The sequence below is a fragment of the Corvus hawaiiensis genome, chromosome 8 (assembly GCF_020740725.1).
Source record: "Corvus hawaiiensis isolate bCorHaw1 chromosome 8, bCorHaw1.pri.cur, whole genome shotgun sequence".
Classification (NCBI taxonomy): Eukaryota; Metazoa; Chordata; class Aves; order Passeriformes; family Corvidae; genus Corvus; species Corvus hawaiiensis.
The window spans coordinates 10,496,856-10,614,488 of NC_063220.1; the positions used below are offsets into that span (position 1 = coordinate 10,496,856).

Below are 117,633 nucleotides of genomic sequence, written 5' to 3' on the forward strand. Positions count from 1 at the left end.
TATTGTATTCTCTCAGAAACCTAAATTACTGCTGGCTTTGAAACTGAGATTAGAAACTGTGGCAAAGGGCTGAGCAATCTTTGTAGTGAGGATGGGCCTTCTACTATTCCCCTAAGAGTCTGTGCAAGTTTGGCCAAGCTGCAAGTCTGTGACAGAGCAGTTCCTGCAGGCTGGGGCACAGCCAACACGCCAGAAGTGCCCATCACCACTGAATGCCTTCCCGGTGCTCCCAGCGCTCTGCTCGCGCCACGGGAGCCATGCCCACAGCAACGCCCACGGCCGGCTGGCCACGCTCCAGCTGCCCACACACACACGGCCAGGCAGCTGCTAATCAGTGCCTTTCAGAGCCCTGCACCTCTTTTAACACCCTGGGTCTTTGAAAGAACAAACACCAACCCACGCAGTGACCCCATGGGCGAGGGGATGCGCTTCCCTGCCAGTTTGCAGAAAGGAAGAGAGAGAACATTGGTGCCCGTGTCAGAAGTTTCCATCAAACCCATGTGCACAGCGTGGGACACTGTGGCTCTTTCTCACTGTCCTCAGCCACTTTGCAGAACATCCTGTTTGAGAAGTTTCCATGGGCTGAAATAGTGAAAACTCAACAGTTTTGCAAACTGGGTACCTACAGAATAGAAAATCCTCAACTAGTTGCACCAGAGAGAACAACAATTTATGCCACATGCTCAACAGTGTGCCGTGGACTCAACTGGCAAGGCAGGAAAATACTAGTCAAAATGGCATTACAGCCCTAACCATGACATTTTTCTGTCTCCTTGTGGCATCTAAAGCCTGATACACCTCATTTTGCAAATTCTGCTAGGTCTGGTTTGCTGTGTAACACTCATCTCCAGAACAGCTGGAAATCTGTAAAAGACTACAGCAGGTGATCACCTGGGTGTACAGCTTTACAAATCCTTTTCCTTTTTAATGTTCTTGGGTGGTAGCTTGCATGCAATTCCTCACAGCAAACACTGCTTCTCTGTATTGCTCTCTCTTGGGTTAAGCAGCCTAATGACAATAATTATTTCTTATCATGTTAATGATCCATTTTGAAGCTCATCTTTCCAAGGGCTCCTACTTCCCAAAACTAAAGTTTTAATGTTTATTACGCCTGTTAGAAACATCTACTTTATTTCCATGCTTTGGTTTGCAGAATCTCAGATCCTTTGAGTAACACTGTGAAAGAGTAAGATTTAAGTGAAAATGAAAGGTCTGATGTGGTTTGTAGACTCTTGGGAATAAAGAGAGCTTAAAGACAAAAATTATCTATGCCCTTGGCCTTACAGTGGATGCTCCTCCGTGTTGATACAAAGTCTACTTTCACATTAGTGCAGCATGAAGCAGACTGTAGATGCTTCTGGAGACAAATGATAGTCAGAAAATTACTAAAATCTTGGTCAAGATTTATTTAAAATGCTAAACCAAAATTATCCTTCCACATGGGAACCAAGTTCATCAAACTGTCACCAGACTCAGAGAGCCGAATTTTGACTTTCTTGTAAACAGAAACGAAAGGCTGATTTGTGGTAGGACAAGGAAAATAAACATCCCTGCAGTCCTCAAAGACATTTCACAGAGTTGATACAGCTACAAAAACAAAACACTGCAACTTCTGCAGCCTCAGAGGCTCCGACATATACCATATGTTGGCAGGGCATGACACAGATGTCTTCAAATAACTTTGCATTAAGCTTTCCCTATAGGAAATCCTTTATGCTATTAATAATAATTTTTAAAAAAATGTAATTTCTGCGAGCTATTTCCTTGCTCTGTACTTACTCAGCCCTAAAACCACCCCAGTCCCTCGTGCTGTCACCCATGATCCCATGGTGCTGCAGAGCAGGAGGCAGCCCACGATGGGGAAGCCCAGACCCACCTGGGCTCAGAACAACCGCCTGGCAGTGCCCTGCCTTTTTCCACAGGCATGTCCACTTTCCTTTCCAGCATCTGCGACAGAGACAAAAGCTGTTCAACAGCAAGATCAGGTTATTTCCTTGCTGAGCTCTCAGGATAAGCACAAGCAAGAAGCTCTCTCCAGAATAAATTCTTGAGAAGCAACGTGCATAATCAAACCATCTTCTCTACAAGCGAGAGATGTAAGTGTATAAACAAAAGGCTGCTATATGAAATCCAACTATTTAAAATACTGTTTATTTGTGATTTAACATTAATTAGCATTACATCTATGAGCAATTTCAGATAACATTTATATATTTTCCACAGGACACAAGAGTTGGCTGGCTCATTCTTTATGCCAAAGCAAGTAAATAGAGGCATTAGCAAAAGGTGCAAATAGTTCACGGTTGCATTTTAAAAAATATTTATGCACATTGCATTCATTTAGATATATTTTTAAAAAAGTTATGAAAAGCGTAGTTCACAGGTTACTGTTTCTACATATGTTGTAATACAACACAAATAATGTAGAACATAAAAAACAAAGTAAGCAACTGAAAGTTTCCACTATGATTAAAAACACTGATTCCAGTATTTAGTGACAGCTAGAAAATTGTTTCCAGGATCCATTCCAACATTGCATTATCACACTTACACGGTCAAAGCTAACCAGCCCCCGAACATGCTATAATCAACATTTTTGCATGCCAAACCACTCTCCAGCCATATTTAACAATTATATATTGTATAATATTTCAACCGGTAATTTGGGAATCACATGGATCTTAAAGATGTACTTCCTATTGCGATGACTGATTTACAGACATTTGACACAGCGAAGAAACCCCTATGTTAATTTTTATGTTTAGTTTGTATTTACAATACAGTAAAAGTACTAAAATGACAATACAAGTAAAAATGAGTAAGTGGCAGTACCACCCTTACCCATGGCACTAGGCTCTGATTTGCTCTGGGTTCATCCAAAGGACAACACAGATTCACGAGACTCTTTTACAATATGAATGAAACTCAAGAAAAAACCCAAAGTGTTGCACTCTGCATGAATCCATACAAATTATTTAAAACATCTAATATGGAAATGTCACTCTGCTGATTTAATAAAAATATCCCGCAATCCGTATCATATATTTAAAAAAAATAATCACCGAACTTTTACTTTCTTTGTCTCCTCCTATTTCCCTACTATTTCACTTTCCCTTTTAACATTTTTGTTTCCTTCATTTGGTTATGTTAAGAGATTATTTTTCTTCATTCATTAGCAATACCATGAGAGATAAAAAGAACAACCCACAAGTAATTTTTAAACATGAATCCAGTTCAATTTTATATGCTTTTATCCTTTGATTTTGAAGTCCCTGGATTCCTGAATTATATTTAAGTATACTCTAAACCAAGCATTCTTAAATACACTCTAACTATGAAATGCTTGGTTCACATGCTTATAATACCTTTATACTGAATGGTATACAAACATTTGAACATATAAAATCTTCTTTTTGTTTTGCCAGTTAAACTAAATTATCAATGTTAAGTGTATAAAATCCCCCTTCTTGAAAAATAAGGGTTTCCCCCGCCCCAACTGATAGAATAAAAAAGAAGTCTTCAAAAATTATATTTCACTAAAATGAAATATTTGGCAAAAAAGTTATTGAATAATGGAATTCTTTAGACATTTTGTATAATTCCAAATAAACTTTCTCTTACACAGTTTTTCCCCTAGTATTATGTGCCAGTGTATAATATTTCTATATGAGCTAATCTTAAAAAAGATGTAAAGGTGTGCTGTTAATATGTACCCACTCAAACAGGGGTACAGAAACATAAAATATATGGTCAAAAACCACAATACAAAAATGTATGATCTGGTTTCCAAATGAGACAGCAGTTTTAAAAAGTCATATGATCACTCAACAGTAACTTTAATAAAGACTTTAACTGTACTGAAAATTTTAAGGTCTGCAAAATACTCCAAGCAGAACTCGCTGCTGCATACTGTGATGGTATTTGACCTTGCTATGATGGTAATTGAGCACCTGCCAGTGTAGTTCTACATGAAACTAATCAATGTTTCCAACCCTCATAGCAATTTTGGACACAGCTAAGTGAGAGATGAATTAATTTGCAATTAACATGAAAGGTTTTTTTTTTTGTCTCTTTGTTTGGTTTCTTTAAAGCAAAACCTCTTCCAGTTTCTACTTGTTTAGGTTAAAAGTCCAGTTACTGCACACCCCTAACACTACGCTGTTAATGGTGAACTTAAACGTTTAAAATGTGCAATGTCTCCTCACAACAGAACTGCACTTACGCTTCCACCTTCTCCTTCTTTTTACTCTTTTTCAGGAAGGATGGGGTGCGGAATTTCTTCTTCTTCTTCGAAGGGGATTTGGAAGGTGACCCTTCAGGGGACAGGGCCTCTTCTATCTTTTCAGAGCCTTTAATGGTAATCTCTACGCTCTCCACAGTACTCATGGTTAACTGACTGACCCTCTTGGTGAGATCTTCTTCCACGTCGTGGGCATCTTCCTTCCCGTTCACCACCACAACTGGCATCTCCACAGATATGAGGTTGGCATTCTGGGTGTAGAAATCCTCATGATTTTCTGAAAGAGCAAATGATTTTGCAATTATTTATGTAGACTCTCATGCAAAAAAACCCAGTATTGAGACAAAGCCTGCGAGTCTGGACTGTGATCCAAAGAACGAAACCCGAAGTGCTTAGATGTGTTTTTTTCCCCTTTATCCACACTCTTAGTTGCTGTAAGCAGACAACACAGTGAAAATGTCATTAAAGGAAAATGAGATAAAAATCTAACTTTATCTCTGCCAAGTGCATGCACAGCTCAAGCTGTATAGAGTATGTACAAATACAGTCTACACAGCACACATAGTCTCAAGCACAGTCAGAATTACACTTTACTGCAAGAGACTGATTTACAAAAACACAGCCATTCCATACAGAAGGCATTGGAGAACCTGCCTTTTAAAATGCCTACTTAGACTTCTGGAGAAGTCTTAAGCAAAAAAACTAATCTTAACATTTTCAATAAAATAGAAGTATAATATCTATTTGCTCCACCTGGTTAATATCTAGGTTTCAGCATGCCCTTAGTTGTTTTCTGGTTGTGAGAATTAGGTATTAGAAAAAAATTGGGAAATATTGTTTTCTGGACAGAGCACCACCCAAACTTTGAAGAAGAGGGCTCCTTTTGACTCAGTTGACTTCATGCAAGTGTAAAAGTGCAGCAGAAGAGTGGAGAACCTGGGTTATTGGAGCCCTTGGCATTGTACAGAAATTGCATGGAATACCTTCTAATCTTTCTGGGACATTTTGCGGGGATTGAGTTTGTGACTGAATTTGTGATACAGATGAACCGTCATCTGAGAATAACTCCTGTTCAGCATCTGCAGGACAAGATGTGAGTTAGTAGCCAAGCAAAAGTGAAAATCAAGCAAGAGTGTCAGTGCTGGTGCTACAAGATTTACAGCTCTGCTACAGCTTCGTGTTGCTCATGCTCACAACAGCACAAAGTTACAATACACCGTTGAAACTCTAAAGAATTAGGGCATTACTTGTTTTATCTGCTAAAAATCAGTATATATTAGTTCTTTATCAGAAAGCATTAACAAAGGTGGCAAGGCTGCATTCCAGGTAGCATGCCCCATGGTTTTATCTAGCCCTAAGTCACAGTCTGCCGGTACAATAAGCTATTACACTATGTCCTGAGTGTGACATATGGCAAAGTTGTTCTATTACACAGTATTAGTGAAGAACAATTCACAGTAAGTGCTACTGTTAAAAATTAAAATCAACCCTGAATTAGCAATTCTCTATGGAATAGTAGTATTGGAAGAAGATGTGAAAAGTGAAAGTAGATGAGACTTGCACACTGGGAGAACAGAAGTAAAATTAAAGAAGCCAGGGCCAAACATCTCAGTAAACTTTCGCTTGGTTGGGCACAGACTTGAGCAACTTGATCTAACTTTAGCATCGTCTCTGAGGAGGAGTTGGATTAAGATGACCTTCATGGACTCTCCCACCTTCAGTTATTCTATATTCTGACACAAAAATTCATCATGCTAACTTGTGTTTTTGTCAACCCCATTTCTGTGCAAACCTTTCATTGCTTTAATTTCAGCACTAACTAAAGTAAAAGAACAAACCACATGTAACAAAAGAATTCTACCACCTCAAGGAATGATTCGTTCTAAACTAGCTGCCAACAGTATACACTAATAATTAACATGCACACAACTTTTACAGTAGATATTTTCAAGCTTATTATTAAAATGTAAACCCCAACAATTCAATCCACACCGCTGACCTTCCAACCCCTGCTGCTTGCGCTCAATGGTTTTCTTGTACTCCTCCAGTTCCTTTTCAGTGAGGTGGCTGAATGGGTTGGGTGGTGCCGGTGGCGCGTGCTCGTCATCAAACTGCATTGGCTGGGAAAGGGAAAGCCACAGAATTTAACAGTTACAGAATAAGAAGCAACAAGCAAAACGTGCAGGGCTAATGTATCTTCTTTTTTTTAGCCGAAGTTTGTTGACAAAGTTTTGGCAGGGAATACAGAATTAAAACATCGATGTACTAACTGTTGGATAGCTGGAAAGTCCTAGACGTATAGAACTCCAATTCCAATTCATCAAAATTTCTTGGATAACCTTATTAGGGATACCTATACTGTTTGGAAGTATATTCTATTCAAGAAAAGGTTAATATGGGCAGGTAAGAAACTGGTAACCCTCTCTCCCAATAAGAAGCCTGTTTCTAATGAAAGCTGTCTTCTACATGGTCACATCCCACCTTTTAAACTCAGCTATTTCTGGGACTCCATTGTTACCTTAAGCATCACTTCCACAGGCTAATGAAGGCTATTTTTGGCCCATGCATTCTAAAGTTCTTCCTCTCTCACTTAAATGATCTTACACAAGGATCCTACTTCATTAATATTAATAGCAGCAGACTTAACATGCATATCTCAATTTGAAACTAACATTTTAAACCTTTAAAATGAAACATGAATAAGATGTATCAGAGCTCTAAAACTGGCATTAAAATAATCAGTTCTAACAAGACACTTAGAATGAAAATGGGCCAAGCTGACATTTGAAAAACAGGCAGCCAAATAACCTGAACAGCTGTAAATTAGTTAATTATGTTGTACTCACTGAACTTGGCTTTTTATCCACAACAATCCCTGCGAGCAGCTGAGACTGAGGTCCTGCTGTCTTTAGGTCATATCGGTTTTGCTCCCTTATCTATAGAGAGAAAATAAACCAGGTTAGAAAGAGATATTTCTCTTTAGTAAATCCTATGCCCATCAGCTTTGCAAAGCCACTAACACAGGCGGCAGTGAGTGGCTGGAGGATCAAGCTGTATGCTGCTGCACCTAAAAATTAGGAACTCTTCTTCCACCTCAAAATACACAGCATATGTTGTTTAGCTCTTTCAGTACTCCCAAATGTTCACCCTAGTCCCAATTCCTGCACTTCATGTAAGCCAACATTTAGAAATAAGCTCCCAGGAATAGTCCCTGAACCTGTCCTCTCCACCTCACACATCAGCTATTGGAGAAAACTCTGTGATCACAAAGGTTAGTGAAGTTTTTCCTTCTGTGAATAGTTTATTTTTTCCTTAAACTAACAGCCCTAGCTTCTAATTGTCAGTGCTTATGAGACTGACTGATCAGATATAAATATAAATATCAATACAGATCATATAAAAAAAATCCTACAGCAGAAACTTAGGAATAAACTCTCTATGAGCAAGTGACATGCATGAATTTAAAAATCATTGCCTGGGACATGTATTATTAATCTCTAGATGATTAGAGGGTGCCTTTCCAGTTCTGAGGAAGGGAGTTACTCCTTCTAACTCCACTTCAGTCCCCAAGGACACTGATATAGTGCTTTCCAAGAAAGAAAAAAAAAATACGCAATCAAATGAAAAAATTCCTGAATATCTGTTAATATAGTTATGCTGAGGGCGGAATATTTGGTCAGTCTGATAATCAGTGTCTTTCATGCTGGAAGGGAAAAGCAGAAAGATATTTCTGTTTACAGAGAGGTCCAACAATAATCTCTCATTTTCTTTTTTTTACTGCCATTAGAAATTCCAGCTTAACAAGCACTAGGCAAATTAAAACAGAACAGAGCAAGATTAGAGTCTGAGATTGAATCATGCTGCAGATGACGCACAGCAATTCGGTTCACGTTGACACCTAACTACCTACTAAATAAAATGCTAAATAACAGGGACTACCATTTCCAATCTATTATTTTCAGAGTTAATACTCATCCTTCATCAGACTATTGCACTCAAAGTTTAAATATATAAATACTGCATACATATCTACAGACTTTATGTATATCACACATTTAAATACATGTTTTTGATGCCAGAAATCACATATAGCGTAAGAACCTTCTTAATGAAATCAAAACATTTGAAAATGTTATTTTACTGCTCTGCTGAATCATTACTTGAACACATATTTTTATTTGGCAATGTTAGAATTTTCAGTTTATTACACTTCTTTTACCTTATTTCTCCTTTCCAACACTTCACTTGGGTTTGTGTTTAGGGGAACAAATTGGTTTGGATCTTCAATTTTGATTGGCGTCCCTCCACTAGTCTTGGAGGAGTCATCAGCTTTCATCCACTTAAAGGGGGGGGGGGGGGGGTGGGGAAGACATTAAAAAACCCAGTATTATTGGAAATGAACAATTCTCTGTGGTGTCTTACTGTTAAAGAAGAGGTATCAAGAAAGGACTTTCTGACTTTATTCTCAATTCCACACGACATCTAAAAAATAATCCCAACCCCTTACATGTTTGTGTGTTTTCCCAAGAGGATTTAAGTTGCCTTGAACAAGATTACTTTTTGTAAACATTAACATACATTCCTGAAAAATGCAGTGTTAGCTGTGTGCTAATGATGCTGTATTTAGAAAAGATCACATTTTCTAGTAACTGGCACGTAGATCCAGAGCCCTTGTTCATGCAATCGACTTCCACCTCTGCTGACCACACATTGACTAGATTTTTCCCTTCTCAAGCAGGGTTCTGAGGGTGTTTTTCCCAAACTCAAGTTTAGAAACCTGCCAGCCTGCCAGCAGGAGGAGCTGATGCTTTTACAGCTGTACTGTGTGACTGGGAGTAGCTGAAGAGCAGTAACACGCTCTTGTAGTCCCACGAGGGCCACCTCTCTGCAGGCTGGAAACTAAGTGTAAGCATCCTGCTGAGCTGCAGGAGGGGGAAAATCTTTATCATCATTAAAAGCCTGTAGCATGAACAGACCTTTCGAAAGCTGTTTTCAGTAAGCTCACAAATAGAAAAGGGGCAGCTAGAGATGAATTAGAGCTCGTGTCTCCCTCATGTAAAAAAAGAACAACCCACGGGTGACTTAAAACCTTACTATATTTGGTGGATAACTAATAGCACAAGAAGATCTGGTAGAAAAACTGTTTTCAACTTCAGGAATAAGAAGAGATGGTTAGAACTGCAAAATCATGGTTAAATTTTATCATAAACTGTTACTCTTGCAGTCAACCCCTCTCTCCCCAAACAAAGGAGACCCTCAGTACCAACGTCATTAAGTCCCCGAAAAGCCTGTTTTAATTAGCTCAATAAATTTATTTGCTAATCCTGTTTAAGATTTCCTCATATAAACTGTGCATAACTTACTTTCAAGTAGGGCAAAATCTAAGTGACTGCCCAACGTATCAACCTACCGTGATCTTAGTCCTGGGACTTGCTTCCCCATTCCAGGACTCCTCAGGCACATTAACTTTCAAGTATGTGTTTGGAGAGTTCAGCCATCTTGTCTTCTCTCTCTGTTGCCTCTGTGCAAGGAATTTCAGGGGGGAAAGTGGGACTGTATCATCTTCAAAGGAAAAGGCAGTCACAGTGGCTGGGATCTCGACGTCACTCTTATGTCTAGGTTTTTCTCTGACTAATGGTTGCCTATAGGCATAGCCAGTTCTGTATCCCTGTGGAGGAGGAAAATAAGAAAAGAATGTTTAAACATATAAAATAAAACTTTTTACTATTAAACTACTATACATTTGTAAGATGGTGGGACAAAATTGAAGCTCAAAGCATGATAAATTCTTACTAAAACAGAATACTGCTGTCAGAAACAGTATGACAAATTAAACTTCACATAATGAAGAGATTTTCTACCTCTTACATTTACTCTGTCTTCATTTTAGAACTCACAGAGAAACCAGAAAAAACTGTTTGCTTTGACAGAAGTTACTCCTACACTCAAAAGTTTACAGGACTATATGGATACCACCATCAACATGCTCTCACCAGGTTGTCCAGCATCCTCATGAGAGCTTCAAATTCTTGCTCCCCAACTTTCCATTTTTGTTGTGAAGCCATATTAACTCCACCTCCTCCCATTGCTGCCATGGCGTGGGTGGAAGGCTTGAACTTCTGCAGATCCAGTAGTAGGAGATTGTCTATCCCACCTGCTCCAGCTAGTGCATGAACCTGCAGACATCATGGAGGATATTTGATTTGTGAAAAGGCTTTTGTATTCTCTGCTTTTCTGAATTTGCAGCAGAAGCTTGCTTAAATACATGCTGCAGTTATTTCTCAGGCTAGTTTTCTACTGTCCAAAAAATGTATTAAAATACACAGCAAGTGACTGTTACAGAAAGCATTATACCATCTACTAATAACTGCACTTTAAAAGGAGTAGATTCAAACACTTGATTTCAGAATACCTTAAAAAAACCTTTCTGCATCACAAGATTAAAAATTTTTCATTTTTCTAGCTGTTTCAAAATGAAATAGTGACTGAACTCAAAATAAATGGCAGGGAAGGGCAAGGAAGGAAAGGAGTGGGAGCCTGCCATTTGCACATCCAAATGCCTCTTTGGGAGGACAGGATCACTGGGGAACAAGCACAAAGTGACAAAGTTTCTGGAGATGGGCTTAAAAGTTATGAAAGGTGAGAACACTTTCAGTGGTCTCTTTTCACAGGCTATAGGTAACATCTGGATACCTAACTAGGTAGCTAAAGTTAGACAAAATGGAAACAACTGAATTAGTGATTCAAGTTATTTTTAAATGTGCTACCCTCTACCATTGCTCTAAAGACCTCCTTTTAATTTGGTTTCACAAATCTGTGATCACAGAGAGACGCTTCTTTTCTTGTCACAACATTCAGCTTCAATAAAGGAGCTGGCTCTCAAGAGATCTTAAATCACACTTCCCCATGCAGTGAGTACCAGCAAATGTATCATCTGACAGATTCCCTGCATGAGGCTCACTCTGCACAGCATGGAACAAAACCTTCTGTACCCTTCAGAGCGTAACACCACGGAGACTGTGTCAGAGTTCCTAGAATGAGTATTTGTGCCATTCCTTCACTGATTCCCTGATTATTCCAGTCTTTCTGACTTTGTCCTGGTAAACAGGATTACTAGATTCCACAACCCCAAAATTGTGTAATGTTAGAGATCTTCCCATCTGGGATGTAATCTGTAACTCTGCAGCACAAGTGTTTGAAATTAAACAGATAAATTCTCTCTCACCTGAGTTTCACAGGCCAGTTGCACATTGAAAATATAGTGGAATGCTTCTTCCAGTGTCTCTCCTAGTGCTACCACACCATGGTTTCTCAAGACTAATACCTAGTAAATGAAGACACTAATGTTAAATGGTAGAAACTGGAGCAGGGCATGAAAATTGTTTATGAAGAGCACGAATGAGGCTGAATACCTTGCAACTGGGTCCAAGAACTTTTTGAAGCTGAATTCTCTCTTCCTGTTCATCAAGAGATCCCTGGTAGTCATAATAAGCAACATCTCCCAGAATCAGAGCCTCTTGTGATATGGGAAGGATGCCACACTTCATAGAAGAAACCTGTTTCATGAAAATGAAATGCTGATAACTAGGAAATTTGAAACTCTTAAAACTCACATCCCAACCACCCAAGCCTTAGCAGGGTGCACTTTTTATCTTTGCTGGAAGAGAGGCAAACTCTGTAATGAAAGCTTAGAAACAATCTCCCCCATACCAGTCTAATTTGCAATAGGGTGACAGAGGTGCTACTCAACCTAGGGACAGATTAACTAGAGCAAAAGACAATTTTTTCCAACTAAGTTAATTTTTGCGGATTTTATCCATGTTTAATTCTCATCTTACTTAATGGTTTGTTCTTCTTTCCCACACTTATGACTTCAAAAAGCTAGTAAAAAAGAAATTAATCATTCCTTTTTATTTTGTCTGTAGGCAAGGAATGCATATGTGTATATGCATTTCTAGATAAAATAATAAGAATTTAGTTATTTCAAACCAATTCTTTCAGGCCGCCTTACATTTACTATACAGACCATTTAAAGTTTATGTTAACTATAACATTTAAATAGTGAGGTAAATTCAAACTAAGTGTAACTACTAATTAAACCACTTAAAACCGGAGCTGCATAATGCAATTGATGATGATTTATACAGCACATTATATTATCTAGGATGCTATAAATGAAGCCTCTGTAAACTATTTGCTTTACAACCGCCTCAACCTGAGTATAACAATCTCTGAGCATCAGTTTATTCTGGTCCCATTCCACTGCGGTGGCTCAGCCCTCTCTCTTTCTTTTTGATAACCTCACACTTTTATTTACCAGTGCAGAGTCGACATTAAAACAAAAATGAAACTGCTGTGAGCAGAAATATGCCCTATGTTCATAAGGTAAAGCTGTTTTCTTTCAGTCGGTGCCAGAAGGAAGACTTACAGCAGCTGTGGCAGGGGTGTGTATGTGTATGACACATCTGACGTCGGGGCGCGTGGAGTAGATGGCCACGTGTGGACTGAAGCCTACACTGTCAATACTGAGAGCTGTGCTTCCCTGGTCCACTACATCTCCTAGGATGTTCACTTTAACCTGAAAAAGGCAAAGAAACACATGATATTCAAAAGTTTTGAGACAACTTCGGTTATCTAGAAAATACCCCTCCTTTCTTATTTAGCACCAAATTTCCCCACACATATTGAGGGCTCAGAGCATGAAAAAAAGTAGGAGAGCAGCCATGAATCTGTGTGTCAATAAACCACCCTGCTGTACAAGCCCTTGACAGTTGTTGGAAGTTCAGCCATGGAAGAAGTAAGAATAAGACTCTGATACAACATATATTCTGCTTCAGTCTAGCTGACCTTTCCCTGTTTCTGACTTTTAAAACCGCATTTCATTAACATTTCCTACATTTTTAATAAAAAGATAATTCAGAAATTTCCAGTAAGAGCATTCAATGCACAAGGAATTTTCAGATTCGTGAGAACATTAAAATAGTAATTTCTGGATCAACAACAAACTACAGCAGGGTCATATCTCATTTTGGTTCTGTGTTTGCTATGTAAAACTATCAATCTCATTTTGGTACCCCTTTCACCTCGAGGCAGTTTCTTTACAGATATGCACTGACATGAAGAGCATATGGCAGGTTCTGCACCAAAAGATGTGTGATTTAGCACATTTACCTAAGTGATTTACCACTGCCTAAATACCAACTTGTTACTTCACCCAGCTCATTTGTTGGGCCTGGGGAGGATTATTCGACTTTATCTCCGCACTTTTAAAGGTAAGAGCTGATTCTGATAACACTACTCCTACAGAGTAATTTCACATGTATTACCACACTGCCAGGTTATAAAAGGCTGCTGCTACACTGAGGCTACTGATGAGCTTCATCAGACAGGAAAACAAAACTTTGCTGCTCCACACTGAAGCTGAGGACAAAGAAACAGAAAGTAATGCTAAACCCAGGAAGAAACACTGACAACAAAGGGTGCTATTATCTGAGCAGTTAATCAGCTTTTCATCTGGTGGGTAAATATTAAAAAAACTCAAACAACAGCATAATTATAGACGTCCATTTTAGCAGCCATAAAAGTATTTTAGAAAACAGGTTGAGTCTTGGTGGTTACTACAGCAGGTGAATCACGTACCAAATTAGAAGCTGAAGCTTCAGAAAAGGACAGCCCTCTTGGAATGATTAGAATGTGGTCATGTTCTTTGCTTACTCTTACCTGCAAAGGAGACAGGAAATGGATTACTGACCTAATTTACATTATTCAGGAGGAAAAATAATTTGAATGAATGGGTGAAATTCTAAATATATTTTTTTTTTGTCTAAAATACTTACTGTGATATAGGCATTTGGCAAATGTGCCCACCCAAACAAGTCAGCCAACCTATATAAACTGGCTAACTTGCAACGAGTAAGTTTTTCTCCCTTAACAAACGAGGAGGTATCTACCCCAGGTAGGTCATTGATGGGTGTAATCATTCCATGGCCTGAAAAACAGACAAAAATAGACAATGGACAGTTGGACAATTAAATATATTTCCAGCTATGCCATGATGTTCCAGGTGGAGTGTACTTAAATTGTTAGCAAAGCAGTACCAGCATTTATTAAACTGGATAAAGTATTTCCCTGAACTTTCTCCTGAATCAATATCCTGTATAGAACTGGAACTGTGCTTTAAGACATTTGTCATTAATGAAGTGTTTTTACTTGTCACTTTGAGGTTTTTTTCTTGCAGGATAAGACATTCCTTGTGGACTTCTGACACCAGCAAAACTAACTTGAAGAGACATCTCAGTCTCAGAACTTCAATTCAGTCCTAACGAAGAAATTAGGATTAGTGCAAGAGTTCTCAAACCAACCCTTAGACAGAAGGAATCCCCTCTTAACAGAGAAATCACAAAGATCAATTTCTCTCTTTGACTTGTGACTACACAAACATACCCTTGTCCCCTTCATGAATGCATGATAGCCTTTTGACAGCTCACAACCTTTGTTTAGAGGGAAAGTTAAGACCAAAACAGGTAAAAGTAATTTTGGTTTTCAACAATAGGAGTGTGCAGTTTGAGATCAGTGCCCTGTCTCTGGCAAAAGCAGCAGAGACAACAGCAGGATGCAGTCTCAGTGACCAACCAGAGACATGAACACGGGGTTATTTGGGCTCTCTGTTCTCTTCCACTCTTTTTGTTAAATAAACCCTGAAGTACCATTTTGGGACCAAATCTCCAAAGATGATGAATGCTGACAGCTGCCACTGTACTTCAGGCTTGTAAGCTCCCATATAATGTCCACCCACAGAACTTAAATTGACTTGAACATCTCAGTGCTTCATGACTTGGAAAGAAGAACTTGGGTGTTAACTGCGAGATCTCGGAGACATCTTTACAAGTAGAGTGCAGACTAGAAGCTGTTCTTAAATGTGGGAGCTGTTTATCTGATGATTCAGTTTGCCAGGGTATTCTCCCCAGCTCAGGGTACTTTTTTTTTTTTTTTTAGTAACAATTTATATGCAAGAGTAGAAAAATAAAGAAACTAAATGGTAATGTATTTCACATCTCCGTTTATATTCACGTTAAACTCCTAATAGTAACAGGGCACAACATTTTGTTCCCTATGTCAGTTAAACTTCTATTAACAAATTATAGAATAACTGAGTTTGAGGATTCCAACCATTTTGGATATCATTATACAAATCAAAGAATTTGAGAGAAAGAAGCCTAAAAAGGCAAGTTAAGGCTACCATCTGCACTACTTCACAGCTGAAGCAAGCTCTGACAGAATTTTTATTCAAGGAAAGAGGAGATCCCAGCATGGTTAAGCCCTGGTAACAATTAAAAAAAAAAAGAAAAAAAGAGCAGTTAAATGTATAATTCACTTACTGAGTGAAGATGTGGAAAAACCTGTAAAAGTGCTCGCTGTGATGTATTCAGCAATCTGCTGTAAAGCAAGCAGTCCAGTAGGGTTATTGCCCTTCTTCATCTGTTCTTGAATAAGGCATTCCAGATCTTCTCTAAAAGCCTGTAGAAACATTTGAGAATCATCAAGGAAACCTGGCCTTGATAATCTTATTTCTATTATAGGTGGGGCTGGCAGTTTTGCCTCTTATTAACGTTACATGAAACTTCCCCTTAGACTTTGTTTTTAGCTGTTTTAACTTTGCCAGACTTCATCATCCAGCCTAAACTTTGTACACTAGATATTGGCAATTTGGGGGGCAGAAAGCAGGAGTTTGGTCACAGAGGATTTACTATTTCCCAGTACATGCCAAGATAAAATATATTTTTTTTTAAATGATAAAACCCATTTTTATCAATAATTGAAGTGTTGTCCGTATTTTGGAAGAGGTACTTGAAATTCAATCAGGATGTGTTGCTTTCTGTGCTGGATATTTTTTTTATAATATAATCCCTCTGAAAACCCATTCGAACTTTATCAAGTTACAAACAACTGGAAAACTGGAGCTCATCCATGCTCAAGTAATATCCCAGACATGCAAAAAGTAGAAGGAATGCTATCTCCTCTCTATTTCTTTCCTTACCCAGAGGGAAAAAACCCTTCCTTCTTTTTCTGAATAAAGTGACTACAAGCCCAAGAGATAAACCCTTGCAGAATATATCACAAAAAAGTTTTCATAGTATCAAATTTCATACACTATGGACTGCGGACAAAGCCTGTTCCTTTGAGATGATAAACAGATTATTCCCTATCTACAACAAACCCCTGTCCTAGAATCACTGCAGTCCTGACATTTCTAGACAAAGTAAATTCTGTTCCTTCAAATTTCCATTATAGGTTACATTTTCTACCCCTCTCATTTCTTCTTGGTGGCATCTTGCAGCTTTTCCCAAAACTAGCAGTACCCAAAGCTGCACACAACACAAGCTGAGGTGGATTGTGAACACTCCTCCTGGTTCATTCCAAAAAGACATTTGGTGTCTTTACCACACAGCTGGCTCCTAACAGAAGTCCAGACTATTCCCTGTAAGTAATCGCTCCTTTCAGTCTGCCTTCCTTAGCAGAGCACTTGCTCTCAATTAAAGAAAGAAAACAGTTCTGTATGACAAATGTAATTTCTTCACTGAATTTTAATTCAGTCCTTCAAAACACCCACTCTATTGGGCAAAATCCACCAATCTCTTGAGTCTGTTCACCAACAAGTTTTGATTAGTAAGACAGACTGCTAGTGACCACCCTCCCCTCTGCCAAAACATCCTCAAGACTCTACTTGGTACAGCCTCCTCAGCTGGACAGTTGAGCCTCCATAACTACTAATTACCAACTTTTCAGATATCTGTGCTCTCCTTAGAATAATTTTTTCAGGATCATGTCTGTACCTAAGACTTGCCAGATTTCCATAAGTAAAGCCTCTAAAAATTCCCACTGACTGACTCTGCATGGATCTGTTGCACAGATCTCTTAGTTTAGACCAGAATATTCACATGGCATCCCCCAAACAGCTGAACAACTTCTCACCAGCCTGAAGATGCACAGGCAAAGTCAGATTTTTCTCTTTAGTGGCTGCTGTTTGTAAGGTCTACGCAGCAGGAGAAAGGAGCAGATGAGGAAAAGGAAAGGAAAAACATGGAATCGAGTGAGGAAAGGAACCTAACTGGGAGAAAAGAAGTGGAGGACAGGGAGAAATGGCCAAAAACTGAAATATGTGAAGCTCCACCTCAACATGAGGAAGAACTTTAGATCAAGGGTAGCAGAGCACTGGAACAGGCTGCCCAGTTATCTGTATTATATTAAATTATTCCTCCTTCAATTCAACAAGGACTATAAAAAAGAGCTGCAAAAACATTAACATTAAACTCTTATTAGTCATATTCAGACTTCTGGCATTTTTTTTTTTAACCTGTACAAGTAATGTTACTTCCATAGCAGATAAAAAGGTGATATAATATATTTTGGGAAATTTTTGACAGAAAGATTTTTTAGTTTATTGCCTACTGTATTTTTAATTCTTCTGCTTTTTGGTCATGTTATTTTCATTCTTCTGAGCTTAGTTTTGCACCTTGATGCTAACAGTAGTATGTTACACATTTGCTGAGACTGCTACAAATGAGGATTTAGTGTTGTATCAACAATTTTGTTAAACCAAACAAGCAGATTCCCTTAAAAATAGTTTTAGAAATAAGAGAAGATAGGTAAGAGCCAGTAAAGTGGCAAATGTGGAGGTTTGGGATGAACTGTAAAGCAGGTGAGAATATAGATGAAGTGCATAAAATCAAGTATGCAATTTATCCACATGCCAGAGTATAATGATGTTTTTTAGCAGCCTTCAGCCTGTCTCACGGATATCTGTGAATATTTCAATACATTTCATTCACTGCTACACACCTTTAAAACCTGGAACTGTATATCCTTAGATAAACATCCCACATGTGTTAATACAACCTTCTTCCATTTCTGGTAATCCCAGTGGGCTCCTATGAAGGGCACCACCTTCTTGTGGTCAACAATTTACCTTTAATAAGAGCCATTAAATGAATGATATTTATTGGATATTTATTTCACTGTGCAAGACTGATTTCTGTAAAACCACTACCTTGCAGGGCTCTGATTCTGGGGTCTGACCCATTCAGCAGGAGGAGCCTGCATCTGAAAACCTGAGTAGAGCCTGGAGACCAAGTGGTTTGGTTTTGCTTTGATTTGTGAGTTTGTAATAAGCTTATATATGTGTGGCATTACACTGCCCACAAGTGATCAAGCAAGTCATACAAGCACATCACACTGGAGAGAGATGTTTTCAAAGAGATGACAAGTGTGCTGCTCTGGCACAAAGCAGGTATTTTTCAAGTGGAAAGGTCACTGGTAATTTCAGATGTAGTATTTGACAAGAAAATGCTGACAAAGGAAAAACTCTACCATCAGATGAATGAAAAATCATGTTATTCAGCTGTATGCTCAGCATTGCTCAATCAAGGGAAAGTTTCAGCCCTGGGATTTAGCAGGCTCCTTGGGTACAAGTGCATTGTTTTGTTTGTTTGAAACCACTCCGACTTTAGACATGAGATACTAAGAGCAGTGACTTCTTACACTGGGGTGGGTACAAGTCCCAAAGTGAGCAGCACAGCACTTCATGGCTGCCCATGATCCTGCCAACACAGCTGGACTCAGGCACCTGCCGTGCCTGCACACAGCCAAGATGTAGCCTGGATAACGCATACCTCCACAGCTGGGACTCATTTCCTGTTTGCACAAGCATCCTTCTGCCTTCAGGGACCTCACCTGCCCAGCCAAGCACCTGTATCCCCCCTTGCTTGTGCTGGAACAGCACTTCAAGCATCAGACTGACAGTTTGCATAGGAAACATTCCATGGTATGAACACTGGGCCCATGACAGCTACTGGAAAGGAGGTACAGTAACATTTCAGACAAGATGCACAACTGGGAGGATGCTGAGCAGGGCTTTTATTCACCTGGCAGCAGCAGACAGCTATGTGAGTAGCCTCACTTTGGCAGAATGCAGGCTGCAGCTCTGCTTCCACCTCACCCACCTTCTGAGTGCCACTCCACCACCTTGCTCTGAGACATAAATTTCCCCACAACTCACCAGTAAAAATGAACAGGGCAGCTCAGCCTGTTCCTAAAACCGTTTCCAGAACACCACTCTTCCCAAAACTGTAGTCAGCTTTTTAGCAGCCTTACATGGTACTGCACAGCCTGCAGAACAGACACAGCTTTTCTTGATGGAGTCTTTAGTAGAATGATTAGGTCAAGGTCTTTCTAATATCATAAAATTACTTCTCCAGAACTACTTGCAATCATCTTCCAAATACACATCATAGACTTAGTTTAGATGGAAAAATCTTTCAACTTAGACCAGCAACAGTTCTCTGAAACTCAAGAGTAAAGTTAACAAGCTCAGTTCTGACTCATTTACTTCCATTTTCTTTCAGAAGTACAATCTCAGTTGACAGGGTAAATTTGGGCTTTTAAGAATCAAAGCAACATTTCCATGTACCAGTTGACAACTAGTACTTTTCAGTCAACGTATACAGGAAGAACTAGAATAATCAACTTGCTAGAACAACCTGTGGTACATGGATACACACATATATAGTGCAGAACAATGATGTTGCTAAAAAGCTTGGTATTAATTGCTTCATCTTGGTAGGCAGCTCTCTGAGGATGTTAAGAAGTACACAGGCTTATAAGTACACAGTATTTTGACTATCTGTGCTGTTTCTTATTTGTTGACCACTGATTTCTACATGTATCCAACTCAAAAGAAGTAGAAATGAAATCATAAGCAAATAAGTATGCAAGTCATCTACAAATACTCCACACCATTGCAAACCTTTAAGAGGAGAAAGCATGTGCTCATTAAAAGCACATTAGGACTAATTACAGTAATGACCAAACAATTTCATGTCATTCTACAGGAAAGTAGCTAAAAAAGATATGTGAGGCCCCTACCTTTCATAGCAGCACTGCTGTTAGATTAAAAGCTGTTGAATAATACAAGAAACCCATTCACCCATTTTCACTTTTGCCCATTTTGATCAGTTTCTAATATCTTAAATCCATTTTAGAAAAGGGTATAACTCAACTTATCTAAACGTGCCCACACAGAGTCTCTAAGTCAAATCTCCACCACTGAAGGAAAGTTTCAAAACTTAACTGGTATTTTGTCCTCGAGAGCGAAGAGATGTTAATTTTGATTCCTGTGCTGTAAACACAGCTGCCCGTGAGAGGAAGACCTTCACCGAAACAGCCGACACAGCTCCTAACAGGCTCTTTCAAGACTGGAGTTCAGATACAAACAACGGGTGGCCCTAAGTGGAAAAGGGTGGAGCTGGCCACAAAAAAACCGCCAGTGAGTGAAGGCTGGCGGGGAGAAGATAAGAGTCACAAAAAGTGTTTGTCAATGCTGTGAAAGAGAACAAGGGGGAGGGGGCTTCATGTTAAGACAAAAAGAAATAGGCTCAGTAAGAAGTATGGGGAATTAGCCAAAGTTATAATGACCTCCTCTCTTGCACTGAAGGTGAGGGTAGCTGGGCTGGATTTAGTGACTCAGCTGACAGCAAGGCGGTCCCCACACACAGCTCAGCCTGTGCCAGTTTTTCCGGCTCCTCTAACCTGGTGCACACTGGCTTTCCTCTCTGAGCTGCAGCAGTGTTTACTCCTGTGATAAGCAGCCTAGAGGTACCCTATGATTACAGCCAAACCTGAAGCACTGAACTCCTTTGCCAAGTCCATCTCCAGCACACCCAGCTCCCAGAGCCCCAGCGCCAACCACTCACACAACTGCTGCTCTGCATGGGGGTCTGGGTCCCTCCCTCGTGTTCTCTCGTGGAGTAAAGCCATACTATACATCTGGCTAAATGGAATGTAAATGAAATTTAATGAATGTAAATGGAATGTACAATGAAATGTAAAATGCTAGAAGAAATCAAATTTCAGCTCATCAGGGGTCTCACGCATTTCTGAGCATAATTAACTGGGTTTTTCAGTAAGTGCAGGACTTGGAAGGGTGGGAGCACACATGGTGGCGATGCACTAGGAGGGATGGCAGAGCTCTTGCAGAGTGTTCTGGATGCACATGCTCCTAGCAGCCAAGGAGGAAAGTCACCAGTTACGGCTTTCCAAGGTTTTCCAGGTTCAACATGTATCTGTTGGCATTTATATCTAATGAAAAAAACACCACAGTTCAAACTAAGTGGAAAGGAGCAGTATGGAAATAGAGGGGATTGAGAGGTAACCTATTTTTAAGGTAAGAAAGCAGGGAAATGTGACGTACACTTGAGGTGCAGGACATTGGTATGAATTTACAGTGCACCATGGCAGCTATAGAAATGATAACTAGGGATTGGGATTTCTTGGGTCCTCACAGAGGTCTAGTGGATGGCCTTGATTTGAGACATTACCCTGAACACCAATTCCCTCTCTGTTGGGGTCCCTCCCCTGCCGTGTAGCCCTGGGAGAGGGGCCCTGAGGGCACAGACACGGGGTTTCCCTGTCCCTGCTCAGCCTCGTTCCCATTGGTTGGTTTGTGTTCCCTGCGCGGGCAGAAGGACCCTTGGTCCCGTGACTGGGACAGTTCCTGGGCAGAGCCCCGGCCATGCGGCTGGAGAAATAAACATCTCTCTGAAACAGCTAGCAAGAATCTGTCTGTCCATATATATTTCCTTTCCACGGGACTCCTGGTTTGATATATGCGTGTTGCAGGATCCCCACTGCAACAAATGGTGGAGATTTGTGAGCAGAACGATCCCCGATCCCTAAGCGACTGATTTGTGTGAGTAAACCCTGGAAACTTTGGATTCCTCTTCTTGGTTTTGCTTTGCTATTCCATATCTAAACTATGGAGGAACCTTGGGAAGACTCTTGGCTCTCAGAGCCGCATATGGACATTTATCTTAAACTTAAAATGATTCTTGAACAACGATTTGTAAATTTTAGCTTGATTCAAGCTCAAAAAGAACTGAAACACTTCCTGGCATGGTTGTTTAAGAACTTTTTCTATGTTTCTTGGGATTTAATTATTACCAAGGGCTTTTGGAAAACCGTTTGGACACAGTTAATACTAGAGTCAAAATATATGCCGATGGAAGAATATTTTCGTGAATATTATTTAGTTACTGAGACTGTTGAGCAATGTCAGCTGTGTCCTGGTGAAGGGAAGCGTGGCGCAGGGACCGTGCGGCCCAGGCCACGTGCACCGAGCGCTCTGAGAGCAGCAGCGAGGCAGTTCCCGCGCGCGGGCGGAGCCACGCGAGCCGCAGTGTCGGTGGCGGAGCGAGGCGCGGCGGGACCCGGCGGTGCCCGCCCGGTCCTGTGCAGCGCGTGGTGGAGCGAGCCCCGTGAACGCCCGACCGAGAGGGGCGGCGCGCGGGCGGCGGCTGGCGGCGGTGGCGATGGAACGGAGCCGCGCCCGGCCGAGACGCGCGCTGGAGCGGGGCGCGGGGGAGTCATCGCTCGGGGGCCCGGCCGAGACGTGGGTGCAGCGCCCGGCAGCGGCAGCGAAGCTGCGACCAGAGGAGGCGACGCACGGAGAACTGAGCGGCGTGGCCCGGCCCGGCCCGCGCAGCCCCGAACGCGACCCCGGGAAGAGCGCGCAGGCACCAGCAGCCCCGACAATTCCAACACGGGAGCGACCGAAGGAGAGAGCAAAGACGCAGCGAGACAGAAAACAGCAGCCACTCGGAAAAAGGAAAAGATCATAGCAACTAAGACCTTAGGGATAGTAAAATGGTATAATGTTAAGCAAAATTATGGTTTTATAACAAGGTGTGACAACCAGCAAGACATATTCGTGCATAGAACTGCTATTAAAAAGAATAACCCTGAAAAATGCATCCCAAGCTTGGGAGATGGAGAGGTGGTGGAATTTAATATTGTACTAGGGAGAAAAGGGTTACAAGCATCGCAGGTCACTGGGCCTGATGGTGTTTCTGTAAAAGGCAGTATATATGCAAAAAATCGTAGTCATGTTAGACAGTATCTCCATTGTAAGTCCCCCCTACAGTTTCCCTTTCCTAATCCCACCTTTCCCTTTTACCCTATGTCCTATTACCCCCAGTGTATTCCCAATCCGCTTTTTCATCCATGGTTTCCCTCACAAAACCATGCTTTTGCCAATTGTGTCCCCAAAAATCCCTTTCCAATGCCGAGTGGGGGATGAAAAGGGGGAGGGAAGAAGTTAAACCCTCTCCTGCCTCAGTTTCCCCACAAAGCATGCTCAGAGAATTCTGTCTCCCTTCTGTCAGCCCTAAGATGTTCCACAGAATCTGTTTGGACATTTAAAGACTCAGGAGGGTGGCTTGTTTTGTTTTGAAACTGTTCTTGTTATGTTTATCCAGTTGTTTTCATTCTCCTTTTATTAAAATAAAACGGGTGAGGTGTTGGGGTCCCTCCCCTGCCGTGTAGCCCTGGGAGAGGGGCCCTGAGGGCACAGACACGGGGTTCCCTGTCCCTGCTCAGCCTCGTTCCCATTGGTTGGTTTGTGTTCCCTGCGCGGGAGAAGGACCCTTGGTCCCGTGACTGGGACAGTTCCTGGGCAGAGCTCCGGCCATGCGGCTGGAGAAATAAACATCTCTCTGAAACAGCTAGCAAGAATCTGTCTGTCCATATATATTTCCTTTCCACGGGACTCCTGGTTTGATATATGCGTGTTGCAGGATCCCCACTGCAACACCTCTCACTTAAAACATTGTCACAGTGCAGAGGGGATCTTTAAGGGACATTTTGGAGTGTGTCTTCAATGATGTGTCAAGTTGAGCTCTTGCCTCTGGGTGAACAAAATGCTGCACAGGTCGTATGATGAAAGCATGCAATTAAATAAGCTCTTGCAGAGAGAGGAGAGTCATGACTTCCCAGCAGGATGTCGGGAAGATGTCACAGAAGACAAAAGCCAGAGCAGGGAGCTGCAAGGCGAGAGGACTGCCCAGTGAGGAGGTCCTCAGGTGAAATAAAAGGTTGTGAGTCCTTTGTGGCCAAGAGGTGAGGCTCCTGAAGGATGTGAAAGGCTTTTGAACTTCTGAGAAAAGAGCAGTAAAAGCCAAAACATATGAGGAACTGAAAGGACTTTGATACTTTTAAGAAAATAAACTCCCCAAAAAGGGAGTGGTATTGCAAAAATACTGGATGCTCACTCGATACAAAATACAGTAAGCTAAACAACTGCAAAAGCTACGGAAAAAATAAATTACATCATCCTTCATCTCTGTCCTGATGGTTTGAAAATAACATAGCCAGAAAAAAACCCTCAAGTGTAGGTGGGATTGCTTGTTTTTGAGGAGAAAAATCTGCCTGCATGCTGCATACTAAGGCAGACCCCTGAATAGAAGAGTTGCTAAGCTGTATAGTTATCTCCCCACTTTTTTTGGGCAAGACCAGCTAGTGTGGGAGGCAGGGGGGTGTGTGCATATACAAGGCAGGAAGGGAGGCACAGTAGAGAAGTACATTTTTAACCTCAGCATAACCCCCCAAAATTTTGCAATCTGTATAGCTTGACCGGAACCTTCCTGCAATGGCAGTGTCAAGCCAGAATGGCCCTGAACAACCTGAAGAGTCATGATGGGTTGGTAGACACTCTCTGGATCCAGCATGAAATTGAAATAAAGCCTGACGGGATCCTGCCAACACAGAGCTCAACTTAAGAAAAAAATAAACAAGCTCCAAATAGCTGTGTTTTATATGTAAAAATAGCAAACACACATCCAACGGGTCTCAAGAAGCCACACAAAACTTCACTGTTAAATTAAAAACATATATTAGACATTTAAATTCCAATAACCAGGCATTTTTATGTTTACATGAAACAGCTGTTCCACTCATTGCTTCAGACACAACTTCTTACATCAGTAAAAAGAATGAAGTATATCTTATATAAAAGCATATTTTTGTATAAGAATGCATCCTCTTCAATTTCCACCCTCACCTGTAGCTTTCCTTCCAATACACCAATATAAAGGTATGTAAGGTACTCCTCAGTGCAATCTAAGCCCTGATCCTAATTTCCTGTTAGGTTACACACACTGTCCCGTTAGCTGAAGCCTGTAGTTAGCTTTTCTGCTGGGTGGATAATTGTTTCACATGGTCTCTCTGCACTGGAAGCAGTGTGGCATTGCTGCCTGCCTGCAGAAACATCCAACACCTTCCCTGCTTCACAGTGGCTGTGGGGATTTTCTTCCAATCTATATATTCATTCAGCTCCTCAGTGCTGAACTGGCTGTTCAGTTTTCACAAACACCATAACTGCACAACCACTGCCCTTTTTTTTAAAAAGAATGTTTTAAGAGTTTCTGGTTGCTATGGTGATGGCATCAGAGAAATGCTGGAAGGAATAAAGGCCATAACTAAAATAAGGGATTTGATGGTACAGCAAATATATTTTTGCTCTGTGAAAGACATAGTTACTCTGTGTAACAAGCAACATATGACTGTTTAGCATACAGGCAAAACTGTTTTTAATTGCAGACTTAAGTTGGAAAATATAAAAAACCCCAAAACAACCAACATATCTTTTCAGATTTTGGATATATTATAGTAATGCCCTAGGTTTTAACTTTTATATTTTTCAAATCCTGTGCTGCTTAGTGTGTAACTCTGAAGTTTCTTGAAGCCTGTTAATTTCTGCTCTCTTGTGCCAGGTAGACATAACAAAGCCTCTCTGGGCCTGCTCTTCAAGGACAACCAGATCATCCTAGGCCCAAAAAGAATAAACCAAAAGCCTCTGAGAGGGGGGCAAGCTGAGGGGAAATTACATCATTAAATGGAAGCATTAACTGGAGAATTAACCCTGATATGCAAATGAACCAAACCTATAAAAGTGTGAAGAACTCGTGACTTGTCGTCCATCTTAGGTCCAGTTTGAGAATAGCCTCTGGCTCTGGGTGTACCTTTGAAGGCCTTTCAAATAAATACCGACCTTACTCCCTTACTCCTGTCTAGATTCTGTTTTAGGTGGCCTCTCAAGGCATCAATAGTGCAAGTATCTTGGACCTAATAAGCAATAAAATTAGTCCACTGCATAAATGTAGTACCTTTCCTTTAAAAATAACAACTTGCTACCTGAATCCTCTGAAACTGAAGTCATTACTAAAATAACCCTAAATGGCTTTATGCTAAAGATTGGCCAGCAGTACTTCTGGATGCTATCAGGCTGCTCAGGCCCAGCTGATCTTAATTTCTTTCCACCTTTCTAACATACGCAGAACAGCAAATGTGTTCAGTTTATCAGATTCTCCAGGCTATCAGATGCTCAGGAGCTACATGCATATTAGGCAAACACATCTGAGAACTCAACTGATAATGTCAGGACATTCTCCATGGGCAATGGTCAGAGAACAACTCTGATTTGTTTAAGGTTTATTATGAACAGACTCGAAGACATTAGCAAACATGGAAATAGCTTTTCAGTAGCTTTTAAATTATTTAATTTAGGAAAGGGAAATTGCACATCAGAGAGGAGTAGTCAGATTGCACACTAGTATGGGCACCAAACAGCACATCAGAGAGATGCAGCAGCTTGATGTCTGAAGATGTGTGGTCAGGCCTGTAGCCCTTACAGGCCTAACAGCCCTTACTGAATAAAATATACTGTGGTTCCTGAAATATATTCTCTAATTTATTTTCTTGCTGAAGGATTTAGATTTTCCTACTTGAAAGAAAGAAAGAAAAAAGCTCATTAATAAAGCCAGATTAAATTAGTACCTAAGCTTCCTACTATGTGACACTGATTAACCCTTTAATTTTGGACCTTTGCTCACAGAAAGCGCATGTTCAAAGCTCACCTCAACTCCATACATGTTTGTGTACTTTTAAGACAGTTACTATCCTTGCTAGATACACTTAATATTTCCTAATACTTGCCAGAAGAGGAGTCAATGACTATTTCTTTGATCTGAATGCATTTATCAAGGCTTGGTGAAGATATGCATTTCTATATCTAAGACTCGGCAAAGATTTACAAGCAAAGCAAGCTCTTCCTTAAACTGTGTCTCATAACTTCTCTTCCTCTTCTTGTAAACACTTTCAAACTATATTCTCTCTGTCAAGTGGAATAGTCCAGAAAAGCAACTAAGTTCTATAAAAATGTCTAACACAATGTAATTCTGCAGCTAGAGAACAAAAACACTATGGACAACACTCATCAATTCAACCTGTGTTACACAGACTGGCAACAGGAACAATACTTTCTGTCCATTTTGTGATGAATTTTAAATTCAGGAGAACAAGGTAAATGTTTTCAGTCCCAGGAACTGGCACACAGCAACTGGAGCCTGGAAAAAATGCCGCACCTTTCACCCCCAAATTAATTACGAAATTCTCTTGGTGGACATTTGGAGACAGATACTGTATAAAAATATTTTCATTTCCTCATGTGAGAAATCACAGCAGAGTTCCTCTAAATTTTCTGTATCAGGAAAAGAGAGGATAAAAGGCGATACTTGAGGGGAAATGGGAGCTCAGACAACTCCTCTTCGTGCCTGATCACACACTCAGCTCCCATGTTCCCATTTCTCTGTAAGCCAAGCAGGCAGCAGGCCCCTGGCTTATTTGGACAACTGTTCCCTTACACAACAAAACCTTGCAACTTATTGGCAGCTCTGAACAGTCACTTTCCAAAAAGTGCTGGCTCAGCTTCTCTTGCAGCAGCCCAGCAGCTCTCTGTCCTGCAATCTTCTGTTAAAACAGCAACCTAAACTCAGGGGTTTATACCCTTCTTCATGCCCCTTCCTAAAATCTGCATGCTTACACTGCATCTAGTAATAAAAACAACACAGAGGCTGCAGCAAAAGGACATTAATTACATCTGGCAGACTTGGCAAAAGGTGCCCCAAAATGTTAATGAAATAGTTGTGCTCATCAGATTCAATACTGTCATCAAAAGGACCAAAAAAACGATCCCCATAAACAAACCCAAATGATCTCTCCCACTTATTTTTATCTGTTAGGCTGAAGATTCAGTCTTTGCTTTGAGTCCTGGCTGCTCATAATGCGAGTATTTGAACAGGAATGAGTAGACTCTGATCACATTTTACAACTGAGTATTTAACATAAAATTATAATGATTAAAATATTATGCAGTACCTCCTTATTTTCTTTATAAAAGAGCCTGGCTGCAAACCCAAGCTTGCACAAATTGACTTGAAAAATAATAAATTCCTTAGTCAACAGGTTCACATTATACTCAAAGCAACACACAGATCCAAGAGACACTCCACGACAACACTTTAGCAAACAATCCTGTTATTCATGGATGACTATAATAGGGTGATTACTAACAGCTGTTTGCAATCTCATTACATATGGAAAAGCTTCAAAAAAAATTACAGAAGCACCCCAATTTACAGAGGAACTGAAGACAGAAGGATCTATAAAGCTGCTTAGCCCCTTCCCAGTCCCATTATCCTCAATACTCACATTACACCCGGATACCCCCTAAGATCACCCCACAGGCCTTACTCATTCCCTACGGCTTCAAAATACTAAAGGCAACAGTATTACTTTCCAATGTATTCATCAGGTTAAACTCAAAGAATACAAGTATTAAAATATAAATTAAAATGACTATGAGCGTGGTTCAATAGATTTAATAGTTTTATATGTAGTCTACACAAGTACTCAACTTACACAACCAGTAGATGAGCGCTAATATGGCCAAGTAGGGGTACAGTCACCCTCAAGGACATAAAAAGAACATAGTCTAGCTTTTAAACAAACTTAACCCAATTATAAATGTTAATTAAAGCATTCCTGATGCAAATGATAGGTTAATATTCAAACCCAGAAAGCAGAACACCACGTAATGCCCTAATTTGTTCCTATTTGACCGGTGACTCCTTCACTCTCTTCCCTGCCCCTAAGTTTTAATTAGGAACCCTGCAGCCAGCCACATTTTTCTGTAATACTGCAATGAACCATAAGAATATAAAGTATCAGGACAAAAAACAACACAATAAAGGCTGCTTGTCCACTATGCCAACAAAATGCCACATAATCTGTTTAGTGACTTTTCTTAAAAGATGGTCCAGAGATATTCTACCTAGCATTTGTTGCAGTGACACAGATTTCTTTTTTTATAACACCCTTTCCTTTTTACTCCCCATTAATGGCACTCACAGGGCTCTGCAGTATCTGAGTGACCCTCTTCCTCTGCTCCATCATATTGAAGTCCTGTCTCAGGTCAGGGGACATGTTTCTCTCCCGGAGATACTCTGGGTCATTCTCATTGATGCGATCAAAGTACCGCTCTTTGTGAGGCATTGTGGCCGGGGGAGGAGTAGTGATCACCACCTGGCTAGCATCAGCACTCATGCTTCAGCACTGTGTATGGAAGGCTTCCCCTGAAACAAACAGAAAACAGGGAACAATGTTAATTCAAAGGAGGGCAGTGCATACAACTTCCAAGTCTGGACACAACTAAATGTCCCTCCTCATCTCTGCAGATCATCTAAAATGAAAGGAGAACAAGTGAATAACTACCACAATTAGAAAATTTAGGAAAAATTCTAGAAAATTGTTTAAAAACCATTAGTAAGTTCTTTGATAGTGCACAACCATCTCTATTCAAGGTAAAATAAAAACCCAACAGCATACAATTAAGAATAACATTTGAAATTACCATTGTGCATTTTATGACAAACTTTCCTGTATCACTTTAAACTGCCCTTATCACCTCCTGAGGTTTTTACACAGCTCTCCTTCCTGAGCTGTTCAAGCAAACACCCAGAAGACAAGGCCTGCTTAATATCTGCTCAGAGCTCATCTCCCAACTTGAATGAAGAAATTCCTCAATTACAGCATTTTCAAAGCATCTCATAACCCCAGCTTAAATAAAAGGCTTCAGGACATTCAAAGACCACCAGGGAATTTCCACAGGGCTCCAGCTGGTGCCTGCTCTTCCATGAGACACTTAAGAGATGTTGAGGGAACTGCAGAGAAGGTAGCATGTTGGGTTACATGGCATTGAAGCCACATCCACGGCAAACAGCTGAGCTTTAGCTTTTCTCCTTTTGTGTGCAGTTGTATGCAAAGATTCTCACTGAAGCTCATTACGTTAGGAAAAGAAAAAAACAACCAAAAATACTTTCATGTATTCACCGTAAAAATCTCATTAAAAAACCTGATAAGCATTGTGTAAACACAAACAGAACTGGATCAAAAAGAAGCAGACATCTGAATTTTCATACAAAGAATCAGGCTCAAAAGCACACTCAGGAATAGCATTCCTCAAAAGCTACTGAAGAGGGACACTTTCTCAGATTTAAGGAACAAAGAGAAACAGGATTTGAAGGATGAGATAGTGTATAATGAAAATACGTTTTAACATGCAAATATCTACAGTCAATAATATCTTTAATATAAAAATATTTGCATGCAAAAATATTTGGTATGTAAATTCACATCTTCAGAGGAAAAAACCTCAAGTCAAGCAGCGTTCAACAGCATGTTTTGACATTCTGGTATCAGCGGATCAAAGTGTCCTTGCTCTGTGGCACAGTTCACCCATCCCTCATTTGTGTCACTGCTATTTACCATTAGGGGTATTTTGTGAACAGTGAGCCAACGTGGAGCATCTGAACTGCTTCCACTATAATCTCATGTATTTCCCACGGGAAACACTGGGCAGCCCTGTTAAAACCAGCTTCAGCACAACCCAAGCCCTCCTTCTGCCGGCAGCAAGTCCCTTCAGTCCTTGTGCTGCACCCTCTGCTGTGCAGACACGCCACGACCCAGGCTGGCAGGAGGATGCAAATTGGTTTTCAGCCAGTTTCCCACACTGATTCCCAAACGGCTTTGCTGACACCTGCAAGGGAGAGCACAAGGATGAAATCCTGGGGCACTGCAGTCCTGTGACCAAGTATGAAACTCCAGATAGAAGCCACCTACAGAGCTGGGAAAGCATTACCAGGTAGGAGCCAAGAAAACCATGTCTACGCCTTTCTTGTATACTACAAATTATGATAAAATTTGGGATTGAGAGGAAATAAAACAGTTACTACAGGTTTAATTGGTCTTGTTCTTTCTGCCATTTTTTTTTTTCCAGAGAGAGAGAAAGAAAACATCATCTGGGATGCAACATCATCCAGCTGCACACACAGAGCTCCCAGGAGGTACGAGGTACCCGGCATGCTGGATGAACCTACCATGTTCTGGGATGCATAATTCACATCCTGGAGACAAGCTCCATGAACTCTCATGGCTTCATTCCAGAGGCTGTGGTAACATATTGGTGAGTTTTGCATTTGCTGCTTGGGTGCAGGAGTTCATTCAGCATTTGCTGACTGACTGCTGGGAAGCCTGGTATGTGTGATCAGTTTGGGGATGCTGGGGAGAAAACAAGGACCTTGCTTCAAGGAAGTGAGAGTTTGGGAAAAATCTGGTGGAAGTATAAAAGGAGCTTAAGTTTTTCTAAATAATTAACTCTTGGGATGGTGTCTGGGGATCTGACCACTGCTCAGCTTAGAAAAAATACGCTTATAAATGCAACCATGTCTTATGTCTCCCCTCCTCTGCCCTGTGTGTACTTTCCCTTTCGTACTTTCTCTTTCTCCCCTGCCGAAAATGGTGAGGTTTAAGAAGAAAAAGATAAAAAGCATCAGGAGAAAACATAAGACCATGAGATCACTGGCTAAATGCCATATGGTATGAAGAGCTTGAGACCAGATCTGTCAGCCTCCACTGTTCTCCATCTGTGTTGGGGTAAGAACCTCCATCTGAGCCAGAACAGACACCTTTTCAGTGTCAGAACAAACGCTTCCCAGCACCTGCAGGTAACTAAAAGCAGTCTAGAAATGTAGATAGCAAGAACCTTGCTTGAACTGGTGACCAGCTGTAACTCCTGCCCTTTCCCTCCTTCCCAGGAGTTGTCTTATCTGACCATTTTTTCCCCTAAAATGCTCCTGAATCCTTTTAACCCCAAGCAGGAGACTTGCTCAGCTGCTGATCGACTCAGTTGACTGGATCAACTACACGCATGTCTGAACTTCAAAACACATTTATTGTTATTATTATAGGTTTATAGGACATAATTAGTTCAAGTCCATTACTTTACAGTTCATTCTTACAGTGACAGAAAAGCCCATTCATCTGTAAAAATGGCACAAATGTGACTGGCAATACCCAAAATCCAGAAAAGAGATTTTTCTAATTGCCTTGGACTTTACTTTTTCCTCTTTCCTTTCAGCCTGGTTTGTTACCTCTAGCCATTAAGATTACAACATTGAAGTCCTTGTAGTACAAAACCCCTCCATTACTGAACATAATATGGGAGTTGGGTCCAGTTGTTCTTATTAGATCTGGTTCAATGCCTGCCCTGTTGAGCCCAGGCTGACTCTCATATAACCCCTACTGTTTCCTGGAATATTTTCAAACAAATCAACCATTCTTTTATTATTTATTTGCATCTTCTACAGACTTTTTTTAAATTTTTTTTTTTTTTAAGAAAGGGGATATTTGTTTAAAATGCTGTCAGCTTTTGGGAACTAAAAAATAAGTATCTTCTTCTCAGCATAGAACCAGCAATAACACAAAAATATTTACAGAAAATCCAGACCTCAACATCTATGAATTGTGACAGAGGATCCTCTCCCCCACCTTTTCTTTTTTTGTGTGTGTGTGTGCTACTTGTGCCTAGAGAAGAAACCAACTTTGCTGCAAGGCTACTTTTGGCTTCCACCCCCTCCAATGATGTTTATGAATTAAAGAAAGTGAGGTACCACCTTCCTGTACAGTACTAATTAGCATTTCTTACACATGCTCCAGAGTGGTTACAGAGACTAAGGCACAGGTAGAATTGAGAGACCCTATAACAACAAGACACTATATCTTGACTGGTCAGAAAGGACAAACATACACAGAGAAGTCAAACATAAGCAGATCTGATTCTATCTTGGTGAGAGCCATCACTCTTGCTCCACTCAGACACACATTCTAGCCCACATTTTGGCCTAACATGCAGATGCTGACACACTAAAGAGAGATGCAAAGCACAGAGAAGAGCAGTTTTCCCATAGATGGTTCAACTGCTCCAATGTGGGGCCAATACAAGAAGAGAAAGTCAGAATGGATACATTTTTGTTACACAGAATCCTCACCTCCGCTAAAAATACTTTTAAGGACCTGTGAAACAAAAAGGCTTTACGAGCTCTTGCTACAACGTAACTTGTTAATTTAACACCACTTCCCCCTCCTAGTTCTGCCCTCCCGGTTCATGCTGAACTGAATTCTGATACAAAAGAAAACAGGTCGTGCCCTCCCATGCTTTGATGCCTTATATAGCTCATGGGCTTGGCTTCCATATCCTGTTCTGTATTTCATACCCGTAACTGGGCTACAGAGAGAAAGTAGAACATACCCCTCTGTCAGGAAGCTGTGTATCTCTCTACTTAGGAGTAAGTTTTATTTAACAAAAGCTTTAATTTATTCCAGGAACTTGGGACTGTTGATTTTAGGTTGCAACATTACATCCTGAGCATCCCCATCTGACACTTTGTAAAGTCTAAGTAACCTGCTGTGCTGCTTTTGTTGCAATAACTATTTGCAATGTCAAATCACAAAACCAGCTCAAAATAATAATGAGGTCAGAGAAACAAGAAGTACTAAAGTAAAACAAAAGTGCAAGAGGCCAAATGTGAGGAAAATTTATATTGAGAAAGAACCCCCCAGAAAGCACTGACTTGATATATTTATATCTTTCATAATGTACTGAATGTATATAAAAATAAATACCACCAGACAGAGTAACAGAAAAGGGACCAAATTATTAGATCACCTAGCAACAGAACATTAACCTACCTTTTATGCTGATCTTTTCTGGCTGGTTTCAGACATCTCCATTTTCTCTATGCAGTGCAATCCATCTTACTGAGAGTTCCCAGCACTGCAAACCAGCAGTGTGTGCACAGCATCATTAACTGGTGCGACTGATTTGGGGTCTGAGCACTCGAGCTGGACTGCGCTGCATCTGAGCGGTTCCTTTCTCAGGAGCACGTTGAGCTGTTCTGCTCCTGCAATTTCTCGCCTGCTTGTTTTTAAGGAACAGTCTGCTCTTTCTCTCCCCCACCCCCCCTCCAATATCTTGTCTGCCAGGAGACTTGTTGGAAGCAAACTGGGCGTCTCTTGATCTCAGTTCCAGCCTCCCTATGAAACAGGTTCCAGTCTGAATCAAAGACTTGGCTTTAGCAAACACTGTCAGCTACGTACGTCAGCTGGCAGCAACACACACACTTCAGGAATATGGGAGAATGCTTGAGAGGGATGGGGAAATAGGTAGGAGAATATAGACTGAGAAGAGGGTCACCAACGCTATTTTCTGGACTAGAAAGTCAATTGTTCATCCTCCCTCCCATACATTTTAGTGATGACATAGAAATGAATAATTGCAACTCCTCTAAGGCAAAAAAAAATTGGATAAGCACCTCAAAATTAAATTCATTCTGAAATTCACCTGATGAGGACATCAAATACCATAAATATCTGAGCTGACAAATTTTCTTTTCCTTTTAAAATGTTACAATGGATTTGGGATTTTCTTACTTTACACATTGTTCAGGTGAGTAAGATGTGTGTTCAGACATTAGCATTTTCTAAACTCATTTTGTGGAGGTGAAAATACCTAGGTAGCATTTGTTCAAAATTTTATAAACTCATTTTACTAATACACAGTAATTCTACACACTAACACTTAAGCCAAACGACACCCTTAAACTGACACAAATTAATTTGCATTTAAAAATTAAAGTAGTCATACCTCCCCCTAACCTGCCCAGCCATTCAACCTCTCTCCCTTTAACACATGTTCAGATTCACACCAGCAAATGCTTGTAAGGGTTTCTTAAGGTTTTTTTGTTTTTTTTTTTTTTTAATGGATTAATTTTCAACTGTATCAGTTCCCCTGCCAGTTAACTGCATATCTACATGAATGCTTGTTCTGAAATAAAGATAATGATGATACAGGAGTGTCTAATACCATTTCTTGCAGTAGCAATGCAGCCATAAACAATTTGTCATACTACAGCCCAAACTGTTTACTAATCAAATAGTCTAATCCAGCACTGCATATTTAAGTCCCTCTGCTTTTAAACACAGCAAGCTAATAAAATTATCATCTCTTTCAGACACCACATTAAAGAGACTATATGGCAACAAGACACATTTTTTCCTAAGAAATAAGCACTTGAGTACTTTTATACCTTGTTTCTGTATTGCTGTGTTAAATCTAAAGCATTATTTTTTCCCAATTATATGGTGTAATGTTGAAGTCAACACAAATAGTCAAGTTGTGCAACTCACACTTTATTCAGTGTAAACTGGAACTGAGCCAGACACACTTATTGTCAAGAAGTGAGAACTAAGTGGGTTGCTGACAAGCACACAGAATATGAGAATTTGAGGCCTGTAGCTTTACCTTCAACTGCAGGGGTGATGTTTTTTCTCTGTTAAGGAAGGCTTCTTGTAATGCACTCCGCCTGCAGCAGGTGCAGTCTGCACCTCCACATTTGCAGGCTGGCCTGCCAACATTTTTTAGCACAAGCAGTGGGGAAAAAACTTCTGGAGCTTAGAATGCTGGTTTGATGCATCCAATATGCTCTACCACATGGCCATAAATGCTATTTGCATGTGTTGAGTCTCATAAATGAACTTGCATGCTTAACCCTGTAGACCCAAACTACTTTAATCATTCACATTTTGCTATTCCTTCAATGTTGCGTGAGTTTTTCACGGAGAAAAAAGGGAGGAACCCTTGATAAGCAAGTTATCCAGTCACCCTTTTCTGAGAGTCGGTATGATAAAAGACAAAACTGGTCTGAAAAGCACAACCCTGAGAGTTCAGATCTAGGCTCCACCCTGCCCACTACGGAACCTCTTGTGCCAAGGAAAGGCAGTACATAACTGGGCTGTTGCCATCACTGCATTGTGAGACACCTGAGCAGTCAGCAGTGTACAGGTTTCCTCATTTCACTCCATAAAATGTTCTCTTGTTTTCACAAAAATTGTTAAGATTGCGCAGACAATACGAACATTTTGAGAATACAATGTTCTGTACACAAATCATACAAGTCAGAATAAACTCAGTCACACAAGCAAACTGATTACAGATAAGTAGCAGAGGAGTAATCCAGAGCTTATTGGTGAAACAATTCACGCAAGTGACAATAAAAAGCACTTCTTTTTTATTTTTAAAGACTTGCCTTTGCTTATCTACATAATCATTTGTGCTTAAGTTACCTAAAAATATTTCACGAGTCAGTAGACAACAGAGAGCTAAATTAAAAGATTACATTCTGGTACCACTTATCCGTATTAAGCTGTGAAAGTAGGCACACACATAACCCACACACATCGACAATGGCTGAACAATGTCCCTGTGTCATTTGAAAAACATGAAACCCGGGTTCCTCCACAGTATAAACTAAGAAGTTCTCTGTAAAAAAACTTAACTGGAAAAGCTGATTGCAGCCACAGCCTTCCATATTTTGCAACACTCTCCCTCTCTTGTAAAGTCTCCAGCTTCCTCTGGTGACTTTTTTCTCGGGCTGTCCCTGACCTGCACAGATGCAGAGGAAAATAATTCCACTTTATATGCAGATCTACATAAGGTTATGGAGCAGAAGAAACAAGTCTGTCATGTAAAAATTTTTTTTTAAATCCATTGATTCACATCAACCTGGATAGAGCCATTTGGAGTAACAAGGACTACTCCCAGCAGCCTGGAAGAGCCCTGCTGGGTCACTGGTACAACGTGTGACATTGGAGAGCAGGACACCTCTTATCGATCCTGGGGCACACGAAAAGCCTTTGTGATTTATGGCAGTTTCATTACCCTGAGAAATGCCATGGCCAAAGCAGCTGCCTCCTGGGTTTTGCTGGCGGGTCAGAGGCTGTGACGGTGGGCAATCCAGATGATCGACACAAGGCAACTGCTGGATTTTACAAATATTTACATGAACGATCGATCTTGTGTATGGCAGCACGCAGCCAAACCTTTTTATAGCCCAAATCCCCTGGAGCTCCTCTCTCTTCACATCAAATCCTGACAGCTCTGTGTAGACACCATTTAAGACCACCACCATGCACTTGACCATACAGAATTGCAGCTCAACGCCCTCCATAACTCACAAGTGAGAGCTGGGAAACCTGGCCAACAGCTAATCTCAGTAGGACATTTGTAACTGGAAACTTGAGGAAAAGATGAAATTGTGCCAGGTCTTCGATCATACAGTCTTCAGGACAAATCATATCTTCATTAATATTATGCACCACACCCTGAACAAGTCTCCCCAGTTCATCTTGGGATCTCTGAATCACTCTGCCATAAATTTTATATGAAGAGCAATAACATAAGTCACATTAATACACCAATATCAGCTTGACTATGTCAAAATAAATTGGCTAGCCTCACAAAAAAGGAATTTTAACATTTTACTGACTTATACATCATTTTCACATTTAACAGAAAACAAGAGCATTTCAAAAAAGCTAATTTATGATAGGTATAGTTAAAAACTCAAAATATTTTAAATAAAACAGCACAACAACATATATTGACTTCGCATAAGAGGAGGCTTAGTTGGAATGTTATGGCTCTTTTAGGGTTTTTAACTATCATTTACAAATAGTAATTTTAGGGATTGATGGAAGTGCGAGACAAATGATGCCAGCCAAGCCTAGGCCTGATTGTGCAGCAATCACATTGCCACTGATTGGCCATGAGCAAGGAAAAAAACCTTAGGTGTTGTGAGAAAAGAGCTATCCCCTTATTCTAGCAAATGCTTAAAAAAGGCAAGCTCAAACTGAGGTGTAGAGGGAAGGCTCTGTTAATAGGACTAAATCAGCCATGAGATGGCATAAGGGACAAAAAACTGTAAATAACTATTCACAGATTATGCTGAGAGTGTCTTTTCTCACCCCATTCAAGACTCGAAGACTTTCTTTTTTCTCCATTACCAAAATTAGTTTTGCCTTAGCATAAGGAACAATTTTTTCCCTTCCTTGGTCCATTTACAAATAAATGTTTGTGACTGTCAAAACATAACATGAGAAAAGTTAGCAAACATGCAGAATTTGATGGAGGTTATAGTTGCATCCCTAATACTTACAAAATCATCATCTTTAGAGGACTTAGGTTAAACATACCTTATGCTACAATTTTTCATGTTTTCCTGGCTGCCTCGAGGCAATCCTGCCCCTCCCAGTGCACGTGCTTCAGTCCCCCACCTCTGAAAATGCCATTCCCTACTTGTGCTAAGCACACCTCTCCATGAAGCTTGAGTCTGCAGTGGTTACACAAAGGCATCTGGGTTAAAAATAATCTGGGGGTGGAGAGCAGGGGAAAGTGTGGAGCAGAGCAGGGCCACAAGGGCCTGGCTGCCCTACTCAAGAGTTCAAAAGGCAACTACTTTATTAGCTGCGTTCACAGCATGTTGCTTTAATTATCCTTCCCAGGGAAATCCCTAGGATTTACAGTGGTGAGAAACACTTTTTCGGTATGTAGTCACATGGTTAATATTGTCTTCAGCTTGCTTGAAAATAATTAACCCCCTCCCCCCAATAAACTACCCAACTAGCAAATGCAAAAAAGTTTCATTTGCATTTAAAGTTTAAGCTATATAAATATGTACATCAATCTCAATTGACTTGGCCTGAATTTGACCTCCTTCTTGTCTCTGCCACCTTTTACTCACGGTATGAGAAAAGCAAATTGAATTTAGAGAGCCAAAGGTCTTCCACACCTTCAGGAATGGAAACTATTCCACTGAATTTCAAGCAAGCCTAACTGATGGCTGAGGCACTTTGGACTTAACCACAGCACTGAACAGAGAAGCAGATGTGCTCAGAGAAGCAGCCAGCACATCCCTGAACAAGTGCTGAAGATTTACTAACAAAAGCTTTGGTAAGACACACAGTGAGGAGTAGGGTGAGTCAGCATCAAGCCCAGTAGTATGAGCAGTATTTTTAAAGTCAAAAGCAGAATATATAAATATTTCATAATTAGGTTACTATTATTTTCCAGGGCAAGCAAGCAATTATCTACTGTTATCCTGTAATTCTCCTCCTCCATCGTTAGTTGTAAGCTCTGGAAACTTGGATAAAATAAAAGACACTCCACAACAAACTACTCTGCTATTACAGAGCATGGATGCACCCTGGCATGCTACACAAAATCATGGGGACTTGCACACATCTCTGATTGTTCCTAGAATGGAAAACCAGCTGACATCGGACACTTGTCCTAGAGAGTTAAACCATCCTCTCTTTTGATCTCAGTTGCATGAAGCATGAATATTTCATATCTAAAGAGGAGATGGTCCAACATACTGGGAACAGAACTTCCCAGCAGCCAGTGGTACAAGCAATCATCCACCCCAGACTGCTTCAGAAGACACTTACTTTATACTACAGCATTGTCATGCAAGTGAAGAAGAGCTTCCTGGTTTCTCCTCTAACCAGGGACTTGAATGAACTGCAGCACCAGTAACTCAGAATTACAGTTGCAGAGACTCTCAGTTATAATTTTGAAGGCATGTGCAGCCTTTGATCAGTCACATGCAACACTAAAGACTCTCCCTCAAATCCTTCCTCAAACAATTCTTTCAATTTTGACTTCTACTGGCTTTTTTTGTTTATAATTTCAAGAACATTCTGAAGCCAACAAATATATTAGATGGATCTGTCTCCTAGATAAAACTAAATACATAAGAATTGTTTTATTTTAATTTCCAAAGCTCATTTGTAAACCTGGCCTGAAAATGCTACTTGCTTGTTTGCAATTAAACCCATGTATGTTTATATTGAGTGGAAGTATCTGACATATTACCCATGGGCTGAAGTTCAGAGCCTGAGATGTAGAGGCAAATTCTTCTCTCAACCATAACATTAAGAATTAAAAGGAACAAATTTAAAAATCAATTAGCAATTTTTAGAAAAATGACATTGTGTTCTGAGTTTTGGCAATGCTTTTTTTTTGAATATTTGAATAACTCATGGAACTCATCCTAGGGAAACAGCATTCCAGCTTATACTATAAGAAAATTACCGATGATACAGAAAAATGTCTGAGGATATAGAGCTTACATCTGCTTGATAAATAAAGTAATGTATTTTCTAGGTCTTTCAGGTTTTTTTTTCACTTTTGTGTTGGGTGCTTTGTGGGGTTTTTATAAACATCTGTAAAGACCTAACACTGTTCGAAGACTTAAAGATCTCCGTATAAGTGGAAGAACATACTAAAAAAATACCACAGAACTTGATTAATAAAGTGCTGAATAATAAGCGATTAGATGCTTGCCAAGAGCTCCTTCATGACAGCTCTCACAGACGTGCTGGAATGCTGTGGAGGACGACACTGACCCAGGGCAGCCAGAGCTCTGCCTTAACCACAGTGGGGATGAGGAGGAACCACATCATTCTTTGGAACTCATTTCTTAATCCAAAGAGGAAAAAAGGAATCTGCAGGATTAATCTGGTCTCAGGAGTCTGGAAGAGTAGGAGTAGGTGCTCCTTTTAGAGTTGGCAAGTATTTAGATTTTTTTTTCCTTGTAAGATGTGTTGCTCTAACTTGCTAATTTATTGCATTATTTTGGGCAGGGAGATAGCTGGATTTCTATTTTTATCTTAAAATTGAGTGATGCTTCCAGTGTGCATTGAAACAAGCATGTAAGATACCATTTGTGGGTTGCTGTGGGTTTATAATTTTGTTCTTTTTAATTCCCTGGCAAATTGCTATGGAATTTTGATTTCGGCCTGCCTCACCAGTACATGTTCTCTCTCTGTGATAAATTATCAAAACTAATCAAAGTTTGTACTGCAAAGCAGTCAGTATGATGCAATGAAAGCATGCAAAGTTTTGTGCTACATGAACAGACTTTTTCTTGAGACTTCTGGCTTCAAACTCAGAAAACTGGAATTCATAATGAGAAATGCTCCTACCTGGCAGACAACCCCCGCCCCTCAGAGAGTGCAATTATACAATTATGCTGGATGAAACTTGAAGAAAGGTTTTCATTACATCTATCCTGTGTTCATTTTCATGTCATATTCAATGTGTTGTTTGTAACTGTGTGATATTGGACTGGAAGACCAGTGGTTTCTAGAAGACTAAAATGGACAGTTTAGTTTTTTGAAGTTATTTTTAACCATCACATTCACGAGGCACTGGATGTGAAGCATCTGATGTGATACATCTGATATATAAATAGCAAAACACGAGAAATAAGTAAACAAACAAATCCATCCCTTCCTGGCCGCTCCTGGCATGGTGCATGCCTGGCTGTCCAAAAGTAAATCAGCAGCCATCCTGAGCTAAGAGCACATTCCACCTTTTCATTCTCTGTTAGAAACTATCACCCTCAACAGTAAGCTCTCCAAGTTGGCTGTTTTATCCTTGTATCCACAAAAAGTAATTACTAAGCGCTGCCTTGTGTAATTGTGACGGCACTTTCACAAGTTCAGAAACACAATGCCTTGAGGTTACTTGTCTATTAAAGATGGTAATATTTTATACACCTAGAAGGTTTTTGCCCTTTTTGTAGCAAAGTATGTTTTAGTCTTGAAAACTGAAGAGTTTGTCTCTTGATTCTGCAAACTTGTGATGGAGTTCCATTAATTATCTACACTTGGACATTTTTTTAGTCAGTACCCTATTATGAGATGGACTGAACAACTTGTACTTCAAGTACTGAGGTTGCTGTTTAAGTACTGAGGATGCTGCTCAGCATCAAAATTCTACATCTTTAACCAAATCTCAACTCCTGTAAAGCGTAAGCAAATTATGTTTTTACTTTTGTACCAAGTTGGGCTTAAAGTAACCAATAGGTTCAAAAGTTAAGTGGCAGGAATGAATACATGCACAGCGTGATCAGGTAACATCTCATCTTCATAGAGCAGCAGGTGAACAAGCAGTACCTGGACCTCTCTCTGACCTGCATCATGAGCCCAGACACAGGTTCAGTCATTTAAAATAACCTCCCATAATAATTAAGCTGAGCCTGTGAACAAGCGTAATTTTGCAAACATGGACAACCAAAACGGACTTGGATAATCCTATAGAAGAGCCAAAAATTTTCTTTCATCTTAATAAGTAGCTTTTGTGGCCATGGTGGGAGTACTTCCTGAAACATGAACAAAGCAATAGGTATGTCTGGAAATTTAAATTAGTATGGTAAGTTTAAAAACGCATGAACCCTCAAAGCATACTAAAGACTAGCCAGTGTTAAAACTGGTATCTATAAATAGCATAAGTTCATAGTTCTGAAAGGAAACCAGCATTGAAAATTCCCCAAGTGCTGGTGAGCAATGACCCAAGTCAGTTCTACCTGAGCAATGAAAGCACTTAAAAAAAAAAAGAGAAATGTACTAGTAGGAGCAGAATAGGTTGAATTCTCTTTTTTTGTGCCTTCTTCTTCCATTTCCAATTGCATCATTATCACTAACAGAAAGATAAATCAATTCAAATAATGACACTCAAGTGATCCTATGTAAAAAAAATAAAAATGAGTACCACATTTTCATTGCTATTCTTACTTCTCATCTGACCTCCTCAGTACAGCCATGAAAAAAACAAGGGGGAAAAAAAGGAGGAAAAACAGAAGACCAAACCAAAAATCTGAACAAATTGCTGCATAGGCTGAGAGTATCAGTTAAGAAATATAGCTGCTCTGAAACATTTAAAGAGAATACAAAAGGGCCTCTACAATAGTATAACCTTTGTCTCTGTCTGCCAGCATCACAGTTTACATGGTTTCCATGGCAACCCTCTGCAAACATATGAATGTGCTTGTTGCATTAGATGTCGAACAGAAAATCCTTTGTGGCAACTCTGGAGGGCCATGGCCAGTGCCAACCTCCCAGCAGAATAATGCCCTTCACTATGCCTTGCCCAGCAGGCTCATGACACACTCGCTCACATGGCACAGCTGCTGCCCTCGCTTGTTTTTCCCCAACTGATTAAAAAAAAAAAAAAAGAAAAAAGAAATATGTGCACATCATAACTATTAAATATTTCCTCCTTCATGGAGAGCCTGTTTTGCTTCCATCAAAGTGACAGCAAAGTCTTTGGTTCTGGACACTCAGGTGCAATGCAGGAACTGCTCAGTGAGGACTGACTGGGAGGCTTCCAGCAGGCTTCTACTCAGGGCATTGGGAATACATTTGCATATTGAGTAGATAACTACCCAGGAAGGGGATGCCACAATTCTTCATTATTACATGCTTTGAGAAAAAACACATTAAAACATACACATAAAATCTCAACATGAAATAGATACACCAGTGCAGAAGATAAAGCTCGTTTCATCACCTTGTTATTCTTCATCATGGAAAGACAACTGACCTACAAATAACTCACTGGATGGGCTCCTCCTCCAGCCCTGGAGGCAGGAAAATTCTACCCAAGACAGTCTCAAGTGTTATCAGGAAGGCTGGTTTCTTTTTTTTTGTTTTTAGGGGTATGTGTGCAAGTGAAAGCTGAGGAACTAAAAAACTGGTTTCTGCTTTACAAAAGATGAGTATTGCTACTGGCAAACATCTGAATGTTGTGTTCCTTCTGGATTTTCTCGAAATTCATGTCCACTATGCAGCTCTACATATTTTACCAGCACTGAAATTTGAGCGCTTATACTTACAGTGCACCTTTAAGACCAGCAACACACATAGCTGGAACATACCTTGCTGGTAGATTAAAACATTGCCCTACATCCTTATTCCTCTGGAAAAACAAATTCTTAGTACAGAAAGTTAGACATTAGAAAAAGGTTCTTCCCCCAGAGGGTGGTTGAGCACTGGAACGGGCTCCCCAGGGCACTGATCACAGCACCAAGTCTGACAGAGGTCAAGAAGTGCTTGGACAATGCTCTCAGGCATGTGGTGTGATTCTGGGGGATGTTTCTTTACAGGGCTAAGAGCTGGACTTGGTTTTTGTGGGTCCCTTCCAACTCAGTTTATTCTGTGATTCTGGGACTGTAATTTCTGAGATGTCAATGGCATAATCTACCTAACTGCTTACAGATGTGCACAGCCTCAGGGAGGACGAGCCTCAGGGAGGACGACACCTCCAAACGCTACATTTAAGATCAAAACGTTCAGACCTCGCATGGGACATGAAAGCCTGCCTGTGCCATTCCATGAAAAACTGGGGAGGCCAGCACCTTTCTGCTTGTGACCGGACACTTCACCTGCCATTCAGCCATTGCCAGCCACTCTTACTGTCACAGCGACAAAAATCAGCAAGGTAACAGTTTTGTCTTAAAAGCTGAAGAATGAAGGAAAACAGATTTTGTACTAGAAAGAAAAAACAAACCGAACACTTTTAACTCTGCCAGCTCTCTGTTTCTGTGTTTACTTCTTCCCCTTTCCCAGAGACAGCTCTGAGAGGAAGCCCTCCCTGCTCCCTCCATGGCCACCCTCACCTCACACCCACCACCAGCCCAGGCCCCCACGCACCAGCTGCCAAATTAACTCTGAGGGCCGCCAATCTCTCCTTTTAGCCTCGCCTGCACAACACAGTAACGCAGGGGTCACTCAAAGCCTGCCTTGTTCCAATGCTCTAATAACCCATTGTTCCCCTGCGGTTGCCTCGGCTAGATAAAACGAAAGGCCGCGTTTTCCGAGGGTAAGCGAATTCCCACCGCCAGCCAAGGGCTCGGCCTCACGTCGAGGCCAGCCCATCCTGCGGCTTGGCGGGGAGATGGTGGGTTTGTTTTTGTTAGTGGGGGCTTGCAGGAACATCTGCTCAGTGAAGGGATGGTGTGGGTCTCACTGCCACCTTCCCTGCAGGGCTGTGCAAAGCCGTGTTTGCTCCCTCCACACATGGCGGTCCCTGTAAAGATACTGCATTGACAGTCCCACGGCTAAAACCTGCTGGATGTTTATAACCTGCTCCCTGCCTGAAGCTGCAGAAGGATTGAAAATCTAATGGTTGCTCTGTAAGTTTCCGAGGAGAGGGGAGCATAGCACGGGCTCAGGGCAGAGAGCCCCGACAGCAGGGCTGAAGCACCCCCAGTACCACATCCACCAGACTCCAGGTAATAATGTGTAAGTACTGGGATGGGAGAAAGGACACAACAGGCAGAAATTAATCCAACAGTACAGGAAATTGTAAGATTGAAAAGTCACTTGTTTTATATTTTCACCACATCCTCTCGTCCAATAATGAAGTTCACTGAACATCATTAACATTCCGCTAATGAGACATCCAACTGCCCAGAACAGCAATAACGAACGTGAGCTCTGTTTCCACCAAATCTACCAGAAAGATTTTTAAGGGTCTGCTTTCCCACTGACATGAACACATGACTCCCATTAGCCTTAATAAAGGCAGAGTGCATTCAGAGGGAGAGAAATTTCCCAAGGTTGCGTAACTGAACTGCAGCATGCTCAAGACACAGTATAGACTGCTTAGAGAAGCTTGAAGTCCCAAAACTACAGGGACAGGCCAAATTCTCCCATTACTTCCCCATTAACTTTTGTCGTAGTTCAAACTTCCTTGCTTTAGGCCAGTGAAAGTACTCAAAGCCTTTTTTATGACAGAAAAATGAAAAAGTAAATTTTTTTATGGAAAAGCAAATCAGACAGTGGGATGTTTAGATTCTATTTTTAGGCTGAAAAAAAATGTAACTTCAGATATGCACTTTCTTTATCTTAATGCATTGTCCCTACATACTATTCTTGACTCCATGATGTATAAATTCTTACTTTTGTAACAATGCAAATTTGTTGACAGGATGACAGGTTAAAGTTTATCTTTCAGGCTGCTTCCCTTGCCCCAGTCACAAAAATCTAGTTATGTCAATTTATGTCCCTTTCAGTGCTCAGTGAGGCGAGGAAATGGACTGGAGTGCCAGAATGTGGAAACAATGCAAAAAAAACTAATGCCAGAACTCAGTATCTGCCTCCTAGGCTAAGCTCTGCATGCCCTCACAAAGCTTTGGGATTAATACTGCATGTCTCAAAACTGTGTTTAAGAAAAACCTTCGTTCCAGATGTTGAAAGCATGATTAATCTACTGAAAGTTAGAAGCTTTTTTTTCATCTCTTCTCCCCAGTTTATGTATTTTAAAATACTTGGGTACTTTTTTTTTTGGATACTAGGAAATTGAATTTAACAGACAATTTAAAACTAGCTGGTCATGCCTTTATCGTAAGAATCTCTCTGATGTAATTGAAGAAATTTGATGCAGTTGCAGTATATATTAATGAAGGCTGCCTCATGCACTCGGCTATAGCTTTAAATGAGAACAGACTTCTCTATTATCTATCACACTGCAATGACTAATATGGGAGAGTTTCTAGTCTACTACTACTCACACACTATAAAAACCCATTAGCACACATACTCACAGAGGCTGAACTACTTTGATACAGTAAAGGGAGCTGAGGAACTACAGCGCAACAATTGCCGCGACTGTGAGACCAGCAACGAACTGTTTTAGAGCCATGTGCTAAAACACATCAAGATTACCTACCTATAAAAAAACCCAAAACCAACAAGTAAAACAACAACCCAAAACCAAACTCAACCACAAACCAAAACATTCAATTTATTTTATTTCACAGACTTAAAACCTCAAAGGTACAGGGAACCATGGTACAGCAGAATCAGCCCTGTGCCCCATGTGGCTGTGTTCACTTTAGCTGCCAACATATACTCAAAACTCTGAGCCCAGTCCTACTGAGTCTGGCATTCTCCTTGGCTTAAGCAGAAGCAAAATCAGATCTCATTTCCTAAAAAAGAAAAAAAAAAACCCCAAAACCAACAAACCCCCAATCCATCCCATAATATGCAGAATGGCCAATGCTAACAGACTCATTTATGGATACATCAATACTAACTATAGTGGGAAACTCCATTCAAGCACAGAAACTGTAACTCACCAGTCATGTCACAACACCGAAGATAAAAATCATGCAGGTCTCAAATAGAAGACACTCAAATTACAAGACAACTTTCTGCAGCATCCATCCCCAACCATTCTATCAAACACACAACTGCAACAGCACAAAGCATCTTTATGAAAGGAATAAAAGGCTCTTTAAATGCTCCTTTTATTTTTTATTGAATGAACCCACTCTTACACAAAGTTCACTCAACGATGTCTCGAGCTTTAGTACTGCCAAATCCTGTATTTCATTAGTCAACTATGGCTTGTCAGTCACATACAGAACAATCTAAAGTATTTATTAACTGCATACAATTTCCTCATGTAGCAGGTCAGGTGGTTGTTGAAGACACTGAACTTATTACTATATTGATAAATGTAGCTGTCAGGAAGACAAGAATATTTTCACTGTTACACCACAACTGACCAAACACTTCCCTGCTCCGAGTCACTGGCAAAACCCAAAGGGAGTTAAAAACCAAAGCCACAGACTCCTCCCAGCCACAGTGTTAGTTTCAGCAGTTTCTGTAGTTGACTCTTCTCACAGAATCAGTAATCTTTACTAACAGTGTTCCTCCCTCCAAGGAAGCTCACTGCACCACACCTCCCAATTGTTTTAGAAGTACATATATACAAAGACCACAGTTAAAAAAGATATCATCAGACATGGCAAGTCCAGAGAAATCTTGTCCTAAATATTTTTCAAGCTTATTCATAAGAAAAGGGTGGAGAAAGAAACCACAGCTAGAAGATTCACAAACATGAACTCATTTACAGGTTTGCAAAGCAAATCATGCCACCAACCTGTCATGTAACCCACAGGAAAACACAGTGCAGACTCTCTGGATCAAGATACTCACTGCTGGATGAAATTAAATTGCCCAGCTACTATATGAGCTCCTTAAAACTGGTTGGGTTTTTTGCTACTCCTAATCTCTCAGTCAGACAGGCACTAGATTAAAGTGAAGGCAGAGCAGAGAACAATCAGTTTCTAAACTTTAACAACTTCTTACACTCCAGGGCAATTAAGAACTCTATTCTCATACACTGTTTATTGCCTTGAAAGGATCACCTGTTGGTTACTGGTCATAAAAACAACTGCAGCTCTATAATTCCTCAAATATTTACTAACAAGATACACCAGAGTGCAAACCCCAAAACTCTATTCCTGATACTCAGACCTTTCTGTTCAAACACAAATTGACAAAAAGACCTTCTGGCAAAACCACTCCAGAATGCTTTTACACTTTGGTTTTGAAGTACAGATCTGCCTTTTTTTCCCTCCCTGTAACACCACCCACTGTTCCAAACAAATAAGTAATCCAGTGTTGCACAGGAATTTTAATTGTTTCCGTAACTTCTGCTACCTGCCAAAAAAGTACTTAGTATGACAGATATGGAAAAGGGTGTCTATGATACATGTATATTTATAATAAGATATGAAAATATATATGCATATGTATAGCATACAACTTATGTAATAATTAACTTTTGTTCAGCTATAAAAACTAGAAGCCTTTTAAAGAGCCAACCTTCATTCTATGAAGTAACAGCCATGATTTGAGTTACTGACTCTCTGGCTCAGATTCACAATCAAATTACTACAGCTGAACTTCCTGCATACCACGTGAGCCAGACTTGGGCTGGTGTCCCCTTGCGTGCTGTTAGCTATGACAGACAAGGTCGCAGCGGAAATCCCTTGCATGGAAGGCTGAAAAACTAGGATGTAAGGATGCACGCCTTTGTATCTGCTGCAAGGACAATCTCTGCAGCAGCCTCTGCAAGAGTTTGGCCGATGTGGGTGCTGAGACTGAAAGTTTGTCTCCTTTCAAGAGTTGTGCAATATTTATTTATTTATTTATTAAGATCTTGGTTTGTCAATCCTTCCTCACTCTGCACAGTATTTACCACAAATAATGGCCTTGGTTTCAGAGGGACCTCTGAAATACTCATCTTGTGGCACAAGGAGTTGCACAACCCAAGCTGGTGGGACATTTTCAGCATATTTGTACAACTTCATTTATTTAGTTATTAAGACCAGGTCTTAAAACAACAAAATCTTTTTTGAGCATTTGTTTAAACAATCCATTCTAGGTACGAGACTATTTATAAATATACGATATGCAAATACTGTGTGCTAGTAAAATACCTAGGAGAGTTGTAATTATTTTGGCAAAAGAGCTTAGAGATCTTCCCCTGAGTAAACTGCATGGCAGCATAAGCCTACTAGTAGGGGAGATATAACAATTCCATAAAACAAAAGCTCATTTAAAACAGTTTAATAAACAAAGGGGAAAATATCTGTTGCACTTGCATACTGGAAGCTCACAAAATATTATCTTCAACAATAGGTATCATACATTTTTCCACTGATTTAACAACTAAGCCCAGCATGCTGCAGCTTCTGACACCATTAGGGCTTAGAATCTACTTTCGACAGCATTTTTTGATTTGTGATGGGTGGTTTGTTTTTGGATTGTTATGGGCTGGGTGAAGCCTCGAGGCAGACATGCAGTCCTGTTGATAACATATGTGTTTTCCAACCCCGTGATAAATTTCCCATAACTGCTGGCCTGGAACATGACTTTCAGCAACTTGACTGTTTCACATTTGGCTAAAGCAGCATCAGTCCATTTTGTATAATAGCTCCAAGACTATACATGGAAGACAACCATTTTCCTAACATATTGCTTTCAGTGCTCAACTTCAGACTCCAATTTTCAGAAAACAATGATTATGGCTTCCAGAAATCCAAATCTCTTCAAACAGACTTTTTTCCCAAGCTGGAAAACCAAAGTCAGAAATCACTTTTGGAAGATGCACCTGGAATTTAAATATCAATGTCAACAGTGCTGGTTGTTACAGCTTAGGAGAGGTTTTATTTTGTACGCAAATCCTAATCTACACATACATTTCAGTACTCCTACATTACTCCCACTGAGGTCTGAGCTGTTTTCAAAGCCTTAAAACCTTGCCTTTCACAGCTGCAAAGGAAATGACAAGAGAAGAAAAACACAGCCAGTGCATATCAGCAATTAATTCCATCCACAACTGCCCAGCTGTTTGCGCACGGAGGAACTGGCCTGTTTCCCCTCCGAGCTTTGGCCACTGAAAGCTGATATGGCACTTTTGGAGATGTGGGCTGCTGGTAACGCGTCAGGAATGCGCGCGAGATCACTCGGAGCTGAAGGAGAAGAAATGAAATCCAGACTGGAGTGCTGAGTATCTGTGTTATGAGGATAAAGTTATCTGGGGGAGAGGGCGGTCGAGGGGGGAAGCGGAGCCGCCAGCAAAGCCAAGCTCAGCATGCAGGACACAACCATCACTGGCAGAGACAAGGTGGGATGACCTCAGAAACCTGCACGTCTACATCAGCTCTGCCAAGGTGCTTTTACGTTGGCTGATGTCAGATTTGGGATTTGGGGGAACTTTACAAAAGCTGTCACTTTCACTTGGGATCGCACTTTCCCAGCAAAGTTGTTATAGAGACTCAACTCCATCTGTTTGAGAGTAAGACTTATTAGTAAGAAATTACTACTTATTGGTAAGTAATCTCACCAATGCTTGCAGCCTTGAAGCTCCAGAACTTAAGGCAGAATTCAGTCCTTTAGAGTCTTTTCTATGAATGAAATTCCCTTATGTCATCCTTGGGATTTCAGGAAAGACCTTGAGTATATAAAAGGGGGATGCTATTGATACCATCAACAAACTCACCCTGCTGAGCCCTGGAAATTTCATCCCACTCAAAGTCACCAGTTTACATGAGAAGCTCATTTTTTCCTCTAATATATTTTAAAAACAAAAACAACATGTATTTTTTTTCCTCCCTCAATTCAAGCCAGTCCCCATTTAAAAATTCCAAATTGATTCCTTCTTGCTGGGTAAAGCCATACACAGCAAAACACTTCTAATATATATTACTGGCATTTTTTTCTTCAGCTCCAATACCACCAGTAAAAAAGAGCTCCTTTGATCTTTAGTAGCAGCAGGTCACCTTTTCACTGGCTGAAGCACTCAATCATCTGCACAGGTATTCAAAAGAATGACACCAATAGGGAAGTATTTTCACTTGACCATTTTCAAGACCAGTACCCATGGTAAGAAGTAACTATCACAGGGCTATTCCCTTTATAAGAAATCAATGAAGTACCAGCTTGTGCATGTTGCTGAATAAACTGAGTCTGCTAAAACTACAGGCTTGTGCCCCAATGTGTGGAAAGAAAAACATTCTGCAGAAATAAGACTGTAATATCATGTCCATACAGTAATAAAAAAAATGGGAGAAAAATATCCTTCTAGCAAACAAGATTGATGAAATATTTAAACATTACCTTTTTAAAAAAGGATCTCTAAAGTTTAGAGCAATGCTTCTGAAAGATTGGTATAATCTCCAAAACCATTATACAAACATGCAGCGTTATCATTTGGAAAATACAAAAGCAGAGGATCTTCAGTAATTTCAGCTTCCCAAGGAAAGTAAATCCAAATCCTATGTTTGACTGGAAGAGAGGAATTTGTACAAATGGCTTAAAATACCATCTCTTTTTTCTCTCTTGGAACCAATGACTCAATAAAGGGTAAACAGAGGCAGCACATTTTTACATCAGAAGTGTAGCACAATTTAGACTGCAAGTAATCTCACTATATTGCTGCATGAACAGTTCCACTGCTACTGGAAAGCAAGAGCAGCACTCATCATTCTTCCCACAATTTTTTTTTAAGCTACTCAACATTGGGCAAATCCACTCGGGGATGATTTCCTACATTGCTTATTGTCTGCCACAGCAAAACCTGTCTTTCCCACATATTAGAAACATGCACAGAAAGTTTCTAGAGGTGATCAGTCAGTCACATCACACTCAGCAATGCCAAGGCCTCCAAAGTATGTAGGCCACCTTTCCAAGACCATTAGTTCTTTTCACAGGAAGTGCTGCAATGCAAATAATTATATTTCTTAATATCCTACTTATCCTCAATACTGGACTATACAAGACAAAGGTATTCTTAAACAGCAGAACCTGGAGAAGTCTTTAATCTAAAAATCCCAGAAGGATAAAAGGCTTTTTTAGACCTACCTCAAAACAGAAGATATTTCAGTAAAGTAGGGAATGGTGATAGAGCTGTAGATGCCTTAAAAAAATTACATAGCTTAAAAATTACTTTCCCCCCAGCCATACTTAACTAGAATGGGTGTTAGTTATAGATTTCAAATTTGTTTCTCAGGCTCAGTTTTCAACAATATTTTGATAGAAGGCTGTGACAATACTGATAGATGTTAAAAGCGATAACAGTAAGTTTCACTGTATCAGTAGAACTCAGCTGAGCACTACAAATAGAAATCATTCAAGTGAATCTTGCAAGTGCACATATGCCAACTGGCTAACTAAACACAGCTCTTCACTGACTAGTCTCTTCTCTGTTTGCTACATCTTCTCCAGAGCAAAATTCTCTCTTGTGCAGCAAACCTATCCAAGATCTAAGTATTGCTTAAAAGCATGAAAGATCTATCCCAGAAATAAACCACAATTCTTCTGCTCTTAAGGATTTACCATTTTAATTTAGACATGATGCTTCAAGCTGGAAATAAATTTTAGTCACTAAGGCTAAAATTCAGATGCAGAGAGGGTTCCAAGCCCACATAGCACTTATGTCCCAAACCAGACTTACAGATGAGTAATAGTGAGGTTTAGTGGTGCACACCTCTCAGATTTGATACACAGCAAAAAATTTCACACTAAAAGAATGCAGAAAGGGCTTAGAAAGTCCCTAATTTTCACATCCAGCTGTAACACAAGCAAATTGTTTTACTCATGCTGAAAATGAACACATATCACATTTTCTGGAATAATTACTGAAATAGGGAAGTTCTTTGATTGTGCCTAGAAATGCTTACATCACAGAATGGTTAAAGATAAATAGCACCATCTGAACTTGCAAGAGAAGTTCATACTTCACGGTTAAATAATTTGTGAGTCACTTGGGATGATTTAAGTTTTTCTCCGAGATGTGAATCAGGAACAAAGTTGCTCAATGTCTAAAAGTCCCCAGTTTGAAAGAAAAAATTCCTAAGTCCTAAAGCAACAGTTTTCATTTATCATCTATATTATGTACGAAGTACTGAAACTTAACATCTTCGTGTTCAACATTTGCGTTTGTGAAACCATTAAGTCGTAGAGTGCGATTCTTTTTGCCTAACTTTAGATAATTACATAGCATTTGAAATCGCTGTCTAATTAAGCTCTCTCTGGCATGAAGTGAGTAATTATCTAGACTTCATTGGCTGCACCATAGACTTACACTGGCTCCAAGAGAGGCATGCAATCCAAAAGCAGGCATTGATATTGCAGAAATCTTGAGTTATGCAAGGCACATGCTGCTTTAAAACACTGACAAGCTACAGGCAAGACAGCGTGAACATATTAGAAGAGATCACTTAACTATTTTGTCAGCCCAGGGGGAAAAAAAAAAAAAAAAATCTAAGTGGTAGATTTAAAAACAAGAGCCTATTCATTAAAATCTTGCAATTCACATGCACAACAGGTAGTACACTTTTCTACGCATCTCACAACTAGAGGTCTTTTTTATGTTGCCTAAGTCAACAACACATATTACTGACTAATTCTCAGCAGTGAGATATAACACAGTATAAAACAAGAACCTTGCAGTGCCAAGCACATCCCAAGACCCAGCAACCGTGTGAGTGTAGACTAAAATATGCTGTGAGAAACTGTCACCAGGCACAAACAAGGTTTCAGAATACCAAGTGCAAGAGCTGCCAACATAACAATCATTAAGTAAAAATATATGACCAATTCCTTAAAAAATATACAGAAATAAAATCTCAACTGGTAGGGAGCAGAGCAGGAGGAAAAGTGAAGGAAGGAGGAATGGAAGAAAGGTAGCAGACATTTTATTGCGTTCGCAATCAAAATACAAATTTACTTCGTTACAAAAATGTTCATCCATGTGGACTACTATAAAGCAAACAAGTTTAATAGGAAATAGTGTTTAACAAGTTCCATAAATGATTTTTAAAGTAATGACAATGTTTTCTCTCCCATTCTCAGTAAGTGCTTGAAGCTAACGTGCATCTCAAAGACTGTCTTCTGTATTTTATTGTTGCTGTCAAGAAAGAAAACTGAGCCAAAAAGCTAGCAAATGTGTTGCACAACTCACACCTCTGGACATCAATGTGGTACTACAGTCTCTACATCTCAATGTTAGCATGACGTAAATAAACAAAGCACTCCGTTATACTAGAAATCCTTTAATGGCTCATGCTGAAAGTGGAGTAAAAGCAGCAACAAACCCCTCGCACCCACCAGCCCACTACAAGCACCTTGCTGTATTCATGGCAATGAAGAGTTTATTGCAGTGAAATGTATTGAATGTACTGCACCAAAATGTATTTTGTAAAAGCTGCTTTAAGCTCCCCTCCTTATATGACAGTTAGATGAGCCAGGGTTGAATCAGCATGATTCATGACAAGCACACAACACTAAGTTATGGTGAAGATGAAAGTATTTTTGAATACTTTTCTAAATCATACAAGCTTATCAGTACCCACCTACAAATATACGCTTTCTTCCATATGACACAACATGTGCAAACCAGCAACAGTGCAAGCTTCACGTTTTATGGTTGAAAGAGAGTAACACAAATTTATCTACAGTGTATATCCCAAAGCTTAAAGGACAGATTTGGTCAGAGAAAATATTTCCACGGAAGTAACCTGACCTTTCTGGTAACCTTTGCTCATTTTGTAATTCTTTGGTACAAAACTGGTACAAAGCTGACAGATGCTGGAGAGGGCCTTTCAGCTGGTCTAGTAAATCTGTTCCACTTTAAAGCTATTTCACCATCATTAAGTACCTTAAAGAGACTGTAGCCATGAAAAAGCTTGAAGCCACTTTCAGTCCAAACAACATTTTTTTCCTAAAGCCTAGTATTTGATGCCAAGATGACACTTTACCTTATTTATTGTGTATCTTCTTACCAAGAATCGTGTGCTATCAGCAATGTAAAAAAGAGTCACAAACATTCAGTCTGACGTGTGCCAATCACATACGAAGACAGGAGAAAATTCAGACTTGGCAGATTTCATAGGAGTCTCCTTACTGACCATGCCACACTTATCACAAACTAAGCTCCACCTACACCTTGTGGTCAGAAATTGACCAAAATTAAACAAACATCCACATCTAAATTCATGTACATCAGCAGTCACAGTTTTTTACTACATACATATAATTTAGTGTTCTCGAGGCAATACAGTTAATTTCAGTCCACTATTCCCTATAATCCAGTTATTTGTTGACATCCATCTAATTTATCACAAAGTTACTATTGTGGTATAGTGTTCTGTTTCTGCCTTTTTAAAAAGTTTTTCAAAAAGTTATATGATTACAGAGCAAATGACTGGGGTTTTTCTTGCATCTGACACCAACAGCAAGTTCAACTCTGCAAGCTGAAGAGGAGGAAAAAGAGACCTAAATAACTACATGTCCCACCCTAAGGTTAAAGGCCATCTATCTGAAATGCACATGTGCACTTTCCTCAAATCCTGAGATAAATTTTTGCCCACATATTTGCCCACGCGTTTACCAATTTTGTGGTCTTTGATCCTAATGAAATATATCAACTTGCCTGTACAGACCTGCAGGTCTGTGGTACCCTGACTATTCCTGGAATGCTTTTAATATATTGAGATTGTGTTTGCCTATCTTCCTGCCTCTGATCTTGCAGCCATTTTAAGTAACAGATCACAGTTGCCAGATCAATGTTGTCACTGGTGGTTACCATAAGCTCTCCTGGACAAATGGTATCTACTCCTGGCAATTTGCTATTTTTGTTTTTTATGTTCTAAAAATCTTTTTTACCAACATTCCAATTTAAGACCAATTCCCAAAATATGACCTACAAAGTGAAGTTCTGCCCTAAAATCTCTCAGCAAAGTCAACTTGGATAAAAATCATTTAACTTTTATTCTGTGCCTTATCTTCACCATGTATTTCTCCTATACTTCAGTCATCTATCAGCTCTCCAGTCTGTCTGGCAGGATGTTCATTCCTGATGTACTTGAAATGATTCAATTTAAATGATTTATTGTCGGCTCTGATATCTTTAGCAAATTGTTTCTCAGAATATCTTTTGGCCAGACTTATTATACTTTAAAATTTAATTTGTGAGAGTTTTTTTTTTCCTTTCTATTTTCTTCACCAAAAACTTCAACTTTTGAAAGATGATTCTGCGTTGCTAAGAGATTCTGAAACCCGGCTATAAACCCCTCCTTGCCTCTTAAAAATAAAAAGCAGCAACAACAAAAAGTTTGAAGTCTTTGGTAGATGGGTATATATTTTATCCAACTTCTAATTAATTCTTTAAAAAGCTACTTTACTACCTGCAGGCTTTAACTTCCTTATAACAAGCATTCTCATTTTTATGACTAGCAAAGGCAGAAGGCTGGCAGGGAAACAGCAGCGCTTAGTTCCCCAGCCATTTAAGAAAACACTGTTAGGAGTTTGGTTTTAAAAGAAACTACAGGATTGTTCTGCCTTCTTTGCAATTGCTCTGAACTTGTTTCATACAGACACATAACTGGGAGCCAGGTAAGAACAGCTTTGATATGCCAGACGCAAACATACTGAAAGCAACACTGATGCTTTCTGAAGTCACTGCCTTCAACAAGCTTGGGACTTGTACCAACAGGCTTTGGAAGCACCAAAATTGCCTCCTTCCATACCTTCATGGTAGCAGGTTGCTGCTCCAAACATCAAGGTGATACGGTCAATGTAGTATAACCACTACTGGGATTCACGCGTGTTACAATGTTTCAAAATTTTTTAAGGAACACAAAAGACTGCAGATAGAATGCAGATGGGTTTGTTCTGTTGTTGTTTAATTGTAATATTTGAGGGATTGACTGCTTTAGCTTATTAGAAGAATTAACTCAATCTAAAGTAACAGCCTATGTCAAGTATAAGTGGTCCATTTCCACCAAGAATAAACACATTTGATTCAGCAATGCACCCACTGATTTGTGTACCTGCACTACTGTTAATCCAAAAAACGTGATTAAATAAATTGAATTTAAAATTAAGAGAATTATAGGTTACTCTGGTTACTGGTATAGATAAGCTTCAAACCAAACTACTTGACATGAAATCCTCCATGTCTCTACATTAAGGTGTAGACACAGCAATAGCAGCAACTGTCAACCACTGGAAAACTGTTTCTGAATGCAGAGCATAAAGAAATCAGACTTTCATGCTTTGTTAGTGAACAAATTCCCCTTCAACCAAGACTCTCCTCAGCCTAAGATGACACAATACAAATCACAGTTCCTAGTACTCCATGCTGATAACCAGCAGAGACTCGAGCGTTGGCAAGTCTTAGCAGCAAAAGCTCTGCAGGAGGAGCAGAATTAAAGGAGCATCAGCTGCAAAGAACTCGACTGAGTTTGTTTTAACCTGACACACAGTGAAGCCAAATCTGAAGCTTACTTCCACATTTAACAGACTCTTCTATGAAGAGTCATTGGTCACTAGCAGACAGAGAAAATCTTCATGTTACTACAACTGAGCTGTTAAGAATTTACACAAATCCAGCTTCAGCAGAGAGGAAACAAAAAACTGACTATAAATATCAACATTTGCTAGGGACGTTGTAATTTCTGAATACAGTTCAATAAGTGAAGGGGGGGGAAAACTCACAAACCCACTGACTGTTGCTAAAGTTAAATTGGTATTGAGTGGGAGAGTTTCAAGGTTTATAACTACTTTAGAAAAAAAGAAAAATCCAATTTTAAAACACATATTCCTCATTCACTCTGCTCATTGATGAAAAAAGCCAAACCAGATAAAATCCAACAATCTCTACAGTAAAGACACAATATACATCTAGCCACATTTGGGTTTTTTATGCTTTACAAAGATTCAGCAATTTTAAGTCATCAGGACAGACTTATTCGTAAGCCAAGGAGCAATTTAAAAAAATTAAGTACAATGTGGTAGATGTAGAGAGACACATTTAAAGCCATTTCATTAATGGCTATAATACTACTAAAGTAGAATGAGTTTACCTTTTGGAAAAAATATTTAATTTTAAGGTAGATTTGTTCTCTTGCAGTTATAAGCCTGATCATTTAAAATATCAGTCTGCAATTCTGAATAGCATTTCCAGCTTTAATTCCAGCATCACACAGAAAGAGCTGAAAATTTGATCGCCATGTCACAAGCAACTGAAGAATTCCATCAGCTCCTCTTTGCAGAGCTGTTCTTCATTAATTTATAATTAACAGGATGCGATAAAACAATCTGTACTACTAACTTTTAACAACCTTCTTGTGTCAACTGAAAAAGGACAGGTTTTTGCGTGGTGAATGCCAGAGCTCCAGTGCTTTTCCCCATGCTTGGCAACACACACTCCCTACAATTCCTTCTGGAGGTGCCCACCAAGCTCCTCTGCTCCCTGCTGCAATCGGAGACTTCACATGAATGCTGTCCTCTTCCTCCTCCTGCCTCCCATGAAACTCTTTATCACATGGACTGAGGAATTTGACAGGGAATGAGATACAGAAACTTATCAGCTGCCAGAAAACTGTTTCCATGAAAAGGACCTTGAAAAAGGAAAGGGGAAAATGGCAAAGAGCAATCCAACACTCTAACACATTCCAGGCACTTGTGGGGAAAAAAAAAGCAAAGGACAAAAGGAAAAAAAAAAAAAACTAACCCAGCAGCACCAACAATTCAGTATTTTAACATAACTAAAATAAAGCCTTCTAAAGCTATACTGTCTTGGAAAGCCTGAATGTCTTTTTCCTAAATCCACAGCAGAAGTAACAGCTACAGAAATTCTGTATGAACGCAGGGATTAGCAGCGTGCCCGAGGAAGCGGGATCCTCGCTTCAAGCACCCTACTCGTGTTTTAAAAGGTTGCAGGAATTTGGATAAGCCTTCCTTACTGCTATGGATCATCGAAGTAGAAGCAATTCTCGAAGTATCCTAAGGTGATGTTTTCCTGTTTCATTTGTTAAACTTCCTCATCCTCAACTTCTAAGCTACTCCAGCTTTCCATCACAGTGAGAGAAGCAGTACAAGTGCTCAAATTTAGTCTGTTTATGCCAGAGAAACTTTAGGTTTGGCTCTTTTGAAACAAGACAATTATCACTTGGTGTCGAGTTTACAGAGAACCAGGTTCTTATTTGTAACAACAATCTATGCTGAAAATTATTATGTTTTTAAAATAATTATTAAAAACACAACCAACAGCCCAACAGCTCTTTCACATATGTACTAAAAGCAACAGGAGCTACACACAAAGCAAGTGTTTTTCCAGGAGAAAGGCAACAACTTTGTCCTGTTGAACAGGACCTCCTTTTATCTTTTTTTTTTTTTTTAATTCTCTTAGATTACTTTAACTTGCACAACATATATCCTACATTTTATTTCATTTGTTTATGAGTATCTGGGCAGAGCTCCAGTGCTTTGATGACCTGGTCACAGTGAACAGCTCAGTTCAGCATGAGCACAACCCCAAGCAGGGAAAGCTGGAGAAGTGGAGGAGATACAACACCATTGTCACGTCCATACAGGACAAGGTTGAGACAGCCAAGTAAACAGGAACTGAGTTCCAGAGAGTTTCTTCACCTCAACAGGAAAGAAAAAGTCCAACAAATGTGGGACTTTAAACGCAAATCGTAAATTAATGTGGTTACCTTTCAATCTGAACAAGAAAAACACGGAGTGCAGATACAGCAGGAACAAATATTACTGTCTGCATCTACAAATATTTAGTGAGATTAAATCAAAGACTCAGGCTTCTATGCATTGAAACTTCTCATGCTAGGAATAAAAAAAGCTTTAAATTGATTCACTAGAGAACGAGGCATCAGATTATATAATTGTATGAAATGTGCATGAGCCCAAATCCGTGTTTAAATTTGTCTTTGTTATCAGACTGCAAGACAACTTCTTTTTACGAATATTTACTGGAAACAGACATTTAAGGCAGAAATACTCTTCTATCACAGACTTGATTTCATCATTCATGCAGACAGGATTATCTACAGTCACTGATATTTGAAAAGCCACATCTGGGTGACTTAAAACAGCACCAATTAAAAAACTGACCAAAATCAAGAAGTTCACTCTGACAATGGGGCTCAGAGGGGACAATAAATTCACATCTAGCCAGACGACCCCAGGCTTCTAGGATGATTAAATATGGTTCAATCAGGGCTGGTAGCTGACAGAAGATGGAGAACAATTTTTCCATGTTTGCATGAAATACTGTACATCCAGGAGCAAACATTTATTAAACACTTTCCCTTGCTTGAACCCAGGAAGCATCATGCCTAAAGGGATTTTGTGCCAATGTTCATCCCAGTTCCTCCTTGATGGACTGGAAGGGGTGAGGGTTGTTTGGAGAATGGAGAGGGAGTGTTGAAAGATGCACTGGGCAGGGTGGGAGGAAAGTACTCAAGAGCATGCTTAAAATAGTGCCACAAACACCTAGCCTCTCTCAAGGATTAGAAAGCCCAGGGGCTCAAAACCACCAACACTACAGCAGCCTAGTTAGGAACGTGACCTTCAGCAGAGCTGCTGCAGCCATCCTGGAAAACAGGGTGTGTGCGGGTGGCGGGAATGGGACACTACAGGCTGACACTTCCAGTAGGGCACAGACTAAAGTTTTAGTCAACTACACTGGTAACATGCAAAAACACTTTGGCAACTGTCCTGCTCTGCCCTACTTTGACCTCTTCCTCAGTACTATGTGTTAGGGGATTTTAAAAGCCTAAATGAGTAATGCTACCTGTGGCTTAGAAATGTGCTTCATATCAGAGAGAGGCATTAAAAAAAATCAACTTTACAAACTTGCTGAATCTTAAGAGTTCTGTGAGATGTTTTCAGAAAACAGCCCCAACAAGTCCTTTGAACATTTTAATAGTTCAAGATCTGAGACCTCCTCACACATTCCTGAAGGGAGTGCAGCTTTCCCATCAGCTAAGAGACAACACTGAATTTTATTTGACCAGGTTAAACGGTTATGGGTAATACAGCCACACTATCTGCATTTCAGGGATGGCTTGGGGTTTTGTGATTATTTTTAAAAGAAAAATCAATTCAGGTGATAGACTGAAAAACAGATTTAGGTTAGTCTTGCATCTTACTGTATTTTTGTATAATTTACTTTTAGATTGCTCCTTAGACAGAGCAGGAAATAAAAAGGCCATTGTTATACCATGTTCTCCCATCATTATAATGAGATGCATTAGACTGGAGTTACTGAATAAGCTCAAAACTCCCCAGGTTACATTCTTCTTCATCTTCAGCCTGGCCTTTCAAGTGAGCTTAACTCTTATTAAAAGGACCAGGGCTGTCCTCAGGCATGCCCTGTCTTTAAAGATGATGCCCCAACCACATTTTGTGGAAAAGACCTCTCAGTCTGAACCTTTGCCAAACTGCGTAGCAGGTTTAAACAATTATGCAAGACAGTAGATTTTGATTCCAGGCTCCTCTTACTCAGTCTCAAGTTCTAAAAATAATATTTTTCTTTCTGCTAGGGCACTTCCAAACAGTGATATCCAAAGGCATTAAAGAAAAAAAGAAAGTTATAACTCAAAGAGCGTGACACAGATTATGAATAAAGAAACCCTTCCCATATGGAAAAGTTTTAAAAATTTGACATTTCTTTTCAATATGTGTTAATCAGAAAGACAGTAGTGAATTCTCACTGCTTCAGACAGAAAAGAATCAAACCTCTTGGGGCACATTACACAAAAGAGCAATTGCAAAGAAGGGAGAACAATCCTGTAGTTTCTTTTAAAACCAAACTCCTAACTGTTTTCTTAAATGGCTGGGAAAGTCAGCACTTTGGAGTCAGCCACATGTTACTTATCAATGCTTCAAATGCAGGGTGAGTAAGAAAGGCCATGCCTGGTTCCTTTTGCAATTGGGAAAAATCTCTTTTGAAGTCTTTCTGAGAGACTGACGGGGGAGAAAGTGTCAGGGAAAGGATTTGACAGGTTCTGCACAGTGAGGGGCAAAAAAACGTCAGGAGCAAAATCTCTTGTCTAAAATGAGCAAAGAGATAGAAACCTCTCCTTCAGCACTGGAGACGCCAGATAAAATGTCTGAGAGTCCCTTGTATCTTTTTTCCAGCCACACATTAATTCCTTTTTATGCTTTTTGCCAGCTTCTCATCTTACCAGGAGCCTACAGGAGAAGCCAGTCCAGCACTGCAGGGAATGCAGCCACACTGGGGCTCCATGTCTAGCAGTCTCCCAAGACCCCAGGAAAAGATCTTGTATTTTCAATACCCCAAGCATCACAGAAAACCTCAATTTAAATGTGGAAGCAATGATCTGAATGATCTTAAAGCAAAGTGAAAGGACCAAAAAATGACCCAGTTTCTTGAAATGAAAGGCATTATAGATGAACACATCAGTGACAACAATGTTGGGCTTGCTCTTGGACAGGATTTCTCTCCTGTATTTTCAATTCTGTCCAAATAACAGACATGAGTAGTTTTGTATCACCTGCAATGTAAGCATAACTACCCACCAGCAGGTCAAGAACTGAACACATTTTATTTTTACCAGGACTGTAAGTTGCTCTTTCTTTTAAATTCTCACACTCTTCAAACAAAAAGAGAACACCCATTATTTTTTCCCTCAATCACAAAGGCAAATGCTTGACGTCTCTAAAAGCTATTAATAGTAGAAATTTGAGAAATTAATTCCATATAGATTGTACTCTCACCTGTAGCAAACTGCTTTTGCATGTGTGGCACAAGTAACCTAAACAGCTACGAACAACGCAAACTCAGCATCAACTGGACAGAAAGTGCCAGAGCTCACTATATCATTACTCACAAGTAACAAGTTGATGCACTCTTGGTGGAAGAAGGCAGCTCAGCACCTCTTAATTTGAAGTGCACAGAATTATAAAATCAGCTTTTATTAGTAAAAGCCATTGTCCTTCCGTTTTGATGAAGTGATAATATTTTGACTCCTTCCCTGCTTCGGCCTCATAGCGTTCCATTTGCAAGGTATGCATAGCATTTCACAGGCAGTAGTTCACAGCAAAGAAAGGAGAAAAACTTTCTCCAGCTAAGAAAAATCCCCCAAAAGAGCCCTATCCAAATACTAGGATAATTTTAATATAGTCTTTTTAGTTACATAACAGACATGAAAACGCAAGTTATAACACTGTCTTATTTTAATAAAGACCTGGCAAGCTACAGAAAAGAGTGATAGACAAAAAATACTTCAGAGAAGAGATTAGGCACTCAATCCCTAAAAGACTCCACTGTAAGAATGTTTGCTGCCTATTATTATAAAAATAAAGACCACAACATGATATATGTTATCTATACCACAGATACACTTGTAGGACATTAACAGAATGTCTGAAAAATGTATAAAAGAATCCCCAATTCCAACTTGTAAAATACAGACTGCTGCTCAGGTTCTGCCATCTTCATACCACTCCTTTTGCATCTTTGGGAACTGTAGACAGAGCAGTTAACTGCTGTTAGCAAAGTCAGCTGCCTGCTGTGAAGAATGTCAAAGCTGCAAGCACCACATTCACTCCTCTTTGATGATATTTATCATCAGCTGGTGCCTGTACCCCACTGTACAAAGAGGGAATTATCCACCTCACTGGGGCTGTAACTTGCAGGACACCTCACTATGCTTATGTCTATGCAGTTCTATAAAATATTTAGAGCAAATATTATGCAGCTTTGTTCAGACTCTTGCACACACACCAAAGCTGAGGTCCAACTTCATCCCACAAAGTACTCTGCACAACATTAATAAGATTATTGTGATGGGTATTTTGTCTGTGGTTTTTAACAAAACCACTTTAAAAGTGGCCGTTTACTGATTCAGTTCCCTCTTCCCCCTTCATATCATTACACTAGAACACCACAGCAAGAACCCAGCAAGAACCCAGCAAGAATTCAGGCAGTAAAATGTTTTAGGTACCTTGAGTTTTTCCACAGCTCTCCTTCTCTCTAGTAATATAGCTGACCTGTAAAACAGAAAAAAAGACATGACTGACTTCAGGTAGGTTTCTCAACATTACTGGAATATACTATACACTTAAAGCATCAACTCATTTAGCTTCTTGAACTCTTTTTCAGAATTTTTCATTGAATTACATTTTATTTCATTATCACAGAAAGCATTTTTCATATACAAAAATCTCAAAAGAAAGTCTCATCTAAGAGTGCCTAGTTGTGAATCTCAACATTGACCAGGTTACAAAACAGAAAATCCTGACTACCTGCTACGTTTTTAAAGTAGAGCATAACAGCCACAATCCACGATTCCACTTCTAGCCCTGAGGAAGCCGAACTCCAGAGCAGCCACTGAGCTGCAGAGCCAGGACAGGAACACAACACCTCCCTTCGAAAACTGACAGCTGCTGGTGCTCAAAGCTCGTATGGAAACAACCGCCCTGCTCTGACCCTTTCCCACCACGGAGCAGTAATGGGCTTTCCTCTTGCATTCATCTTCTAGCATGAAAGTAAACTGAGTAAATAAAATAGCAACTGTTTACTTCTGTCATCTTTTGTCTTCACAAGCTTTGAGCACAAGTTATCTTCAGTCAAACCTGACAAATTATTTCCATCACCTTCCTTTTTACCTCAGCTCCTCCACCAAGAAAAACCAGTTATTTCCTGGGGGACAGGGGCCAGACTCCTTCATTTCATACATATGTACAAAACATACGCTACATTTTCTTTTTTAAGATCTATACATTGCAAATTAGACATTTTATGCATTGTGAAAACACTGAGCTCAGCCTACCATCAGGCAAGGCTGGTACTTCTCACCAACTTTTTAATCCATTTTAATTCATCAGGTGGTAACAGACTCTTTCAACCATTCTCAGCTTTTCCTTTTTACTCTTTCATGACTTCACTGTAGTATCCCCAAGCATTATTGCTTAGGTCTTCTCAGCATATCACACTACAAATACTTCACCAGTTTCAACTTCAGAAGGCTGGTTATCCCATTTCCCATCATCACTAAAAGCTGGATTATTCAACGTGCTCTATGAATTTCAGGAGTAAAGAACTGACTTCCAAGAAAAACAGTATGCACAAAAATAATGCAAGTAGGATTACACAAAATTACTGGAAGACACCATCATCACCAGGTACTATGGAGTAAAAAACAAACTTCTAAGAGAAGTAAAAATAAGATGTTATTGCATCTTGTTATTGCACAAATTGTCTATTTTCCCCGAATTATTTACTTATATAAAGTCAATTCCTTGCTCAGCAACTTTGCTTTTAGGAATGAACAATGTACTTATACAGAGTATTACAGGTGTAATACAGTTAAACAGCCACAAGACTACTTCATCTGCTTTTAGACCTGACAGGAATACAGATTTAGGGGAGACTTAGGGGACAGAATTCTCTCCCTAGGTGGTCTACATGGGGTTTGGGCATATTTGCTCATTTTGCTGTTCTGCCAACTGCTCCCTGGCAGAGCATCCAAAGCAATGGCAGTGACTGGGGAAAGAGGAAGAAATGCATTGGCATTAAAATGCCATGCTAGAGCAGGAGTACACCACAGCATCAGGAATTTAAACACTCTAACGTGACTGTTTATTCTTGGCATGAGTACAGTTTATTTTTCATCTACTTCACACTGTTAGAGATAAGGGAAAGTTATTTTTACGCAAGTTTCTGATATGTTATTTTAAGCATAGCCGTCACAGGCAAGAAGAGACTCTCTTCCAGGCTAGCAGCTACTGTTTCCAGAGGGCATTGGTAGACTACTCTCAGACATGAAAATTTAATAGTCTCTCCAATTTTCTAGCTTCAGGTCTAATAGCACTGGTTTGCAGAACACAGAGGTGCCCATATCTGATGGTGTTTGATACCACTTCAGCCTCCCTGGAGCTGCACAGCACTGCTCCCTCCCATGAGGGCCAGTGTAGCCCCAGGACAGCAATGGGCACCTTGCTCAGCTGTGTCCCCATCTCTGGGCACTGCAGAGGCTGGAGATCCTACAGCTCTCAGTAGAAGGAGGCAGTCTGGGAGAAAGCCAGAAACTGTGACACTCCAGACATCATATGCTTTTGAGCAAATTTTTTTCCTGTCCTTTGTCACAAGTTCTTTGTTACAATCCCTTTCTTCTTCACATCCCTTCTCCATATTACCACTCAACGCACTTCCACAAGCTCTTCATCCCTCCCCAATTCAAAATTTTCAGTATTAAAACAACAATAAAAAAGACTTGACCATTATGAAACTACTCTGCCATGTAGTGCCATGACTTAATTCCCTCTGCTTAATCCACCAGGGTCTTTCATTCCATTCTACCCACCCCTGGAGTATGAGCAAGAAACTTTGACACAGGCACTGGTCAGGAAATGTCTTCACTGCACTTTGCATTGTTTAGGCCACATTCTCAGGTCTTGTTCATCAGTTAAATGCCTCTATGCCCAAAATAAAATTATACAATCAGTAATAAAGGATGCAGATCATATCAAGAATGGGAAAAAGAAAATCTGAAAAGGAGTAAGAGTCACACATCAAAAAACAAACTGAGAGTCAGCTCTCAGATCAGGGAAAATAACAACCATATACATTCTTGGATTAATAAATTAGAAAGAGAGATGGATTTTAACTCAAGAGATGACAGCAGTAAGACAGATATTGAACAGCTTCGAAAAAATTTGCAAATACATCTGAATAACTGTGTATGTCAGAAATCAGACATACTACACAAATCCTAACAGGATATTGAAAATGTAAGTACAAATTAAATGCTAAATGAGGGCTTCAGCCTATAGGACAAAAGAATTTGTGTGCCAGAAATACCATTTATCTTCTTGAGAATTGAAGTGCAAAAGCCACTTGGTTACTTGAGAGCTACCTCTCCCTCTCTTAGAGAAGTAACATTTTAGAGCTGCATCCAGAAACCATGAGTAATCCAATTATGGATAGTCCAGGAACTGATGGGATATCCCAAAGAAAGATGCCCTGGAATGAGATTATAATCTTCCTCAGCTACTCATAATGGCTGATCAGTGTGCATTAGGAAAATACACTTCTGGTTTGAATCCAAACCTTGAGTACAAAAGCAAAGCTCTAGTAAATATTTAAGAGAATTTTGAGTTCCAAACTGAAGAGCTGGCAACTAAGTTCTTTTTTTTTTTAACAAACAAAACCATCAAAAGATTGTGCAACTCTAAGAGCCCTTAAGGAAACAATTGGGAATTTTTCATAACATGGTATTTCCTTATACTGCTGACCACAGGAATGCAAACAGTTCCACCAAACAGATTTCTTCATTGGAAACAACTGACAATCTAACCATGTTTCCATCTTTTCCATTCTCAGCACTCAGCATACAAAATAGATGATATAATAGAATACAGAACTGTCATACCAGGGCCACAAGACATCTTTCCTATAAATCAGCACCTGAGAAACTTAACAAAAACATAATTTCCTAGGGGTTAGAGAGAGAACTTCTGTCTAATTATTTAGCATCTTCGACTAAACAAAACTACGATTTTCTACTTATTTGTTGAATTTCCCCTAAATACTGTTAGCATCCACGTTAACCAGAAACAGACCCCTATCCCCAACCATAACTCAGCGTATCAGTAACAAGACTCACTCCCACAGCATTCCCTGAAAGTAAGGCAGGTGAGGCTAGCGAGGCACAAAAACATGGGCTGGCACCCAACTGAGTGAGTGAAAGGAAAAGCAACGCTACTCTTTGTACCTTACAAAATATCCCGTGTAAATCTAATGGATAGATTTCCTCACCACCTTCTCCATTTAGATTATTTGAGCATTGCCAACTGACACCATTAATCCCTCCAAAGGAAGCTGGAAATGTTCGTGTATCTGTACAGCAATGGCACTCAGAACTCACAGTCTACCAGACCCTACACGAGGAGACCAAGTATCAGAGACACCTCAAGGGAAAGGCAAGACAGGACTTAAAAAGGGACTTAATTTTCCTGACAGATAATTAAGAAGTCACTGTCATGGAGAAAGTAATTTACACTCTGTGCTGAACTTCATGCTGTGAAGAGAGAAATAGAGGATAAATCAACATAAGCAACTGTAAAAACAGAGTATTGTCAGAATACAGGAAGGCACCAGGAATGGTAAAAGGTGCTACATCAGCACCCTGACCAATATCTGTCATTGCAAATTTGCAACTCAATTAAGGCAAGATTTTAATCAGAGCTACAACTGCACTTAATTCTCTCCATTCTAGCTGAAGGAAAGCAAGAGGAATAAGCCATAAAAGCAGAACAAAACTGGAATGTGCTACAAAGAGACCAAATCATTTTCAAAAGGAAAAACCAAAACAAACAAAGCCAATGAAAGACAAAGCTTTACCGAGTTAGTTTGCCAAACAAGTCAAGAATTTTGGATGGTGGAAAAGACAGACAAATGTCGTAACTTCAGATAGAGACATAAAAAGACTTTGCTTCTGTGGAAGTGCTTACAATCCATGGCACAGAGATCACTACTCTTGTAGTCAAGGAAACCACTCTTACAAGATTTCAAATTTTGGAATTCCCCATTCAAGAGGGAACATGGAAAAATCCTCCATGCTCTTCCAAAAGGAGAATGGAACATGGCTCCAGCGTCCCATATGTGGACAAACAGGGCCACAAGGCTTTGACAACACACTGGTTCCAACGACTCTGCAGTGTAAGAGGTCACCATCATAAATGGAATGTCTACACTGTACTTTAGTCTTCGTGATCAGTGATAAAATAGCCACTACATCCCATAATATTTTCACAAACAAAACCAGTTACCAGGAGTTACTAAACCAGAAGCTAAAATTTTCAAGCTAGGCTTTATTTAAATTACTGCATCTCTTGATCTTTTCTTTCAAAGAGATGCCCACTGAACTCTCAAAAGCTGACCTTTCATCACGGCACACTGTTGGTCTTGGAGAATTTGACTTTTCTGAAGTTGCAAACACATGAAACCTCCCCTCCTTTTCAGATGATTCTGAAGCTCTAAACACAAACTATACAAAGAAACAGCTTGGTTTAATTATAATAGTAGAGCAAAACTTATTTTTCCAGTTATTATCTTAACTAGATACAAAAACCCCACTTCAGCTGATACGCCCAAGTGTGCTGAGATTTAGAACACTACTCAAAAACTATCTTTTATTTTTACTGCTGTCGACATCCTAAGAAAAAAATATGCACCAAAAACTTTTCAATTTAATCTCCCTGGTGATGCCAGAGAAGTATCCAAACTCTGCAGACTGTAAAGCAAGGCAGTAGTTAAGCACACCACGATTACCATAATTAGAACATAGTAACACCAAGTGATGCAAGAAATTATTTGCTGGTTTTCATTAAAATGCTTGGTTCACTTTTAATTTTTCCTACAGTCACTGCACCAAGATGCACGTTCAAAATGGTAAGAAACTGTCGGGCAAAATGTATGTAACATTCATACTCAAGTTGAATTAGCACCACAATCAGTAAAAGCTTTGGTGTTGGTAAGGAAACAGAGACTGATTTCAGAAAAATATTACAAATCAAAGCTATTGAAGAGTAACTGAAAAACTTTAATTACAACTTCTGGCTGAAATAAATACATAGGAAAATGAAGGTACTAATTCACACTCACCTTATGGGTTATAGTTTATAATAATACTGGCTATCTCATTTTAGCTTTGTCACCTGATAAACCCCCCCTAACAAAGGCCCAATGCTCAGCAATTCAGTGTAGTAAAGAATAGAGTTGCTGTCTGGTATCTATCTTAATGACTGTTTCTCAGCAAGAATAAAATTAGTTTCAGGTGGGGTATTTTACAAACTTCATTATTAAATTTTCACATAAATACAGTCTAAGCAATGGGAAATGGCACTGTCAGAAATCATCTGAATGGCCTTATATGACTGCTTTTTGCAACAGACCTTCTAACTGGCCTCAGGGAAATGGTTTCTGCATTATGTACTTCTGCTCCCCTTGCTTCCTTCAAATGAGGTGAGGTCCCTACTGAGACTGGCCTGAGAAGGTGTGTGTTAATATACTGCATCTCTTTCAGTAACAGGTACCTCAAACCAGGGCTAACTGCAGCTTCAAAAAGCCTGTCAAGAGGAGGCAGACAGTGCTCCTTTAGCCTTCATGACAAAAAATGAAAAAAGCATATGCTAAAGCTACACCAAATCTGTTTAAGCAAAATAATTTTCAAGCTATGTCCAAGGTTTGGGCAATTGTGAAGAAAAAGACACCTAGCATTTTTCACTTGCTATTTAATGCCCCTGAACCTTTTCCCCCCGTTTTGTATTTTTTTGGTCTCACTTCACATATATTGTTGTATTGAGGCTTCTCAGATTTTAAATCTCTCCTGAAAGAAAAAATATCTTACATTCCTTTTTAAAAAGAAAATGAAATGTGAAGGCCTGGCATGACTCCTTTCTCACCTTTGGTTAACACACGTTTCCTGCTTTCTTCTTGTCCCCGAGACAACAAAATCTCTCATTTTCTACCAATCTTTCAGTGTTAACTTCAACCTATTAGCTTTTACTGCAGTCAAATTACTGTCCTCTCACCTCACCTACTAATGTATCATGGTCATTTTCAAAGATGCTCTCGGTTTCTCCCCAGAAACTATCCACTCCAATCACTCCTACCTTGGAGTTTGCAGGATCCCACTCCTAGCAATACATACTCCTTCCAAAAATCCACGACTACTAATGGTTATAAGAAATCCTACCCTCCACCCATTGCAAGTCCCTCCCCTTCCATGCTGCTTCTGCATTCTGTTTCCAGCACCACCAGCCCACCCTTCCTCTTCCACTGCCATGTGAACTCCTGGCATGAGAACTGCCCAGACACATTGTATTGGCCAACCAACTCAAATGCACAATTGGAAGCAACTTCTTGGTGCTGTACACAGACCATCCACCTCCAATTCTGCCCATAAGACCCAACACAGCATCAAAGCTTCAAGAAAGGAATGGGCACTTCAGAGAGGAAGACTTTTGCTCCCTTGGTCTCCATCTCCCACACAAGGAAAAAAGAACGACTTCCCAACTCACTCAGGTATGTGCATTTGAGACTCCATTCTCATCAGATTAACATGTAAAACATACACTTAAACATTCACGGTTACAATACTGGTATAACAGTAGGAGTCTGCCTAAGGATACAAAGCAAGGCAAGATTCATAGGGACTCCTGCCATACACTTTTTCCTATAAAGTAAAAGTGAGACCTAGCACATTCTCAAACTATGTTTAATTTCTCAGCTTTTTTTTTTTTTTTTTTTTTTTGCAAGCTGCCTTTGTCACTTCAGCCCTAAAAAGTGTCCATTCAGGATGTTTTTATTAAGAAGTGATTTTTGCTAAATTGATGCTTCAACCACCCGAGATTCGCCACTGATTCCTTTCTAATCTCACCTTTTCCTGTAATGCTACCTTGGTTTTATTTGCAAGCCATCAAATCCACAGTACCTCTTCACTGCACTCACACACAGCTTTGTCTTTCAGCTCTGAAGTGTTACTCTCATTCTACTGCAGCAACATTACATCTGAGCACTTGCAGCAAGGTTACTGGCACTCTGCAGCTCTTTCTGAGATCATCAAAACTTGCCTCATACTGTGCCTGCAAACAGGAAGAGAATAGTGGAAATAAAAGTGAAGACCTGCAGCTGAAGTTTGAAGCGGCTGGAGAGGATTTTCCCCATGCTCCCAATGGTGATTAGTGGGGCAATTAGCCCAGTTGCATCAAGACAGGACAAAACCACCCACGAGGAATCTTTGCCTGACAACAGATGATCAGAAGATGTTTCGCAACATAAACTTCAAATGTATATTATTTTTTTCCAGCATTAACTGATGGATAGAGCCATAGCTGCATTCATGACACCAAATTATTGCTGCAAAGCCAATAATGTTCAGTGTACATAGGGATCTTGAAATACTTTTCTTCATCTCCAAAATACCCTTATTTATTAGAACAAGCTGTATTTGGAAGTTGAGATTATTATTTGTTTACAAACTGACCAACTCCACTCGTGAAAGAAAAATACATTTTCATTGGCATTTGTCCTACTTTATTATGACATTACAAACAGAAACATTGCCTCTTTATATTCTTTTATTTAATCATGCTCATGAAATGGTCAATCCAGCCCCCAAACCTGACAAAGAATAGAAGCCAACTATGCTTTTTTTAAAAAAACCCCTCTGTATCTCACTTGTTCACTTTTGACTTCTGCAAAGCTTAATTCAGCCAACCTCCACCCTAACCCCTGGGAGCATCTTGTACTTTCCAGCCATCTGGACTGTATTTACATTACTAGGAAGAAAGTCAAACTTGCTCATGAACAAAGAAAATCTCCTTGCTATCTTTCTGTCTTGTCTCCATAGTTATTTTCTAAGTTCTTATTTTTTCCAAAAAACTGCTGTTCTCGCTGGGGACCTCACTCAATCTCCCTCATGAGCTCTACTGATGTCATACAACTTCTTCGCTTATCATTTCCTAGTGCTGCCCTTAAAAAAAAAATTAAAAAATAGAAATTACTATTTTTCCCCTCAGTTTTCACCCTCTCGTCACAAAAGCCGTTATGAACAGCATGAAAGTTCATGTATGATGGATTAGAAGTACCAAATCAGTACCGAATCAGTACCAAAGTGTTTTTAGACAGTAAAAGTGACAGATTTGCAAATAAAATGAAGTACTGCCAAACTAAGATCAGAGACAAATTTTAAAAGGAACACAGACAAACATTTACTTTTGAACTTGTATCCATTTTAATGGTAACCCTCCCCCAGGCAGCAACTGCTGCATCTTGGCTCCTCCAGAACAGAGGAGCATGCAACATGTTTTAATTGCATTTTCATCAAAATATCTGTGCTGCAACCCCTCTCCCAACACTGCTGATCCAATGTGCTGAGGAAACTTGAAGAAAAAGCACAAGCTGCAGAAGACAAGAAACTACCTCAAACTGGTTTTACTTTCAACCACATGTCCTTAAGCCCCACCTACTTTTTATTTTATCTGAGCTGCAGTATATGTGTGCCTTTTAGTATTTTATAACCCTATTTTCAGGGCACACTATCTCTTTCAATCAAAGGTAATCAACTATAGCTTATCATTAAAAGCTATTCTGCAGATTTACTCTGCTCCACTTGACATGCACCAGAAATCTGCATCAAGTTTAAATGAAAGCCAGATTGGTGCCTTCGTTACAGGGAAAATTAATGAAAGCAATGAGCAATGCTTGACATTCAGCTAACTTTAACTAGGAATTGAAGAGCCTCAATGCTTTGCAATGCTTGACCCAAACATCTAAGTTAAAATATTAATTCAGTTTAATGAGCTAATTTAATACCTGTATAAGGGGAAAATGCCTATTTTGAATATTTCTATTTAATTTTTATTTTTTTTATAGTAGAACTACAGTGTAACAAATTAGAAAACACTTACTAGGAAGAAAAATACCTTTCTAGAGGGGTGTTTGCTTAAAGAGAACTACCTACGGTTGTTTATTTTCAAGCTGAGCTTCTGAATTTAATTCAACAAAGTGACCCTTCAGAGGCATAATGACTTTTAATGATCATGCTAAGTATCTTCTTGTCTCTTCAGCAGCTCTTCTGGAATACCAAGGAGTAAAAGTTCAATTACAGATGTATGGGAGGCTGCATACCACAACCACAATAAATTTATTAGAGGAGGAAGTACACAGCAGAGAGGTAACAATGAATTAAAAATGTAATGAATATGCCCACATGAAAAAATAACTACTGAAATAACTCACCCAAACACTACCACATTCTGCTTGCTTTCTTTTACAGTTGCCAGTTTCTAGAATGATTCAACATTGTCCCTTCCCAGTTTTTTCCTCCTCATCTCCAAAACTCACGAAAGACCAGCAGTACGAATAAACATGGTTTGTCATTAAAAGCAGTTAAGCGTTGTGAAGATGCAACATATCTCTGCTTTAGGGAAGCACAGCCAAATTACTTATCAGAAACAAAACCCCAGGATATCTGTTATCAATTGAGCAATACCTCCACTAAAAAGGACTTCTCCCCTCCATGTGATTTCACACTGTTCAAATTTTCCCCAAAATTTGCAATATTTTTTCTTTTTGAAGTGAAGACATGGACAATAAACAATAAGGCAATCTTGAACTTCCTCTTCTTGAGACGCAAGCTGAACGTCTCATGCAAGCTACTAAAAATAAGTTTTACTTCCAGCAGTGACAACTCCTCACAGCTTAATCAAAGGAATAGCAATCAAAGCCTAATGGGCCCTGCTCTCTAGAGCATCCAAGTTGAAAAATTATCAGTAGGAGAATATTCGCTGCAAAGAAGAGAAGAATCTGCAAAGAAGTGAGGACTAATATATTTGCACTTAGTCTGCCTCAGCTTGATTTTACATGTTTCTAACAGAGAGAACAAGAAGTGACTTGATGCTCAGTCTGCAGCTATGGTATGAAATTAGTTTCTAAGGAAACAGGGCAGAATCCAAGGGACAAAATTTCTGCGTTTGTGCTGCTTCTGTAGCAAACACAGCATCAGCTGCAGAAGGCACATGAAGCAAAATTCCTCCAAACCGATTAAGGGATTGGATCTTAAGCGTCCTGAACCAGCAATTTAACTGGCAGCCTGACCGGTGAGGCACATGCATCTGTTTGAGCAGGGGCAGCACAGAGGTGTAAGCAGGATGCTCACCAGCTCACGGCCACTGCCAGCCTACTCCTCTCAACCACAGTGCAGGAAGGGACACTAAAAATAATACAGCTGGCACCTAATATAGTCTGCTCCTTCGTGCGTGCAGAGGCTCTGCTATGACTTTAGAAAATCTGACTGCCCACATCTCGTGGTTCCTCTTTCAGAAGGAAAACAAATATTTAACTAGTGAGGCAGAAAACTTTTCTGTCCAAGAACTCAAAGTGGGTCAGGTAAAAGGTGCTGATTTTCAAGAGAGGTTTCCGCACCATGAATGCTAGGCAGGTTTCCTTGCAGCGATGAGCACTGGACTTTGGAGAGCATCCCTCCAAGCCCGATGGCATGGGGCTGTTCTGGATGCTTTCCCCAGCTGGTGCTGCACCCTACATGCAGGGATTGCACTCAGGATGCAGACAGGCCCAAAGAGCAGCTACACCAGGGAACTCCAGATGATGAGATCCTCCAGGCCAAAATAATCAGAATTCTTTGGAGAATTTAAAACTTCAGAGGTACACGGTGCACTTCCTAAACTTTGAAATGAAACATTCCTCCTATCGACCAGCCACATAACCCACTGCTTAGCAACAGAGGTTGTACACGTGTACCTGTCTGCAAGAGGGAAAATTATTCTTGTTATCCATCATTCTCACAACACAGCAACACAATTTCTGTTTGAGTATACACAGGGTTTGTTGTTTGTTTTTTAAATTATCTTAAATTCACATTTCAATATAAATACAGGTCTCCTCTACAGTAAATGAAAACTAAATTGTGAATTGAAAATAAAACATTTCTAAAGCAGTTTCAATACAGGTGTTTGAGTGAGGCTAATTTCAAGTTGAGAGGGAACTCTCCTTGAGTTGCTGTGTTAGTTTGGGCAGTGACAACTTCCTTTCAAACCAAAACATCAATACACCTCAAAACCTCAGTGTTAAGAGTCTGCTTCTGAAACTGTTTGCATGAAGGCCAGCAGGCCAGAGGTGACAGTCCAGCCCTGAAATCCCAATTATGTTACCAGAGGCTGCGGTATTATTTCCACTGTGTTATTCCACTGCAGAACGCACATCAATACCCATCTCTATCTATAAATCAATGGAACTATTTTAGGCACAAAAGCTTCAAAATAAATCCTTCTGACCAACCTCTCAAATTAATTATGCAAATGCTGTATCAAAGTGCACAGATCATTTTTGCTTCAAATTTTTAAAATCCTGCACAGATACACTGAAAGGAAAAGAAAGGAAATGCCTAATTATACACATTGAATACTCCAGATAATGGCCTATCATATGCATCACTCTGAATGCAAATCAGAACAATAGTTTTAGCTGTAAACACAACATGGAAACATCAAATAACTTTGATCTCTTCTTAGGCAAGAACACACTTCTTTAAGATTACCTTCTGTATTCAATGGGATTTATATGTATATATAATATATTAAATGTATATAAAATGTCTATAAAGTGAGGCTGTAGTCAAAAGCTCCTGTGCTGAGGAGCACTTACCAGCTAAAGAGAGAGGAAGAAAGGCATACCCAGAGCAAGCAAGTAACCTCCTAATGCCTGCTGTGGAAATGAGCCCCGGCATGCACTCCAGGCATGTTTAGGAGGTAGAATTTTCTTCATTTCAGCCTACTTCTTCCTAACACAGCAAGCAAACCATGCAGAAATCAAGTGACCTACCAAAGGAAGGGCTAAAACTGAACAGATGAGAATGCCCAGGTTAGACATGCCAGGGAGGCAGTGGAAACGACTGCTGTCCCCTTTGCCTGGTACTAAAAAATTCCTCGTACCACTGCCCGTGCTATTAAGGCAAATTTCAGCAAGTGTAAAACCTTATTTCACGACAATGTTATTAAGGGGAGATTAGGCCTTTAATGAGGCAGTTCCACAACTTAAGAAATTGAGGCTGGAAATCAAAAATAAAGAATTTCAGTGGCAACTACGGCTAACAGTGGCTGAGAGGTGTAAGTGCAACAAGGAAGTCTATCTGCTGTATGGTGCAGCAGTCTTCACTTCCCACCCAGGCTTTGCTTTCTAACACCTTTTGCCACTTACAGATAGAACACAAGATACTAAATTTCATGTTGAGGTTGTATTACTTTTAAGGTATGAAGAAAATCTATGGAAGTAATAATACAGGAAAATAAATGCACAACTTTTTAAAGTCACCTCTAAGTAGCCACATTTCTAACAAGATCCTCCGCTTAGGCTAAAGGCATTTATTGCACACACTCTGATCCCTTCAACAAAAATTACTTAGAAGAAGGGAAGGGAAGGGAACATGTGCTGATCAAACATTAAATGGTGATGCAAGACTGCATGAGATACATGTTGAAGGCCAGCAGAACTAATCCACATCCAGGTCTAAAACAAAACAATACTACAGAAGTGTAAAGTTTCCTGAGCATATGCACCTCAGCCAATTTACATAAGCCCTTACCTATCTCTGCAACTCACTTTTATCCACTGCTGAAGCTGCTAAACTCAAGAAACAAAACAGCCACTTTCATGTGCTACTTCTACAAGGCGGTCACACTGAGAACTTGTACATCAAATCCAGTTAGGAAAGAGAACAAAACTAAGACAAACATCTTCAACTTGAATCATTAAAACAGTCAACAAATTCAAGTCTGATCTTGAGGTTTTACCTAAGCTTTTCTTTTTACTCTCTTATAGTAATATCTTCCTATCCAGACCAGGTTTCAAAATGTAAACAGGGACTTGTTACCTACTTAAACAAAAATCATATCCAATGTAACGTTTATTAAGACACTACTTAAAACACTGTCCATATTGTCCCCCTCTCTGTCTTCTGGACATCCACTCATTCCTCATTTACTGTTCCATTCATCAAACTCTTGTTACTTTCTGTTGGCAAAATGCAGAAGTTTGTGTGTTTGTAGGAAAACAACCAAAACCACTTGACAAATACCTTAGGAACTGCAAGTTGCAATTATCAAAACATCTCATGAGCTTTCTCCTATAGGCTTACTAGCAAAGGGCAGTCATGCACACAAGCTTCCCGTTTTAATATTCCTCCTCCTCCTTCTTTAAGCAAGATTATTCTCATCCTTAGAAACAGGAAGTCATTAAGTTAAAAATGTTTATACTAAATGAAAACACACATATTGCCATGACTTCTACTCAGTGACTATTGGGTGGTCTCAATCTGAATCAACTTTCTGACCAGCAAGTGCTTCCTTTGGAGAAATTATCAAAGCACAGCTTTGGAGACCAAGGATTGGAAAGGTATAAACTATCAGCGACTATAATTACAGTTAAGGATTTAAAATTGTTTTTTAGAAGACTTTAATAATTATATTCCAACAAAACTCCCAAACATCTGTTTTCAGTAAGTATTTAAATAAGTGTTTTTCCCAAACTATATCAGAAATTGGCTAGTGCTGTGTGTTTCTTGGGATGAGGTCAGCAACGTGCGTTAGTGCAGAGCCTTTGCTGCAGTAATTACCGTGTTTATTTGTGACAGAATGTGGTTGAAGGGGGAAACCCACAGCCCACTGGCATGCTCCACTGTAACCTTCAGATCCCCATCTGCAACTGCCTGTGATCAGTGTCTCCAACATGCCAGCATCTGGTCACACTCTTCTTATTCATAAACTCCTCATGTTTGCCCTTGAATTTGACAAACATTAAAAAAAAAAAAAAACCCTTCATTTTAATACTGTGATAATAGTACATTGATGGGTAGCCCACAAAGACTTCCCATGCACAGAACATCTGACTACAATTCTCCCCACACAAAGAAAAATCTGTCACTTGTGATTTGAGATTATTGCCAAACTTACTACGGGGTTTTCTTTTTATGGATATAAATTACATCTCAGGAAAAATCAAATTTCAGTCCATCAGCACACATCTTCAATTGCTTTTTCAACACCACCTGTCCTTATTACAGGAAAATGTACTTCCTCCCAACCTCAATATTTTAATTATTAAATAATTGGAAGAAGTGAAGAATGCTTCTCAGAAGGGAGCTGCACAGCAGTTCCTCAGTGATCATGAGCACTTTCGGGAAACTTGAATGCTCTTCCAGCACGCCCACTTGCTTCCTGTGAACAACCAGTGTGCAGAATTATTTGGAGAGGTCTTCCAAAGTGCTGAGAACATGATTTCTGTGCATTTTGATGCTCTTATGAATCACCAAGAACGGAATATGAAGCCAAGAAACAGTAAAACATGCACATGCACTTACAATAAATAAGAGCTGCTAAGACTAATAATACCAAAATATGTCCTGAAAATAGCAGGAAAAGGCCAACAGGAAGTGACACATTATGCCACTTCCACCTGAGACTCTTTACTTTTGTTTGGACCCACAGATCAATATGAATGTCAGGAATTAATAAAGCTAAGCAGCAGAGATCAGCTCTCCAGAGACCAGCCACATCTGCTCAGCAATGCCAAGCTGCCAGCTGGATAAAGTCCCAAAAGCCTTTAAAGGGTCATCATGCACAGCAAAAGCTTGTACTTGAATAAAAACCTTTTAGCTTAGCAACTAAAAAGGTAATAGATACTCTGTTAATTACATTAAGTAATTAAGTCATGTTTAGCTCTGTTAATTAGGGTGCCTAATTTTAAAAGGTCTAATAGCCACAGTATTTAAATTTCTGGTTTGTTTGGGTTGTGCAAGAAAAATCTATTCTAAACCACTGTCATTTTTTTTGGCTGACTCAAAGAAAGAAGTTATGCTGTTAACAGGAAAGTTAATCAGTTGCAATGCAGTGTCAAATAAATTATTACTTGTTGACTACTGCATATTCTAAGCAACTTTAGTGTATGAATAATTAGTTAAAAAATCCAAAATGAAAGACACTCGGCATCTCAGTCGAGATCATTAACCACACAAGGATACTTTATCTGGGTACAAATTGTCAAAATGCTCTTTCCTTGTGCACATTTGATAGGAGCTTGTTCATGGAAGAAATAAACCCTGCAGCACATGACACTTGCCTCCCTCCCCAGTATGCTCCTCACTAACACACAAGGTCTGGCAGGGTAGAAAAGCTCCCATCAAGCTTTTGATACATGAAGCTGTTTCTGAAATAACTGCTGGCCTACATGGAAATTGCTCCTTTCAAATATCTCTAATTCAGGAGTACAGTACCATACACGATCAGTTAAACACAGCTTCATCTACAGCTTTTCCTACAGCTGCAGGTGGCTCAACTTCCATGTGACAAAGACACGGCTGACACCCTTCAATACCTTGGCAGGCATGTGCTGAGATCTCTTGTTTGGACTACAACAGCTGAAACCCCACTGCATAGCTCCCCCTGCTCCCAGGGCATCACAACCCAACACTCTTTTTAATACAGGATATCACACCTCTGATGTTTGCAAGCTATTTCCAGTTCGTATCTTTTGGCTTGTTCCCAAGTGGAACCCAACAGGTGAGTCCAGGCTGGACCACTACAAGCCCCACAGACAGCTTGTTTTGCTAGCAAAGAAGCCACTTTTAAGAGCACAGTTAAGATCAAGCTGCTGAAATTAGTCTGAACAATTCATGTTCAGCACAGCAACTGCAGGGATGTCTATTTCAATAAAAGCAAATCACTGCTCTCAAATTTTACTCCTAGCAGAGACCAGTACCAGGGATTTACTACCAGTCCTAAAAGGCCTTGTGCCTGTGAAGGTTTGTCACTGCATAGTATTGTTCTTTCTGACCCCATGCAATGCATCAGGAGCACTTCCAGCATCGCCGTGCCACTACAGGGTGTGGGACACTCCCCATGAAGGCACCTGGAATTATTAGCCCCCATTCAATTAGCAAATTCAGCTACTAATTTTATATGACTTTAAGCAGGGTTTATAAACCACACAACACAGTGCCCCAGACCAGCCATCTGGAAATGCAGATGTCATCTGCTCACCTTGGTAATCTGCTGCAAGGTTTCTCAGATGAAGATGTATTTCATCTCGTGGTGCTATATAAATAAACAAAGTATTATAAACAACCATTTTATCTGACTGAGGTTATGTCATATGGTTTGCTTTCTCTATGAAAGAAAACACGTACATAAAGTGCAACCAGATGTTGTTGGCAGAGAATCCATTTAATATGGACTCATTTCTACAAACATGATTACAGATGTGGCCTACATCCTGAACCCAGTGTTTAAGGAAAAATTCTCTCTATGTGAATTTCACCCATTTTCTATGTTTTCTCTAAGTCTCCTAACTCACAACAAAAAAAATGTTTCCTATAACTGAAAAAGTTGCATGCCCTCCCCTTTCACAAATACATCACAAAAATAATTCAAGCCCACCCTTATCAAAAAAAAGCTGAGCATGCTACTGAGGAAACCCTGCTTCGTAGCAGCTCACTGCTACACCAGCTGTGAGAAGGCAACGATGCAGGTTACAACTAAGTCTAGACTGAGCTTCTTTGCTACAAACAACACTTAGCTAGGACTACACCTGACTTGTAATTTGATTTTTCAAAGTACAAAAATAGTTACTACAACTCTGCTTGCAGAACTGTGGAAACTTTAGACACTCTAAGCAATTATTTGTAGTGTTTTAAGTAAAAAAAATTAGAAGTCAACTGAAACATACCAAAGTTTTTGATGAATAATATCATCCTTGAAATCTCTTACAAACTCAGAGAGCTGTCAGTAAGGCAATTAAAATATAAAGATTTAATTGGTGTACTATAGGATTGCTCAGGATATAAAAGGTTGTTTAATTCTGATAAAACCCTGAGCAACCAACAAAAAGAATAGAAACAACAGATACATTTTAAATTCAAAATCAGTAAAGTCTGAATAAGAACTCCATTCTTTCATGCTTGTTGATTTATAAAATCCTATCTAGATCCTCAAGAAAATTAGAATAAAGCTCAAACTCTTTTCAAAACAGGAAACAGTACAGAAAGACTGACTGCATAATTCCACATCTGAACCCAAGAGATTTTCACCATATTTGACATCCAAGTATTGAACTAAGAACAGTCCTCTTAACAAACACACTCCTGAACTAGATCAGACAAGTTCATATTCGTATGAATAGAGAATCCAATGCATAAGAAAAATTGTCTCACTATATAATCCTTACTATCACTCCACATTCATGATCACATAAAGTTAAACTAGTAAACCCCCTAAATGTTCAACGGTCACTGAGACTATTGGCCTAGCAATGTATTCATTGAAGGAATGAAAATACTTGAAAAGCTAGGTTAGTTAACTACCAGTGACATCACTGAGAAGCAACAGTTGAAAAGGAAACAACCCCTTTCCCCAAATTATGTTTTGATTAGACCTTTAAAAAATAAAACTAAATAACTCTTTCAGAGGACACTGCCACTTAGGAGCACCTACATTTATTGGTAAAGCTCAGATACTTGATTAATCTAGATTATCTTTTCCAAGCAAGGTATTAAAAAGGTCATATGAAAGGATGAAAAAGTCAAAAAATAAAAATCAAAACAGGGAAAAGTCCTACTTTGACCTAAGAAATTCTGAGTCAGATAACATGAATGGAGCTGCAATTTTATAATCCTCTCATGACCAGCCAATTTCTGATCAACAGGTACATAGCTACTTGCTTCTGGAGGCAGGAAGATGGGACAACTGGAATTTTACACAACTATTTAAAATGTCCCAAGTGACCTTTAACAAGAGCTCTAAACATCTGTTTTGAGAATCATTTTCAACAGGATTAAATATATATGCATGGTTGTATAAACACTGTCTTTAGTGAGGGAATCAGATTGATTTAAAGTGCGGTTAAACCTAACGGCTTGTTCAGAGAGGAAGCTCTGGCGAGGATGGATAAACAAGCACTCCGAGCCCAGAGGTGAGCAAAGCACTTGTTTCTGCTCCACAAGGAAGAGGTTCTTTCAGTGAGAGAGGCTGCTGAAGTGTCCAAACTCTGAAGTTCAGCTGTGCTCTCACCCAAGTTGTTTCCAGCTACTTTGGTTTGTGGGTGTGATGCAGGTGAGTGGCTCTGCCCACGTGCAGTCTATCTACAGGGTATCTAAAAATTACTTCCAAACTTCAGCTGCTACAGCCTCTCTTAAAAAGAGAGCCCTGATGTGTAGGTGCACTTACCTACTATTTATAACAGAAGCCTTGCTAGCAAAGCATTTTCTTTAAACATAAAAGAAACCCCAATTTGAGAAACCTACCTATAAATGAGGGTAGGAGAAACAAATGAGGATGTGTGTGTTTGTTTATTTTCTTCAGAGGAAAGACAAATAAATGGAATTGCTTGAGAACCCAAAACCTTACAGGTGGTTTCTGGGCACATTAATAAATCAATGGCAAAACTTCATCCATTTACTAGTTGCCAGCTATTTCACATGAAGGGTTTAACTGTTGCCAAGATGGGTGAACATGAGCAGCTGTCACATCAGTATGGGATAAAGTATCTTAAAATGAGAAAAATAACATACTGCAGCATTTACACAGCTTGTGTTAAAAAGTTTGAAAAAAAACCCTCACAGCCCAAGTCTTCTCAGAGATTAAGCCAAAATGCAGACAGAATATTTAAATATAACAGCAATCTGAATAATGAGCTGAGAATTAACAGAGTTGTTATCTGAGTGTTATCTGCACAGAGCTGAGAGAACCAACAGATCCAGGTCCCTCGTACCAAGATTCTGTATTCAGGCACAACAACCTAAGTGTGCTATTCACTGCTCTGCTGGGGCACCTTAATTAGCCAGCCAAGCCCGACTTGAGTTTGCCTTGTTTTAAGGCTTCCGGCATCCTTAGAGAGTTCTCCAAAAAGCAATTCAAAGCAGGAATGTGATTAAGGGGAAAGCCTCAGCTGGCCACAAATAGTGCTGTGAATACCTCCTGCCTTTCTGCTCTGTTAAGGGCTGAGCCAAAGAAAGAGCTGTGGCTCAAGAGAAAGTCTCAGTAGCTGTGGGTCCAAGTCCAGTGCAAACTCCTGCCCATAAGATGCTACAGGGAAATCACTGTATCTCACAACTAGGACAGTTCTACTTTCTGCTTTTATAACCACCACCCCTCAATGCTGATCTATCAAATACATCAAAGAGAGCACTCTAATTAGAAAGCTGCACAATTGCACACTTTTGGTCATTTGTGCTAGTTCAGTTTACCACAAAGAAAAAACAACTGTAAGATCAGATCCTCTTACAGTAAATACTGTCACTCAGACCTCTCAGGAAACTTAATTTCACACAACTGCAATGTAAATAAATAATTTGAAGATATCAGCTGCAAGCTTTTATGTTTTCACATCAAGTTACACAACCTTGCAACCCTCAAAATCCACAGGCTCCTGAAGTTGAGTAGGATTTTACAAAGCATCCATACGCGTGTCGTCTCTGGTCAGAAGTGGACATTGCAATAAATTTCTGGACAGACAAATCCTACTTTTACAAATGCTTCAATAACTTAGGCACTTCAGGGCAAATTTTTTTCTTTCTTATGTAATGCCCATCGCTGGAATCCAGAGAAATATTTCCAAAATTTTATCCTTGGGGCAATATGGAGTTTTACTCCTTCTGTCAGCTTGCTTACTTTCTTCCATCAAGCAGAATCCTCCTGTACCACATAGGGCATAAAAAGACTAAAAACTCTGTGTCCAATAAATTTGACCATAATGCACAGGGCTGATGCATTGCAAGTGCTAATCTCAAATCATATACAGCTTTTTGCTCCAAAAGGAATCCAGTTTCCATCTTCCAAAGTGCTACATGATAGGCCACTGTAAGGGCTTTCATTTTTACCAGAATGCCTTCTAAGCCACTAAAGGTAGAAAAGACGCAGAAACAGAAGTTATGCCATTGAACCTTAGTAAGAGAAAGAGCATTAGGAAAGCTTCTAGATTGCTATGAATAAAGAATTGGATAAGGTATATTGAAAAGCACATGCAGAAATAGATGGGAAGAGGAAAGAGTTTTGTGTGCTGAGTATGATTCAATCATTGCACCCAATTTCACCAATGCGCAAAGACACTGAAGTTATTGAGAATAAGAGTGGGAAAAATATCCCAAACCATTCCAAAATAATTAAAAGGACATTTAAACAACAGCTACAGTTTCGACTTTAGTTTTACTGTAGCATCTATTACTTTATAAATGTCAAAACTAATACTATGTTTTTTCTTCCTCCTCTCTCCTTGAGAAGTATCTGCAGAAAACTGCAGTAGTGCACACTCTCTACCCTGAAAGACCAGTGTTCTGGCATAGCAGAAGCAGTGAGAAACAGATTCAACATCATTCCCCTTCTGGCAGTGCTCAACATGAGAAAGAGAGAAAGCTACCGGCATACTCTGCGTTCTTGATTCACACTGTATTTCTGGCTGAGAGGCACAGTCATTTATTTACAGAATCTCACAGCAAACTTGCTTGCATCCTGAAGTGCATTCTGATTATTTTATCCCTATTTCAGCACATTACAGTTAATAACATTTTATAACTGTAGTAAAACACAAAATATACCAGTAACAGCTAAGAGAATTGCAGCAAGTGAGAAGCAACAGAAATGAAGGTCAGGTACTCACTCTGCCAGGAAACAGCTCAATGCTTGGAATCAGTGTTTCAGAAACTCCAGGCACAGCCAGGCCTGTTACACTGGCTTTAGTGATAGTCCTTTCATGAATCTGGATGTCTCCTGTCGGATTTACTGCTCTAATGGCATTTGAATCAAGGCAACTTCCTGAGTAAGCCAGAATTCAAAATAAATGCATGAAGATAGGATATAGTGATTAAAAGTATTGCCCAAATCGTCTGCTATTGGTCTCTCAGTTCCTTCAGGCACTCAAAGTGCCTCAGTTTTAAGCTCTGCTTAATGTAAAATGAATGAATGCCAATAAAAAAGTTTGATGGAAAATCCAACATCAGCCAAATCTGGCATTGTTTGTTTCAGTTATATAGGATCATCATGTCCAGTCCTTGGATCCTCTTTATTATACCCTCATTTCCCCTGACTGAAGAAACCTCTGTAACAGAAAACCCTCAGGAGCCGTAATTTAACAAAGACAGCATCCAAACTTGATACAATGACCGTATGAATGAAGCCAGTAATCTGGGTATGGTTAAGAGTTGGGGAAAAAAAAAAAAATTTCCAAAGGACAAAATGAAAAACTACATTTGATAATAAATCATCTTTTTATGAGTAGGCTTAATACTTTTCCTCTTGGTACAAGAATGCAATACTGTCTTCCTTGCCAAGAAACAAAAAAAGGACAGAAGACCCACACATGAGAAGAACTGTAAAAAACAGAATAAACATCAGATACACAAAGTATTTTCAAAAAGTTGCATCTTTCTTCTGTATACTGTCAATACCTCATTACCAGACTTTTTAAGAATATCAATGCTTTAAATGAGTCTTCAGAAAGGCTGCAGAAGTCAGAGGCATCAGGGCTGGGGTAAGATGAGACGATTGCACAGGAATTATTAGAAAGCCCCTTCACACATTTTACTGCTACAAGAAAGCAACAGGCTACATGTGTGCAAGCATGGCAGTCACACACAGATCTCGGGCTGAAAGAAACCACACCACCTTTTTCCCACAATCATCAAACAGCTGAGAATCCAAAACTAACTGAGCTCAAATGAGAGTGGTGTTTGCACCCAAACCCAGGCACCACTGTTTTGACAATGTGAACAAGAGCAAAAGTGCTGCTGCTCCTGTTTGTGCATTTAAAGGGTGCCCACTGCAACACGCTCTCGCTGAAGCCATCTGGCTACTCACTTTTAAAATTCAGGGGTTCTGGTTTGGTTTATCTAACACTGAAATGCTACCAACAGAAACCAAGTTCACACTGGGGCAATACTGCAACTGGCAAAGTAATTTTCAGAAGCCCTTTCTGTTGAAGTCAGCATCAGGTCATCCAACATGCTGACACAGCCAGAGCTGTTATTTTTAAACACAGCCATAGTCCATTTAACTAAAGCATCTTTACTCTGACTGAGCCAGTGTTACTTTGATAAGACTCCTTAAGTCTCTATACTGAAGCCTGCATATCATATGAAACAGAAAATGCAAACTCTTGAAGACAATCCTTCACTGCAGCTAGGAGAAGAGAAAAAAAGGACAACAGAGGTGCAGGAAAAAGCAGGGAGGACCTGGCACTGAAGACAATAAAGTGCTATCTGCAGGACAGCTATTCACACTGTGAGCTTGTATCACTCACCACCTGCACAGAGATGCACTGGAACAATTTCAGTCAACTCCAACAGCAAACAGCTTTCTGCTGTTAGAAACTCAGCATTACACTTCTAAAACAATTCTTCTGCCAAGTTTGTTTCTAGCAACACTAGGTTTTCTTACACATCGTTTAACTGATGCGAACCTGGATGGAAGAAGAAGAGAGGCAATGCCATTGTCAAAGGCACCTAAGAGACTGCAAGTTAGAATTACACATTTTGGGCAACTCACTGAGATATGCTAAGCAACTTATTTGTATGCATTTTCTTCAATGCAATTCTGAATCTTTGATATATAAAGTTGTCTTGTAAACATATGCATAAGTTCATTACTAGAACCAAGAGCAGGCCCACCCTTCCCTCTCACTAAAGAAAGAATTTTTTCTTTATTTATAGACACTGTGGCCCACCTGATGTAATAAAGTTCTCCTGTGTCAGTATTTAGGCTCCATTTCTTACACATAATTTATGAAATAAAGAAAAAGTAAGAGCAGCAATGGTATACACTGCTCAGCAGCAAAATCCTTTGAATTTTACAATAGAAAATTTAGCTGTGCATCTTGTGCTATGCATGGATACTGCAGACTGTGGAGGCAAGGGAAGGCTGCTGGGGAAAGCAACCCCACATACCCAAGACCAGCACACCACACAGGATATTGTCACCCATTGGGAGCCACACAGAGCTGGGATATGGGAGCCACTCAGCCTAGCACGGTGAGATTATTTTAATTAAAGTATTTTTGAAATCTATGTAGGTTTTCCAAAACATTGCATTTATCCCAGAATCTCCCTTTAAACATGACTGCTCCCCCTCAGATTTTGAGAGCACTGAGAGGGTAAATGGGAACATCTCAATCTGGGGGCTGCTACATTGTATTTTAAAGCCTAGAGAAATGGTTTGTTCATTCTTACTCTCCTACCAATCAGTCCTCTTGCAGAAGACTCAGCTTACCAACACCTTCCATGCCCAGTTTTCACTCCCTCCCAGTACTGCAGCAGTGCCCGGCTGCAGAGCCAGCACCACCCAAGGATTAAGGGGCAGGAGTTTACCCGGAGCCCAGCACTGACACTGCCCCATCTCCTTATTCCCCCCTTTTCCGTTTTTCTCACCACTGCCTTCGACACCTCCTACACACCCTAGTGCTCACCCAACCCTCTCTTGAGTTAATTCAACCTATTAAAGAGAGTTCATGCAGTCAAGGGGGAGAGAGGAGCTTTTCTGCCGCAATTCACAGTGAATTGCACAAGTTCAGCCATCAGCAGGGTTTACACAAGAGACAAGGAGGCAGGACCATAGCACCAGGAGGGAAGAGCAGGATATCCCCTTTGGCTTGGTTGTAATGTACAACCCGAATATTTCAATCGGATGGAAACCAGTCCTAGAGAAGAGTCACTGTATTAAAGAGGTGATTATATTTATTGGAACAGTGACATGCAGACTTCTTATTGGACAGGGCTCTTAAATAGGATTACAGGGCTTTAATTTGGTTCTTTAAATTGGTTTTGGAGAGAGAGAGAGAGAGAGGAACACAAGGAAAAGTATAGCGAGAGGGTGGAATAAGCTTGGAGGGAGTACACTACATTATGCCACGTCAACCATAATAGCTTCCCCAGAACAAATATATGCTAGTGCACATTCTCCAAGTTAACTAATAAACAGAAAAGCCATAAAAAAGATAATTACTTACACTCTGCATTTGCACACTGCAACCAGTAATTTTGTAGCTTTAATTCCATCTTTCAACTATCACTTATACTGGCAAGGAACAGTGGCAGCAGTGCACACCACAACAGGAGTAAACAAATGACCTTTATCTAACTTTATTGAAGTAATAAAGAACAGACTTTTTTTTTTTTTTTTTACTTACTTCAAAGAGGGTTTTATAGCTAGCTACCAGCAGGGTGTGGACTGAAGCTAAAAACTTTGAAATGGGTCCCTGTGAAATGTGAAACCAAAATACAGCAGAGGTCACCTCTCTGTGAAGAGCCGCCTTGTCTGTATGTATACTATAAGCAAAGCTCTGTTAGCTCAGCCTCAGTAATAACGTAATTCAACTTAGCCCCTGGGAATAGCAACAACATCAGGTTTCTAACTACAAAGATAAATTTACTGCACACAGTACCTGTTACTATATATTTGAAGCATGTTTGATAGTAGCCAGACACTCGAGGTACATGGTATACCTCAAGCTATTTTTTCTTGTTAAAGGCTAACCCAGGCTATAAATACATTTTTATTCTTACTCTCACCATTAGCCAATTCTTTTTAGTCAACATTGCATGTACATTAGTTCTATGCAATATATTAGCCAATATTAATAGGAAAGGAAGCGATACATCCGGGTTCGGGTTTTTAAATTTTTTTTATATTTTTCCCCTAAAGGGGAGAATTTCAGCCCTTTTCAATAATGAATCTAATAATTTTTCCAGGGGGGAGGCAGAATCTCCTAAGACAAGTATTGGGACAATAAGACTACTGTACTTTACTCGTGGGTTCCTGTGAAACAGTTCACAGACCCAAACTTGGCAACAAGTGCCATATAGCACTGGAGGTTCTTGGAAAGAGTTGCCCATACACACATTGCTCTACTGATATGTATGGGCTAGGCTGTCTATTCTTCCAGCTCTAGGAAAAGACAAGACAGACAAAGATGCTGGCATTGGAACCACTGGACGAGCCTGGGCTCCTGGTGGCCCTGCCTGCGGAGCAGAGCGCTCCTACCCCTGTCTCCATTCAAAGCTCTCCCTCCCTTTCACTCCGAGGGCTGTTCCACATGTTTGCCAAATCTCTCCCCAGATGGAGATCTCCACATCTAAGCACAGATTTCCCAAAGCACTGGACTGAAATGTTGATCACCCTTGCTGGACAACACCTCTCTGGTACAGAAGAAATCCCACCACACTTAAAGTCTCCATCAACCACTTTGGGTCCATTGTTGGAGAGACAGTGCCTTGATTAAGGTAATTAGAGACTTTCAGACTTAAGATACTTCGAAGGACACAGGATCCCACTATGCAACACATTAAGTGCCACTTAATTTGATTAGAAGCACTGACATGCAATAAAACACTCATGTTAGGAATGGCAAGAAAAAAGAACACTGTCTCCTGACCAGACAGCAAAAACTTCCATTTTGAATGGTGTGGTGCTTGAGAAGAGCTAAGCAGCCTTTGAAATCCAGCCCTTAACCAGGAGCTGTCTTAGGACATGTTAAAACGAGGGGCACTGCTCTTTCAAAACATCTAAGTTTAAGCAAACACACACAAAGAGCATAATGTATATGCAACAACCTTTTAAAGAGGAAGCAGTATTTCAGTTTTTCCCCAAGTTGTTGGCTCACAGGAAAACATCTAATGTAAAAAGGGAACCTACCCAATCTGCCCCTCTGCCACCTAAGGGCAAATTATCCAGGCACCTATTAAAAAAACCTCCTGATGCTTTACAGCTTAAATGTCTTATACAGTTAAACTGAGTTGTCTTGAGTTCACATGCTTTATGTTATTTGATATGTTTTAACTAGGAAGATACCTGGATTCATTTCAAGATTTTTTTTTTTGAACTAACCTGTTTTTGAGCACAGACTCTCTCATGCTAGCACTACACAGATGTATTCAATCTCTCTGTATGCTGCAAAAGTATTTAAACAAAGTTTGAAACAGAGTAAAAAAAGGAGTGGGGGATCCTGACTGCCAGACCACTTGGTTTGGTTTCTACTTTTGTATTGGGTTTATTTATTTATTTTGAAACACCATAAATTTCAATGTATTTGCAATCTCTTCTGCATTTTTGTTTTCTGCTCCACACCAGACCCATGATTTTGATCAGGTTGATAAGGAACAAAACACACACCTAAAGAGGCCTTTGCTGGTTACAGACACACTTGGCTTTACAAAACATTGTACCAGCCATTACTAAAACATGCATCAAAAGTCCTTTTTTGTCTTCTTCAAATGCCCAGGATGAAATCTTTGCAGTAACAATATTTATAAAAATTTGACTGAGAGATCTACTTTGGACAGTTTGTCTTTGAAGATGGAGTTTTTTGTTCCAAATCATGCACACACAGAGGTATCTGCGAAGCTCTCCAACTGTGTCACTCCAGTCCTTAAGCCATTTAACACATAACATGCACGTGTCCTTTGAATGCCAAGTCAGCTACGTGTCAAAGACAAATAGCTCGGCATAGCCAACCCATTCCAGTCAGCACATCAGTAAGAAATCTCATCTGTATTCAGTATTATGCCCATCAATGGGAATGGGGAAAAAAAAATAAAAAGGAAAAAAATTAACACATACCCACAAATTCTTTTACAACCTCAGTAACTTTAGGAATAAGAAAATTACACAGACTTCGGCCTGAAAATACAGTTTGCCTTAAGGGGGAACGGCTTCAATTTAGTAAGTGAATTAAAGACCATGAACAGCTTTGCTTTCTGCCCTGATGGCTGGGTCCAAAAACATTCGAGTTACCAAAAGAGCTTTGCCTTTGCCTATATTTTTAGGCATATTTAGGCATTTAAAGCCAGCTGCAATTGAAAGCCAGAAACTGTCCCGATTAACTGTGAACACTATAAAGACAATTATCCCTTAACCAGGTATTTAGTGCAAAGCTTCACCTGCAATCAAGATCTCAAACAGGATGATGGGCTTGTTGTGGGCACTATCACAATTTAAACATGATAACAGAAATATCTATTGAACTAGATATTCATTTATTATTGCAGTAATGCTCTATCAGGAGGGCTAATGTTGCATAGGCTGATGTAGCATAGGAATGCCAGGTATTATTTTTATACACAAGTTCTTACACCCTAAATCTCAGCACTTTTACAGAAATTGTGGTAAATACAGCTGAAAACAATCATATAAGAACACTTGATCTGACCCTCCACAGGGTACATCTCCAAATGCAGTTCGTATGTTCCAAGAACAAAATTTTAGGTTAGGTTTTGGTGGTTTAGGATACACAGCAAATGTGGTATGTTGCCTGGTGTGTAGCAATAATTTAAATAATATTGAAATGCAACTTGGTTAAATTGTATTTTACTCCTATTTTAGCATTGACCAGGAGCCTGGAGAAATTGTTATACAATTCATTAACACTCCTAAAAATGGTTGTGTATCTGAGTCAGGAAAACACAAAGGTACTTGTGAGGTCAATACCTTCAAGTCATTGTATTCAATTCTAGACAGAGCTGGATGCACTGCCTAGTATTGTCCACTGTTTCCGTCCCAAAATCCTATTTTCAATTTCACCTAATTTTTCATACACTAGGCTCTAGCCTCTGCTAAGTGTCTGCTAGATCTGAAGCATCTGAGCCAAAACACTTCTCTCTTTCTGACATCAGGGCTCCTAAGTGTACTTTCCAATGCTGTAATTTAATTTTTAAATTGAGGATATTTTCTTTGGAAAGCACTACCCAGCTTTCAAATACTTGACTTTGTGGCCTTAGTGATGCTCTTTATAAATAGAGAGGTTTTTTGTATATACATCCATAAAGACTAAAACGTCACATGGGTTGTTAAGGAAATACTGGGATACTGGATTATATGAAATGACTTACATTAATACCAGCAATCTCTCTGAACCCAGCCAATTTATAATTTACATTGCTCTAGAAACTATTTATTTGAATCACGCAGACAACTTCAGTACCAAACTGCTCCCACAGCATTCTGCCAAGACTTCTAGAGCTGTCAAAAAAAAAAAAAAAAAAAAAAGAAAAAGAAGCCAGTCTACATTTGTAGGGGGGGATATAACATGTATTTCAAATTATGGTTTTCCTTCCTTGTTTTGACTGCATTGAACAGTTAAGCAAGCTTTACCCATCAAGTAAGCTTTCCTATTTTGCACTCTATTTACCATCAGAAGGACACGTACAGGTTGGGTGGTAAGCACCCTCCTTCCAGGACTGACATTTACTGTGCATTTGCAAACAGAATATGCAGGTCCACCTGGCCTTTAAACCATGTTGTTTTTAGTATAAGAGCAATGGATGATATGCAGAGTGACACTTGTTTTCTACAAGAAAAAAAAAAGTCAAACAAAATAAAAACAATGAAACCCCCATATAACACTTATAAATATGCATTATTTAAAGAAAAAGCTTGAGATCAGTTATTACAGGTAGAGATGAAGACAACAAGCAGAGATTTTCAAAGCAATTCAGTGAATCCTCTTAGTGTGGCCAGCACAGCACAGTTCAGCTCTCGGCTGAAGCGCTGCCAGTAACGCCAGGTACTCGTTCAGAGCAGCGCAGCAACAACGGGAACAGCAGCAAACTGCTGTCAACTCTGTGCTATGCAGGACTGCCACGTACTTCAGCTGGAGAAGTACCTTCAGGAGATTCCAACTGCACAAGGGAAAAGGGATTTACCAGCTGTTAGCTCCTGTGGGTCAAGAAAACACAACGTGAAATGCTACAAAGCAAGCCCGAGCTCCCACAACAGCCTGTGATTTAGGGATCTTCACCTCAGCCTGCTGACTCACATGAAAACTGCCTCCTGCTTTGATGTCGCTTGGATTTTAACACGTTAGACAATACAATTCAAGAAAAGAGTTTCTTCCTAGCAAAGACCACAACAGTTTAAGAGATGAGAACAATGAACGAGGCTATTAGAATATTTCCCTAATTAGCACTTTGGAACAGCTGATTGCATCCTTGTCAAGCAGAATTGACATTACTACCATAAGACACAAACTGTGTTTAAGATGCTCCCAAGTCCTAAATAAATAGATACCTACATTACATTCATCAGACTGTAAAGATCCAGAAGGGAATAAAACACTGGGAGCTGCCACCCTCCCACTGAGGTCTGATGCTCTCAAGCCTTCTTCCACTATCCAACTTTCCAAAGAATCTGTAGAAAATAACAACTTTTTAGTAGACAACATTTTCCAGTTTAGTCTATAGTTTTGAACTGCCATCCCTCTGCCACCAGCCTAGATTAAGAGCATGCCATAACTGAACATACTTTCTTATCTAACCAATTAATTAAAATTTGTTTCTCTTAGCTAATAAACTGGATCACAAATTAGCTGCAAAAAAGCCATGTACTTGCTAGGATATCTTTAAAGGAAATCTCTCAAAACCCCATTTGTGATGATGTACAATGACACATGTTATCTTGAATACAGAAAAGAAACAAAAGTGTTTTCCCCCATGTCAAGTGATTCAGAGTTAGTATAGAAGCAGAGTAGACTCTGTGGGCAAACAGAGCTAATATTAACACACAATGAGTAAGTTACTGCTTGTTCCCTAAGGGTCAAGTAGCTTTTATTCATCTTCATCTGCCAAAAAACACTACACAAAAGACAACTACCCACCAAGAATCCTACCAGAAGCCACACCACCATCTACCACCACCTCTCATATGGCAACAGGCATTTCAAAACATAGCTTGAAGAAAAGCCTGTGATGTAATGGGAATAATATAGATTGCATTCTTCTAAGTCAATACCAAAACAATGACCGACTCAGTTTTTGAAACAGCAGCACTATGAAAATGCAAAATTGATTTACAAGGGAAATAACAGCCAGAGGTTACTATGGCTGCTAAAGTTACAGGACATTTTTTAAAGAATTCATATCCAGTTTTAAAAAAGCTAGCAAAGGCAATTTAATGCACCATCTCAAAGTGAAACAAGTTATTCTCCTAAATTACATTTGTTTTTTTAAAGTATTATCATTCCAGCACCAACCAAAGCACAGCAAGGACAGCGCCGCACTTTTAACTGGCAACAATTTTAACAAGGGAAAAACTAGCGGCCTTTTGCCTTCTTTCAGTTCAGTTCTTGATCCATAAAACATTCCCCTTACAAAAGGAAACAAACTAATGCTGGCCTTTCTTAAAAGTTTTCACTTCTCATCTCTTACATGTTAATTTCTCACGATTTTCACAGCAAGTAAGAGCCTTATGCCAGGTCATTTGGCCTGTAACAAGTGGAGCTGAACAAAAGCAGGCGTGCAATGTCACCCCTAACATCACATGCAACAGGGACTGTTCCAGCACAGTTACACTGAGCCCAGCTCGGTTCAGCCAGCCCTGTCCAACAGCTCATTTCATAACCAGCAAAGGGTCGACACAAGGGCTGCAGTGCACCTTGCTGGCCGAGGCAGTGGAACTGCCCCATTCCCCCAAATCGCTCCAGTCCGACCACCCTACCAGCAATGCAAAGCCTGGGGCATGAGAGGCTTCACCTGGACCTCCTCTTTGGGTTACATGATCGTGGTGTACATGACAGCCTGAAAGCACCACCCTAAAACCACCTTTCCCTTAAATGATGTCAGCTGCCTCAATCCTCAGGCAAGAGTCAAGGATAATGACTGATTTAACCAAGAGACCATTAAATCCCCAGATATCCTAAAGCATAGCAGCACTCCATCTATTGGTCAGGAATTAAGGATGTGCTTAATCATCATCATCACCGTGCACTAACCTCTATCATTAAACACTCAGCCCCTAAGCAGCCCACCCCTTCCTGCCTGAGACTTCACATTCTTCCAGCAAAAATTAAACTCAAGTAATAATATCTTCTGGAAAACAATGCGAGTAACACTAGAAGCGTTAACACGACAACATCTAAAGTTAAAACTGGTATACTCTATTAGTCACACAATTATCATTTTGTTTCATTGAGAAATACATGCACTTCTTACTCAAAGCAGCATTGAGGAGCTTGTCTGATAACAGCCAAAGAGCTCATGCCGTTCCCTGGGTTGACACTTTCTTTCCCTTCAAGTACTGGATGCCACCAAGGAGGTTTGTACAATTTGTTCACACAAAATTTCCAGCCAGCAAGGCCACTTAAGTGACCGGGTAGGCAGTCCTGAGAACTCCCTGGTCCAAGGCAAACCCTGGCAGGGAGGCAAAAGGGAGTCTTTCACAGCAGAACTGCTGCCAGAGCAGACACGTGCAGAACCTGCCCCATCTTGCACTGCTCCCCCCAAAAGCCACCACCATCCCTTCCTAGCAGATCACACACAGCCATACATCTGCCACACCTGTGCTTTACTCCAGTCATCAGCAACGGGACCAGAAGGTAAGTGAGACAGCCTGAAGCTGCCCCAGGCACACCAAAACTCTTTGAAAGGCTGAGGTTACATTTGTCAGCTTCATTCCTCTGGTACCAAAGCTCATTTAAGCAGAAACTTCTCCCACACAATTCAGCAATTCCATACATTCATGCTTTTATAACCCTTGGCCATTTGTTTTTTGCCCAGATATTCACTGCCATTGATTCTATCTATTTGTATTTTTAAACTTAACTCCTCCACATAGTGGCACCATGTAGATGAGACACAAACCTACACATTTTTCCTCCACTTCATATCACATCCCTCCAGACACGAGTCCAGGACATGTGAATGAAAACCAGCAGATTCAGGCTCAACCTGCCTGTAACATAATGATGTTGAGAAGACAGAGGCAACCCACCTCCACAACCGGGTTGTTGCTTTTGAGGCATGCTCTACCCTCCTTACAGAGCCAGTCCAAAGCTTCCCTGACAAAATCACATCACTCAGCCATGCAGACCCTGCCTGCCCTGAAGTCTGCAGCGAACACTGACTGATAACTCCGCTCAGAATTCCTAAATAAGCTTTTTAATGCGAGATGAAAACTGACCAACACCGAGGAACAAACTCCCCAAAGGCCCCTCGTAAATCCTCATTTCTGGAGCCTAAAGTTCAAGGCAGCACTCTTGAATTTCCTCCTCGCTAAGACAAGCACAGAATGGAGATAATTCCAGACTGCGAACAGAGCAGGGGGCTGTGTGGCCACGGCGAGCCCGCAGCAGCGAGCGGCGCTGGGCTGATGCTGGTCACGCCGGTGGGTCCGCGCTGCCGTGACCGGAATGCGTGAGCCCGCACCGAGAAGCGCATTCCCGGGCTCTCCGCACCGGGATTCACGGCGAAGGTGGAGCTGCGCTCGACTACGAAACCCCCAAATAACGTAAATTTTAAGAAGTTTTCCGAGACGCATAAGGAGTCCGGAACCTTGCGGTGGAGCAAGAACAGACCGTAGTTACAACAATTACTCCCAAGGTTTTATTTGATTAGCGGAGTTTCGGAGCGGAGGCGCATTATTTAAAGCCCCGTCCTCCTCAGCCCAGCGCCGAGGCAGAACGACAGCACTGCAGCATCTCCCCCGGCGGAGAGCTGGCGTAGACCCGCGGGCAAGTTCCCCCGTGGCCCCGCGGCGGCCGCGGTCCCCCCGCACCGCCCCATCCCGCCGCCGGCCGCGGCCCCGCTCTCCCCCCGCAGCCCCGGGGCGGCCGCGGCAACGCGGGGAGCGCTCGGGGCCTCCGGCCGCCGCCGCCCCCCCTTCTCGACCGCGGCTCCGGGGCGGCCACGGCCCCGCGTTCGGCGGGAAGGGAGAGCCCCCGCTCCCTCGGCGTCCCCCTCGCGGTGCCCGCAGCCCGGGCAGCGTTACCTCAGCGGGCCCGCGCCTTTGTGCTGCAGTCCATCCCCGCGCCCGGCGGCGGGAGCGCCAGCACCACCGCGGGAGCGGGCGGGGAAAGGGGCGGCGCACTATGTGGCAGGAAGGGACACCTGGGCTCCTCCTCCCGCGCCCGCCCGCCAGGCAGGATCACTATCTGGCAGCGCCAGGGGGCTCGCCCGCCGCCCTTCCCCAGCCGCCTCTCGGCCAAGTTGGAATTACGGCCGCCTTCCCTCGCCCTTCCGCGGCTTCCAACTTGGCCGAGGGGCGGCGGCACCGCCAGTGTCCTCCGCCCCGGTTGCCCTCCATTGTTGTCCCCCGCCCCACGCCTCGGCTGTACCTGCAGTGCGGGGCTGGAGCATCGATCCCCGAGGGGCCATGGCGCTGGAGAGGGACTCCTCGATGGCCAGCGCACAGCTGAGGCGGCGGGGGGATACAGGGAGCTGTATGCGGGGAAAATGAATAAAGAACCCACGCCCCCCAAACAAACAACAACAACAAAACCCTGGGCTGGAAGTGAATTTTTGAGAAATTTAAGCAGTTGTTGGGGCTGAAAGGCGGTAGACGGCTTCTCCAGATGGCTCGTGCTGCTCAGGAGAAAGCTCTTTTGCCGAGAGCAGCCCTGGCTATAAAAAGCTGCACAAAATGCTAAAGTCGTCTTGGCAAACACTGTCCTTTCTTTCTCTCCTTTTTTTTTTTTTCCTCCCTGTTTTTTGTTTTCTTGGCTTTCTGTAGTTGTTCCGCTTTGCTGCTGAAATCATCCCTGTCTTGGTTCCCCACCCAAAGTTACTAGGTTTGTCAGTTTCAGAGCTGGTTTGGTTACATCTGAGCGGCTCTCACCAGACGTTTGAAGTCACAGAAGCACTGGGTGATAGTTCTCCTTTTTGTGGAAAAACCCCCTCTGTATTTTAATTCTATTTTAATTATATTTTTAATTATTTCTAAGACGCAGAAGTCCTCAAGTCCAACAAGTCCTCATGATCTAGGCTAGGAGTGAATTACAAGCAGGATCAAGTAGAAACTTCTTAAAATATGTTTGAAAGGCTTAGAAAGTCCCTTTGAAATCAGCACTGCTGCTTACAGGTGCTTACACACATTAGCTAACTCCGTGTAGGTTCAGGGACAAAACCTTTTAATTCTGGGTACTGCTTGCTTTTAAAGAGCCCCTCGAGGACTGTGGGCGTGGGGAAAGCAGCAGGGCTGGAGCAAGGGTAGGATGAAAACACTGCGTGCCAGGACCCCTTTCTGATGGAGCCACCAGAGAGGCGCCAGCCCGGCTGGCTGCTGCCACCACATCAGTGTAGGAGCTACAAGTCCATCACAGAAAGGTGAACAAGGGCTCTTGGGAGCTGGAGAGGACCTTGGAGAAAAAAGTGCCTGAGGCACCAAACTGGCCAGCCACGGCATATTTGATTTGAATAGGGAGAGGATGCAGAACATGCTTTAACTTTGCAAATGTATACACAGCACTGAGATGGCTCTACCAGACCAGACCAGCGCCATGGGAACCTGCAGGTAATGGCCACTAATAAGGGGATGAGGTGGTACAGCATCTGTTATTTAACATAGGACTTTTAACTATCTGGTGGTTGTTGGAAATTAAACTTACCCTGGGCACAGCAAGAATATGTAACTACATGTGGAGTGTGCTATGAAGGTTGAAGCAATTGGCTTTCTCCAATTTGCATATTTATTCAGTTTAACACTCATGCAATTAGTAGGGCTGTTCCATCCATGTTCATCCCCTCTTTTTTATTTCCTTTTGGAAAAAAATGGCAGCTGTATCATGTTTTAATAAACTTTGAACCGGAAAAGACCAAGAAATCTCAAACTAGGTGTGGTTTTGAAAGTCAGGGTGATACTGGAATGAGGTTGGTGGATTGGGACTTGCCTTGAACTCTGAGCTCTGGCCCAGACAACTGCTTAGCTAGAGAGGGTGCTGGCACATGAGTGATTGAATAGGAACTGGCCACACACAGATTTCAGCTGGAAACCAGAAGAGAGTTGTTAACCATTAGAGCAATCAAATACTGCCTTTTCCAAGGAGGGTATTTGGAACGGAAAAATTTCACTGCTTTTTAGTTGTAGTTTATTAAAGTCATTATACAATGCATTGTCTGCAGCAGCAGGGGACAGACTTGATGTCTCAGGAGGTTGATTTGAGTGCTAAGGTGCTGTGTGACATTGATCACACACCCTTATATTTGAATTTCAGAGGCAACAGTTGCTTATCCCAGCAGATGCTTTTCCTGTTTATTGTAGGGTGAGTTTTCTTCTCCTGGGCATGTAGATGAGTTTTAGTTTAGGCTTGAAAGGATTATGAAGCTGACAAGTACTCATGATTCAGGCTATAAATGGGTTACAAGCAGGATCAAGAAGAAACTTTCCTGCATGGAAGGGACTTCTCCCGTTAGTTCTGGAGCTTTTGTTCCCTCCTTCGAAACAACTGCCAGGTGCTCCTGGAGAGTCAGTGGCCTGGGCCAGTTCTAGTTAGGCAGATCGCTGTGCTGCAGCTCCTGCAGGTGATGCAGCAAATGGAGACCTCTGCTTGTGCTTCCTGTGGGCTCCTGTGGTGCCTGGGGGCTGCTGTGCAGACATCCTTTTGTGGAGTGGGACAGGTAACACCTAGAGCAGGGAGAGATGATAGGCAGGACTGTTCTTTTGGGGTTGGACTGTAGCTTAGCATTAAGAACCCCCACTTAACAAGTGAAACCAAACCCATAGTAAGCTGCAACAACAGTTTTTGGAGAGTGGGTCCTCAGACATACACCCGGCTTTGTTACTCTCTCGGGACCTCACAGTGTTTCTCTCTGTCTGCTATGTCAAGGAAACCCTCTGTGTGTACATTTCTGGCTAAATCCATGGGAAAAAATACACACAAGAGGTAAAGTGTTTCCTTTTCAGGGACCCAATGTGGCAGAAATTCTTTGCCACTCTTTGCCACTTTACATGGTACTGCAGCCTTTTCACCCTCGATAGAAGCCACGTGTCTAATCAGTGGACCTAGTTGAGCTGCTCATTAGAAACTTGGCCAAACCACAAACATTTGTTTCCTTGCTTTATGCCAAACTCAGAGAAAGGAGGAGGGAGTGGCATGGAGCTCATGTTAATGAGTTCTTCATTCCCCACAGAGAGATAATCGGAACACTGCTCGGAGATTCATCAAGTTTTTTTTATTAGCACTTTAATGACCTACATGTTTGGGGTTTTTTTGAGAAGTCACTTCAGCTAAGAGCTAGATAATTCTTCATTCAGCTGTGGTTTAGGAAGCAGCTCAGGGGACACACATGCCAAATTACTTTAGCTCTAGTTAAAAAAAATATACGTACCACAAGGTTTCCTGGGTGCCTCCCTTTTCAATCAAGGGCATTATGTCCTCAATCTGTCTCTTCTGGGTCACATTGGGGGGGGGGGGGGGGGGGGGGTTGGTTTCTTTTGTAATCTTTGCAGCTTCGTGAGCTGTACAGCAAAATGCCAAACGCTGGTGGTGCTGCATGTTCCCCACAGACAAAGGACTGTAACAACTCCCTGACCCTGGTCACTCTGGGAGGCAGACTCCCTTGGGAGTGATTAAAGGCATTTCCGGGGACTAGCGCAGGTCCCACACAACTCATCAGCTTCAGCGGGTGCATGAGGAGGGAAGTTGCTAAATGCTCAGAGTTGGAAGCTCTTCCATGTTGCTGCAGGGTGAACCTCTAACCAAGGGATTCTCCAGTGCCTGCTGAGGAGTCCCTGGCCCTGCACATGTGGTGGGAACTCACTGCAACCATCTACACATTACAGCTAAGGTCAATGGCAATGAAAAACTTTCACAGCCTTGGCAGAGGCTGCTCAGAAATTATCCGAAGTTTGGTATTTGCAGCTTTCCTCATGTAAGGAACTGCTTATGATGGCAGTCGATAATGGCAGCTGCTCAGGAGTCCCTTTGGTTTGAAAGTGAAGAGCTGCTGGCCTTCTGCTGTCACTCAGGAGGGCCATTGGATGGAAAATGCTGTAAAATCTCTTCCCATGCCTCCCCCGCTCCCCAGTGGCCAGATTTCCTTCTGGTCTTCTGGAGAGAGCTGTGAGAATATATACATTAAAGACAGTCAAATACTGCAGGATAACCGGGGTTATGAGAGTATTATAACGGGATACGATTTACTTTTTCCTGAATCAAACCCCAAGTGTTTCCTGTCAGACCTCAGTACAATGGGATACAAATGTACAGTCCATTACGTTCACATTTCCTCCAAACTGCTGTCTCTTTCCTTGAACACAGAGTACAGGAAAGGATGCTTTCTGCCCCCACTCATGTCTCTCAACTGACTTTATCTCATTTGAAAAGGGAGTTGAGACATTTAGCATGCACTGTCTTCAGTAGGTTGCCTCCCTTCTAATGCCTATTGCCTTAGGATGAGAGAGGTTGTAAACATGGAGGAATTCCTTTGATATCAAAGAGAGCTTCACTGGAGTAACATCAGCATGAATGAATGCAAAATGAGGTCCATGGGGAATAAAATGCTAAGCCTGGGGAAAAAAAAATCAAGATTCACAGCACTAGTCCAGAAGAATAGTAGCTCATACCATGTAAGAACCCCATAGTTCTCATTTCCTCCTTATCCCTTCAGGACAGGAAAGAACATCCTGCTCTTCTAATATGAACAAAATAAAAGTTATTTTTGGAAGGAAAAGCTCATGTTCAGCGCACATTTTTAAAAAGAATCACTAAGCTGTGATTCTGATGATGCATTTGGAGCACAGCACGTCCTTTTGCATCAAGAAACCCACGTTTATTGGCTCAGCACCATCTACACTCAGGGAAAAGGTTTATGTTGGTTGAACAACAAGGTAGGGATTCTTTGTCAGCACATTAATGGTGACTTGAACCTAAAGTGCCATCTCTGACATGGGTGTGCTGTCACCAGATACACACCAGCTGGGAAGCCCTGTGCAGCTGCCTGGGGGAGAGGAGCGTGGAAGTATGGGAGTCTAAGGTCATGGGCTGGTGGATGTGAATGTTGATTCAGTAAGTCTGAAAAAGGATTTCTGTAACTATCCTGGAGTTCCACTTTCTTCTCCATTACCCCAAGATGAATTTAACATAGGACGAAGCTAGAGCCACCCCCTGTCCTCAGTGGTGGAGTATCTTTGCATGCTGTGCTTGTTGTTCTATCTCAGAGCCCACAGAGGAGCATGTGAAGTAATTTCCTAGACAAATGCTTTGGAATTCAGAGCATCAAATCAAATTCAGAGCCGTTTGGGTCAACTGTTGCTTTTCACATTTTATGGATCGCTTGAAAGGACAGCATGACAATGAAATCAGCCTCAGATTTGTTAATATGCATAAAAAATATTAATTCATGAATAATGTCTTCTTTTGGATTTTGGTAAGTAACTGTCACTCCCAAAGCTTCTTAGGAGGCAAGTAAAATAGAAGAATGTGTATTAGTGCAGTACCTAACAATAAGGATAAACAAATTGTAGAGGAGTTAATAATTTACCAATTTGAGATTAGCAAACAGCTAATGTACTATAAAAAGAGTTCCACTTTCCCTTTAAAAACCATTCATAGAGTATAAGATTTTAGCTCCTCTCAGTGTCAAGGGCCCCAAATACCTAAGCAGACTCTTGGGAATGACCTCATCTGTAGTTTCTGAGTGTATTCCCAGGGATGCGTAATGCTAGAAACGGCTGGATTGAAAGCCGGGGCAGGAGCTCGCTGCCCCAGCACAGCAGGGCCCCCCAAATTGCAGCACGGGCCAGCAGTGCCTATAGAGAGCTCCTGGCACCCGCCTGCAGCATGCAAGAGTGTGCTCAGGACAGCATCCTTCTGTCACTGCAGCCATCGAGAGCAGGCTGAAAAAACCATCCAGAGATACTCCTATGAAGTCAGTGGATTACTCACATACTTAAAGCACTGATCTCCCTGGCGGGACAAATTGTGTTCCGTGGTTTTCATACGAAAGGATGTGAGATTGCTTCTGCTGACTGTCTCCATTTGTTCTCAGACAGGAAGTGGAGAAGGGCAGTGGGACCCATGATCAGGTCTGTGCAAACAGACACTGGAAACTCAAAACAAATCAGTCACAGAGGTATGTGGACAGAGACAAGAGAAGAGGAAAACCTTTGCTTCTCTTTGCCCAGCAAATCCTGGTAATTCTTCAGAATGTGTACTAACCAGCTCCAAGTCTGTCTCTTACCCTGTCATGACTTACCCAAATTGCAAAGTCTGTGGTTTTAACTGGGATATCTGAACTCTCTGGGACTCCACAGGGGAAAGATAAATGAATCTACACAGCCGACTTCAGTGTCACAGCCATTTTGCTGAGGGAGATAAGGAAATTGTGGAGGAGTAAAAGCACAAATTCCCTTTAAGAAGAATAATGTGTAATTCTACGTACCATCACTTACATACCAGAAAATAATACACAGATCCACTATCTAAGTAGAGTTCCAAATGCGTGTGTTATACAGCAGAAGAAGCAGCTCAAACTACTGTGAAGAAAACAGACCTTGGATTATGTAAAGATAGATGGTGAAAAGGTATCAAACATCCAGACTTTCCTAGACTTCACCAGAGTGAGAGACACATCAGTACAAATTGAGCCTCTGGCCTCCTGGAGTTCTGCAAATCATCAAAAAGGACATTAATGTCATTAGCAAAACCAACAAACGTGCCTATACTTATTACTTGTTTGTAATAAGATTTGGCTAGTGTATAATTAGCAGGCTGCAGAAGTCTTTTACAACCTCTGAGAACAATCTCTGCCATGCTGAGGCTCACCAGAAAATTCCCATTCTTTCCATGTAGTTACAACTTCCCCATCGGTTTCTACCCCATCAGATGGACTGACATAAGCATATACAACATGTCATATGAATCCATGTGAACTATATATATATATTTATATACACATACACATGCATTAGTTTGGTTTGATTATTTATTCTACAAGGATAATCTTTGACCAGGAATGCTTGTTTCCCAAGAGGCAATAACACTCTTCTGCCAAGCAGGACAGTGAGTTATCTTGTGTATTTGTGGTACATAGACAGAGGATTACCCATTAGTTGGCTTGAACACATCTCATTGTGAGTGGTTGATCGAGCTGGTTCTCTGCCCTTCTGCTACTTTTTTCTCAGGGCCTAAGCATGGCTGTAGTGAGTTATTTAAACAGGTGTCTAACTAGGGACATGCACAAGCCAAGGGAGGCTGGAATGGGACAAGTCATTGAGTAGCTGCTGAACTGGGGCCCTGATTTGGATCCCAGTGTCAGTTGGGCGATGGCAAATGGCACTGAATAAGGCTGCAATTCATGCCACCACTCTATAGAAAGCTAGGGGAACTTTAGTCTTAGGTTTAGGCTTGTATGATGCTGGATGGGAAAATGGCACACAAACGTTCAGCTGACACTAAAGCAGATGAGAACAGCGGTGTTGGAGTTGGCCCTCTGTCAAGCCAAACTGCAGCTACAGATCCAGCATCCTGCCTGGCTTTCAGATAGGAAACCAGCTCCAGACCTCGCAGCTCTGCTGCGTTTTTCTACAACTGGGGGCTTCAAAGCTGTTGAACGTATACACGAGAACCGGCTGTTTCACTTCCTTTTCCAACACCAGAGGTGTAAAGAGGCCAGCACGCAGCCAAGAAATGGGGCCGTGAGTCAGCTGGGATTTTCTGAGCATCTGACTGATAGATACCCTTGCTTGGATCGAGCACTCCAGCTGCTGGGGCTGGCTGCTGCTGCTAGGGGCCAGCTCTCAGGTTCCTTTAGTGTTCTCTGTGCTGTGCTCTGAAGCTCAGCTCAATGATACAAATGCTTTGGGAAGCTGGTGTGGAGGGACCTGTTTTGTGATACACCTTCTGTCCCTTGCACCAGTGTTGTTCCCCCCGCGCTTTGGGAAAACTGCTCTTGGTTTGCAAAAATGTGTAACTCAGATGTTGCTTCTCTGCCTTGCAAGCGGGGGCTTGGGACAGCAATGTGCTGGGACTGGGGAAGTGGTTCCTCCCCATCTCATGGATGAACAATACAGTCCCTTCACTTGTGATATTGTTATCAATGATTCAAAATGAGATAACAAAAATTCTTTCCATGCTGTGTAATGAGCTTCCTAGCAGAGAGATCCAGCTGCAGATAAGATACTCACGCTCTGATGTTTTCAAGGATTATCAGTGTAATGTTGGATGCTAATGGAAAGATAGCACTGAGTGTTAAAAAAAACCCAAAACAACTGCTGTAATAAAATAAGACTGTAATTCTGTTGCTGCTACAAACTTGGTGTACAAACATGGGCAGATCTTCAGGAGAAAACATCAAATTTGCATGCCCACGTATGACAGTCCAAGTTTTCCAATGTCCTGATGGATGGTCTTTCCAATCCCATTGCAGCAGGTATGGCCATAATTCATAACTTTTCTTCTACCTGGGTATTCATTTTCCCAACCCTTCACTAAAGTGTCCTGAGCCACTGATTTCTCTAACTGGATCCAATGCTGTGCTTTTGTTCCAAAGCCTGCTAGCAGACACAGGCAGGGAACGCCAGCTAGCTTGACTTACAGAGTCCCTCTGCTTTCTGGGGAACTTTAATTTCTCTCAAACTGGTGGTTCAAGACTAATGAACTGCTGTGAATACTCTGCTTTATCAGAGGAAATAGTTGGAGGCTGAAGTCTTGGTCCCTAACAAGTCTTTGCGAAGATATTAACATGTCTTGCCAAGACCTAGTAATTCCCTCGCAGCCAATGCAACATTCCTCAGAGGCCATAAGGCAAGACTCGAAAGGGGGATCATGTGGCTGGGTCCCAGCTGAATTAGCTACTCCAGAGAAACACCCTGAGTTTTTTGTGACTTCTTTGCAGACACAGATCTAAAGTAACAAACCCACCTGATTTTGGTGAATCCCTTCAAGACATCTATTCTCAAGATGTCTTATGTAAGAAAAATAAATTTTCAAAAAGGAAATTAAGAGCAGTCCATACAATGCTATAGCCATAAGAAAACAAGTAGACTTGATAATTGGGGTTAAAAAAAAGGAATTGGGGAAGAGGACATTTCACAGCTCTGCCTACAATTTATTTGCTTGCTCTCCTGTGAGGAAAGTGTCACAAGAAGAAAAACAGAAAAATGCTACACATATCCCCTGTAACTGATCATGAAAAATACTGTCCTTCTGGGAGCTGCTTACAAGAAGTTAAACCTGACTTTCAGAAGATGAACAGCAGGTTTTCAATTATGGCATTTGAGACCTCTGGAGCAGGGATTATGAGAAGATAGCATAAGTCAGATGGCCCTTTTGAGACGTGCTTTTTATTCAGCGACAGACAAGCCTTCACACTGGTACTCTTGCAAGCACTCAAGGTATGTACAGTAAAGGGCAGCACAAAGATCTTCAAACACGCTCCAGGAGCAGTGGAACGTGGTTTGGGCTGGGGGAGGATCGGTGCCTTGGATCTCAGGGTGTTACCATTGCAGTGCCTCTGCTCAAATGCCATGCAGCTAATTAGTTGTGGGAGCAGCCTTGGTGCCTGCTGGTTGGGTTACCTCTGTGCCACATGCTATTGCAGGGCTATTTCTCCAGCCTGAAGGGCAGTGGGAATTTTACCAGCAGCTTCAATGAAAACAGGCCAGCAGGCAGTGCTTTGCATCGGCTATGCTAAGAATCTTTACTTGGTTCGCCACTCATTGTTCTGACAGTTGTCTCATTTATTCACTTTTTACATCAAAATCCATTCGTCTAAAGCTTATGTTTAGCCTTAAGCTTTAGCATGTGCTAATAGTATTAATCATTCTGGAAATAGCTCTGTCTGCTCTGCTATCAGTAGCTATCTTGTTGACACACTGTCCCGGCTCCACATTGCTTCCCTGCTCTCTGGGGGTGGCTCTCGAGCAAGTCCACAGCAGGGAAGAGGGGTAGGAGGCAGAAGGAAGCAGAGGGGGATGCCCTTGGGCTGTGCATCCATATTTTACAGGCTGTGCCAAGGTGCATTTAGCTGCAGTGCTTTTCAGCCGTGGTTCTTTCTGGGGGGTCTGAGCTTCCCCTGTGCATCCCATCTGTCCTGGAGGAAGCATCACACAACAGGTTCGGGGTGGGAAACATGGTCTAGATACCTTCCAAGAAGGATCCTACTGTCCACAGGCATTAGGGGCAGATGGGACTTGCAGATAGGAGAGCCAGGTCTTGGAAGTGCTCTGGGATCCTGCAGTTCAACTAATTGTTGATGTTGCTGTGTGACCTGCCCATATGGTTTTGCCTTTTTACTAGCCTGACTTCTGTGTATGCATCCCTTCAGAAAAAGGAATGATATTCTGGAGGGTTTCAAAACCTGGCTATATTAAGAAATAACACCACATGTGGAATCACCAGCAGAGAAATTAAGACTAAAAACACTTTATTTTTGCTTTCTTATTAAAAAAAATGCTAATGCCCAGATTTCAGATTCTCATGGGTTTTATCTAATGGACAGTCTCCAAATAAAAACATCCTCTGGGGCAATGCCATGTTCCCTTCACAATTGCCTGAACCAGTTTTTCCCTCCTTTCTGATTGTATAATATCTCACAGCTAGCTATGGCAGTTGTGGAAAAATGCCAGTAACAGTAGTAAGGGTGCAAGTAACACATTGCTAACTTTTTTGCATACAGTTTAGCTGCTGAAAACCAAATGATGGCTACAAGCATATGACCAGTCACCTGCCTGCTTCCTGGCCCACAGCTTAAGAATGTTAAAATAGTACAAAAATATTTCACAGTTAATTAAAAATCTGACTTTTATGAAGGTCAATAGAGATGGCTCTGCCAAGGAATGCACACAAAAAAAAATTCCAGCACAATTGGCAAATCACTTCCCATGTCTTAGTTTCCCATTTTTAAATAATAAAAAGTACTTGCAGACCTGACTTTTCCATGATCCACAGCAGGTGCCAGAAGAACAAATTCCCACATAGGGCATTTGGTCAGGTAAAGTACTACTGTACTGCAAGTTGCACATGATGGAATAGTCATTGAACAGGAAAACATGAGGTCACTTTTAGCTATTGATAATTCATGGAAATGTAAAATACATGGGACATAAGTGGGAGTGGATCAGAATAGTGCTATGGTAATTTTCCAAGAAATGTTATGCTTTTATTCACAAATCAATAGACAAGTCAACAAGTTCATCTGAGATCATTGTGTGTCTGAGGTACTTCTGCAGTACTTTAATTTTAGAACCCTGGTATCCCATAGCAATGTCAAAATATTGTATTTGTAGTTGAAATTAAAGTAATTACTTGAGTTCTTCAGCATTGATCATTTATTTTGACTCTGTGGTCCTTGGGGCAATATTCTTCCTCCAATTCAGAGTATACTGTCAGCATTAACAGTGAATCATAGACAGGAGAGAATAATCAGCTTGCAGCTTCATCTCTTTTCCAGCTAACCTTTTGCCATGAAGCAGTTTAAAAAGGGTAGAAATGAAATTGAAAGTTGACTGAGCTATTTCATGGTTTTTATTACAACAGCAACAATACCCATGCCACTAAACAAATTTACTGAGAAAATTATTTTTGCTGTCAACACTACGGGGAAAAAGCCAAACTTCCCATTCAAATTACAGCAGTACTGCCTAAGCCAAACAAATTTAAAAAGTGAGGATTTTGTGATTTTTTTTTTACTCCCTCCAAAAATGTGGCGCATTTCTTGCATCACAAGCTGAGACATCCTATTCAGCCACATTGCTTTTTAATCTAACACTTTCCTTTACCTGTTGCTTGACATTAACCCATTGCTCCTCCTCTGGATCCTCTCCTCCATATCTGTGCTCCCCTTTCCCTTCTGCTGCTATGCTCTTTAAGTTAATATCACTTTTAAAAGTTCCCTTTTAATCAGCCCAGGCCTGCTGGCACGAGCTGTCAGCAGTATTCATTTCTCTAGGCTCTTGCCTTGTGTTGCATTGCCTTGGCAACAAGATTTAGCAGCAAGGCAACAGCCTTGAACTTGTCAGAGTCTGTTGCAACGCGCCGAGCATGTATTACTCTCCAGCACCTCAGGTTGCTATAACAACTACTAACAATAAAACTCATCTCCTGGCTTTTAAATACAGGAACTTCTACAGTCTGTTTCCTGGCAGGACTGCAGCAATATTATGTGATTCCTGACTGTGCTTGTTTTGTCTTCTCCTTCCTTTTTGCACATGATAGCAGCCTCCAGGAGTGAGGTGCTGAGGCATGGGAAGGAGCTCGGGATGGGCAGCATAGCCCGCGTTGGTGAGCATGGGCACTGCCAGTGCTGAGAGTGGGGCTGGGAGAACAAAATGCCAAGTGATCCCAGGGACAGTGCAGGGCACAGAGCCCCAGCAGCAAACACCAAATGCTCCAGACTGGTGATGCTCAGAACCTGCCTGCACCAGGCCTTTGGCTGTGGCATTTTGGTTTTTTCTCCTATTCCAGCAAAATATACCTTGTGTGAATGGTAATGGCATCCTGGGGAGGAGACTGCAGCCACCAGAGAGGCACTTTTGGTCTCTATCAGCACACAGCGTTTTCTCCCATCCTTGCAAATGCTCAGCTGGCAGTGCTGATGAGACTAAAGGAGCAGTCTAGTGTGGAGAGATGGGCAAGGGACCAATTACTGTCATAGGATCATATAATATCTCAAGCTGGAAGGGACCCATGAGGATCATTGTGTCCAACTCCCTGCTCCTCACAGTACTACCTACAAATAAACCATATGACTGAGAGCATCCTCTAGATGCTCCTTGAATTCTGGCAGAGTTGGTGCAATGACCACTTCCCCAGGGAGTCTGTTCCAGAGATCAACACCCTCTCAACAAAGAACCTTTTCCGAATGTCCAGTCTGAACTTCCTCTGAAAATTGAAAGTTGACTGAGCTATTTCAGTTATATTTCATATAACTTCCATATTCTCCTGTCCTATTGCTGGTCACCAGAGAGAGATCAGCACCTGCCCATCTCCAGCCTGCTGTGAAGAAGATGTAGCCTGCAATGAGGGCACACCTCAGTCTCCTCCAAGCTGAACAAACCAAGTTATCTCAGCTGCTCCTCTCAGTCTTGCCCTCGAGGCCTTTCACCATCTTAGTTGAACTCCTCTGGACACACTCTAATAGTTTGATGTCCTTTATATATTGAGGAGCCCAAAATGACACACAGCACCCTGCAGCAGTGCAGAGCAGAGTGGGACAGTCCCCTCCTTTGACAAGCTGGTGATGCTGTGCCTGAAGCATCTCAGGACATGGTTGGCCCTTTTGGCTGCCAGGCACTGTTGACTCGTTTAATTTGCCATCGACCCTAACCCACAGATCTCCTCCTGTGGGGCTTCTCCCCAGCCTCCCCTTCCCAAGCATGTACATATAACCAGGTCTGCTCAATCCCAGGTAGAGATGTTTGTACTCAGGTACATGTGCTCTGCTTAGCACGGGTTGTCATGACACAAATGTTACAAATTAAGTCTGAATCACTGGTGCTAAGTATTTAAAAAACCTTTTAGCAGAGACAAGACTTTTAGTGCCAGAGGAGCCCTTTATGAGGAACATTTTCAGTCAATTAAAATGCAGGGTGAGGATGCAAATTGAGCCAGTGCAGAATCAGGAACCATGGAAATTTCTCAGCAGTTCACCCGGTGCCCTGTCACACCTCCTTCCTGTGGCTTCATTCATGAGGACAGAGCAAAGCACTCATCCTTTTCCTGTATGTCACATCCATGAGGATCTCGTGCAGACTCAACATCATTCTCACTTTTCCATAACATGGGTCATGTTTCTTCAAAGGGACAGAATTCGTAACCCATGACGTGAACAGTGGGAAGACTTGTATAAGAATAAGCCAGGATACAGCTCATTTCAAGCGTGGTGAGGGATGCAAACAGGAACAGAAAAGAAGCAGCGGATCTTTTCTCCTTTATGAGTGAAGCTCAGATTCTGCAGCCAGGAAGCACTGCCTGTGATGCTGCAATTGGTGGGATGTGGGAGGAGGCAGAACTCTGTCTGAGCAAAGGTCTGCTTGTTTAAACAGATTTTATAATGTAAAAGTGGCGCTTTTCATTTTCTGCAGTTGCTGCTAGCTGAAGGACAGTGGTTGCAGGTGACAGGAGCTGCTGGAGGTCTGGTCACACTGCTTTCCACTGACTGCCTTCCTGTGGGGCCAAAGGCTGAGATCCCTCAGGGTCCCCAAGCAGAGAGCATGGCCTGGACCCACAGATCTTTCAGAAATGACCCCAAGCAGGACCCATGTGGGTAATGCTGATGATTAAAGAATCAGTGCAGGGAACTAAAGTTGCAGGCAAGGAGCATCCCTGGATATGCATGATCTTTCTACAGAGATGCTTTTCATTACTTCATTTGCTTTCTCGGGCTCCTGCTTTCTCCTGTACAGAGTTTTGAGTAAACATTCCCTGTAATGAGTTGCTAAGGGTCAAGCAGCCAGCCTGACAGAGATGGCCCAGCCCCCAAACTTCTCTGGAGCTCCTCATATTTCATGTTTCATTTGGAGAAAAAAAAAAATTCAGCCCAGGTTTTCTCACTCCTAATCTAGAGTTTTGGTTTAAAAGACAAAAACAACTAATCAACTATAATGAGCCTTTATTTTAAGGAAAACAGCTCATTTGAAAAGCCCAGGACTCAGTTCTGCAGTTAGACCTCAGGACAGCAGTGTCTAAAGGCCTGAAATGTCATAGATGGGGTCTCAGATGGTCCCAAATGTCTCACAGATATTGGCTGTGGATCACTGTCCCTTGGACATGGCAGTTAAGGAATGTGGCCAGACATCAAAGCAGCCAAACCTCAGAGTTTGGTGTAATGGGCAGGGCATGTGCCAGTGCCCAGGTTTGTGCCCAGGCGCTGATCACAGCCTGGGAATGCCTCATGGCAACAGCAGGTTTGTTCCCATAAGGCCAGGTACAGGACCTGGGCTACATTTTTAAGGTTTAAAGTTTCTACACTGAACACATGTCAAATGTTTAATCCCAACTTTTCTCTGCTTTGTACGGTTGTCTGAGACAGACAGTAACCCAATACTTTGTGTCTGGACTCCTGCACTCACTGGAATAAACATCTGTTTCTTGTACTGTGATTCATTTAATATATTATACAGCTTGGGACACCAAATTATTTCAACACATTCAGGCTCAAGGGATTTCTCAGCAGGTGAGTGGGCCTCGCTCACAAAGGCAGTGACTTCGGCTGGGAGCTGGGGCTTGTAAAATGTGGCCTCTTTATATATTTGTATGAATAAATGTCTATTACCCTGCAAATGTTAATTAGAAACAAAATCCGCTGACGATCCCAGATGCTGAACTGGGGTTAACATTGGGAGAAGTGCCACTATCCCAAGCCATGGCAGGAACTCACAGGAGGGCTCTCACTTGCCTCCCAAGCAGACAGGACCTAGCAGACACCTGGCTCCATTAGTTTTATTGCCGGAGCGGATAAGGAAACCTTGTGCAATAAAATATTTCCCAGGTGTCAGGCTGAAACACAGGCAGGTCATTGCACCCTGTTAATGTTTGTGCTAGCGAAGACTTTGAGGAAGAATGGCATCACAGGAACTGGATAAAGTCTCTGTTGTGCAATAAGCATGATTTTAAAATTTAAATATGGAATACATCCATAAATATATGCAATCCATCAGGATATACTTCCTTGGAAGAATGGAGTTTTATGCAGGCTGAACAAATGATCTCCTAAAAGCCCTCAGCACCAGTGCTGCACCAGTGACCACTGTGGCCTCTTTTGCATACATTAGATCTACCTTTTCCCATCTCTCTTCCTGCTAGAATGGACAAGGGAAAACTAAGGAGTCCTGGAAACAGCCACAAGGCTCAAATCTGGGCCATTTGCAAAGAGGCGAGTGCAGGTGAGGGGGGATGTGTGTGCACTGCTTGGTGTTGAAATGGAGCCAGGCAGAGAATGCAGCAAACATTTCGTTTTCGTCCGTGTTGTTAAAGGTTTACAAGCAAAGTCCTAACATCTGGTATTTAACTTAAAAGAGCAGACGTGGAATTACTCAGATATCTACCTGGCCTACTGCTGCCTCCCTTTCCTTTCCAAATGCGGCTGCTGGGAACCACCCAACCATGATCAACTTCCAGTGCTGGCCAGATAAATTGTCCTCCCAAGAAAAACGAAGATAAGATCTCTAGATAGGCTTGTTTCTTCTCTCCCTGGTATCTTTTCCCCCAAACACAACATTTGTTGTTGCAGTTTCTAGTTTCACTGTTTCCAAACATACAAAATTTATTTTAAACACGATCCAAGAGGAGTCATGCCACATGTTTGAAACCTTCATTTAACTCAGAGCTGAGAGCTGAAAATATAAACAGTTTTTTGCTGTTCTCAGGCCCTTCCTTGTCTTGGCACATTACAGTGCTGCTGTTATATAGTACCAAAACGCTGGCATTAATTGTTGTTAGGTAATTTTCTAGGGTGGAAATAGGAAAAAAACTGGACTTACAACACTTGCCGTCCCCCACATGGACACAGGTGTGCCCCTGGGCAGGGAGGATGTGACCCTGCCCAGTCAGCACAGAGATGTGAGCATGGCCAAACTCACTGAGGGCTTTTCTGAGTAAAACAATTCTCACGTGACAGTTTGCAGGACAGCCCCTGGAAACACAAACTCAAGAGGGTTTGTCCAGGCAATCCCAGCGCTCCCACACGGATGGGAGGGACTGTTCAGTCATGTGTCCAACCTTGTAAAAATGTGTTTTGGACCTGTGTTGGCAGGGAGGAAGTGATCCCACACTTCACCTCCAACCTCCTGTGTGTCTCCTGCTGTGTTTCACAGCTTGGAAACAGTGCTGAGACTGTGGCACTGTGGGGCCATGGCAATGGAAGAGCTCAGTGGTGCTGGTGGCACTGGCCTCTGTGTCGAGGACGCGGGGCTGAGGGCACCCTCTCAGCTGTCCGGTGGCCAGGAGATGTCCCAAGCCACCGGCAGACACCACTGGCATCCCCTGTCCTTAGTGAGAGCTGTGTAGATGCTCAGCCCCCTGCTACAAATCCCCAGTTTCTATTGCTCTCTGCCACAACGATCTGCATTACTTTGAGGGGAAAAAAACAAAGTTTTGGGCATAGACTGGTTGCTGAGTTGCCTTCTGACACCACAGTCTCACCAAGGTGCCAAACAGCATCTGCCATGAAAAGCCTGTGGGATGCTCGAGGTGGGCAGGGGTCGTTTTTGGAGATTAGATTGCAAAGCAGGAACCTAAATTTCACAGGTGCCCAAAAGAAGAAGGTGCAGGAAATGAAAGTTACAACCACAATAAAGGTATAATGGGTATAGGAGGGTTGATAAGATAAAGCAAGTTCTTTTAGGGCTTATTTCCTGGCCTTAATCACTTGATACAGATCAAAATTACAACAGTAAATGGCTCTGTCATTTGGTGAGGTTGGTCTCTGGGAATTTTGGTTGCTACTCTTCAGGTCTTTCTCCTTCACCCCTCTCTTTAGTTATCTGATGCAAAAGTGGCATTATAAGGACAGAAAATATAGTCCAATTAGGACAATTTAATCCAAAGCAAAGTAGATTGATGTGCTTCCATGAAAGATCTTTGCATCAGAATTTTCACCTTTTTATTTGAGGTCAAACAACCACTTAGAAAGGACAGTTTCATCTCTTTAAACATTTCAGAACATATATCATAGACAGCTCTTCCTGATAAATTAATTATTAAAGATTTTACATTATCTACATTGGCAAGTTTATTAGGACCACTTCAAAGCTTCTCAGAGACTCAAAATGCCCAGGAAACAAGCATCAAACATTTTGGATTGACCGGAAAGCTCACTTTGCGTTCTCTTATTTAACCTACAAGCCATATATTATTCAATGAAATAAATAGTGCTGCCTCCTCTGCTCATCCAAGCAAAGCCTTTAGCAGCAATCCACTGGCTCATTCAGCCTGGGAATGCACCAGCCATGGGCCATGTCTCAGCACCAGCCCCCCATGCAATCCAGACCTCCTCAGGGCTCATCCATGGGCTTAACACTGTTCCTGCTGGCTCAGGTGGTACTGGGATGCTTGCAGTGTTTAGACCCAGGTCCCTGCAGACAGACAGGACAGCAGTTCACCTGGCACAGTCACACCTCCACCTGTGACGTGGCTGTTTACTGCAGAGGACTTGTCACCAGCACAGGCAGGAGATGTCTGCAAAATGCTTTGTGGTCTGAAAATATCTTTTCTTACAAGATCATTACTCTTCTGGAATGAGGTTCTTATGCAGAATACCCATCAGTTTGCCATTATTAATTCTACCAGGAAGGAAAGCAAATTAGCCTAAATTTTAGTGCTCAACGAGTCAGAACCAGTTAGAAGTCACCTCTGGGTACAGAAACCTTAACAATATGGCTCTGCAATACCAGGCACTCAGTAACAACATAGAAACTCTTCCAGACATCAATATTTTCCCTTCTGTTTTCTGCTTCCTTTAGCACATTTTTAGGAGATGGGAATGCAGACTTTTTTTACATTTATTAAATAAAGAACTTGATGATGAAGACAGAATGGGGGCACATTTTGGCCACCCAAAAATGCAGTAAGGTGTTTTTGAGTGGTGGCTTAATTCATTTTAAATTACATAGAGACATCAATATCACATTGATAGTCTGTCCACAGTGATGCTTGTTATTTCTGCCCTGAGCTGGGTCCAAAGTAGAGAAAGTTAATCAAATTCAATCCTCCTGGTTTGTTCTCCTCTCATTCTGGGGTTGTAGGATAGCTAAAGGAGGGAGGACAGACCTGCTTTCACACTGTAGTTGTTTTCCTTGGACTGGCTGTGGACAGACAGAATGGCATCTCTAGACCTGGAAGAATTAGGGCAAGTTCTATGAAAATGCTGAGCTTTCCCCTGCTCTGTCCTCCCCCTGGTACACTGGGATCTACCAGCAGCTTGATTATTTCATGCTGTGCATGCTCCCCAAGTCACACTCCCACATAGGAGAAGTATTTTCTTTCCTCCCTGTATTTGACTGCTCCCACAGTCCATCAGCTAGCCCAAAGTGATATAATAATGATTTGCTGGCAAAAAATAATCAAACAAAAAATTTCACTGGCACAGGCTGATTACCTTTTGTTTAGCCACTGTCCTAAATTCAAACAAACTGAAATTACTGCAGAACAGGGGAGGAAAAGGCGTCCCCACTTGGAGAGCTGGAAAGGCACATGACAAACATTTGAAATGTTTCAGACTGATCCTTCCCCCTTCCCTGGGCTGGTGCACAGCTCCAGCAGGTGCAGCTTTCCACAACCCTCCATTAAGAGCCACAGCCAAATTCAAAATCTAACCCCAAATTATTATTATTACTATTATTATTGTGAGTCAGAGGAGGCTGAAAGGACCATTTCACAACCCTGATTGGATTCAGCTGCAGTTCACCATTGGCAAATGATCTCCATGATCATCCTGCCAATGTTGTGGTGCTTTTAAAATGTCCTGACACGTGCTTTAGTGTGAGTATCGCTGGATTCTGGCTGGTTTCCAAGAAATGAATCTTCTCAGCAAATATTCTGCAGGGTGAGCATAATGTGGTCTGTAACACAAATGCAAAACACGGCTGTAGTTTACCCTGAGGGGGACACTGATGTGTGATGATCTAAACAGGCCTTTAAGGCCCAGACTGTCCGGATTGTAGGAGTCCCTTATGAGCAAGGCTGGAAAATAAAGTGAGAATAATCTGGAAACAGCAACTAGCTTCACCCAAGGAGGTTAATGAGGAAAGAAATTTTCCTGTTATAACAGTCCTGGTCACCAGACTCTCCCTCCCCTCTCGCCTGTCCCTCCTCAGGGACAGTCTGCAATCGCAGCCCCATCCAATGACCCTTCCCAATGCTGGGATGCTGGTTGCAGGACAGACCTTTTATTCTCTTCTGTCGGATTACAAGTTTTGGTGTGTTATACCCTAGATTTTATTCCAGAGATCTGCAACGTGGAGAACTCCGCAGTTGCTCGCCAGGACTGACTGCAGGGGAGCTGGAATTGCTGAGCCCAGAGAATGGTCCGAGACAAAAAGCAGCCAGACCCTTTCCAGATGTGCACAGCAAAAGGTCACGGGGCAGGTTGCAATGAGGGAAATCTGCTTGGGTATCAGAAAGAAACCTTTTTTGCTCCAAGGTGGTCAGCAGTAGCACCAGCTGCTCAGGATGGCTGTGCTTCTCCTTTCTTGGAGATACTCAAAACCCAGCAGGACAGTCCCTACACAACATGCTCTAGCTTTGAAGCTGGCCTTGCTTTTAGCAGAGGGTTGGACTGGAGACCTCCAAAAACTCACTGCTGCAAGCAAACCTCTCT

General features: G+C 41.0%; 1 protein-coding gene and 1 long non-coding RNA gene across 9 annotated transcripts; one reads left to right on the forward strand and one right to left on the reverse strand.

The window, feature by feature from the left end:
* Positions 1-2,134: 2,134 nt before the first annotated feature.
* Positions 2,135-97,464, reverse strand: ADD3 (adducin 3). Of its 7 annotated transcripts, none has more exons than XM_048310958.1 (16): positions 97,370-97,464; positions 64,060-64,105; positions 29,315-29,538; positions 15,619-15,757; positions 14,077-14,228; positions 13,880-13,960; positions 12,669-12,818; positions 11,653-11,796; positions 11,466-11,564; positions 10,234-10,416; positions 9,651-9,908; positions 8,460-8,579; positions 7,087-7,176; positions 6,240-6,360; positions 5,224-5,319; positions 2,135-4,517 (listed from the first exon to the last, which is right to left on the reverse strand). In XM_048310958.1, the coding sequence occupies exons 3-16, from the start codon at positions 29,507-29,509 to the stop codon at positions 4,219-4,221; spliced, it is 2,127 nt and encodes a 708-aa protein (XP_048166915.1). In that variant the 5' UTR covers positions 29,510-29,538; positions 64,060-64,105; positions 97,370-97,464; the 3' UTR covers positions 2,135-4,218. The 7 variants fall into 7 exon arrangements, with proteins under 7 accessions (XP_048166915.1, XP_048166918.1, XP_048166917.1 ...); XM_048310961.1 differs by lacking the exon at positions 97,370-97,464 and adding an exon at positions 85,284-85,302; XM_048310960.1 differs by lacking the exon at positions 97,370-97,464 and adding an exon at positions 71,500-71,525.
* LOC125329268 lies at positions 44,178-51,274 on the forward strand. 2 transcript variants are annotated; one of them, XR_007205114.1, is made up of 3 exons: positions 44,178-44,423; positions 44,969-45,226; positions 50,054-51,274. It is a non-coding gene; the product is annotated as an uncharacterized LOC125329268 (long non-coding RNA). The 2 variants fall into 2 exon arrangements; XR_007205115.1 differs by having other exon boundaries at positions 44,969-45,216.
* Positions 97,465-117,633: the final 20,169 nt, after the last annotated feature.

Bases quoted from the DNA above. Each gene is read 5' to 3' on its own strand.
- ADD3 (XM_048310958.1), bottom strand. From the start codon at position 29,509: ATGAGTGCTGATGCTAGCCAGGTGGTGATCACTACTCCTCCCCCGGCC. The intron at 15,758-29,314 runs GTGAGTGCCATT...ATGTTTCTACAG, and splicing joins CTCAGATACTGCAGAGCCCT to GCTTTTAGAGAAGATCTGGA. The intron at 7,177-8,459 runs GTAAAAGAAGTG...TTCTCTCTATAG, and splicing joins TGTTGGAAAGGAGAAATAAG to ATAAGGGAGCAAAACCGATA.